The sequence below is a fragment of the Vanessa atalanta genome, chromosome 19, assembly GCF_905147765.1.
Source record: "Vanessa atalanta chromosome 19, ilVanAtal1.2, whole genome shotgun sequence".
NCBI lineage: Eukaryota > Metazoa > Arthropoda > Insecta > Lepidoptera > Nymphalidae > Vanessa > Vanessa atalanta.
Window position 1 is genome coordinate 366,894 of NC_061889.1, and position 144,179 is coordinate 511,072.

Below are 144,179 nucleotides of genomic sequence, written 5' to 3' on the forward strand. Positions count from 1 at the left end.
TTCAGCTTCAGCACTCGCCGAGTTTCCTAACTAATAATTATCTTCTATTCCAATTAATTTTTGGTTAATAAAATATGTATCTTTTAAATACCTATACTATAGTTCTTCTCGTCGTAACACTACGAAACATTATGTAAATAAAAATGCTACTCACGGTAACATTTCGAAATATATTATCTTTTATTTAACCCTAAATGAAGTTGATTTAATAATAAACATATAACTTTATGAAGTCTAACAGATTAAACAACAATGTTTTTACTTAGCGTCGACGCTCACAGAGTCGTTACGATAATTTATCGTAGTCGTAGTCGTAGGCCTATCTGGCTTAGGTCAGGCTGGGTTGGCCATCGAGGTACATAAGCTTAGAGATCCGTCAGTCCATGGTGGTGTCATATACATGGGTTGTCTGGAACGTGAGCTTGATCATAGCCGGATCTAAATGTTTATTCTGTTCTCTCAGTAATGGACACGAAGTACAGAGTACGAGACACGGAGTTTTACTTGGTAGAGTTACACACCAGTGCCTCGGAATGCGAAGAGAGGAACCGAGTAAGTGTTAGTAAGTGCATCGTAGTCTGCACAGACATTTATGCATTAGAAGATCCTATAGTTGGTTATTTGTAGCTGCTGTATTGTATATCATATATTTTATATGCAGGTAAGCGTTATTTTGAAATAGAGATGATCACATTTTTAAGGAAAATATTAATATTATGTCGTCAAGACTTACTGTTATAAGGACTGGGTGATTACTCATTATATGATACTGGTATACTGATTACATATAAACTAACTACTGACTTTTACCTCTTCTGAGTAAGATGTACATTCCGAACTGGGCGGTAGCTTGAAACTTAATGTAACCTTGTAAAATGATAATTCAAAAGCGCTTACGTATGTAGTTCTACTGGCTTAAAATATATTTTGGTTGCAAAAGGTTCTTGCGTAAAATATAAAATCTACAAAGCTGTTATATGTTTGCCATAATTCTAAAAGAGATCTATGAAAGTTTGTACTTATCAAGTGCTCGGCCAAGTTGTTGAAGGGTGATATGCTGAATTTACGTGGCGGTAGGGCTCGCAAAAAATCGACCTAATAGCAGTAATGAGCGCTGCTGTATTCCGGTTTGAAGGGTGAGTGAGCCAGGGTAACTGCATACACAAAGGACATGATTGTTATTTCTTAAAGCACCAATATCTATGAGCGATGGCTTCTTACCGATACCGTACCAAAAAGTTTTTCACAGTCGGCTATACTTCTTCGTAGCTGAGTCGATGTAGTTGAGTTTAATTTGAGCAAAAAATGACTTGGATTAATGAACTATAATTTAGTTTCCAATTGTGACGTTTGTATCAAACGAGTGAGTGCTGCCTCGGAGACAAGGGAGGTGAGATACCAGCACTGGATATATATACTGTGCTGGATATATTGTAGTGTTTGTGCAAACACATTCTTGCCTGAATAATCCAGGGTCACGGCCAACGGCCTTTTATTCATTTCTAGAGTCAGGATGTCCAGAGCTCGGGATCTACGGTTAGTAGTAATTAATAATTTACTAGTCTTTTGTATTATTTTCATCTTTATTGACTTAAATCCGCAAGTGTTAGTTAAGTAAACGTCACGAAGTGAATCATTAGGGTTTCGTTGCATTGTTTTTCTATGATATCGTTTTACGAACGGAAACGGATATTTGAACTAAGATCAACACGCCTTAGAGCTGTCACCAAAAAATATCTTTTTTTTTTTTAATGTTTTTTCTTTTTTTCGGACGGTTTTTTCGAATAAAGCTATCAACGGTCGAGTCGAAATTTGAAAGAAATTGTGAGAAAAAATACACTTCATACGTCACGGCAATAGACAATTTTAAGGCTTGTTTACATTCACAAAATTTTATTCATTGAGTATGATGTTATTAATTGTATTTATTTTTTAAAATTATACCAGTTTTGTTTCGACTAATAATTTCGTAATTCCTGTACCTGTCATACGAAGTTCTTTTTGAACTTCTTCGCTGATGCACTACATCAATTTTATTTTAATGTTGATGTCCCTGATTGCTTTATCCTAATATCGTTCAATAAAATGTATAGAGTTGACAAAAATATCAGAAGAATTTTTGTCAATATATTTTTTAATAAAATTTTTACCTCTACAAACAAATCCGTTGGCCCTGCGCCTGATATACGAGTATCTCCTTGTAGTATGATTGACCTCCAAAGTGTATAAGAACAGGGTAGAGACTGTATCTATATTTGCACGCACACTACTCCAATATAACATGTTCTGTGAAGTCGTCAAGTCGAAAATCGGACAGGACAATCATGTTAATTTTATTACTCATAATGAATGTTTGTCAATATTATTTTATATAAATAAAATACAACTACGACAGGAAACATAACGGATATAAATTCGGAAATTTTGTAAATATATATAATATTAATGATATACAGACAACGTGATCGCCTATTATATCGTGTAAAGAAGGTTTTATTCATATTGAGAATAAACATCTTTCGTTTAGTTTCGTTGATGAACACAAAGGCTGGAACTGAATTCAACAATTATATATTGCTGTTTAGTTTAATTTAATGTAATCTTTTTAAGGTTAAGAACATAAAACTTTAGTAGGTATTATGGGCTACGTATGAATTTAATATTTATATTCATTGTGTCATAACATAATTAAAATAAGCCCAGAATCGTAACTATCCACACAGGATAGACATCGAAATAAAATTAGGCTGTAAAAAAATTAAGACGTTTAATTTTTATAAGCACAATTAACGTCGTTTTTGTAATAATCGACTCTATTTGTATACGATTAGGACTATATTCGCTTGCAGTTGGGTTTGCTTTGTAAAATACGGCCCAGTTGAGCCATGGATGGCTCATTTTATTACTAATATCACTGACAATAATCCGTCCGTCTGTCGAGGCGCGTCATTAAATCGCCATCGCACGCCACAATGACATAAATAACGAAGGATTTATTTGTATATTTATACGTACAATTTATTTATTGTTGGACGCTCGTCTATGCCCCGCGGCCAGCTTTATAGGTTTTTAGTTGGCGCGTAATTTTAAGTTATTGCCGCCTAAATCCATCGGAACGGGCTTAGCGTTCGCTTGATCATTTTTATTAATTAAATATTTCAAGATGCGTTTTGAACTATATTTTATAAGAAGTAGCTGCCCTACTGTTGTAAATACGTCGTTGATGGCGACCTTACTAGTCTACTGATCCCAAATTGGGGCCAACTTTCGAGTTTTTCGACAAAACATTCTCAGTACCGACCCGGAGGAATGAAATTCATCATCTTTTGTTTTGAAATGGACGTAATGCCGTTGAACTGTATTTCATCTCTCACTGGTCTGGCAACTCCATCCTATTTTATTTTTATAATAAAAGAAAGCGGGAAATTTGGTCATCTGATGGGAAGTCGTCACCGCCGCCCTAGACATTGGCGCTGTAAGAAATATTAACCATTCCCTACATCGCCAATACGCCACCAACATTGGGCGTATTGGTGATGTTATATCCCTTGTACCTGTTGTAACACTAGCTCACTCACCACGCTAACTATTGCTGTTTGGCGGTAGAATATCTGAAGAGCGTGTGAAACTAACCTAAGTGTGTGTGAGTGTGAGGGAATATTGAGTGTCTTGTGTTTGTGCATACTTTGAATTATAATTTCTCTTCTATAATTTGACCTTCTCCAGCGACGTGACGTCACAGATTCCACGTGGAACCTGACAAGATATTAATTAACAACTTATTTAGTTATTTTGTTAATCCATTTGCAAGTTCTTATTTAAGTTTTGTGAATCATATTATTAATTCAAGTCCCAATAATAAATTCACATTCGTGACAGTGAAACGAATTGAATTTGTAAAGTTTACGGACGCTTTCCCGGAATTACTGAGACGAGAGACTTAATTAATTAATTAACACTCGTTTTAGTCTTGTATTATAACTAGTCACATCCAAGAGCTCCGCTTTTCATTTACTAATACTTTGAATAAGATTTATACTTTAACAGAATTTAGATGCTTTGTAAATACAATAGTTGCGTCCTATCATTAGTAGCGGAATAATTGCCGCAAAAGTTACAGAAATATATATGTATGTAAATTTGCACTTACCAACATAGTTTGCTTAACTAGCAGACTGAAGTGGTGGTGGGCTGGTCAGGTGTGTCCAAGGACTTGATGGCCGTTGAAGACGACGAGTCCTAGATTCAGCAAACGAAGCGTAGTGCACCCTTCAGTCAGGTGGGCTGATGACCTGAAGGAGATGGTACTCGACTGAATGCTCACGGCAGAGAACGGGCAGCTTTGGTATACCTTGGAAGTCGTCTATATCCAGTAGATTATAGGTGGCTGATGAAGACAATAACGAAAAAAAGAGTTAATTAAATTAATAAAAAATCCATGTTAAAGATACCTACTGTACAAATTATGACCGCGAGGAGCGGCGGTAAGAATATTCCTTGAATCGTAAATCCGACTTTCACCAGTTGAGGCAAAACGCGAGTAATTATTAGCAATTGCACAATGTACACCTAAATGTTAAGGTCGAGATGGCCTAGTGGATACAATAAAAGAATTTTCAGCAGTTCTATTCTTGAAGAATTCATTTTTGGATTTTATCTCGTGTGTACTTGAAAATGACTGACGGTGACACGCTATTTTGATGCGTGATAAATAATTGTTATTTCAATGTCGAATACTTTTCGACATTTCATGATTATCTTCGAGTTTATTTTTACAATACTACATATACACAGTGGCGTAGCTAGGTGGGTAAGGGCCCCGGTGCATAGAAAAAGAATCGGGCCCTCGCCCCCTCTTTAACGTATATTGGCATTCAAAATTATAGATAGAATAGGATACAGGATACAGTGAGTTGAACATACCATTAGTAAGTTAAATCTATACTTCATCTCTATTCAAAGCTCTTTTTTTTATAGCTTAGGTTAGAGGGCCCCAGAGCTCAGGGGCCCTGGTGCACTGCACCACCTGGCCCTACGATAGCTACGCCACTGCATATACATATATAGCTGTGAAATTCCTTCAAAAGTCCTTACATATTCCATGAAAAAAAATGACCAAGTATCAAAAGTATAGGATTCTTAATAACCCCCAGCCTCTACCTCCAGTATCGGTTTTATATGATCCAAAGTACAACACAACAATCACTACAGAAGTCTTTGTAACAGCAGCCCTCATTAACGTCGCAGGTATCGGACGATATCCGGCCGAAATAATTGAACAAAACATCACATAATTTTAAAAAATATCTTCAAAAGACCAATAAATCGACTATTAATAACTCCGTAATACATCAACACTAATACCTTTTACTATAATGATCTTTATTGCTAAAGTGTTAAGGGTCAAGTTGAGAAAAAAAATTGAATGATTGTTGCTGGATTTATAATCCTGTAATAAAAAATGCGGTCAACATAACCGGTAGCCGAAAAGGATTAAGTTAGGTTTTAAATCAATGGCCGACCTGTTTGATAGGGCCGCACTCGATTTATCGATAAAACAACTTCTTTGTAGAAATTAATTTTGTTTAAATCTGGACCCACCTTTGCTATAAGTTGTAAAATCTCATTATTCGGCATCAGATTGGATTCAAATAGATAACGGTAGGGTAAATTAAAATGTCATTGGAAAAGAGATCGCACTCGCGTTTGTGCACAAACTTGTGTAAACTTAAAAGTATTCCGACTAGTTCTCACTTGTTCATACTAGTCGGAGTGTTTTTATGTTATTCTTGTACGTTGAAATTGGGATTTTATTTTTATTTAAATGTTATTTATAACGATGTATCGATAATATTTTAATAACTACACTATCGACTCAGAATAATTATAAATGATTCTAACATCATTAGCGTGTAGTCATAGACGAATTTTCGTCTCTTTCACGCTTTCTCTATCCCTTTCTCACACGTCACGTCAAAATGTAACGTGAGAGGTTGTTTTTGTAAGCGGAGAGCTTAAGGAATTTTATATTTGTGTAATTTTTGGAGCATGCGCAGTACAGCGTGATCGTTAAACCCGATATATTTAATTACATTAGCATAAGCTGGCAATATAAAAATTTAAACAATTAAACTTATTTTAATAGTTTTACTTAAAACTAATTTTATCGCTTCCGAAGTTAAAGTTTAACTATGTACTATAATAACAGTCGAACCATATTAATGTAATTTCACTTTGTGCAAGCACGGAGGGTGTTGTTGTGTTCCGGTCTCAATGGTGAGTGAGCCAGTGTAACTTGAGGCGTAAGGGATATAATATATCAGTTCCCAAGGATGGGAATGAAAATTTCTTACGGCACAAATATCCATGGGCAGTGGTGACCACTTACCATCGGTGGGCCGTTGGCTCGTTCCCCTAACTAAGCTTTAAGTATTTTTTCAATTGTTTTTTAAGTTATTATATTTAAGCCATTTTTAACATTGATACACTTTTTAATATTAAATAAAGGATGTTTTATTCTCATATGATCGGGAGTACCTACATAACAAGTGAGAAGGAATAAAGGCTGAAACGTCAAATGGACATCTGCAACACCGGGGGGCTTGCAGGTGCGTTGCCGGCCTTTCAGGAAGGAGTACGCTCTTTTCTTGAAGGTTTCCAGGTCATATCGGTTCGGAAAAACCGCCGGCGAAAACTGGTTACACATAGTGGTTGTGCGAGGCAGAAAATGTCTAAAACTTTAAACCTCCTTTGTCACTGATGATACAATTAATATTTTACAGCGTGTATTATTTATTAAATGTAAGTCTGTACAACTATTTGAGATCTAGGTATAGAAACGTTTGTTATGAAAAGAGAAGTTTAACTTCGCGTTTCAAATGTTTAAACAATCGCGTTTCAAATGTTTAAACCGTGATATCGTATATTAATTAAGGCCATCAATAGGTTACAAACATAAATCCTATGTGTATTTAAACATTCTTAAAATCAAACGGTTGGCTGTAAACTCGGCTACTGGTACCAGCCTTAAATTAAAATTCAGAAGTGAAGACAAAAAATACTGAAATGGTCAGTAAAATATTACGTGTTAGATATAACTTATATATTATTAAGGTCGTTTGAATTAAAACTATATAATAATAAAGCAATCATTGAAAAAGTATTTATTAAATTTATTAACATAAGAAGTGCTTACGTACGAATATGAATTAAAAATAGTTACTGTATAAATCTTGACGCAAAATAGATGTAGTTGTGTATATTGACACCAAACGCTGCCATTAAATAAGCTTATTTTGAATTATTTATTGATTTATTTTTATATTTCTATTTTCAACTTATATCGACATGATTTCAAATTTTGCTTTGACAATCTTGAAATTAATGAAAAAAAAATGTTCTTTCGTAAGTATTCGGATAATTTTCGGTCAAATGAGCTTTTAAAAACGAGAATAATAATATTAATTAATGATCAATGCTGACGATTTATACCGACTTTAAAATATATGACGCTTAAAGTCTAAGTCGTATAATAAAAGTTTTTATACCCTCTACCCAATTACTAACAATAATAAGGCCATAAAGGCATATAACCCACAAAATCCACCCTCTGTACTATAAGCTGCGCGCGCGCAACCATTCAATGTTTTTTCTGCGTACCTGCAACTTCCTTCCTACAACTATCCATTACCATGAATGACATTCCTACGCTTTGACAGTTAAATGGATATCTTGACACCTTTACAAATTAAACAAAAACCCTTATAGTCTTAACAATAAGAGTGAAAATTGCGTGGTAAAAAATTTTAACCGACAAATTTTGAGACACGTAACAAGCTTACGGCGATCGCTCTATATGACTTATTTGTAGGAGTTAAGGTTGAAAATCCTTTGTTTTTGTATTTTTAGTAAATTTGTTTGTTTTTCAAATGTACAGTGATCGGTGCCACGCTGTCTGCGACGGCGTTTTTGTTGACTTTTTTTCCCCAAAATATATCCAATACCCTAATGATACTAGATGACACCGCTCGGTGATACGCGGAGTAATTAATGGTTCGACGTTGTCTTTGTTATTTTAAATACTTAATACTAATTAATTAATTTCTATTGCATTTTTCTCACCCTTTGACCGACATGAAGAATTTATAATTTGATTTATGATTATGTGGACGTTTTAAGTTTTAGCAATCTTGTGGTCTGCTTATTTATAAGAGTTAAAAAGCATGCTTATTAAGTTAATACTATGCACTAATCTCGTGCTCTTTATAATGACCGTGTGATGTGCAGACAAAAATGAACAAATTATAGACTATTGGATAAATTCCCAAATAAATCAATAAGGCTGATAGACATTATTTACTTTATTTTTTAAGTTACAGTTGATATTAACTAGTATTCTAGATTAACACATGCATATTTAGGACGTAGAAAGACAATTATTCTAAATTAAAGCTATATTCTAATAACAGCCATTAGATACATGCTCATAATGCTAACATAACATATCATTGCGCTGCCAACGATGCTTTTAAAATCAAAATGTACTTTATTCACGTAGGCCTTTCCAAGCAAATTTTGAATCGTTATTTTACGTAACTATATAAAACGTAAAGCTACCAACAGTTCAGAATGTAGATTCTACCGAGACGAACCGGAAAGAGATTGAGTAGTTATTCTGTCTCTAATATTTCAGTTGTTAGAGTTATTGGCAATGTCTCCGTTTTATTAAGGAGAGTTTAAAGCCCATGCCACTTTGCTGTACCAATGCGGCTTAGTGAATATTCATGTATCTAAATATTCGGCGCTTGCGAGTGCCTTTTACCGCCGTGCAAATGAACGTATAGTCACAAATTGAGCAAGTGGAAACAAAATGTGCTTCAGTGCCTTTCAATAAGAACTCTTTCGTATATCACTCGTGAAACTTTGAAAACCGACTGAGGGTGATATGCTATTTTCATACGTGTATCCTTTAAATCAGGGATTCCCAGATGGTTTTTCAGGGGTCGACAAAAGCGAATGCTGATTTTGGTGGTTGATGTGGTCTAAAAATCGAGCCCTAAGTTCTTATTTGAAACATAGCCTTGTATAAGGCCTTGTACAAACTTGTTATAACTGTTATTAACGATTATTAATTACACTTGACATTTACTGAATTTTATTACTGTTTCTTTTGTTAAGTTTTGGTGGCAAAATAATATCAAGCTTATCAAGCGCATTTTTTTTTTAAATTGATAAACAAGACATTACATGTATAATGTCATTTGGCTATGGCTGAGGTCAGTTAATTTTAGGTCACTCGTTCAAAGTAGTTCGGGAAGCCAGCTTTAAATGATGCAATTATAATAGTCAACATACCTTATCTCAGTCTGAACTTTAACGATCATATTCTACGGAGAGCTCTGGATTAGTTCTTACAGAATAGTTTTAATCTAAATTTGAGCCCAAAGTATTATTGTCAATTTTAACGTGGACCACTGGAGCACATTGTGTCTGCTTATCAACTTAACAAGATTATGTGTAATAACTTTTCAACCTACATCATTCCTTTGTACGACTTCTCATTATCCCGTACAATCTTCGGAGTGCTGTCAAAAACACGTAACAGAAAAAAAACTACGCGATATTTAAACTAGTAACTGTCAATGGAGTTTACTCCATTCATAGAAGAAAAAAATCTGACTTTTATCGCACGAAACATTTCCGGTTCGATACATTGTAAGAGATTTCATTGTGTCTAAAAGGAAATAGTATACAATGTACAAATAATAGTCGATATTCGTCAATAATGTTTCAAGCGAATATAGTATTTAATCTCACGAAATAAAGGTCACTATAGAATATATCGTTTTGATTTTTGATTACTTTTGTTCGGTGTACTTTCGAAAAAAACCGAAATTGACGGATACCGGGCCTATTATTGGCTTAACTTTTGATGTTTTCCAAGTGAATGGAGTTCGATTTCTATTTGTTATTGACTTTAAGGATTAATTCTGTTTAGTGACATTTAATTTTATTGCTTTTTCAAAGGTGTGCCTTTTGTCGGGATTAGTTCGAAGGTAATTATTTCGGTCAATTGCCTGAGTTAATGGATTTTTTTATGACAATAAATCAATAATGGTATCGAAAAGATATTCAAGATGGTATTCTTATAAAGATTATTTATTAAAGTATGAACAACAAATATTTTTTTTATAATTTTTTTTATATTTTTTATTCTATATGACGTCATAGTGTCACAACCCCAAATACCATATATATTATAAACTATCGATAAACATTTTTCTAGGTTACTATGAAAATAAATTATTGCCAAAACTTCGATACAAGTTTGTATACACATAATTATATGGAATGAAGTGATAACTTACAACTGTGTAGTTTTAAGTCTTGTATCACATCAAAGATCACTAGTACCAGCCACTCATCATTTATTCTACCGACAAACAGCAATACTTAGTATCGCTGTGTTCCGATTTGAGGAGTGAGTGAGCCAGTGTGTTTTGGTACTGTGTTGGCACAAGGGACATAACATCTTAGTTCCCAAAAGTTAGTGACTCAGTAGTGACGTGAAAATGCTTAATATCTCTTAAAGTGCATTTATTTATGGGCAGAGATGACCTCTAACTATCATGTCCAATTTGACTGTCCGCCTACCTACGAGTATATCAGAATAAAGCTATGTACTCCGTAGATTAAATACTGAGATCAGTATATAAATTAAAACATACCGGAAATAATTTCTTAAATATCACACAACACGTAATTAGTGGCTAGCGGAAATCGAGTTAAGAGGTCGTAGCTGTCGCCGGTGACAGACACACGCGTCCTAACAAAACACACATTGTTGTGCTAGCACTGAAGAATCTTCAGTTGTTTTAACTTTAGAATTATAAAAAAAATTATTAAGATATTTAAAAAAAAATAACAAGTATATATATAAAATTTGACTCGATTATATGATAACATAACAATATAGTCAAATTTTATTGCAAAAGCCAAAACTTATTCTGATTCTTATCTGTTTTTTTTTTGTTATTTAAACCTTTCATTATTTATAGGTTATTTATTATAATGTTATTATTATTGTTGTTAAAATCAATTCCAATTCTCTAGGCGTAAAATGAACTAAAAATGCCCGTCAGCAATGGAGTATAATGTACCTGATAAGAGGTTTTAAATTCATTAATAATATCACTATCAATGCGCTGTTATTTGTAAATGCACACTTTCCGGATTGATTTGTTTTCATAGTAATTGTAGTAATAATTTATGTTTTATTGATTTTATACAGTTATCATTTTTAGTATCGGCTATTTGAAAAAATGATATCTGCTGAAGCACAGGGGGGACAGAGAGAGAGAATCAGCGACCGAGAGCCCACACGAGCGTCTGATTCCGGCAGTATTCGCCGGAAACTGAAAATTGTTAGATCAACAGCTTCAAAATTAAATTTACATATAAGGCCTCAGATCCCAAAGAGTTGGGTTCAAACCCCGAGGTTCAAGCTGATAAAATGTTGTTGGGTTTTTTTTTCTGTCAAAATATTCTCAATTACAGCTCGGAGTCTAGATTTTGGAAGTGTGTTCTCCCGTGCCTCGGACCTGCGCCTGAACTCTTTCCGGTCGTATCGGATTTGCCGTCTCGTCGAATTTTGAGGAAATAGAGAGTGCACCAATGTTTGCGCACATAAACGTGCACTTTAATGTCTCCCTTGAGATTGACTGCCGTATCTAAATATAATCTTATAATAGACAAGAGACATTTTTCCTTTATGATGTCATGATCAAGGATTTAATTGTCTTATGATAAATTTTGAAAATTAATAAATACTATTAAAGTCATTTTAAATTATGAAAAAGAAATCAATTCTATCCTACCTCAATATTATTACGTAAAATAATAAAGCAATCGTTAACAGGCGCGTCTAACGATCTGTTATTAAAATAAAAAAAAATTAAAACGGAAAAAGAATTCATCGGCGGCATCAATAAACTAGCTCTGCCTAACTTTTAACATTAATACACACGCCGCCGCAGCAACGTATGTCGCTTTTTATTTTTATATTTTAGGGTACCGTTAGACACGCAGCGAACCCCTTCATCTATATCCGGGTAACACAAAGTTTTATCGCGAAGTACCGATACTTTGCTTATATTTACTGATGTGTTCAGTCGTGAATGGTATACAGTGCTTCTGCGTGTCATTTTCGAGAGACACAATTACAGTATAAGCACATATTTTATCGGTAATTGTTTTCATATGTATTTTTTATATAAAGTAATATTTATATTTCTCTTGGGTTCACTGCCAGCCCGTCTGGGTAGGTACATTCACTCATTACTTATTCTACCGCCAAGCAGGAATTAATCCGCTATAAAAACATATTTTATCCATTATCAAATTTTGTATATGTTATGTCTGGAATCAGTTTAGTCATATTGTTATTAATAGGTATACATACATACATAGGTATACTGCCCGTCCCGATTTCGTCCAGGTGAAATCAGAATTTTATTAAGGCCCTTATCATAGTGACCCAGTGTCTAATCGAAACTATCCAGGATCTTCAAATACACACAAAAAGATCATCGAAATCAGTCCAACCGTTTCAGAAGATTCATATATATTTAAAGTACGTACCAATGAAGTTACAGCTTGTGTGAGAACTAAATAAATACAAAATCAATATCAAAACAATTCAATATAACCCTACGTACGGAACATTGTTATTTAAAACAAGTCCGCGCTGACCAAACACCAGTAGCTGACAATGGGAACTCATTTATCAGGCTATGCTCCTGCTCTCTTTGCCGGCACCGAACCGGCTACCTGTTCGTTACGGAGTAATGACACTATACTTTGTACAATTGATGGCTCTCATACAAGATTATTTCAGGAATAAATTAAATATATATTTATCGCAGTTTTCAAATAAATAATACGTAAATCACTATTCACTTGGTCTTCACGCACTTATTCATCAACACTTTGGTAAGAATCATTTGACAGATCCTCATAGCCTTTTTTCACTCAGAGCATATTTGGTGATTTCTCTCCAAGGCATGTGCGGTGTCAAGGAAATATTAGTGATGATTGAACTTTATGTCGTTCCCAATAATAAACAATAAGTAAATATACCTATTTATAGTTGCATTTATTACTAAAATTTCCCTTAATCGGCTAATACAACATTGGCGGATTGAGATCGCTAACTATTATAATATTATCAATCGGAAACTAAGAAAAATTCGGTTATAATTAGTTTTCTTTCGTTTAGTTTTCTTTCCAGGTGAATGGTGCTCGTACTTTACTAAATCAATGGTAGATATTATGACGTCATCTCAAAGATTTGACCATAGTTGCAACTTTCACATAGATGTTGCAATACATGAAAAGAAAGATGCTTAAAGTCCAATTTCGATAGAGATTAGATTAGATTAGCTAATATAACTATATTATCTCCCAAATTCAAGATTTGGGAGATAATATAGTTATATTAGCAAAAAAACAGTTTATCTGAACGAACCAAATCGACTCTTAACTACACCGTGAATATGAAAATAATAACTTTTATTCGCCATTTAAATCTCGAAAAGTTCGTGAGATTTCTGTTAAATATACCATCGTATAGAATTGTAGAGAAATCTTAAATTTAATACGAATTAAAGTGCCGTCGACTTACGCCACGTCGTATTACAAAACAAATATTTTTATTGTATAAATATAATCCTTTAGTCGACAAATAGGTTAATAAAAGCCGCGGCCTGCGTCGGGATAATATTCCTTTACTGGAATTTCTGTGAGGCGGCTACATGGAGAGAAGGTGACTTTTGGCGAACATTGGGTGAGCTGGAGGTGAAATTGGTGAAGCATGGCTACGTAATAAATTTAGTTCCAAATAAAGAACTGGGCTTGTGACCTCGCTTTACCATATGGTTAATCGTTTTGTTTACAAACATTTGTTTGTATTCAATTTTTGTTATTTTCTTTTATTTTTCCTTTTTAAGAGAAGACAAATGCGCGGTTAGGTTCATCTGCTGGAAGCTATGATTATTATAAGCAGCGGAGGGCTTGCTTGTCACAAAGATGCCACCTGATTCATACCGAGTGGAGATATTCCACTTTTGTTAATGTATGTTAATCTTAAGTAAATTAATTCGATCTTTTTTATTTTTATGTCGAATTCCGTCAAAATCGATCTGATACAGTTCTTACGATATGTATGTACAAACATATAAAATAATAATAATATAATATAACCGAACATTAAAAACTATAAAAATCGAATATATTGTGTTTTGCCTTGAATTAATAAATCGGTAATAATTGCACTAATAATTATTACGAATATAAACAAAATGTATAATAAAATAAAAGTGAATATTTTTATATAATTTAGAATTATAATATAATTAATATTTTCAGCTCCATGTAGCTCGCTGCGGAACCCACTGCGCCCAGTTAGCGATACCTCAATGGTGAATAAACAAATGTATTTATTTAATATGTTTTTATTGCCATAATCCGCCATAATTTACGTTGATAAGCAGATCAGCGCCGGCGTACTTATAGTTTGATTCGCCTCATTTTATTTCACTGAATAAACTTCATATAAAATGTGCACGGCCTAACCGATATATATTTTGATATACATCATACAAAATGCCTCCTTTTTTCGCGTAGTTAAGGGCATACATATTCTTAAATATTCCCCCTGTCTTGTTGATGTGTATCTACATTAATGTCTATTTTTATCGGAATGATAAGAGTCACAATTTGTTAAAGTTGTACTTCTTTACCAAGAGCAATCAAAACCAAAATCTAAATATACTTTATTCAAGTAGCAAACCCAAGCACTTTGAATCGTCATTACATATTGAATACATGAATACAAAATATATTAAGTGAAGCTACCACCGTTTCGGAATGTAGATTCTACCGAGAAGAACCGGAAAGAAACTCAGTAGTTACTCTTTTTCAACATCTAAAAATACAGTCATGTTAGTTAAATACAATTACATATGTATGTAATATTTCCTGCCTGGAAGTCAACAAGTATTACGCTCCACGCCTTTCTATCTATCTTCTTATTCAAAGTCTATAATTTTAGTAAAAGGCGAAATTATTCTATGCTCATTCCTTTATACAAATATATAAAATATTTATATTTGTTGTTGCTCTAGTGACTTATTTATAAGGCTGTTTATGTAAAAAGACTTGGCTTCAAATCATGGGCTGGATCACTTATTACTGTATTTAGGTTTTCTGTCAAGGTTTTTTCTGTAGCGGTAGTGTATCTAATTGGTGGTAGGGCTATGTGCAAGTCCTATGTCCTATCCAATCCTCAGATATTCTATCGCCAAAAAACAACACTTAGTATCGTTGTATTCCAGGTTGAAAGGTGAGTGAGCCAGTATAACTGTAGGCACAAGGAACATAATATCTCATAAGGTTGATGGTGCATTGATGTGTGAGGAATAGTTAATATTTCTTAGGGCGCCAATATCTATGAACGGCGTGACTACTCACCAGCAGGTGGCTCATTTGCGCGTCCGCCGTCTTTTACACTAAAAAAAAGTTGGAACTTGGCGATACACTGCCGTGCATGTAAATCCATTGGTTTTGTGGATGATCATCTGGTTGTCATGAAAATAGATAATGAGAATGATATTCTGATATGCGTTTACCCGACCCCTCCGGCAAAAGGAAGGATAAATAGCTTTATATCTTACAAGGAGAATAACCCCAGCAGCGAGGCATTTGTTAGTACAATCAACGACTCCGCGCTAAATACGTTTACGTAAATAACAATAGTGTCACAGTCGTGTCAATCTCGGGGATAATTGTCACTATTTGTATCGATACAATTGTGTGGACTTGACATTATTGAATACCGCCAATAACAACACGGTTTACGCAAAACTCAACCGTAAATTCAACCTAATAGAAGTCATTATTATAGCAATAAAACTTAGCACTACATTAACAAAACAAGTCTTTTACATGTATAATGTGATGAAATTTCGACTCTATTGAGTTTCAATATGAGTGTTTCAGCCAGCAAAATGTTTGTATATTTAGGTCTTATTCACACGGGCGTGAAAAGTGGCGATCTATTACAGATAATCGGCTTGGGACGTTCTGTAAATGGGGTTTAGTTTGATGAAATGATAACTTGTGCTAAGCATATCAATGGATGATATTTGCCTTTTTTTTGCGAAAAATATGTACTTTTTCTAGCGTATTCAAGCCATCCACGATTTAAATCGGATTTAAACATTTTTAAATTATTGATTTTGATATATTCTTGTTGTTATAGTTACTTTATCTACCCCCTCATATTGGAACAGTGTGGTGAAATAAACTCTACTTCTACATTTATCACAGCCCCGTTGGTAACAGGTTGGTTGTATGCCAGTCTTTGCACCCACAGTGCTATTCTATAAAAACTGACTCCTCATCTTACTCATGAAATGATGGAAACCTTTCTTGTCTTAAGCGAGCAAATGAGCTGTTAGATCACCTGATGGTAAGTGATGACTGTCGTCAATCAACTGCCAATGCTTAACGAGCCTGTGAGCTATCTGTTTATTCCACTCTTGAAGTCTTACCTTGATACACTATTTTCGTGTGTGTTATGACTATTTTAGCCGAGATGGCCCAGTGAATTTCTATGTATTTATAATTCATTTTGTGCTCGGCGTTAATGAAAATATTGCGATGAAACCTGCATGTGTCTAATTTCAACGAAATTCTGCCACGTGTATATCCACCAACCAGAATATGCTCCTAACCTTCTCCTCAAAGGGAGAGAAGGCCTTAGCCCAGCAGAGGGAAATATACAGGCTGCACTTGTTGTAGGACTGTTTCAATTAATGATGCTTATCACTTTCAGTCCCTTCACAATCGTGATCTTGTTTTTAGTTTTTAAAGATTAGAACTACTAAAGTTAATGATGCTACGTTCAGTCTTTTAATGACCTTTAATATTGGAGGATACTTTCCGATACAATAGTTAAATATTGACGATTCAAAAATGCTTTATTGCAGAGTTTACTTGAATAAAATACATTGAGTTATGATTCTACATTAAACCCTAAGCTGAACTCCATCCCCTTTGAATACTATCGCACTAAATCAAAACATAGATCGATTACATTTGCTCCTAAAAATGCAAACTAACCGTCTAATAACGCATTCAACCGTGAACTGTATCGTTTTTTGCTACAATTCGCCAGCATTCAAGTACATCTGTCGATGGAATACTGTATTCAGTGTAACGACTTAGGACAAATTGTGCGTCAAATTTGCACGTATTATTACTGGCTGTATTATGTTACGAGCATCGACCATCTGTAATTGTAAAGGTGATCGTTGACTTGTTCGCTGGGCTGGTAATAATTGAAATTATTGCTACGTAATGCAGTTTAGAGAGGGAGGTCTGTCAATTAAAGGAATAAAGGTCGAAAGCTAAGTCGCGTGTTTAATTATAGGCATAAGTACACAATTCCGTAAATACCAAAATAAATAAACCAAGAACGATGGATTTAATCAAAAACAAGTATTCAATCGAATAGTCGCTTTACAAGATAAGTTAATTTTAAAGCCACCACCGGGTTAGAATGTAGATTCTACGGAGAACCGGCAAGTAACTTAGTTGATAAATAATAAGTATAGATGTAATGGTCAGTCACGTACAGTCAAATTAGTATGTCTTGTATGAATCAACGAGTACCAATTCCAAATATTTTTACTATCTATGTTATTCTAACAACAACCGCCACCTCCGCCAACAAGATCATCATTAAAATATATCATGACAACAGTCAAAACCCACCGGTCTCATCTGCTCTTCTCGTTCTCTTCACCTCAGGATATCACCGTTATGTAAAGTTCAGAATCATGTGCTGTATTTATTTAATTTCATTCCTCCGCTAATAAAGAAACATAATTTCTCTAGCTGTCAAATGTTTCGAGACTTATAGATGTACTCTAATATAATAATTGGCACACCGGAAGTCTTATTGAGACTCTTTATTCACAATGGTGGATCTTGCCGGTTCTTCACGGTAGAATCTATTTTCCGAACTGGTGGTAGTTATAAATTTTATTCAACAGAACGATTCAACGATTTTCATGAGCCAACTTGAATAAATAATATTTTGATTTTAACTAAACCAAAAATCCTTATTCGTATCGACGGGGTCAATTCGGTTACCCTGAATGCTATTTACAAAAGTAATTATAACATTTATAAAAACTATGCAAACATATGGACACATAGAATAATGCCATCGACCCTTTAGCCGCATTACCTTCGTTTAGCCAGCTAATCGGCTGAGGGTGGCCCTTAAGGGTTGATTGCCGGTCTCATAAATTACATGGCCGGCTAATGAACAGTTATTTGTTGTTTAGTCTTACCCTTTATTGGTCGCTCTGATTTTATTTCTTAAGAGACCACCTCTATTTTCCAGTAAGAGTTGACCGGGGGTTTTATATCAAATTAATATAGGAAATCGGACACATATAACATAATTAAGGGTCAACGTCGAATTTGGCGGTGAAAGAAATATTCGATTTATTTGATACTTATCACCCTTGAAAACTTCAAACCGAAACACAGCAATAAAAAAATATTGTTGTTTAACGGACGGCGTTCTATTATGTATTGTGCCTCGGACTGCCTCTTTATCGGTTTGACTAGTGGCTGGTATATGGCTGCAGGGCCAAGAGGGTTCAAAGCCCAGGTCGGCTAGATTAAAAAATATTTTTGTATGGTTTTTCCATCGAAAAATCCTCAGTAACAGCCCAGTGTCTGGAAGTTGAAAGTGTGAGATTCCCGTACCTCGGGGAGTACGTAAAGTCGTTGGTTCTACGCCTGAATTCATTCCGGACGATAGAGAGAGATGAGAGAGAGGAAATAGAGGGTGAACTTGTGTTTGCACACACTTGTGCACTATAATATGTCCAGTATAGTTGGCTGGGCTCCCTTGGGATTGACTACTTTGGCCGAAATCGGCCAGTACAACATCAGCATCATTTATTGTGGCCTGTAGGTGCTACTCGATACATAATAGAAACATGTCAATCTTATTCCTCAAAGTCGAAGGACCAACTTGAAACTTTGAATTCTTCTTGACAGGGTTCATTTATAGAAGTCGTTACAATCCAAAAAACTTATAAAGGTACATACACACTTATATGTTAAAACAAAATTACAACACAATTATAAAAATTAATGATTTATTAAAGTCCATCTTAGTAGTCCTCTTACACTTACTAAAATTTTGTATAAATTATTGTACACATAATTCCGTAATTAAAAGCAGTAATACATTAGGCTGACATTTTTATGTTTATTTGTATGCATTTTTTAATCTAAACTTTAATAAATAATGCATCTATTGATTGTTTAAGCGATCATTTTATTCCATATTATGAACTTTATCATTAAACGTTCCGTTATAATATTTTTAAAAATTAAAAATGATATTGAATAAATTAGTCTGTAATGTTAAACGATTTATAAACTTAATTTTTAACCAAACTAGACGAAGATGAACACATATTAAATAAAAATATATTCGTCAATATAAAATCTAGACGCAGGATACATACGGGTGGTTATTATCGGTGAGGTGGGCACGGGGGTTGAGGGGGTGAAAGTAATCAACAATTTAAAATTGGGGCTAATCCCACGCCCGTCGTAATCGAGGCGATCACTCTTCAAGTCTCTTTCGAAATAACATCGCACACCTTGCTTGTTTTACAAGACACGCTCATTACTTATAAACCTTTTCAAACAGACAAACATGACGTACTTTTATTTATTTATCTATCATTTAATTTTTATTAGCAAAACTGTTTAATTTTATTTAAAAAACATATTATTATATACTATATATACATACCTAACATATTTTACATTAGTTTATTTGATAGATATTTAGTTTATTTTATTTATAATTTATATGGGCTGATGAGCAAATGATAAGCAGCCACCACCGTCCATAGTTATTGGCGCTGTAAGAGACATTAACCATTCATTTAATCGCTAATCCGCCACCGACCTTGGCAACTAAGGTGTAATGTCCCTAGTGCCTTCAAACCTGAAGACAACAATATAAATATTTCTGTTTAGCTGTAAAATGTCTGATGAGCGGGTGGTACCAATCCAGACGGGCTTGCACAAAGCCCTACCACCAATAAACACAAATGATATACAGCTTATAATACCTACTTATTTAGTTGATTCATGACTACGTTAAAATATAGATATATTTTTATTTAAAAAAAATAAGCACGCCAATAGCTGGGCTTTATTTGGTCTATTTATGCCATTTTTTATAAAACAATAATGTTAGATGTTATTATTACATGATTGCCGCAAAGGCTCAAGGCTCAAATCTTCATTAGAATAAGTACCTAGTTTTATATTAAATTCTTCTTGTGAACAAAATTAATAAAATTGACATAAAAATGGGAGCCGCTGAGTTTCTTTCTGAGGTGGTAGTGTTTAATTTGACAATGAATAAGTAAGTGTAATGCTTCTATATTGAATAAAGAATTTAAGTTTGAGTTTGATTCATTCATTTTCATATATTATTCACTAAAGTTATTCACTTTTATAAAGTAAAATATATTTTTATACTTATCAACTTTATACAAATAAAAACTATTCACACTTTTCAAAGGAAAACTATATAAAATTAAACAAAATTAAAATTAAAATCCTCATCCGACGAAAATCGTAAATGTGTACAAAATCCACCAAGGCGTTTGTTTAGAACACGGGACAAATCGTCACGTCACTCAGCCACCGTCCTACTCGCACCCGCTGCAGGCTCTATCTCTACCCCTCTCCCGCTAAATAACGAATAACAAACATAATCCGCGAATAATGCCGATCCGGGATTACTTTACGAATCATTTGTTGGCAGATTTCGCGAAATTTCCGAGACTGATAGCCGAGAATTGATATTAATAATTTATTTTATTTCTCTCGAACGATGTTTTAGTAATTTTAAATTACATAAATTAATCTTCGGATAAAATTAAGATTGGTAAAATTTTACAAGGTATTTTTATATTTATTTAAGTATCGTGTAATTTGGTCGTTATAATCAACGCCCTTTTTTGTTATTAGTCTAAGAATTCACTGTGTATCTCATTTGTAAAAAGTAAATAAACGACTTACGTGAATATCTACGTCATTTTGATACGTGTAGGTAGGTATCCAATGCAAGTTATAACCATTATAATTATTAATCATTCTGATATTTCACTCTTGTTTCGAGAACCTTCTTACAGAATACCTACTTATATCTTCTGATTAGTGGTCTTTGGTTTTGACAAGGATTAAGGTATTCTTATTTGAATATGAATCCTTTCTTATCACTAAATAGCGGAGCACTAATATTAATTCACACGTAATACCATAATATGTATCAGTTCTGATATGCATTGGGATACCAGTATCAAAATTCAAATTCAGCGCGATAGCATCAGAACTTATTCAAATTACATATACAATTTTTTCAATGTTGTATTTGAATAAACAAATTTTAATAGGTATATATTTATCTCATACAACTTTCAATATATTTAAGAAATATCAACGTAGCAAATAGGGATAACCTTATGTTTTCGAATACCGCCAAAGATTCATTACATAATACACGGTATATAAATAAAATCCTTTGAAACATCAAATAATACCTACACATACTTATTGTTTTTTATCTTAATTCACGGCCATGGTGTAGTTTAAGTTGTTTATATATTGTTTTAATTTCTAAATCATCATCAGTCCGCAATCAACTGCTGGACAAACACCGCTCACAAAGTCATCCAATCGGGTCCCCGCCACCTTCTTCGCGCCAATGGTCCACCTGGCTGCAGAATACCTTACGCATCTTCAGTGCATAGTTGCCAAATATTGAATAAGTTTGTCCTCTAAATTAACATAACAAATTATTCTTTGAAAACCTTTCCCGCGTTAATATTCGTTCGTAAATATTGTAATGCCTATATTCTGTAATGTTATGTATGTACGAAAAAATATTAATGATTTTATGAGAAAGTGTGGTACTCATAGCATTGGTACAAGGAACAAACCCAAACTTGTTACTCCAATTACTCGACTGCATGTTGCTCTGTTGCCAAATTTAAAATAATTGTTAAGGAACGCTAGTGTTCGAAAGTTTGTTATGTAATAAGTGAGTTTATGATTGATAGCACACCTTGGGAATAAAACGATCGCTTCCTGGCTATTTCAATTCAGATTCAATTGTGTAAATAATAAAATTGACAAAAGAAAGACCCGCTGAGTTTCTGTCGCCGGTTTTTCTCAGGTCAGAGTATTTTCTTTTCCGATGCGGTGGTAGTGTTTCATTTGACTATGAAGAACTTAGTGTAATGCTTCTATATTGAATAAAGGAATTTGAGTTTGAGATTATATCCTCATTCAAGTTCTAGGAATCCTAAGCTACCTCAATGTCAAGTTTAAGTATAATCGGTATCGTAATGACATTTTAAGCTATCATGAGACAACAGCCGAAGTCAAGAGAGTTAAAGTTACATTTATAATAATATAGGTACTGTCTGAACTACTAAAATACTATTTCTAAGCTAATTCAAGATGGCCCAGAGCCGAGATGGCCCAGTGGTTAGAACGCGTGCATCTTAACTGATGATTTCGGGTTCAAACCCAGGCAGGCACCACTGAATTTTCATGTGCTTAATTTGTGTTTATAATTCATCTCGTGCTCGGCGGTGAAGGAAAACATCGTGAGGAAACCTGCATGTGTCTAATTTCAACGAAATTCTGCCACATGTGTATTCCGCCAACCCGCATTGGAGCAGCGTGGTGGAATATGCTCCAAACCTTCTCCTCAAAGGGAGAGGAGGCCTTTATCCCAGCAGTGGGACATTTACGGGCTGCTAATGCTAAAGCTAATTCAAGCTAGTAAAATGGAACGGTACTGATATTTTTGTAAATTCATCAATACCAATATTTATGGACTACTATAAATATTTAATAATTATTATTTTAAGCCACAATTAAGAGAACATTATTAATTATTTTTAATAATACAACTTATTAAAAACAAAATTGTATAAGCTCAAAGCTCTAAAAAACTCTACTAATATACATGTAGCGTCATCTGTATAATACTCTATGAACTATTAACTACGAGAACACTTTGTCGTTCAGTCAGTAAGAAGTTTTATGATTCAACGATAGATGGCGCTACTCACATAAGATTATTAGTCAAGATCAAGAGATGGCGTGCTTACTGATTAAATATTTAAAATATTTTACATAATTTTATGCTTAGAATATAGAATCGCTTGTTATAATTACTTATTAAAAAAATATCTTCGAATAGGTTTTTACAAGTACTTTTAATATTAAATTATTTTTAATTACAAATTTAAGTTTGTTTAGCATTAGTTCAAGTTTAGATTGTGAAAATTTACTAAAAAATTATATTCTTATATATTTTAACGATTTTGTTTATAATTTTTTTTTATGGCTTTGGTTGGCGGACGAGCATATGGGCCACCTGATGGTAAGTGGTCACCACAGCCCATAGACAAAGGCGCTGTAAGAAATATTAACCATTTCTTACATCACCTACGCGCCACCAACCTTGGGAACTAAGATGTTATGTCCCTTGTGCCTGTGATTACACTGGCTCACTCACCCTTCTAACCGGAACACAACAATACAGTGTACTGTTATTAGGCGGTAGAATATATGATGAGTGGGTGGTACCTACCCAGACGGGCTTGCACAAAGCCCTACCACCAAGTTGCTTATAATGGAAACCAAATTCTATTAAATGTACTATCTAGTACTTCGTCCTTCGCCAGTTCTTCTGAATATATATTTGGTATTTCCTTCCGAACTGGTGATGAATGTTACACACTCAATGACGAAGAGTAGGCTGGACTACTCTACAATTTTCCTCCAGTTATATCTTGCCAAAGTTCATTAAAAATTAAAATCAAACCAATTAATTCCAGTTGACATACATTTGATGTAGGAAGGCAAACTGGGTAATGGGACTTCTAATAATGTATTTGATGAATCACCAAAAATCCATCAAGTTAAAAGCAAGTGTAGCTGGTTATTTTCTTTTGTACTGATTGTGTTAATGCTGTTAGCGCTGTTGGCCTTGAATCTCAAAACTATACAGCATGCTCCTTAAATAGTATGAAAATTGAAAGAATCATATCATTTCCGACCTACGTCACGCAAGCCTTTTAATATATAAATTATAATGTCTTGTCTTCTAGATGAGGTTTGGCTACTTTTCTTTCACAAAATACCTTCCATAAATTAGAATTAGAATAATACGAACATACATACGAATTTAAAGTGAAAGAGGACGAGCTTATTATATAATTTATCTCTCTATATTTGACAGCAGATGAGTTTTGATCCATTCGGGTCTGTTACGATCATAAATAATAATGCAAATGCGTTATGTTAAAAAAGCCTATTTGCGTGTTTAAGAATATAGTATAAATCATATCGTCACGCAATTATATTTTTTTTAACTAACTTAACTTTGCCGTTTCATAAATTCAAATAATTTGTAAAAAATACATTGGTAAAGAAAGCATATTATTCGACACGAGATTATATTGATGATAAAAAAGCGTGGAGTTAATGCTTGTTGACTTCCAGGCAGGAGACATAACATACATATATAATTGTATTTAACTAACATGACTGTATTTTAAGATGTTGAAAAAGAGTAACCACTGAGTTTCTTACCGGTTCTTCTCGGTGGAATCTACATTCCGAACCGGCGGTAGCTTTACTTTAAATAGTTTGTTAATTGACGATTCAAAAGTGCTTGTAAAAGCCTACTTGAATAAAGTATATTTTGATTTGATTTGTTTTGCAAACACAAATGCATCAACACAATGTCACGTGAAAGTATTGTTGGAACGCAAAATCTTATGTTATTAAAGTAAATAGTAGCCCGTAAACGTAAAACTCCTTTTGAGGAGTGTAACAGAGCTAATTCACATATGGTAACATATATTCCAACCCAGAATTTTTGGTTAAGATTTACATATAGTAACCATGGGGTCTTCTTGTCCATTCGACTTATGTAAATAATGTTAATTAAATAAAACAACCAAATATGAAAAACTATTTGTATTTCTCATTCCGAACTCTCTCTAAAACTAAGCTACTTGCTCTCCGAAAACGCCACAACTCTTCTCAATAAATAATTTACAATTTCCTCTTATATCTATAGGAAGCAAATCATACATTTGTCTGTCTATTTGTATATGATATATAGCCTTAACTAAGAAGTTAGTATTTAAAAAAGCTTTGTCGAATAATAAAGCGAATTTGACTTTAATTTTCGTTAGCATAGAGCTCAAATTACATGACATCCCAGTATTTTGTTCTCTAAACAAAATGATATGTTGACACGAGGAAATATGCGTAATGAAATTTATTTAACAAGTTATAAACAAATGTAAGAATAAAGTAATAAAACGCGTTCGTTTTATTTCAAAGAACAAATCCATACATAAACTTAAGATAAATATTCTGCACAGCAGATTGAAGCGGAGAGCTTAGATAAACATGTTAAATTGGATACAGATAAAGGTAAAAAGATGTCTCTTAAAATTAAGATCGGTCACATTGATAACACAAACATGATACACGTAGCACATATTGCACTAACACAAAAGATTGACTCGGCAAACTTTTGTACACATTATAAATAATATTAACAATTAAATATAATAAAATTTTATGATAACATACAGAAAGGCGATGAGATGATAAAAGATTGAATATAATTCAATTGAGATTCAAGAATTTGTTTGAATTTTTCTATGGTGTTCTTTTTGTGGATGTATTTTCTTTTAACAATCTATTAACAATCAAAAAGGCGTCTTACAGGGATCAAATTTAGGCTTATTTTTGTTTTTATTATACATTAATGACTTGTGGCCTTACCTGTATAAGCATTTAACACAAGTTATTATTTTTTTATGAATAATTACAAGTCTATTAAAAAAAACTGAAATATATAAACAATATCAAACTTTTAGGCTGTCAGAGTGAGAGGAATTGGTAGCTATGTAGTTTATAATTGTCTTTTAAAAAAATTACTTGTTAAATAAAGATTAATTAATGTTTGAGATGAATTATTTAATGTTTGAATTGTAATTGTTCGTTTTAGTGTGTTTCAAGTGTTGAATATATAAATTATCTTTATAGCAGTTGCGTTGTAAGTCTATATAGTTATGAAGAGAATATCGGTTTGTTAGACAACATCAAATAAAAACTCCTAAATAGATATAAAAACTAGTACGAAAACAAATCCCTTATGTTATACCAATATGTACATCATTGCAATGGTATAAAGGCGATAATAGCGTGATAGATAACAAGTTTGGTGAGTATTATCACAAGGAAGAAAGGTTCTCTTAGTGTGGTTACTTGTGGTCTGATTCGACCTTTGATTGTATGTGACTTTTGGTTACTTTAATCGTTTCAAGTTGCAAAATGAAAAAATTGTATACCATTATATAATTACAGAGATAAAACAAAATAATTAATCTGTGCTAGAATGAAAAAAATATATAAATTAAAGAAAACATATGTACTTTTATTTAACAATTTGTGTACTTCAATACAATTTAATTAATATTATAATTAAGTATACTTGGGTATTCAATTTCCTAACTACTCGTATACAATTTGTTTTACAAATAACGCGAGGAGACAGATACATAACAAAACCATAAGAGTTCTATCCTCAGACGCCAAACTTACGCGGGAATACGTCGAAACTTTTCCGTTCAATTTTGGATTTTTTTTTCTTTTTTTTTAAACAATCATTGTACAAATAGATCGCGTGGCTAGCAAGAATTCATTCAAACACTCATACTATTTTATAAAAATAACCTATCAGAGATCGTTCCAGACCACAAATGTCTATACTATCTTATTCACATTTCAACGTCTCTGCTCAACGAATCGTATGTATCTTTAACGTCTTCAGGATTAAAACTTTTCACAGACACTGTTTCAGATAGATCTGTACTCGATAGCTTATTCGTTATTTTTGTTATCGATATTCTACTTTCTATATCGTTCGCATCGCATATCGATTCTAGGACAACCCCTTTTTCGACTCTTCTCGGTTTTGGTAAGTTTTGGGTTACTACTTTTGTACTTCTTAATTTTTCGCTGAGGATTTTGTTGCAAGTCTTCTTCGACATGTCCAGCGCTAGAGGGTCTTTGGGTTCGTCTGGTTTCTCTTCTCCGCTAGGTTTGTTCTGTTGCTTGATCTCAGCAACTTCTGCGTTCGACACATTGTCCTTCTTCTTCCATTTCGTTCTTCGATTCTGGAACCAGATTTTCACCTGAAATTAAGACAAATACAATGTTAATGCTATGTCAAAATATAATATGCGTTATTTTTACTACATAACAATCGTTACTATTATCATCAACAGTTACTGTAAAAAGTATTGTAATCTTCGTTCAAATATTTCTATATTTAATCTTAGTTAAAAAATCATTTGTAACAAAGTTATTTGCCAAATATAACATTGTAATAATACGCATCCTGGGAGTGCGGACGTGTGTCAAAGTACAGTATCGGTTAACAAACAGTTAATTACAAAATGATCGATCCCGCTAGCTAGGGACGTTACATTATCACAGTTTACATTCATCGATAAAATGTCCAATGCGAACTTAGTCGGTAAATATTCCGAATCTAATATTTGAAATGGAACTAATTAAATGTTTGTTTTACTGAAATTGTGTTGCGACCGTGGAAGTTCGCTAGGATTACGTTTAGCTTTCGGAATATTTGAAATTTTAAAGCACTAATATTTGTTTATTTATTTTAGTTTATTTTAAGAAACGTTTTTATTAAAATTATTATTATAATGAGTTACAAATCAATTACTTTTGTGAAGTACGACAACAACCTTATATCATTGGTAATTAATTTATTGATAATTATATAAATTGTTTGGAAAGAGATCTATAGATTTTACAATAAGCATCGACACTTAAAGGAATTAAAGTCTAAAACGACAAAAATAACAGCCTGTCAATTGTTTTCTGCAAAAGAAAGCTCCTACAAAGCTGTTTCTAAATATGTTGGTTACAAATTCTTACTAGAGCATCGTCTTGGAATAAGCTTTCTTTTCAAGATCTGCTGAACTTTTAAATTTAATCAGCTATCATCTCATATATATCATACTGGCCGTCAGACGGTTATAAATGTATGTGTTACATGGACCGTCCATGTAACACATACCCATTTCCCTTGCTTTAAGTTAAAATTGCCAAAAATCCTATAAGCTACATGAATTTTACTTTGCTGGGTTCCGTAATTTTGCCTGTGATTTCGATAGTCAGTCAAGACAAACGATTTTATAATTATAGGTTGTTTTACTCACAAGATAATATTGTCAGTATTAGTGTCAGATCGCTACATTGTAACAGAGATCAAGCGTTATATTATTATTTTAAAGTTCCTCGTTTCTTACAATGCGACTAGATATAATTACAGTAATGCCTGTGTTTACGGGCCCGGGTCAGTCACGTCAGCTCTGGTCATACGTCACGCGTGACGTACTCGCATGTAATTGCCTTTCAAATTAATCCCGTAACACGTGACATTTGACCCGCTGCGGTGAGCTCTGGTTACTATGACCACGAATTAAGGAGAGACATATGTAAATATTTAAAGTATTACAATAAGCATTATATTATGACTTATTGTTTATGTAATAAGCGGGACGGTTAAGTGATCCTCCTGATGGTCCCCGCAGTCCAAAGACATTGACGGTGTTAGAAATATTAAATATTCCCTAAATCGCCAATACGCCCGCAACCCTAAGACACAATAAAATCACGCACACTATGAACAATGATTTTAAAAAATAAACACGTAATTTTTGTCGTATGGGTTAATATTGTTCAAAAATAAATTATACCATAGATACATACATACATTTCTATTTCTAGAATAATAAATAAAAAAACAAAATCATTCAATGTCTAAACGATACTTTAGCAATTAAAATTAAAAGCAATGAATGGTCCCGCATATTTAACATGCTTGGTCACCCTTAACACACCTTTACATTACGACACAATGCAATCCACTTGGTTGCAAACACAAAGATAATTATTATTGATTGCACATTAGTACTAGGTGGAGTGAGATAGCGCGAATGTTTGTAAAGGGTGGGAGAGAGAGGACAATTGATACAATGCCTGTGTGACATGTCAAAGCCGCGCTAATTGTGCCGGTGTCGAATCGGTAGTGATGTGCATAATCGATACGATGATATCGATATAAATTGTACTTGACTAATAAATTTATTGAAACGGTATATTTTAATCGACTAAAATTCAGATAATAGTAGTATAATTGGTTTTGCTAATTCGACAGGACTGATTTAGTACTTTTAAGTATAAACTACCTAATGATAAAGAAAAAAACAATCTGCACACATAGTATACAAATTATAATTAAAATGTAAACAGAAATGTTTGTTGAAATCGTAAATAGATCAGCTCTCTAATCAATTAATTGAATATAGATTCGGAAAATAGTAACATACTCTATGACTAATTGTAGTAGCATTTATACATTTTAGTCGAAAAAATCTATATTGAAAAGACGATATAATCGAAGTCCAAATAAAGTGTGTCCGAGTTAGTTACTGCCCACCTTAACCCAGGAAGCAGAGTGCGCAAAAAACGCAGCAAAACGCCTTACGATTACGTCTATAGTGAAGCGCGCCAGAAGGTCTGTCAATCAATCCTTTTTTTACTAACAGTATTTAAAACGGGATATTTACCATGTTTTTTATTTTTATTTGTTGGAGCTCGATATTTCGACATTATCTACGAATGTCTTGTTCACGAGACTTCCTTCTTTTTCTCCAACACAATACTTACACCCGGGTGCTTATTGTACTTAAGACGGGACGTGTGACGTAATTTAAAATTAAATGAAAAACTGCCAGAGCATATTGATAATTCGGTGATCGTGTTTCAGTTTTATATAACAATCAAAAATGTAATGTAATAAAAATATACAAAGCAGTATAATCTATCCCAATCACTTAGTAGACAATTAACGTCTCTGCCATTGCATTGTCATGATATCATCGATGAGATCTTGAACAATATGATAATCATGGATTCGTGGAAAATGACGGTTACTATCGGAACTTTGGAGCTCAAATTAAAGTGGATAAAAATAGTTAAGTGTTATATTTTGTTACATATATTTAATTAAGGACTATTTGTATAGCAGAGCTATATTCAAATCGCATTGAATATGCTAATTTATTTATCTCGGCACCTTTTGTCATTGGCATAAAAAATAGGTGAATTAATTGACCAAGTATGGATCGAGTGTTACTAAAGACATTGGAATTATAAATCCAGTTATCCTGTTCTAGCTATTTGCCCCGCACACACAAACATGGCTCCTTAATCGTTATGACCCTAAGGCAAGGCAAATATAAACCAATTCTTACATCGCCAATGCATAACCAAATTTTAGAACTAAGATGTTATGTCCCTTGTTCCTGTAGTTACACTGACTCACTCACACGTGGATACTACTTAGTATTGCTTAACAAGTAAGCACTGCGCACTGGTGCACTCATTATTTCTTCAATCTCATAATCTACAGGACGTATAGATAGGACGGCATTTAGACACAGACGGATAGAGTTCAAACGCAGGTCCAAAGGCATTACGTGCTACTCGAGGTATGGTTCTGTTTAGAATTTAAATGATTAAAGTTCCAAATACTCAGTAGCCTATGAGATTTTATAATTAAAGAAAAACTATTTTATAACTGCCAGCTATCCAGGACCTCGGCATTTTCAGCTTTACAAACTAGCAATTAGAACAATGAGAAAAGCATTTACTCCTAGATATGTGCCTATTCTGGGTAAATACGTTCTTTTGAGGAGCAATTGGTTCGGAATAAGTCTTCGGAGCTTGTTTCAGCCCGCAGCTCCAAAGCGAGTTGGTTGATTTTCCACCGACATGCAGGATCTCACGAGTTTTTGAACGAACAGAAAACAAGATAAATTAAGAACTCAGTGGTACTTTTCTTGGTTTGATTCAACAACCTACCATTATTCTTTAAGTGGTCTAGCCACTGAACCATATTGACTCTTGAAATTTGTGCATTAGCTAAATTAACGGCATACATATTACGACAATCGCTACAATAGTATAGATTATCTGCCAAACGCACAAACGTTACAACCCCTTAGAAGACAACAATGGTCTTAAGAAGTTTTGATTATCTTTTGATGTTTTTCCCGAAAACACGTAAACCCCCCGGCGATACAAATACGAACGATAACGACTGTATTGTTCGTTACAGTTATAAATATTTAATAAAGTTTGTTTTTATTAATTAGAATTATAATTATGAAACTTTCTAACTTGATTGAGTAAATAGAATGTCGTACAATAAGATGATTTGATTTAAAAAAATCCTCTTAGTTCACAATGACTTCGATAGATGGCGTTCCTTATTTTAAATTGTTCAAACGTTATTTATTGCATTTTAATGTATTATATTGTGTTAAATCTGGAACTGATTAAACTACGACTACGTTACGATTCTACATGTCATATTTGTCATAGCGTGTCATTGACAAAATCATTTGCGCTTTGTGTCTAATATGTATAAACATCATGGACAACTTACTCAATACAGAATAGAAAATAAAAATGAAAATACAATTCCAGAAAGTATGTTGAGAATATATTTATTGTTCATTAAAATTTCATAGTAATTAATTTAATTGAAATAGAGTTTTAGACTCAGTTTTCAATTATTCACTTCAAAATACGTATTTTTTAATTTAATCACATTTTTAAGTATATTATACAGTATAATTTACATTCAAAACTAAGTACCTGTTTATATGTAATTTTAAACAAACACTAATATAAAGTCAATCAGGGAAATTACGACAAAGTTACAATTTTCAATTTATGAATAATCAGTAAAAATGAAAATTTTTATGCGTTATAAGCTGTTTACAAAAAAAACTTCACTTAGAATGAGTTACGAGCACTCGGGAGTTAAGTTAACTTGGTAAGTTGGAATCTTGTCTAATTATTTACTTATCAGCTCGCAACTCTCTTTGAACTTCTTGGATATTCGGAGCCCGACGACCGAACTGCGGATATAAATCAAGAACTTTCTGCGGTGACACGCGGTCATATGGTAAACATGTTTGTGTATTATTTACAAATATTTCGTGTAAATTTACGTAAACATTTTTATTCTCTTTTATATTTATGACAACTACTTGTACTTTTATTCTATAAGAACTCACTTCGTACCTCACTCGTGTGTAGAAAACAAATAGATGGTGATACACTATTTTATATCTTTATTTTAAATTGTCAAACGACAGCATTTGTAATTGTCAAATAGTCCGTTCAATGGTAAGTGGTCGCCACTGTAAGAAACACTGTCATCCATTGGCTATCAACCCTGGAAACTACGATGTTTTGTCCTTGTGTTTATTACACTGGGTCGTTCACCCTTCAAACTGGAACACAGATAGACAGCAAATAGGTGTGCGGTACCTACAGAAGAGCAAAGCCCTACCACTAAGTATATATAAGTTTGACGCGATCGTTTTAAATGTTATAATCATTACAGTTAGTGTTCCTCATCACTTTATGACAGTTCATCGGGTTCTGCGGTGACATTTGAGTTTACGTAGCTGTACTAATTAAAATTGCAAAGTGTCAACATGTATTTTTATAGCATAGATAGATAATTGAGATAGACCTTATAAAGGTCTTCAAAAATGTCCATAATGGTATATGTCTATCACTTACGGATAACCCACAACAACCATTTTTATCCTTTACTTTTTGCGAAAAATAATGGCTTATTTTCGAAGCGATTTATTACTAATTAAGTACCTAAAATACATTGTGCATTTAATATAAATCAATAAAGACCTTTACAGCATGTAACATAAATAAATATTTTCGAAGAATATACAGATTTAAAATGCTGGGACACTACACTACTATATTATGTAGGTAGTATATTTATGAGCATTGCACCCGTGCGAAGCCGGGCCGGGTTTTTAGTTATTTATAAAACTAAGGATTACAACAATAAGGTTTGATATTGTCTTTGGATTTAACTAATGTATCTTAAATTCCTTCTCAATTTTCCTGTTAAATTATACCTTACTGCAATCGTTCTACTTCACCTAAATATATTAAGATAATTTATTATGTTTACCACCCAGTTATAAATCGTCTCTACATAACCTTTGATAAATCAAAATGAATGTTATGCTTAATTAGCAGCACCGTTATATACAGCTGTTAATTATTTGTTAATTTGTATGTTTGTTCGTACATAGTTATATTATAAACAAAAAATAATCTTGCCTGGATCTGGGTTTCGATTTCATTATTCTAATATTTTATATATGGTCGATGAGTTTAATACCAATGTTAGAAATATTACATATACATTGGGATATCGTTTATACAATTGCTTATATACAATGCTGGGGTGCGAGTGCTAGCGGGTATCTGTTTACACAAAACAAATTGTAATACGTCATTAGTTATTATAAAATATATTCATTGATTATTACTCAGGATATTTATGATATTTCCTATCGCAAGTAATAATGTTAAAAAGTATCTGGGTATAGTAAATATAATAGTCTCCGATGAGGAAGCCCAAACAGTACATTGAATACCTTCCATGGATGGATGTAAAATAGAAAATACAACCAGCGCAACCCAGCACAAAGTGCTCGACACTTATATATCTCGTATTAAGCTAAATTAAATTAAAAAAATATATAATTTGTTTTTATTACTAAGATAATATCTATTGGGGAGATTTTAAATATTATTTTATATTATTACTTAAAGTGGTCGTAAGAGCGCGTGTACTTCAATAAAGGATATATTTGATTTTGATTCCATAATACTCCGTCAAACAAGCTCCGCGAGGTGCAGCGACGAGAGCGCTCGACCTGCCCCAATGTCTCCACTCTATGTTTCATTAACCTGTAAGCTCCCTGAACTGATTTTAGGACACGGCGCTTAACCTTTTTTTAAAGAGTCACTCCTGCTTAATTTTTAAAACAACACCATGTATAGTAACTTCTATTACACACGCTTGGAGCTGAGATGGATCGTTAAAAAACGTGAATCTTAGCTGATGATTGCCTTTAAAAACCAAAGAAATTTGATTGACGGCTAAATGAGAAAGTTGATGGTAAGTACAAGCCATCCATATAGGTACATTGGCGCTGTGAGAAATTTGAACCATACAGTACATCGCCAATGCGCCACCAACCTTGGGAACTAGATGTTACATTGGCTCCCTCACTCATTAACCCAGAACACAACAATACTAAGTATTGCTGTTTGGCAGTAGAATATCTGGGGTGTGTCTGGTACCTAACCTTGTACAAAACCATATAACCAAGAAAAGCATCACGAGTAATCATGTGTTAAGTGAAATGTGGCCACATATACAGCAACTGACATTGAAGACACTTTTGGAGATACCTTATGCTCAAGTAGAGAGGAAGCCATTCGCCAGCACTGAGACAATGTCAGTCTGATTACTGTACTTTTTCATATAATTTACTATTATTTTAATTTTACAATATTTTAAATTAAAAAGCGTTACAAATAAAACCTTATGAGAAATTTGTGTGTTATTAAATCTATTTCCATCAATACATCTGTTCAGTCACGAAGGCGCGCCCCTCCACCTTTAATTAACATCGGCGTGCATTAATGTGAGCGACGCTGCTTACAAGATATCTTAGTGTGCGTGAGGCGATTAAGAGTAATGTCAGCAAAAAAATGAAAACTAGATTATATTTTTTAAGATAACGATATTAATGAATAAAAATAAAACAGAAGGGCGCGCCTTCGTTCATGTGTGATATATACGTACGACTATAATAAGTAGATATAGATTCATTTATATATGTATGTACATCCCATTGTATTATTGTGAATAAAGTACTTATACTATACTTGTATTTTCCATATTAATGTTGAAAGCTCCGACCAATACACAAAGCGGTTAAAACTGCACTGTTTGAAATATGGTTCACATTGTACTAGAAACTAATACAGCAGAGACTAGCAGGCATAGCTGTAAAGGCGAAGTTTTTTATTCGTATGAAGTAGAAAACATAATTGAAAGGAATACGTTATATTTAAGAGCAATCATAAGTCAGCGTGTGTCCGCATCAACAGTTAAGTGCTAGTGGTGTTCTAATTTGTTATTGATAGAATATCGATATCGATAACTTGTGAAGTATTTTAATAGCTGTTTAGATAAGTTTCATTAAGATTAAATGAAAGCATTGTGATGTATCAGTTTATTACCCATAAATGGTTTGTCAGTCGACTAAGAATTAAATAAACTTTATAATGGAATTTGTTATCCAAAAATGAGGCATATTTCTTTATAATTATATTTATAATCTACTTGGCATAACCTTCCTTCCTTGCTCTTAGTAAATTATTTTAATATTACACCAGGCTGCTTCTCTGCTTGACGGTGAAAACACATGAATTTAGACACATAGATTTTCTAGCGCTGTTCTGTTCCCTCCACCATCGAACACGTATGAGTAGAAACTCAAATAAATATAAATGGTATTTACTACGCACTAATTTTGGTCAAATACCACATTTTATCTACTGGGCAATATCGGTTCTTAATTCTATATAAATTTCAATTTCCGAAACATAATGTCCCGTCACTAAGATTATCTTAGTTGTATCGGAGCCGATGACTAAGGTTCGTTAATCTAACAATTATTCATTGAAGATTGGCGGACTTCCCCATCAAGGCGTAATCAATGCTCTCCGTCTCTTTCTCCCTAGCGCTAATCGGTGGCTAAAGAGAGAGATGGATGGAGCTGATGTATTATTAAAGATTCTTAAATCCTCATTGTTTGCGCCATCTTTTTATCCAACTGAATCGGCTTGGATTATGTTTCTAATGGAATATTGTATAAATATATATTTTTATGGTATAGGTAGGCGGACGAGCATATATGCACCTTATGGTAAGTGGCAAGTATGATGGCAATGCATTTTATCGGTGAGCACAACCTGATTCAACCAGAAATGGTTCCAGGCAAAGGAACTCTATAACGCATCATGGACACGGTACACTGTGTACCTTTAATCACTTTATAAAAATGATTTTTACTAATAATTAATTTCTTAATAAGTACGTACAAATTCCACACTCACCGCAGATCTCGAGCGCGGAATATCTGAATGTGATATTTGACATTTACTATACTAATATAATTATTAAAATTAATGGCATAAGCGAATCAAGATGGCGTATCACCGTAAATCGGTTGTAAACATTTCACGTGTGAAATGCTATGTGGATTATTACAGAATCTCTCTTAGCGTGAATGTATCTCGTAACTGTTTGAAAGAAGATTAAAAATTTCACTTATAATTTCTTTCAAATCCGTATATAGAGTAAATGAAAGCACTGTCACCAAGCGATCTTGAACTTTGAAACAAAATAGACAAGTAACTTACTCAACTAAGACGACCTTTAATCAAGATTACATATTATGAAATAAAATCGACGCGTCTGTCTGTACGCGATAAATAAAAAAAAAACTACCGAATGGATTTTTACCAATGGACGGAGTTATACATGACAACGTTTGAGGTGTATAATTTATTAAGGTTTTCGATAAATTGGCAGAAATATGATAAAAATTGTTGAAGATGTCGGATCATGCCAATATAATATTTATACGAGTATGTATTATGAACGTTAGATTTAGACCCTTACACTACCCGTGCGAATCGGGGGCTGGTACAGCTACCAGCTTGATTATTTGTTTAATACTACCGTACTAAACAAATAAGATAACCATTAATACGCAAAGAAAATAAATATAAGCAGCTATTGTTTATAGAAACACACAAATCACGCTAATATAACATAATTAAGTTTCAAATTAATATAATATATTAATTATCAATACCTGAGTTCAATATCTGATCACAGACTTCATCACTAATGTATATCAGTTAAATTCGCTTAGTTAGTTGATTAACCGCGTAGGTGTTAGCGTGACGGCGCGATCAAAGGATTACACTAAACCGTTTGACGTAAGTACATTAGGATTAGGGCTTAAGTATATATAGGAGTTAATTATGATTACAATTATATGCTCTGATGTAATTATTTAGAACTGTATGCTTGTACAGCTATGCTATGTTAGTCGTGAATCAGGATGTAATTGTCATATAAAAGTAATTTGCGAATTGCAACAATGATTGTTTAATAAAGATTATTAGACGAATTGTTTTCACAATGGTTATTACTCTTTAATCCATTTACTTGAGGAGTAAAAACGAATGAAGAACTTTAACATTGAATAAAGCAATTTGGTCGAGAACTTGTATAATCTGTGCAAAAATGTCGTTTTGAATGTCGGCGTATTAACGCGTTAGTGTAGCGTAGTGGTACATATTTGATCCCCACCATATCTTCAAGGAAAAAGGAGGTCTTATCTATTGTTTTATTCTAAATACTTAGAAGGCCCTGCCTTTTCAACTGATTGATTCAAATATAAAGCGACTTTAAATTTGGAGAAGACATAGCCGTGAAACCAAACCGAAATACAAACAAAGTCAAATGAATTAAGTCAAAATAACATAACACAGCTAATTCTCGTGTGGTTTCTAACTGAGAATAGATCGACCATACTTCTTGGAAGAATTGAAATTACCGATTAATTAAATCAAAAACCCAAATATATCACACTAGTATCGTGCAACGGTTCTTTGCCCGCGTGGGGGAGAGGGTAGGCATTAAGTACATTTTTTTTTTTTTTATTATATCGGTAGGCGGACAAGAAAATGGGCCACCTGATTGTAAGTGGTGACCACAGTCCACAAACATTGGCGCTGTAAAAAATCTTAATCATTCCTTACATCACCAATGCGCCATCAACTAAGATGTTCATCTTACTAAGATGTTATGAAACTATGCCTGTAGTTACACTGGCTCTCTCACCCTCCAAACCGGAACACAACAATACTGAGTACTGCTGTTGGGCGGTAGAATATCTGATGAGTGGTTTGGTATATACCCAGGCTTGCACAAAGCACTACCATCAAGTAAGTTGTAGAATATTTCTTTCGGTACCCTTACTTACATGTATGTAAGACTTTATGATTTAAGGAATTAAGGCTTGAAAGCGTAACAAACAATTAACAAAACTCATAATTAATATTACTTAGGATTCAAGCAGATCTTTTACGAGATGATATTAATCGTAAAACTACCTGTTCTACGTATACTTACCGGCAATAAACTCAGTAATAACTCTTCCCTCGAATAATTGCTGTGTACAATACAACTAAATTTATATAGCTAGGTATCCTGTCTGGAAAACATGAAATGGCTTTTTATTATCTATTAAGTAATTTGCGTTACGTATTAATGATTTTTAAATTATACTTTAGAATCGTATACAAAATATTTTTTAATAATATTTATTTAAGGGCTCGCACCCGTTCCGTTATAACACGAAAACGAATCTGTACTATTAAATGAGTATTAATATTACTTATAAAGCTTTTATCAAAAGGCGCAACGCGTTTCGGAAAAGTTTTTCACAAATAATATAAAGTAACAAGCGTCAATTTATTTTTATTGTCTACTATTATTATAGTTTTGAACTTAGACATTTGTCTATCACATTTGTGATGAGTGTAAAATGTATTTAACTATGATGATGTCGTCCGGTCGATTTCACTCTTACGGCCAATGTCATGGGAGACAACACTGTGCAGCACTGGTGCACTCTCTATTCCGACCCTCTTATTAATGGGACGGCACATCCGGTACAACTGGAAAGAGTTCAGACACTGAACCAACAGCTTTTCGTACTCTGAGAGTCTTCGAGCTGAAAACGCCAATAACTTTTTATCGCCCCGAACTGAGGTTTGAACTCAGAACCTCCGGATCTTTGGTGTTGCATGAGGCCACCAGACCACCGAAGAACTCTACAAGTAACAACTACGAGATAAAGTTTTAGTATAAGCAATAATATATGTGGAAATTAAATGTTAATAGCTTAAGTTTTAGTGCGAATCCGTAGTGAACAAACAACTCCCCTTTATAATAACAGCATGACCTGATTGAGGCATTAACATTTTAATACGTAAGAGCGGAGATAACCAAATTAATAATAATGGAGCGTGAATAACTGTGAAGTAATCTGTCTGTTTAACTGCGATCGTAACGTTTCAACGATCAAACGATACACGACATAGAGCTAGCTAGATGTGGCTTCGATTTTTGCTAGTGTTCGCTCAATTGTCGAAATTCGTTGTCGAACATATTATTGAAAATTTGAGGTAAACATGCATGTTATGCTTTTTTTTTCTAATCTTATTTGTATTCTTTACTGAAGCTTATCGATAAATAGCAAACAAAAAAAAAAAATAAGAAAAATGTTCGACCGACATTAGAGAAAAGTGTATAAAGTACACGAGCTTGAAATATTATAATGTGATATAGTACTTCGATTATAATAGTTATAACATTTATGGAATACACGTAACAAAATGGCGTCACTTTTACACGAAATTTCATTTCATTTTTCATCATTTTTCATCATTTGTCGAAATTTCACGAGTGGGATACGGATCCGTGCAGCAGAATACTGATTTGTTTTAATTTAATTTCGTTTTAAAGTAAATTTTTTAGTGCAAATATTTCGCTTTCTATGTGTTAATGGTAGTAATATTGGAGTTTTACTTCTGTGTCGTGTACCGGTTGAGTTTCAAACTTTGTTTTTTTTTTCTTTGTTGTATGTAAATAGAGGGACCAATGCCACCTGTTGGAAGTGATCGTCATAGACACGTATATATGTACAGACGGTTCTGGTTCTGTTCTAAAAAGGAGTGCTTGGAGCAAAAAATAAAGAATATTTAAAACAAAGGTCACCTCAGTATTGTCATGAGCGTTATCGCAGCTTCAAATTCAAGCTATATCCACTGCATTTACTAATGTTATTATTTTATTATTTTTGTATGATTCAGTGACAAATTTAAGAGTAGGTGCTTTTTTTATTCATTTCTTTATAGAAATATTTTAGTTTGTATAAAGCATTAAGTTTAAAACAATTATTAAACCGGTACATGTCGCATCTAGCGGCGTTATGTCAGAATGTCAGGTGGCACTCGGGCATTATATTTCATGGGTATTATTGCAGCTCATTAGGCGCGGCTGGTTAATAGGCAATACATGCGGATTTAAATTATCGATGATTTAACACTGTGCAAACAAAGATCGAGTGAATATAAACGAGTGCTGTAACCGACGTACGTACTATGTAAGTTATATAATGACTGCCTCGTTGGTTTTGTCGCTAACTAATATCACCGTGGGTCCCGAGGTCCTGGGTACAAACTACGAGTCAGGGTAATTAATTGTCTTTTTTTATATCGTGCATTGAGTCGTTTGTGCTGAACTCTTCCAAGTTGGCTTTATACCCATACGGATTACAGAGTGATGCCTTGTCTGTCTTCCTGGAGAATGTCACAATGACCGAAATCAAAATATATATTGCCTCTGAGCACCCGTCAGTAAAATACTTTGGAATAGAATACAGACTATGACTTGAACTTTGTACAGTGTAGTATAGTGAGTTTTAAATTACAACGCGAAGTTGAATTTAGAAAATACATCAATGTGTATTTTTTCCACGATATAGGTACAACCTATACAATAAATTCAGTGCAAATCGATTGATAATGTTTTTGATATTATATTATTACACTGATTATAGGGTCTTGGTCAAAATGTATATAAAAAAAATCTCAGAGGTGAATGAACTTCTTATTTGTAGCTCATTTTATTGTTATAGCTTTTTTTTTAAATAGAAAATAACATAAAAAATATTCCACATTACCTAGTTCAGATCCAGAACCGTATCTAGCATGTCTAGTATATGTAGAATACATATTAGTCCAATGGGTTTGACGTCAAAAACTTATCTAACCGAAAAGCTGTCGATACACGTCATGGTGTTTCGTCCCTATGACCCGTGGTCTTCCAGGCACATTTAAATGTCCCTCGACAAACGGAAGTGACACTGGAACACTTAATGATAATATTATGAACCCTTACGGCTCATTTAGTAGTAAACTCTAATATCTGTCCGTGTCCCGTTGTTTCCGGACCTCCGACACAGGATACACTGGGGTCGTTGAACGTGACTCGCTTACTAATTATTTATTTTCATCGATTTTGACTTATATTACGATACAGTGGGCGTCACGTCTCACGGTTTACTTGTTATTTGTCGCTACGGTTCAGGGATGGCTAGATCCTCCTTAATCCGAGCTAAAACTAATAAAATATTTAGGCGTTTAGATTATATTTTCAGCTTTCATTTTAAGTATGGTTTGTATTTATTTTAGTAGAAAAGTGGGCGAGGATGATAACCGACAGAATCCTTGGAAGTTCTCCGAACGAGTACGAATCACCAGGAACACAATATTTCGAGTAATTAGATAATATATTCTAACGCTATACATATTTTGTTTAACTTAAATGAAATAACAGAAGTTTTATGGTATATCATTATTATTATAAAAAAAAAAACAATTGATAAAAACAAATAATTTAATGCCGAGTCACGAAGTATACCCAAGTCATGAAACTAAGCTGTAGGTAACTAATTAGACTAAATAAATTAAAGTTAAATGAATATCTAGATCTTTTTATAAGTTAACAATAATTAAGTACTTGAAAAATGGTTCTTACTATAATTACGAGTAAAATGAGATTACACATTCAAAATAACCGGCTTAAACGTTAAGCGAGTGTTTATAAATTTATAAACACATTCTTGGAAGTAAGTAATATTTCTGATAAGAATAACTGACGCAAGACTTAAAAGTAAAAAAAAATGGAGATCGGTAAATTAAAAAATATATATAGGTATTATATTACATGAAAGCGCTCAGAATATATATAACGAAGGAAATATGTCAGTATGACGGAGCGTGATCATTCATTCAATGAAGCCTATTGACCAGTAGCCAGACCATTTGATTTAATTTAGATTACACTGGATAAGAAGGCTTGACATCCAGGCACCATAGCGAAAATGCGTCTGTCAATACCATCAGTATTTGCTGACTGATGCTTTAAACCATTCCCTTAATCTGACGACACCCACGACTGATGGGATAACATTGCCCAAATCACCAGCCATATAATTTTCTTATCAAGATTTTTTAAATTAAGACATAGGTCGGCGGACTTGTAAATGGGACACCTAGTAGCAAGCGTATACATTGGCGCTGTAAGAAATATTAACCATACTTTACATCGCGGATGCAACACCTTGCTTGCTAAGATGTTATGACCCTTGTGCTACGGTAATAAGTAGTGCTGTTTGCCGCTTAAATATTTGATGAGTGTATGGTACCTATCCAGACATGCTTGCACAAAGCCGTATCACCAACTAAACGTTTAACAGCGCTGCCGACATTTTAAAGCAAATAACAAAACGTTAGATGTAAAATATTGGTTGAAATATTGGCTCAAACCTTTAAAACAATTAATTATTGATACGTTAGACACGCACCCATAATTACAAGCTTGTTTCGCTGGCTGTTAATAAAATTTGAAAATGTTTACTTTGTTCCACGTCATATTGACTTCTAGGTAAAACTTGAGTTAAAAAAAGATAATTTTCTTTGTAAATAAATAAACGCATTCATATAATATTAAAATAACATAACACTTTTCGTACCTAAAATGTTAAGTTAAATATACTCTATCATCGCCATAAAACAATCGCTTTACACATTTGATTTGAGAAACTAAGCCGTTATTTATTAAAAAAAATAAAACCTGTCATAAATAAATAAGCGTTCTTAGAATTAAACGTGCTATTATCTAGTTTATTGCAAAATCAATTACGGACGGGTCATTAGTAGTTAAACACGTTGGAATAGCGATGAAATCAATAGTTCCGATATCCACGTTCATAGTCTAGTATTGACTATAAAAACCGCATATTTGGGTAGGCTCGATATAATTTGCTTACTAGATTTGACGCTCGGAACGTACCTTCGGTACATTTTAGACTGATTAGTAATCAAAATCAACATCCAAATATTCTTCAATTAAGAAGACTCATAAAGGCATTTTTAATTTATGTTACGGTGTAGAATTAAATGTAAAATGTTCAGAAATGTTTTTAGAACAACATCAGAAGACTTAGGAAGGCCTCCATGTAACAATAATTGTTTAGTTTCTTTTATTATTATTATTAATTTAAGAGTGTATTACTTTTTATTGTAATTCAATAGTGCTATAAATACCTGTAGTGGTGTATCACACTGCATGGGTCCGGGTACTGGTGATTGCATTGTTTTTGTGAATATGCCGATGGTGTTTCAAAAAATAAATAAATAAATACCTACGTAATATACTTAGAGTACAATTAATATATCGATTGTGATTGCTTGTCGGCTACTGACTGACTGACTGACTGAAATAAAAAGATGCCGGTTTGATAATAGCTAACACTTACAGTTTTAAACTATTGTTACTGTATTAATATTGTTACAAGATACACGCTATTCTAGTTTGGAAGTCAATAGTCAATTTTGAGTATCAAATATAATTAGCCAATCACATTTCGTGCCCCTTGGATTTATATTATGATTGTGTTACTTTTTTTTTATTCATCGATGGTCTAAGACTTGATCATTATCGACGTGGTGCGCCAGAAGATCTCTTAAAAATATTTTTTGAAAGAAAAAAAAGTCGGGGCTGATAGGGCTCCTCCTAATAGATTCTTCTTCTTCCTTCCTTGCCCCAGCAATGGACTAGGGAAAGCCTAGATTAATGAATTTACTAATTTTAGCAAATCTACTTTACTACATATACAATTGTAAACATATGACTCATATCTTTTAAAATTTAGACAAGAATTAAATAACCTTAATACAAGACAATGAAATTGGCTCGAAGTGATTCAAGTTGAAAGGCATTAATATATAGGAAGAAATAAATATGTAATATCGGTGAGATAACATCAAAGTAAATCTCGAAGGCCCCGTGATATGAGCGCCGGATGCTGCTCTCAGTGCTCTGGCTACGTGGGCGTAGACGTAGAGAGAATGGAAGCGCGGCCGACACTTTATTAGCTGGCAATGTTCACTAAGGCCTGTGTAATAAAACTAAAGTGATTCGAGTAGTTCAATATTAGATTGTATGTGAAGGTTCTACTGTTTATTCTACACTATTTACTATGTACTTCATAGTGTTGTCAACATATGGCACAAATAACTACATACCATAAGTTGTTTGTTTTGGCTTTGACATTAAGAATTGAAAAGCACATTATATTTTTTTTTATAAATTTTAGAATTCTAACAACGATACATGGGAAAGTAGTCACGTTAACTTAAATATGATTTAAAATTTACCCAAAAAGGTGCTTTAATATAAATCATCAATATATAATATTTGTTTGTTATTTATGGGGGCTACAATTAAATTATAATATTGCAATAATTGGCAAAGTTAAATAACAAAGTTCTGTTGTCAGAATAATTCGCTAGCTCCTATTCCAATTGGTTGTTTAGGTGAAGTGAATGACCTGCTTAGGCGTAAGTATTCTGATAATTAGGTGCACTGAGTAAGCTGCATGGAAAAGATTTACAGAACTTAAAGGCCGACCGCGTGCCGATAGCAATGGCCTCATATAATTCACCATACCGTGGTTAAAGATGTTTGTGACTACCCATCGAAAAATACTTTAGTAGCTCATTACGACAATCATGACTTGATATGGAGCTTTATTTCTTCTGTCAGAATCCACACGCCCAACTTAAGCTGCGACTATTTAATTATCTACATATGATTTAAACTACGCTCAGCCAATAGAACTGGGTGCGCTCACGGTATCCAGTCTCTCTACATCGCTCTGTTGTAGTCTATCGCAATATCTGCAAGTGTATGCGGCGTTCTGGCACTGCGGACGAACTCGCTAGTTGGCACTAAACCAAATTATACATATATAATAATATAGTACGTTTAATGAAATGCCACTTTACTAGACTGTCGACGATGTTCAATTTATTTGTAGAATCATGATGAGTTTTGAACAATTTTAAAATTTACCTTACCTTGAAAAATCGAAACATTTTATTAATGCTTCTTGTATTAAACGTGTTTGGTTTATGATATTGATCCGACACGGAACAATGAATAGAAGAAGCGGATCTTAACCAAAAGTTCGCGGGATCTAATCCGGATTAAGTAAAAAATTTTTTACAACTAATAATTCATCTAGTGTTGATTTTAAGGTAAGCATCATCAATTAAAATCCTTAAATATATCTAAGGTTGGTGGCGCATTAGCGATGTAAGCGGTGGGTACAGAGCCTCGTGGTGGTAACCACTTACCATCAGGTCGTTGAAAAACGTACGCCTTATTTAAGTACGCGTTGTTTAAGTCCAACATACGAATTACATATTTCATTCGCTAAGCCGATTATAAAAACACTGGAAGGTAAATACAACGGAATGAGATTTGATTGGTCGATCACTAATGAATCGTTAATGATTAAACCGAACACCCACAAATACACACAAAAGCCCGTTCATTAAAATATGATAATATTTTGTTATTTATAAGTGCCGTCGCTCAATTCTATATTATTGTAAGAAAATAGAAATACCAGTGCAATTCTGTAAGAATTCACTTCGTGAAATGTCGCACATGCACACTCAACACTCATGTTTTGCCTTGAGTTTCGAGTTTCTTTTTACAGAATAAGTACTTCTAGAGCTACTTTAGTCCTACTGCTGGTCTTAGGTCGTCACAACGAGTGCAAGTTGGCCGATCTACAGGTGGCTGAATTTTATCCAATCTGTATCGTAGTAAGCTAGCCCCTAAGCCTACTACACCATCTTAAAATTTAACAGAAGTCAAAATATGAATAGGTACTTCTAATAAATCCGAACATTAGTTTTGCTTAAGAAATTGTTTTCCGATTACAGCATTTGCTTATTTCTACTACTTCATTCGTTAAGAAAGTATACGTGATTGATAACAAAATAATTAATAAATAGATAAGTATTTTTATTCCTATTACTTACATAGAACATACGTGAAAAAATTGCAATCATATTAAAAATATATACTATGAAATCTGCTATTACAAGCACTTTTGAATTGTGATTTTATGATACGATGATACGAGTATACACCGTCGGTTAGAAATATAGATTCTTCCGGGAAGAACCGGGAAGAACCGATAATAAGCTCAGTAGTTACTTTCATCACCAACCTTTATTAAATAAGTATAAAAACAGATATTAAAATATAAATTCCAATTTAATTTAACCAAGAGATTATCGGGTTTATAATTTGTATTAATATGTACCTACATACTAAATTGAAAATAGTGTTCATCTTGCATCACGTTACAAAATTTATTTCATATTAGGTAATGCATATAAGTACCTACGTTTTGTTTGAAAACTGCAATATCTAATAAATTTAACCTACTTACATACAAAATAATCAATAAAGTAAAAATATCAAATAAAACAGCCATGAATGAAATAATAGATACACAAAAACGACAATTAGCTGGCTCATTGAATTGCAAACGAAAACATGCGCGTGGGCAACACGCTTGCGTCCCATTGGCCGAGCGTATCTAGGCCGGCGGATGCTCGACGCCTATTGGCTGAAGATTTCACAACAATTATTTGGCAACATATCAAGTGGGCGGTGCCTGTTAGCCAAAAATGCACTTATGCGATGTTCGTGTTAATGTTCGATCATACGTTGTAAATGTGTCAGGAGAGATTATATTATCGGGGTCACTAATCGCTAATGACTGACATTACTTATATTTTTACGCATCATTTGCTTTGAGGTATTCGAGTGATAAATGTCATTTTTATTGTTATTATCGTCGTAACGTCGACAGATAACGAGATTAATGACTTTATGATAATCTCTTGATTTTTATAATGACTTCGATAAAAATAATAACTATCGTACCATTTGTAAACAGAGATATATATGTCAAAATAAAGAAACTCGCCAATACGCGTCGGACCAACGTGGTGAAATAAACTTCGAAGACAATTGCCCTGTTGTGGGAAATTTTAATGAATGTTAAACAAAACAACTAAGATTTAAAAACAGTAATAAATTCGTCGTAATTCGTCTACATTCTACAACTCCTAATTAGATATAAACAAGTTGGGCATTAACCTTCTTGTCTTTGCCGTCGGATTAAAAAAAAAAAAACAAATGACCTTGTTAACTTAGCAATACAGAAATGCCGCACGCATTATCCCTTTTAACTTACACTAACAGACTAGACCGCAACAAGGACAAACATTCAAATGTTCACAATCAATTACCACCTCTATACCTTAACAATAAGATTCAATTTTAATTGCACTTATAAATTATACATTTTAAGTACGACAAAGTTACGAATTGATAGTGAAAATGACTTTAAGTCCTACTATAAGAATCGTATAACAAATTTAAGTAATTGTTAATTATAATGAACTTTATATCGACACGATTAGAGCTATTTTTGAATGGAATATTGAACAAAAACGTATGGAGCGGTCGTTTAATCGATTTAAAATAGTTTGGAGATAATACGAAGTGCTAATTAAGCCTAATCGGATGAATGGCTTCGCTTTGGGAACGTTTAAAGCTATTTTAAATAGACAATTAAATGTTTTACAAAGGCTAATTATATAGGTACCATAGATTAAAACCTTTGACTAATCATACTTATTTTAATTAATAAACTATGTCCGTGCACAGATTATAAAAGTGTCCATCTAATTAATACTTGGTAAACTATTTTATATCCTTTGTTTATTAAGCTGGACTCGTTACTTGGACTAACCCTTTCTAAATCAACTCTTTACTTATTGAATTATATTACTGGAATTACGTAGGCATATTGGTCATTAAGCCACCTGATGATATGTCATCACCGCTCACAGACATTGGCATTAAAAGTAATATTAACCATTCAATACTTCGTCGGTGCGACACCAACATTAAGAACTAAGATATTAGGTATGTCTCTTGTGCCTGAAGTAACACTGGCGCACTCACTTTTAAAATTGGAATACAACAATACTAATTATTGCTGTTTGGCGGTAGTATATAATATGATGATTCGGTGATACCTAACCAGAGAAGTTTATATTGGAAAAAAAATGGGTATAATATATTATGTCATTGACCTTTATGTATACAGTTTAGAGGTATGCTAATTTTTCATATATTGTATATGTTTATGTTAGGACAGCGTTCGTTTAAATAGCTTCGACTACAACAAATCAATGGACCAAAGAGTATTCTGTGAATCGGAGAACAAACAACACTTAACTAGTTGTAATTTTAGCATGTTTATGTAAATAAAATGTTGTGTTCATGATTCATTTGTCTAAACAATAAATTAAGACAAATGTAGTTTATGTCGTCGTGGGTGCGTGCGGTTTCGTTACAACTATTTAATTTAATTTTTAAAGTGAAATGAAAACATTTAAAAATAAGTAATTTCTATTATTCATTATTAAGAACTGTATTTAATACTTAATTGTTTTCTAGTTGACGTAAGAGAACTTTTTATATATGATGTTAAAATAATAATAATAAATACATAATATATACCTAAGATAACAATACAAAGTATAAACTATAAATATTATGCTAATTTGTCAAATCCAATGAATATATATGTAAATATGAGGATGCCTCCGCCCTACACATACTTATAATACAAAGCTAGCCACTTTTTGGATGGCTCTTTGGCAATGACTCGATGACACTTCCAGCCCATTATTGGTAAAAAGTATAACGTTATTAATTTACCACATTTATCAATGAAAACGATTAAAATCTTACAGAGTTTATTTGACTGATTGTTTCTCGGGTCTGAGATATTTTCATGCAAATGTTGTTTAAAGATTTTGACATATTATATTTGATAACATTTATTTGGGAACCCTAAAATGACCAGACCTTGTCTTTTTGCCCGACATTTCGGTTAAATGTCTTTTGTCGAGGTGATTAATCTTGAAATAAAGTGAGATCACGGCTAAAACCCAGACATCGTTTAATAGTTCAAATAATCAAAGTTGCTATCTTTCGTCATAGCTTAGTTACGCTAGATTTTATATGTTATCACCTTAGTTCAATTTATTTTTCACACTATAATTCCTTATACAAATATTCAATGATACAGTATTATTATTATTTATAATTATAATTGTCATACATTTTTCAACTTGGAACAGTTTTGTTAGATATGACAAGTTATTTAAATGAACGCACGTGAAAAAAGACGTGGCTCAAATGAAAGGACGAACGGAACTGTCGCTTACACCGCAATCGGTCTGATGATTGTCTTACATAAGTACACTTCGAATCTCATCTCATTACTAAATCGTAAAAAACAATGTACAATACATAAAATAGATACAGAAGCTTAAAGTGTAAAATTGTGTTTCCAATTAATAAATCTTGTTAAATTTATATCTCATAGTAGAATTTTATAGATAGCGATTCGATTATAATTAAAAATCGATATTTCTAACCCCTTACTAGATAAGCTTAGCTGTCGGGCGCGGTCCGACTCGCGGGTGTTACCGCCGGACCACCGGAGTGCACATTAGCATAAAAATGCGACAACACGCGCCTTAATTGAGTATACGTACTGCGTACGAAACAACAGGCCTTATTTATTTGTTCAGAACAACTTATATTTATTCTAGTGTTTGAAGTCTGCGCGACACGTTTCGGTCATTAATTGGGAATTTATTTAAATTATATCATTTGTTTAATTCATTTATTAATATTTAGTATAATAATATAATATTTTTAATAGTAATTCGTTTAAAGTCGAAAGTCCTGAAATTCTATATTTAAAAGTAAATTCGTTTTAACACATCCTACATTAGGTGTAGTGAATTTAATATATTTTATTTAATAGTATTAACTCTAAACCAATGTACTATTTCAGAGAGAGCATTGGTCACATGTATTGAAAGACGTCATTAAAAATTAAAGAAGTATCATCAGCAAACAAAAAAGTATGTAGGTAACTATGCCATCATAAACCTAAGTAAATAAGTGATTTCTTTGAATCTATGAATGTTATATCTACCAGAGGTTACCCATAAATCTTGAATTGATTGATTATATATTAATGTTTTTTTTAACTAAGATTCACCTCGAATTTGGAGCCGCTGATCAAATAATCTATCTTCGACCCGCAAACGATGACGCAATATGTGACCGATGAGCGTCAGTATTAAGTCCGATTAGTGGATCTGATTTAGACAGCCAGTTTAGAAGCTGAATGTTAATTTAACGCGTTAGTGTTCAGACCTGTGAGTTTATATTACACTTCGTAGGCCTATCACCCACATAACATATTTTCTTCCACCAAAGAACAATACTTAGTAATCTTGCGTTCTGGTTTGAAGGGTGAGCAAGTGTCAAACATCTCTTTCCCAAGGTTGGTGCCGCATTGGTGATGTAAGGAATGATTCAAAAAATTTAAAATCAAAAAATACTTTATTCAAGTAAGCATTTACAAGTTTTAACAAACTATATTAAGTGAAGCTACCACCAATTCGGAATGTAGATTCTACCGAGAAGAACCGGCAAAAAACTAAGTAGTTACTCTTTTTCAACATTTAAAAATACAGTCATGTTAGTTAAACACAATTATATATATGTAATATATCCTGCCTGGAAGTCAACAATTATTAACTCCACGCTTTTTTATCATCTGTATAAACTTGTAATGAATAATATTAATTGCAGTACCACTGCCTCTGTAGGCAGTGGTGACCACTGACCAACAGGTGGTCCACTTGCCTCTCTGTCTGTCTGTATGTCGCTCTTTTACTGCCAAACCAATGTGAATTTGCCGAAATTTGGTAAGAAGCAAACTTTAATTCCAAGGGAGGACACAGGCTACTTTTTTTATCTAACACGTGACAACAAAGGCTCTAAAACGCGAGAGAAGTCGCGAGCGACAACTAGTAAATATAAATGTTAAAGTTATACCTATCAACCAATAGGTGATTGTGCATTTAGCCACGTGTGAACCTAAAATAATAATAAAAAAATGAAGACAACCCGTCCGTACGTTTCTACAAACGGATTAAGCGTTCCAATTAAAATCCACTCAATGCCGACTTCGGGAATGCACATCGCTGTCTTAAATAAATAATAATAAAAATTTAGATGATTCATTCACTTCTTTTAAATTCAAGTTAAACGCTTTTTAACATGTTTAGCAGATTTACTGTCGAAGACGTGGTAAACTACCGTGTGGTAGCTTTACTGGTGATATTGCGGTACACGAACAAAAGTTTCATTATCTAACTGATTGTTAGAAACAAAAACAATAATTGAAATGTTTTAACGCTAACATTATTTATAATATTAAGTATGAGTGTTTTTTTACCGATAACCGCTTACAAATTCATAATTGGACTTCTGCAAAATGGTTGTGCAGAATACGAAAACTAAGCATGCTTTAAATTGAGATAAATAACGACTGTATTATCTTCTAGTCTTTTCACGAAAATCCAACATTAATAAGGACCCTTGTATTACTCACATGATTGAGAATACTCCAATTTTTGTTGGAATAAACCGGAAGATTCAATGGTGACTACGACTAAGGACCGGTTGCAGTAAACGAGGAATCTATACTGATATTATAAATGCGAAAGTAACTGTCTGTTATCTCACGCTTGAACCGCTGAATCGATTTCGATGAAATTTCATATGGAGATAGTTTACGTTCCAGCGAATATAGGCTACTTTTTTAATTCACCTCTAAGGTTAAAACGGCTGACACAATTTGGGGTATATGTTAACTTCAACTAGTAGTAAATAAAATCATATCGGCAATTCTTACACATTCACAGCCTGTAAATTTCCCATTGCTAGGCTAAGGCCTTCTCTCCTTTTAAGGAGAAGTTTTTGTAGTGTATCCATCATGCTGCTCCAATACGGTTGGTGGATACACATGTGGCAGAATTTCGTTGAAATTAGACACATGCAGGTTTTCGTACGATGTTTTCCTTCACCGCTGAGCACGAGATGAATTATAAACACAAATTACACATGAAAATTCAGTGGTGCTTGCCTGTTGCACCCGCAATCATCGGTTAAGATGCACGCGTTCTAACTCTGGGCCATCTCGGCTCGCACCTCTAACAACAAAGACAAACTCATTCACAGCAATAGATCCGAAAAAGGTCACAGACAGCGTTGTTGTGTTCGTTTAAAAAACCCCGTGCACACGAAACCTAAGAAGTGCCACCAATTAAATAAAATTCCGTTCCCAGTCACCAATTGTAATGAACATCAATTATCATCACGTTATGCATTATACGTAAGGCGCAAACGTTCGTGCGAGTGTAAAAATGAATAAATCCAGTGTTCTCTAATGGGAACGTTGCTTGGAGTGGTCCATAGTCCACAATTAGTGTCCACTCCACACTCTCGTCTTAATTGTGTCTCGTTTCTTTGACTATTTATTCCTGTCCAACCACACATCGCGGTCGAAGGTTATAAATATCTATCTAAGTGATTCAAATAGCAATAAAATATATATTACGATGTTCGAAAGTTATGAAACAATTTATTTAACTAATGTTGAAAAAGAGTTACTACTGAGTTTCTTGCAGGTTCTCGGTAGAATCTACATTCCGAACCGATGGTAGCTTCACTTAATATAGTTTTATTATATGACGATTCAAAAGTGCTTGTAAAAGCCTACTTGAATAAAGTATATTTTCATTTTGATTTTTGATTTAATCGTTCCATTTTCTATACCTTAATGGTTATTTATTTAAAAAGAGAGTTGTTCTTGACGTTTCTTCGTTTAGGTTAGATTCGTTTTTCGCACAAGCAAGGGAGTAGAGTTGTGGTGGAAATGAGTCATGACGGCATATAGGGTTGTGCCGTTTGCCGTCATGGCATATAAGTCTTACCCCCAAAGAGCGCCAACAGATGTTTCTCACCAAAAGGTTCGATGTTAGTTAAGACAAGTGTCCCTTAACCTTTTTCAATCTCTTCTTAACGTTCATTACTTTTAAATTTACAGGTAATGTATATCTAAATATTATGAACTTATCCTACCTGACCTAGGTAAAGTGTCTTAAGTATTGGAATGTTAACCAAAGGTCGCGCGAAAGCAATCTCGCGAGATAGATTATAATCTAACGATATTTACAATTTCGCAGTGGCATATATGTTCATATTTAAAGAATTATAGTAATACCCTATTATAAGGGCAATTACTAACATTCTATTTACCCTTCCAATATAGCTTAAAGCTTGTGCTACGACAGTAGGTATGGGGTCAGGATCGAACCTGCTACTATTAACATCGCCAGGCCCATTGCGCTATTAGTACGTAAGCACACTTACTTGTACATACATGTTTATGTCCACAGCATAATGAAGAGTTACGACTAATTTAGCATTAAAATGTTCGACAGTGTTCTGGAATAGAATGGCATTGCATTTAAAGATAATAATGGATGCGGTAAATGGCAATAAACGCGTTATAATCCATATTAGGCTTAGTCGAAAACCGCAAATAAAACGAATAGCCGTAATTACGTAACGTTGTATTATTTAATTCAATAACATCGCGGAGCAGATCACGAGCTACTATTATTTCTAACTAATGAGCAATACGTTTGATTGATAAAACATTTAACTAGTGGGTTCCATAGACAAGATACTTTTTAATTCGAATTAATAGTTATGTTGGAATAGATTAATAATAGATGCGATGGTATTTCATTAATAATAATAATAATTCAAAAAAACATCCCACATGGTATAACATCGTATACGAGAAAGATAAATAACTATAGATTTTTCGAAAAGAAAATTCTGTTGATCTGTTTTTTGACCGAAGACAATCATTCTTGCGGCATTGTATTCGTTCAACTCACCTCATGTAAAAAATAAATAAATAAATTAGGCATGTTACTTATTATAAGATATTAATGATAAAAACCATTTACGACATATTATATTTTATTTACTTGGTGGTAGGGCTTTGTGCAAGCCCGTTTGGATAAGTACCACCCACTCATCAAATATTCTAACGCCAAACAGCAATACTCAGTATTGTTGTTGTGTTTCGGTTTGAAGGGTGAGTGAGCCAGTGTAACTACAGGCACAAGGGACGTAACATCTTAGTTTCCAAGGTTGGTGGCGCATTGGTGACCACTTACTATCAGGTGGCCCATTTGCTCATCCACCTACCGATACCATAAAAAAAACCTCAGTATTTGACGTTTAAAATTAGGATATGTTATAAAAATTTAATTATATTTGACTTGTCATAACCAATTGGAGGGCACCTCTGCCGCACCTCTCCGTGCACATCACCGGATAGAATGGCAATCATATACGACCGGATCGAGATCCCGTAAAGCGCAGGCACAACACCCTAACACGTCCGATGTCTTAACTTCTTAACGAAATCTTAACGAAAAGACTCAACATTTGTTATTGGCCCAACATAAGATACGAACCAGGAGCGCACGTTCTGAAGCCCTTTAACCAACAAGCAGGTCTCCATATGTAAGCTGGTAATTTTATATTATATATATTATATTGAACTGTCAATGTTGGTACTTCGCGTCGGTACGTCGAAGCCACATCACAAATGCTTGGACTGCATCAAAACCAACTGAATTACTCACGCCAGTATTTACCGCAAGCGGTAGGTATGCTGTCGGCATCGCTTACATGCACATGTGTGTACACGGCACATGTGACTTACTCTAAGTATATTTAATACAATAATTAATACTAGTGGGTCGCCCGCGAAACTTCGCGTTCGACCTCTGTTCTGTCTCTGTCTCTGTTCGCACGTTTTACAATATATTTTTTTAATACAGTCATAGTGCCGCGCTCTACCCGGTCAGTAACTTTTTCCGCTCTCTAAAATTAATTCTTTGTTAAATAATAACAATTTTGTAAATTGCAATCATGAATCCTCTTTAATTTTCTGCACTTGTAAGGCTGATGCTTTTCAAAATAAGATCATACCCGATATTTTATGTGCAGCTATCGTCCCAATTTCGCTGGGACAAAAATCGGCTTACGCTATTAATATATAAGATATTAATAAATATTTTTTTCCATTTCATCACCAACGCGCCACCAACCTTGGGCGCTAAGATGTTAATATACCATTTGTGTCTGTAGTTATACACACAAACCGGAACAGAACATTACTAAGCACTGCTGTTTTACGGGATAATATCTGACCTACCACCGAGTAGTTCTAAATGGTAATAATAAGATTATTTATTTGTCTTTACAAAAACGGACATAACGAAATAAAAATCGGTGATATTTACATCTAACGTGACGATTCCTTCCGTGCAGGATGTGGAATAATCTTCCTCCTGAGTTTCCAAACTTCGAGAGTACAGGTTCCTTCAAAGTTGGCAATGCATCAGGTGCTCCCCTTTAGTTGTAGGTGTCGCTCATTTGCCTCATTTCACCATAAATAAATCATATCATATTCTGGAATGTGTGACGAGCTGGTATCTGAGTTAACCATTAAATATTACAGATCGAATAACTTAGTAATTAAATATAGTAGGTATTCATAAAAGTCCATTAATGTTCCACTCCATTAAAAGACCTCGTTACCTAAGGTTTGGAGTCGGTTCCACCGTCTCACCTTAAAAGTACCCCCACGTGTTTTATTCACAACGCCACTCAGCTCTCCAGCTCAGCTCAGTTAAATATATTTTATTTTGCAGCAATGATTAATACAAAAATCAAAATATAAAAAGCGCTTTATCTGCGGTAAAGCGCACAGCGCTATTCGAGTGATGTATACAAAACTATCCAGAAAATCGCTTAATATTTTGTCGGTCCCATAGTTATTGAACAGGTACGTATGTGCTTGTAGAATTAATTCCGGTGGTCGAGTACAGTTCGTTTTGCAGCGCTGTTCTGTAAGAACTCACTTCGTATTCCGATCGTGTAATGTTGAAAACCGACTTTGATCCGGTATTTTGACACGTGTATCCGTTAAATGTTATAATTGTTATAATCAAAGTCGCATAACACTTTCGGATTTATTATGATCGTGTTCTGCGGTGAGTTACGAGGCTGATCTTACAGAATAGGTCTATTGGATAGGTTCCTCTTGCAGTCTTACACACCAAATGTGTATTGACTACACAGTGATCATATACTCTTATTTTACAATCAAAATTGCTTTCGTATTTTATTGTATATGCGTACACGAATCGTTTAGCCGACTGCGTTGATATTTATACAGTTGTTATTGGCATTATCATCGGTATGGACGATGGACTTATTCCGATTGGCCAAAATCAGTCTGAGTACAGTACAGTACATCTCGGTTTGCCTCAATATCCATTCCTATCTTCAGCAGCAATTTAGTAATAGTAAGACAATTATTTATGACTAGCTGTGCCCGCGACTTCGGGCGCGTTGTTTGAATTTAAGTTATTTGGATATTGTAGCGTGATTTTATTTTTATTCTATATATAATTCTTAAATAAAAGTCTAAGTTAAGCCTAAGTTACTCCTTATTACATCCGCTATCTGCCAGTGAAAGTCCCGTCGAAATCGGTTCAGCCGTTCCAGAGATTAGCCGGAACAAACAGACAGACAGACAAAAATTGTAAAAAAAAAATATTATGGTATATGTACCGTGCATACAAACATATGCATGTAGTAAAAATGGGTTATTTTTATATTACAAACAGACACTCCAATTTTATTATATGTATAGATCAAACGTACGTAGATTTTTTTGAAAGTAACGTGTGTTAGACGCGAGAAATTTGGAAGCATCACGCCGCAAGCCCGGTGTTAGCTAGTATTAGATAATTAGCCCGCAGATCCTAAACATAGATACAATATCGATTAAACGAGTTGACCGCACGTCAATCACATCAATGCGGTCTGCAGGAACGCGGATGTGTTATTATATAATAATTATAATATCCATCAATAATTATATACTAAGTATATATTGGTTATATAATATTAAAGGGATTTGAAACCGGTGACTCCGCACATAAATTATAATTACGCTTTAAAAAAAACTTCAAGGTTTAGACTCAATATATCTCGCGAAAAAGCATGGAATTGTGAGGGCTGGATCTCTAGTGTAAATTAATTCGACGTATAAATGTAAGAACCGGGAACAGTTTGTACCTCTCCTCTTAAGAGTAGGTTTGAAACTGAACCCACCGTACTGCTCCAGTGCGAGTTGGTGGGTACATACATACACGTGACTGTATTTAATCTTGGATTGAATGGATTTGAGTCCTCGATATTCGCGTAGAAACCAATGTCTTACTCACTGGGTTGTTTCTTGCGTGTAATTGACCCTTTATTTAAATGATTATTAAACTGAGCCTTATGTTTCTCACCTGTTCGTATCGACATAAGATATTCCATATTCCGCTTGACACCAAAACCAACAATGTTACATTATAGACTGTACGTTTTTTAAAACACCAATTTTCTATATTATCACCAAACAAGCAAACCCGCCAATCTGCTCCATTGAAAGAAACTCAATTATTAAGAATCCCTCACAAAACGTTCACAACAAAGCGTTTCCTTAAGCCTCACTTATTAATTCCCGAGATTCGAACCCCGACACCGAACACCGCTGACTTACATCGTAATTTGAACCCTGTAACACTTACTTTATTACGTCAAAAGGAATTGTTAGGGTTGGCACTTGGGAGTTTTGTTACAAGTTTGAAAAGTAATGCCTCTGACAAAGATATGAGAATGTTAAAACCTTTTTTTTGTTATCTTACCAATATTTTAAATGCGAAAGTTTGGATGGATGGATGTTTGTAGCTCAATCACGTCTTTATCTCAGGAAAAAATACTTAACGCCCCTTCACCCTCCTTACATGACCTCACATACGAGTGAAGCCGTGAGCGGAGCTATATGCTTGTATTAATGTAATGTTTTCTTGTCCAGACACAACTTCAATCTCCTATTTCACAATTATTAACTAAATGTTGACGTCGAAAAATGTAACCTTGGAATACGCTACACGGCTGATACTTTGATTAATCATAATTAATATCGTCTAAATTATCTCAACTTAAAAGAGTTAATTTTGGACATATCCGTATAAACTCGTCAAACTTTTATATTTCACTTTCGTACCATTTAATTTGAAACTGAAATAAAACCTCTATGTATAGAACTAGCGATCCTCACGGGCTTCGCGCGAGTTCAATTTATTAATTAAAATAATGTTATGATATAAATTTAAATTATGCCATATATCACTCAGGTATAATGTATAGAATTGTTATAATTTTTAACATACAAAAAAATATCATAATATTAGATAATTTATTTTGACGTTAATTATTAAGTAAACGGTGACAACCCTACAAAAACACGTAATAGACACAATTTAAACGGCGACTCATCATTAAAATAAAAGCGTAGCTACGATCCTCCCCCAGGCGTGCGTTATCACCGTTCACCACCGGGAGGGAGGGGGGCGGGGAGAGTGCAGGGTGCGATGAAACGAGTCGGTGAAGTTTCATTTGATGATTGTTTGAGATATTCGGCACCAAGAGGATTATTCTCTTTGGCTGAGCTCGATTTTATAAGTACCAACTTAATGTATATTAATATTATTATGATATACATATGAAATGGTATTTGGCTAACATAACTTTGTATTTTAAATCTCGAAAAAGAGAAACTACTGAGTTTCTTGCCGATGTGCACAGTAGAATCTACATTCCGAACCGGTGGTAGCATCACTTAATATAGTTTGTAAAATAAGGATTCGAAAGTGCTTTTAAAAGCCTACTTGGATAAAGTATTTTTTGATTTTGATTTTCTCTTATAAGAGCAAAAGTATAATTGTTTATTTATTTGTGTTTTATGCTTTCACGTCAAAATGTCGGTAGATTATGCATATACATTATCAGGCGTAAAGAAAAACACATACCTGTAATTACACTGGCCCACTCAGACATTAAGCCGGACTAAAGAAGTAGATTGTGATAGGGTTAGTTATTTTACGGCATAGGTAGGGGGACTGGTAAATGAGCCATCAGGCGGTTCATAATTAATTGCTAACAAACCTGAGCCATGCGCTACCAACTTTGCGAAATAAGATGTTATCTCCCTTGAGACTGTAGTTACACTGGCTCACTCAAACCACAATCAACAACAACAATAAATATTACTATAAATGAATATCTGTATAAATTTGAGATTTTAAAATGAAATACATTCTTGGTTCATTAGGTCTGATTTGCTAAAAATGTATTTTCTTCGAAATTACAATGTTAGTATTTTCAAGATAAATATCAGTGTTAAAAATATCGCTTTAAAACAAATACCAAATGAAATGTTTATAAAAAATACTTTTGACATAAACTCGAAACTTCAAAAACGAAACTATAATTTAAATTATTAACGTAAACGTCACCTGTTTCAAAACGATTCTGAAATGACAGAAAACGTCAACACTTAAATAATAAAAAAATAAGAAAATATATTCAAACAAAACATAATCCCGTTAATCACTACAACGAAAATGCTGGAATCTCAGAAGATATCAATGTGTTGAGAGGCTTAATGCGTTTCACCGAACAAGCGATATTACGGAGAAAACACGGACAGACGGACAGTTGTCAAATTAGTCGACCAATAGAAAACAGAAGATCAAAAATAATACGTAAATTAGAAGCGATGAAATGTTACTGGCTTGAAAAGATTTAGGAACACTTCGAAAGAAAATCAGATTATTTTATCAGATTTTACAATATTAATGTTCGAGTTTTTAGAAGTTGGCCTCGATTTACGAGTGGTTAATAGGGCTGAAAATTACAAGGTCCCGGATACGAATTCTTAACCGTGCCAACGTCGACTTTCTTTGCCTTTACACTTATAATGTAATGGGGTGACAATTGTATTGCACAGGGCCAGTTCTTAACATGATTTCGAGCCACGAGTGTGTGTAATGACAGCTCGTCGTGTCAGTATTGACAACTGCCAATATTGATAAACTTTTTTTGAGGAGTAAGTTTACCTTACTCCACCTGTGACCGATTTTAATGCGACCCATGCAGGTATCCTCACGATTGTTTTCTTCGTTTTATCCGTTTTAAATGAATTCTAAATACAAATTAAGCACATTTGAATTCAGTAGAGTTTGGTTGGGTGGGTTTGAAACCGCGATTTTCGGTGGCGATTCTTGTGTTTTAACCGCCAAGCTCTCTCCGACTTTTGTGCAAATATATTAGATGAAAGATCAATATTCATATTCACAGTGCATAACAGCTGAATGTCTTATTCAACTTAAAATAATATTTAAAATAAAATCGTTCCGTATATTTACACCTTCAGGGAGATTTCTTTTCTCCAAATTTAAATCGACCGAACGACCACACAAGTAAACGCAAACAAAAAAAGGAGAACTTTCCAAATCGGTTTACAAATGACGGAGTTCTGGGGTAAAAAACATGAAAAAATGCGACTGAATTCAAAACCTGTTTCTTTTTAAAGTAGGTTACAAACACACTTTAAATATGAATATTTAGAACAGCCTAACACATGCTAAGCCATTTTTCAAGACACCGCGTCAACAAGAGCTTTCTACCGACGTGTTACCAAATCAAACCGAGAGATTCCGCGAAACAGCGATAGATGTTAACGATAATTAAGTCCGAATTCCGGATTTGTAAATTAAAACTCGTGACAGTTTAAACCGATGCTGTGCGTTTCACAGAAGCGCTGTATTGCAATCTATTTAAGAAGTGTTTTATAATCTTTGTCTTGTAACATAAAATTTATGGCGAATTTCGTCACAATAATAACCGTATGATGTTTATTTAAACTGTGTTTTAATATTTTTTATTATTACTGATAACTATGATGGTGATAGAAGCCGCAAAAGCGCAAAGACACAAATGCTTAGAACGTTGTGCGTTAGCACACACTGCGTGCACTTCAATATGTCCAGTGTAGTTATTTAGTCTCCCTTGAGATTGGACGCCGCGGCATAAATGACATCAATTCAAACAATCAATCTTTTTCTGCATTACGCCAAATATCTAACGTATTCTAATGAAAATCGAGCAATTGTATCTCACATCCGCAGATTCTAGTCATAAAGTCCAGACGAACGAAGTCGCGGGCAAAACTCGTTATGATAATGTAATTACTTCTAATATCCGGCGCGTGGGCGACGAGACTCGTAAGAAATCAATCGGCCGTAATCAGATCTCAGGAAACTTGCAATTAAGGACTAACATATAGTGCCGATTGAACGAGAATTATCACTAAAATATATCTCATTGATAGATATCATTTTGATAAGGAGGTTAACAACAATCGTCTTATTTGAAAAGAACTGAGAGTTGACATGACCCAGTGGTGAGAATACGTGATCTAAGTCGGAGATAGCGGATTCTATCCCAGGCAAGAATCGTCTACTCTAATGTGCTTAATTTGTATTTATAATTCGTCTTCGCATAAAAACATGGTGTAGTGAATGAAAATCTGCCATATGTGTATTCCTAAAACTGCATAAAGCAATGTGAAATAAGCTTGAACATACTCCTTAAAAGTCGGGGACCTTATCCTAGCAGCGAGGCATACGCTGGGTGATGCTTCACTTTAATCAGAAGTCATACACGAATAAGATTATATTAAAAGCGATCTAACTTGCGAACTTTGTCTCTCAACGCCACAGAATCGAATATGATTTATTCAAGTAGGCTCTTATATCTACTTTTGAAGTCACGTCACGGAATTAAATTGAGTTTTGAGGGTACCACCGGATACCATTAGAAAGTAAATGTATGCACATGTAAAAACAGTGGCCAAGCACCGACTCCCAATTTGTGACTCCCAACACGTGCACTCCGGTAGATGAGATACATTTGTTCTAAGCTGTATTTCTTACTACTGTTCTTCTTGATCTATATCTGCGTTACGCATCGTCATATCCTAAACGTTTAGTTTATCCCCAAACACACAAATGTTATATACATTCTAGTCTATTGCGATTGCAAAATCACAGCTAGGGAAATATACTAAGCCTGATAAAAGCTCATCCGACGGTCACTTCCGTTGTCTCGTAGGCTTAGGAATAATTTCCTAGTCATTATCATTACTTTTATGAACATTCATGCAGACAATAATGATAATGTTATTGATACAATGATTTTAATGATAAAAAGGCACATTCGTGTACCTCGCGTGCGCATACGACGGATGTGAGGAGATCAATCGTCGCGGCGGCCGGCGCGCGCGCACGCGGCGCGTGTGTAACTCAATCGCAGGAAACTCGCAATTAACTTCGTGTGCGCATGGTGCATTGCGAATGTGTTAGGATATGTAATAAAATTTAATATTCAAGATGACGCGAACACAAATAATAATCAAAACAGTAGATGTAGGTATTTTTACAATAAAAAAATATATATTTATATTTCTTATTCCATTTTAGATGGTGGAGAATGTACGATTATTTATATAACTAAATTCCTATACTAGTATGCTGATTCTTCCTGTAGATTAAGTCAACTTGACACGATCTCGAAGCCTCTCCGATGCATGTCAAAGATGGCCATCGCAGTGGTTTTTGTGGTTATGAATCCTAAATGATCTGATTCTACCTCTTAGAGCCTGGGCATCTTTCTGAAGATTTTCACTGCGAGAAAAACGTAGAGGCCCCAAGCCATAGCAAGCCTCGTACAATAAAGAGGTTTAAACATTTAAACTCATACCATCAAAATTGTAATATATGTGTGCTACTGTAATTTTTTTTTCCTCTGTAAATTTAAAACTGTAAAGCAAAATGAAAAAAAAAACAATGAAAACTATTGTAAAGCTAAATGAATAAACTCAAAATACGATGTAGAACTCGATCATAAAATATCTGAAGTGATTTGAGAAGTTGACAATAATTGAATTATCACTTTTATAGACGTTATTTTATACATGTGTTTCATTCTTGTTAGCACACTAAGATAGATAAATATTACGGCCCGTTTGGACAAATAAAGCCATGAAATTAATCCATATTGTTCATACATGTTTCTGGGATTAAAAAAACTAAGTAATATATTTATATATGTTTCTGAAGATAAAGCCGCAACGGGTAGAACTAGGGTATATACGGTCGGTGTATATAACACCGCAAATAGAATAATAATAAAAAATAATGCGACAACGAAAGATGATCATTAAGAAGAAAAGTCCACAATTATAAGTCCTAATAAAGAAATTACAAGCACGAATGGTACAAAGAAAATAATTGGCACAGATAACAAAGAAAAAAATATTAAATCGTCATAAAGTCGCCGTGGGGGCCCGCGAGGGCTGCGCTAATTAACCTCTGACGAAACTAGGGCTGTCAGCGCTTAGCTTTTTATTAAGTACCTCAGCCTCGATGTAGCCACATTAAAAATTATAGAGGTGGCTGCAGTATTTTCGGTGATATTTAACTTGTAGATTTTTAAAGTGTCTTCTCATTTTATATATTTCAATTTTAGCATGATATACGGAATTTCAGTAACAAATGTACTTGATATGTACAGAGAGTAATTATAGCAACCGTTTATTAATAAACATTTGCTAGAACCAATTAACGACAAAGTTTCGTAAATCACGTTATTCGAAATTATTCAATACATTAATATGAAAAAACATAAATCACTTAAATCAGAGCTAAAATAACAATATTACCGCCAATTATCGCAAAACGATACCGACATTAATCAGGTACAGGAATAGCGCTGACTCAGAGAACGATCAAACGCGACACCGGGTAGCTATCGTCTTCCTCTGCGTCGCGCCAAATTGCCTGCTCTGTAATATACCGTTAAATACTCTATGGTTGCCTGTTAAGGCGTAGCTTCTTTTGATTAAATTGTTTAACAAAACTTTAATAGTTAAGGCGTATTGTATTATACGTTAATATTTAGATAGATTAATGGCGGAGTTAACGTTTATGTGCGATTTATGAATTGATTGTAATAAATGAATTACTGTCTAGGTCATTCACCTAAAAGTGAGCAAACTGCAAAATGTATATTCCTCTGTAAGTCCCAGTTATTCGATGGCGAGACAATCATTAACAAGTGAAAACACCTCTTGTGATGATTTATGTCAATGATGACACTTTGTGTTAGAAAAATTGCAACAAGTCAATAAAAAAAATTATCATCAGTAAGTAAACTATATTATAGTTTACTTACTGATGCATCGATCATAATATTCGTCATATCATCACCGTAGTATATAGATACAGGGCGCGTGTTAAGCAATAGAAGTAATGCTATATGCAATGCAAGTAAGCATTGTTTAGAATTCGACCTGTCCCTTTTTTCGTCATGAAATGCTGTATGTAGAGAAACAAGTAATCATTATAATATTTACATGTAATCTGATAAAAGAAACTGCAAGTTTTCTAGCCGCTTTTTAAACGAATTAAGAGTATTATTAAATTAACTTTATAGATACCGAAATTAAAATTTTTTCAAGGATTTATAATATCAGTACTTATAACGCTTCGAATATTAAGTTTGCATTAAAAATGCGACGAATAAGCTTAAACTTCGTTTATAATATTTACAATTAGTACTCATGTAATTTACAAAACATTTTATTTTTACTTTATATTTGGAGAAATGGTAATTTGCCCATTGATGAGTTAACAAGAAAAAAATATATAATACACTTTATAAAAGTAGAGTCTCATGAATAGTATTAAATCGAGAAAACTATATCTATTTTATTTTAATCGACCAACAACTATAGGTACACTAATTCACAAAGAAATACTTAGCTACCTATTGACCTTAGAAGAGCCGACGAAAGAAACTTAACGGATCAAGGACATTCTTTTCATCAACTCTTATTAATTTTAAAATATATTTTTTTATTTATTGTTGAACTCTTGAACACTTTACAGTATTGTGTTACGGAACGGTTTTACTAAACTGAGCAAATACGCTCAGTAAATTATGCCAAAGTAAAGCGGTGCAAGTGGCAGTTACCGTCAATTACTCCAGAGCGATATCGACATAAATCAAGGTCAGAAATAGCTTGATTCTAAGAAGACGATCTAACGCATTTCAATTTCATGATTTTACAAGAATAATCGCTTCCTCAGCGCTGCGCCAAATTGCTTCTTCATTATGATGTTAACTGCGTGTCCATGATCGTTACGATATGCTGAGTAATATAGCGCTGGATTTAATGATAACATATTAATTGTAGGATAAATTAAATGCCCAAAAGAAAGGGATTACTTTTCTTTTATAATCATGATCGGAATTTAAACTTTTCTTTTAATAACTTACTAAATAAAAAGTATTATCTGGTCACATAAAAAATGGGAGAAACCTTTTTATGAAGTAACACTAAATGGAGCTTCCCCTTAAATACCATTTTCGAATATCTCCATATTATTGTGCAGTACATCATACAACGGCATGAATTTGGTCTTTGATCTCCCATCCAAGCTAATTTAAACCTTAACACTTGTTGTTTAGAATATATTATATTTCAACAACGGCGTTATTATACGGTCTGCATCATTTGCACGCTCGATCAACATCGACACGCTGATTCGGTTCTTAATTATAGGAGTTTAAAGATTACTTTAGTCTGTGCTATTTACGAGATCCTCTTAGAGTATGGAATGTTTGACACAGTGTAATTGGCGCGAAATGGACGGCCGCTATACAGGTTGCTCTAAATGTATCAGTTCAGACGCCATGTTGTTTTAGGGTTGTCAAGAGAACTATTATTTCCGACTTGCTCTGAATATTGTAACATAATCGGGTATGGACGGACGTTCACTAATTGAGACGTAGCTATGTAGAAACATATCGTAGCCCAGCCCTACTGTAACCAATGTTGACTACAAATTACTATTAGATTTACCGTTCGTAACGATTCTCTTGAGCTTTGCACGTCTTCCCACGAGTCAAATTTGGAACATTGTGACCAATCTCGAAGACTAACAAACTGTCAAGGGAGTACAAAGTACAAGATCAAACATAAGCGCGTACAGTTTAACGTGACGGTGTAATATTTTTAATTTTCCAACATTGGGAAGAATTGAATTACCTGAAATCGATTTGAACCAAAATCCGTAGACTTATAAGCAAGCCACTGCGTCAATAAGGCAGTTGAAGCATTAAATATTGTATATACATTGACTTGCTTCTTAATTCTTTCTTAATATTTGTGTTATAACTTTTAATTCATCTATAACAAATAAAACCGTATCAAATGTATCTTTGAGAAACTCTTGGTGTTAAACCAATTAAGAGAAATATTCACTCATTTCTTAATTATAACTTTAGTTAAACTAAAGGTTTTTGGGAGTTGGGTTAAATAAACTATGGTTCAACAAACACATTTTCCAGGCAATTACAGGCATTAATTAAATTAGTTATGAATTGAACGTAGAGCTACCGTTATAGAAGGTCATTTGACTGAAAGAGAAAAGAAAAGTTTATATTTAAATTACCGATACGATTAAGATAGACTACGGCTGACGATATCAGTCTGTAAACTCTATTCCAACCATAAAATGAGAGCCAAATAAACAACATTTGACAGCAAATTGACGCGCTATCATTGGTGAGAACGTGAGAGCTTGATTAATCTATAATATTCACTATAGATTTGCAAAAAAATGGCGTTTTGAACGTCGACGAAACTATTAAAGTAGACATAAGGTGTTACTTGGAAATCACATAAAATACGTAAATCTAAGGTTTGTCTTTCATTATACCTACTATCATTGGAATAGGCTATAGGTATGTCATTGCTGGGCGAACTCCTTTACTTAAGAAGATTTGGAGCTTATTCCGCCACGCTGCTCCAATGCGGGTCGATGAATTTACAAAGGACATCCTAGTTTAATGGTACGATGTAAGGAATAGTTTATATTTGTTAGCACATTGCTAATGACGGCTAACCCTTTCATGCCACGATCTCGATACGTCATAAATTTATATACGTGATATGTATTGAAGTACTTGTATATTATGTATATGTTATGTATAACGTTGAGTTTGAGTTTTTTAACATACCTACATCTCACAAGCTATGTATTTTTTACCATACAATTGCACATTAATAATAACAGCTTTTAGCAGATCTACTCAGAATCACGACTTTTTCTTTTGGCGATAGTAATGCACTAAAATTCGGCTTCGATAGCGCAGCGTGTGTGAAAAATCAATTGATCTTATATCTTCAGTATAATAAAATTATCGCCTAGTACCGCGATAGCCCATAACGAAAAAGCTAGTTATAATATTAATAAATAAAACACGACATTGTATACACTCTGTATTTAACGAGTAATGGCTGAATAAATCACACATCAATGCAATTTATTTCGATGAAATTCCTAGAAAGTGCTGGGAACATAGACAGGGAAGCGTGTGTCATATGTTGAGTGCATATCGTTAAATCGTAAATAATATATTTAATGAGAGACGACACGGAACAGTGGTTAAAACGTGTGGAACTCAGCCGAAGATCTTTTTTTATAGACAGGCAGACTGGCAAGTAAGTAACCATTACCTATCGAAATTGTCCTTGTAAGAAATACTAACTTTCTTTTTGGTAGTCAATACGCCACCCGCTCGGGAATAAAGATGTTACGTCTGTTTTGCCTATAATAACACTGGCTCACACACCCGTCAACACAGGAATACCAAATATATATATTTGGCGGTAAAATATATGGAAAGTAGGTACTACTAAGTAGGTACTAGATGGGTTTGCTCACAGCCCAAGTTTAAATCGCGGATACTGGGCAACCAGTATTTTTTCAAGATTAATTATAAACACAAATCAAAATATATCTACTTTATTCAAGTAGGCTCTAACAAACACTTGAATCGTCATTTAACAAATTATATTAAGTGAAGCTACCACCGGTTCGGAATGCAGATTCGAGAAGAACCGGCCAGAAAGTTTAAATCTAACCCTATCTAATCTAATAAGGCTAAATTTACGAATACAGAACAATATTCCTAGTATTATTGCACAAGTTAAAAGTCAAAACATGAGGCCTCGTAAACAATCGACCGTAAACAGACAGCATTATTCGTAGCACTTTATGACATCGCTTATTAAAATACAAATTAAACGTGAATTTAACCCATTACTCGTTTCATAAAAGCGTTCGTCATCCTGTTTTGTTGCCGTCTCTTTTTAACACACAAATAAATGCACATCCGTCCCTTTCGCAATGATTGTGAATAACGCTGAATATGGTTTACGAGATTCCTAAGTGAAGGGAAATGTATTTTCGAAATTATTGGGGATTGACAGGGTTAGGGATGTAATTATAGAGTGATATCGATACTATTGTACGTTAATTGTTATTACTATCTTGTACATTTATTGCTAAATCTCATTTCTAGTTATTCACTTTGTAAGAAGATATAATTTGTGATATTAATTTAAATATGTATCTCGTGTACTATTCGAGAATATACACTACTCACGTACCAAGTTTCTTCAGAATGTGTTCAGCATTTCAGACGCGATTAAGTAACAAACATCTAAGCACATTATTAGCAAGAGATACATATTGGAATGTAGATTCTACCACGAAAAACCGGCAAGAAACTCAATAGTTATTACTTTCCGCCAATTAAATAACTCACGCGTGTTAGTTAAATACATTTGAATTACAATATTGTTTATCGTACAGACATTACATACATATAAATCTACACATATATACTCATACATACAAATTTAGTTAAGTTTGTCATTTTACATATTGAAATCGAAATACAAATACCCATTACGTATGAAAATTAATTGTTGAAGCCATTATAAACTATTATATCAATCTCAATCAATTGAACAAGTATCGACATTCGTTCCCAACACTACCACCTAAATAAGTACGACAATACAAATTTACATCACTAACTATTAATAATAAAATGACAGCGTTATAATTCTTATTGCAACGTGATAAGGATCATTTAATGAAAGCGTGGTTGTATATTTAAAATTGTATCGTTAAGTGGACGATGAGTGCACTTCTGATTTTGTTTCATTGTTTATTTGTGTGATTGGAAGAAATTAAAGCCTTTGCGATGGTATAAAAGTGTTTTTGTACAGATTAATATATACAGTTAATTTGCGAGGGATGTGATGTCTACTTTTAGTGTAGTGTGTAGTTATATGATTGGGCTTTATCCAAACCTACCACCACCACTCATGATATGTTCTACCGTCAAATACAAATAATAATTAATGCTGTTCCAGCTTAAACAGTTTGGGCTGTAACATCTTAGTTCAAGGTTTGTTCATTGGCGATTTAAGGAATGGTTAATATTCCTAACATCGCTAATGTCTACCGGTGGTGATCACTTACAACGGTGGCCCATTTTGTCGTTCGCCAACCTATGATATCTGAGTGCGCGTCTACGTCACGAACGCAGTAACTATGCTAAATTTCAAGTTTATAGAACCTATACTATACGAGACCTTGTGATGAGTCTCTGTTATTTCGTTCATAAATGCAACAGTTATTAATAGACTTGATAACATTACGTTAATCTCTTAAATATCTTTACAAGCATGACGAGAATTTACAAAACAACCCTATTTTAGGTATATCTTCTTAAATTAGAGAGTAAAAACTCTGAGATTGGGCGGTATAGATCAAAGTGATTTTGGGTCTTTGTAATTGATGTTACGCTTGACTAAACAGGGTACTAGGAGCGGTGGAATAATTTTAAAAGAGTTTGCCCTCTGGAAAACAAAGAAATAAATGTAGATTCTGATTGGAACCGACAAGAAACACTAGTAAAGAGTTATGTTTTACTTAAATGTATAGGTCTGTCTATACATTATGCAAATAAAAAAACATAACAGACTAACACTTTTTTATTATTATATACTTTTGTTTAGTCGCTATACATATATTTATTAATATACGATACAATTTTATTAATATAAAATATATCTACGTTGAATACATCTAACGTCGGTAAGCAATTTCTGCATTTGCCGGTTCAGTATGAAGATTAAGTGAGATAGGTATTACAGTTACAAAGGCCTTCGATTGCACGTCGATGTAAGGAATGACTAATGGCTATTACAGTGCCAATATACTAGAAGTGGCCTTTTACCAACACGTGACCGATTAATCCGTGCCTTTGATTATAGCACTTTGCAAATTAACACTGAATATGATTAACACCTATACTAATTATAAAGCGGTAAAAGTTTGTTTGTTTGTAAGAGATAATTTTTCAGAACTAAAGGTTCAATTCTAAAAATTCACTGTTTTTCTTTTATGGCAAGCGGAGGCTCACCTGATGGAAAGTGTCCACCGCTCTTAGATATCAGCAACACCAGAGAGCTAGGAGATGCGTTGGCGGCCTTTAAGAAAGTTTTCTTGGTAGATAGCTACATTATATATAAGTACTATAGGGAATAAATTATATCGATGTTATAGCATGATATATCGGGACGGGTGGCTAGTCTATATGTACAAAGACAATACAGTTCTACTGAACTGCATTGTCTTTGTAATTTGCTAATTAAATGTGTGTTTTTATACTATAATATTTTTATTTTTTTTAATTAGCAAACTGATAAAGGTACATAGAATAAATACAATCAATATATTAATGCAAATAAAATATTCAATACTTCTAGTAAACAACTAGAGTTACAATATATTTAATTTACAATGTTCCCTTACAACATTCGTGTACGTTATGAAATTAACCTTTTCGTAGAGTACGGTACGAATTTCTATAAATAACAATGTTCAGTTTTGATACTTACATAGTGATAAATGATTACCTCGCTTAACTTATAAGAAACCTCGAGTTCCCAGATTTGAATTCCTGCTAAGGTCCAAAAGTAATTTTATGTTCTGTCGAGAAATCTAGAAAAGAGAGATTTAGAAGTTAGCAGTTTTTCCCGTGATCTCTCTCCGATCGTGACGGTTTGGAAAATGGGAGTAAAAAAACTGAGTGCATCTCTGTTAGCGCGTATATATGTATGTGTACTACATATAATGTTTGTGTTCAACCGTGCCACTAACTGGCTGAACCGTTGCAAATTTCGGTTAAGGTTAACATTATTGAATAAATATTTAATGCTGTATTTGAACGAACAAAAGTCACGGTATATATTAAGTGTTTGTCATTAAAATAAAATTACCTTTATAATAATTATGTTGTAATCACATATGAGTGGGAGACATTGCCGTGCGTTTTAATTGCTATTATCTAAATGACCATCAGTTGAAATAAAGCTGTTATTTAACTCATTATTTTGTTACTAAAGACACTTTGAAATTGTATCTTTATTGAAAATAATCACATTTTATATCAAAGTTATTTTTTTATTATATTTGTAGGCGGATGAGCGAATGGGCCATCTGATGGTAAGTGGTCACCATAGACAATGGCGCTGTAAGAAATATTAATCACCCGTTACATCGCCAATGCGCCACCAACCTTGGGAACTAAGATGTACCTATACATAAACTGGGACACCCTAATACTGAGTATTGCTGTTTGGTGGTAGAATATCTGATGAGTGAGTGGTACCTACTCAGACGGGCCTGCACAAAACCCTACCTCCAAGTAAATTTATCAAAGGTAATTTTTTGGCTGCTCTCCTTGAATAAATATTGATATTTTTTGATATAAAAGCCCTGAATAGTGATTGTAATAGATTACTTCAATCCACACGAAACTATATGCCGAAAGACACTTTGAATACTGTTCAATACAGATGACTTTACTTAGAATATCTAAGAAAAATCGACGACCTCGGTGGTCTAGTAGTGTGTATACCGGTTTTCAGGGGTCACTTCGCCCGGATTCGATTCCCGGCCGAGTCGATGTAGAAAAAGTTCATTAGTTTTCTATGTTGTCTTGGGTCTGGGTGTTTGTGGTACCGTCGTTACGTCTGATTTTCCATAACACAAGTGCTTTAACTACTTACATTGGGATCAGAGTAATGTATGTGATGTGTCCAATATGTATTTAATTATTTATTAAAAATATATATAGAGAAAAATAAATGTAAAAACCTGCCAAGTTTTTTTTATGGTATCGGTAGACGGACGAGCAAATGGGCCACCTGATGGTAAGTGGTCACTACCGCCCATAGACATAGGCGCTGTAAAAAATATTTACTATTCCTTACATCACCAATACGCCACCAACTTTGGGAACTAAGATGTTATGTCCCTTGTGCCTGTAGTTACACTGGCTCACTCACCCTTACACACAACACAACAATACTTAGTACTGCTGCATGGCGGTAGAATATTTGATGAGTGGTACCTACCCAGACTGGCTTGCACCAAGTAAAATGATTAAAATCAGCACATGAGTGAGGTTTTGGTTTATACAAAATAAGACTTTATTGCATTAGCCATCGTTACATGCATATGACTAACAATTCCACTGGCTACTTACTTCTAAAGACACGTATACATAGGCTTACTGATAGAGTTCCATCCTTTATAAGACACGTTAAAATAGATATTTATTTTAAAACATATTTTGTAATACTTTATCATAGTACCGAACAGCGGAAGTCGTAGACTACAAATCACGATTAAATAAACGTATTCGAATACAAACGAAAGTGAATTATTTAAACAGCCCACATCAAGCACCCTTAATACCTTCCTTTTATATTCTATAAATAACAAGACATTAAAATTGTCATAATTATTAACACACGGATTAATAAAATATACATGTAAAGTAAAGCATTAAACTAAATCATATTAATCCATCAAATAACATCTCGAGACAGTCAGAGAAAGGCTCGTCTTCATTAGTATTGGAACTCTCGCTAGGGTTGTGCACACGTATACAAATATCGATATTAATAATTAATAAACATTATTTTACCTAAATATCAAAGGTTATCAGATAAAGGATAGTCTGCAGTATAAATATGATAAAGTAAAGTATTAATAAATAAAGCATATTATTCAAAACAAGATTAAGTCGACGATAAAAAATACAGACAGACAGGATATGTATTAGACTTATCTAATATAGCTTTATATTTTAAATGTTCGAAAAGAGTAAAACAGTTCAGTAAAATGAAGATTCAAAAATGCTTTTATAAGCCTACTTGAATAAGGTATGTTTTTATTTTAATTTAGAATCTTACACTATCTATCATTAATAAGCGTATACTGCTACTTGTATTTTGGTGTACAATAAAATAGGTAGATAAAATCTATATTACACTCAGATACAAAAACAACTAGTTTTAAATATAAGTTTTGATAAAATTATATACACAAAGACGGCATTAATAGAAATCTATTACATATTATTCACCGAGATGGCCCAGTGGTTAGAACGCGTGCATCTTAACCAATGATTTCGGGTTCAAACCCAGGCAGGCACCATTGAATTTTCATGTGCTTAATTTGTGTTTATAATTCATTTCGTGCTCGGCGGTGAAGGAAAACATCGTGAGGAAACCTGCATGTGGCTAATTTCAACGAAATTCTGCTACATGTGTATTCCACAAACCCGCATTTTAGCAGCGTGGTGGAATATGCTCCATACCTTCTCCTCAAAGGGAGAGGAGGCCTTAACCCAGCAATGGGAAATTTACAGGCTGTTAATGTAAAAAATAAAACTGTTATTTCATTATTAAAGTATATTTAAAGCATGTTTTATGTTTATAAAGTATGTTGCATGTTATAGAACGAATATAACTTGGCTACTATACTAACTTGGCTCAATGCAAAAAACAAGTGAACTTTATGGATATTTGTGTTTTAATATGCTTAGTTTATGTTAATCAACACATTGCTCAGCTGTGAAGACCTTGTCAGGTAGTCTATATAATATGTCTAATGAATTGGCCCATGTAAATATATCTATCAACCCTCAGCGCCGCAGCGCGGCGTAAACATTTCCATGATGTCTTTGTTATGTTTAAACTTTGTCAAACTTTTTCATTGTCATATTTTAGTCAGAACAATGTTCCTAATTTGAATTTTTTCTATCTATATTATTAATAATCATTCCATTTAAATGTATAATAAAATGAAAAAGTATCACATAAAAAATAAATAGTCTCACTGGTAATAGTTTTTTTTTTGTGTCTACATTGGTATTTTATAGACCGAAAACCTTCAAACGAATGTTATAAAAACACACAATTGACCAATCAAATTCCCGTATTTAAAAAAGGAAGATTAAAATTTAACGGTTGCTGTCGCATTAGGTCGGAATGCCGGTAGCCCTGCCACTAGGATAATAGGAGCGAGAAGTTCAAACGTTGGATTTATAGCCGGCTTCCAGAAATCAACATGTGCCTTTTGAAACCGGACGGATAATACCTAATATTATATATGTTCAATAGATTGGATTTAGTTTAACTAAAATAGCGTAAAAAATAATTAATTACCAAAGTTAATTGATGTACGTTATAAAAAATATTTCGCTTAATGTATGCAAATACCGTAATTATAATTGTTCTAATTAAAATTTTGAAATCGATAGTACTTTCACGAAACATTAATTAATAGTATATATTTTTTAAATTAGTCACATATAAAATTATTACTTCTACAAAAAGAAATGTATTTAACTTCTGTCATATAATAATTGTCGCAAAAAATGTCAACCTTAAACGACTAAAGCTGAGTATCCACTGATGTTTATGTACATTGCTAAGCCTTTTTTTTATATTGACTTCAAATCAGCAACCAGTACTAATCGTGACTAACCTTTGCCTATTTACAATGCCAAATAAGGATCAAAAATACCTAGATTCAACTCTCATCTAATGAACTATTGACATTTAGCGGGATAATTTTCTACCCTAGTGGTTCTGCAACTAGCCCAACAGGATATAATAACCACACATAATAAAACTTAAGCAATTTAAATGTTTTATATAGATAATCCTGAATAATAATAATAATAAGAGATACTTGTACATACCTATGACTCTCGATTCCAGTAAAATTTCAATGAGAATAGGTTAATATAACATTAGTTGATATTCAATTCTAACTAATCAACTAAACCGTTAAATCCAAGCAATTGAATTTCGAATCATAGCGTTATATAGCTCTAGCTGACGCTATATCCACTGGATTATCCACCCAGGGTTGTACAACACGAAACGTGTATAAAAACTGAAGCAAACAAGAGTTGCCGTAGTGATCTCCCGCCGCGGCGCGTTTTTGTGCTCTAATGAGGCGGGCCGTTTGAGGCAGGGCTGTCACGACGCGATTATTGCTCCATCCATCAAACATTAATGGTCGGTGCTGTTTATTAATTTAAATTACGTATCCAATGGTCGGCGTAATCGACGATTTGGCGGTCATAAATCGGATTGTATTTAGGGCTGACTCTCATTTTCAATGTTCACGTTATAAAATATTCAACTGACAAACAAACAATCAATAAATTAAAAACTAAGTGAGTTACTTTCGTTAGAGGCAGCCTTCCGAAACGGTGGTTGAGTTACAAGATTGACGTTTCAAAAATGCTTTATTGTAAATTTAACTTGATTAAAATATATTCGACTTGATTTGAATGAGAAATAAGATATATAATAACATTATCTTAGTGTAAATAAATTTGAAATTCGAACATTTACTTTTACGATACTTAAAGTACAAAAAAAAAAACGTTGATGATATATTATAAGGATTTTATGACTTTACAGTGGAAAGAAATTGACTTATAAAAATAAACGTAGGAAACATTTATTATCGAATTTGAATCCGTCAAGAGAGGGGGCCAAGACAGTACGTCAGCTCATTAGTAATTTAACGAGGCTTTACAAGATTTACGACTTAATGCATTAAACATTAAACTCCCTATTGGTGTTTATTAATTTACATTCAGCTTTCGACGGCCAATCGACCGACGATTTGACGACCCATTTCGCGGTCGTGGACTAACAAAATATGAATTAGGGATGTCACCCGCGATTTTTTTAAATAAAAATATAAATTGGACATCAATCGGAAGAATCTTTTAAAATCAACAACAAATATAAGACTAATGACATCTTATAAATAAGCCTAAAACTTTGAACCCGATACTTTCCGTTGTTGATTCTTTTTATCACTTCCTTAATATAATTAATCTATATAATACCGCTTCAATTGATTTATGACAGTAGACATATCAATATATTAATCGCAGTCCTATCTCATTCATCCTGTTTACTAAATAAACATAAAAACAGACTATCATTATAATGATGATATTGTATTAGATTATTCTCGTAGGAAGCCAATTTCGTTGCTTGGCAACCCTGGGCGAGGTTGCTCGTTCGCTCATGTTATTAGTACAACAAGGAAAAATGAACTTTGTCTCAGCAGCATAGAGTTCTTTCTACATTAATCGGATAATGTAATAGGTATTATTTCCAAAAGTGAATCGTTCAAAGACCCATCTATTTGTATTCGAATTATGAATATCAAATGATGGCCTGTGATGTGTACACGATTATGTGATTTACATCAACGTAATTAAGCTGAAAATCCAACGAGTTAATCAGCACGAGTATAATTTAATTACAACTGATCACACAATATTAATGTCCATTGAAATTTGTTGGTTCTCACGTGTTTGCGTTACGCAATTGGGATATGATTTTCAGAGAAATATTCTATTGATACCTAAAATAGCAATGAAAGATAATTTATTTCATTCTCGGAATTAAAATAAATTATATTTTTCGGTATTCAAAGACTAGTATACATTTTTTAATTTATTTAATACCCCAGTAAATAGAACTCTTGCATCTTAAACGATGCAGCGTGCAGAATAAGCCCTAAACGTAATAATAATAATAAAATTTGGTTCTATATTATATATAACAATCAAATCTGAAATATTAAAGCAATTTAAATATAACTTTTTAATTGAATGAAGGATTTATAGTAATGACAGGTGTAACACGAGTTGTACTAAAATTAAAAAAAAAAAAATAGTTTTAGCATTTGAAGTAGTTTCCCCAAACCTTACCGAGTCGAATATGAAATAAAAGTTTCTATGAACAAATACAACATGGAGAATTATTTTTATTTAGTAATTTGACTCTACAGCTGTAATATATTGCACGAATTTAATGTACAAGTGTGTGAAAATGACAAGGTCACGTCTCGTTCCGTACTTTTAGTCTCGCAAGAGAAATGGAAAATCCAAGTGTATCTGAGACAGAAAAAGACAGCAAAATTTCCCGCCGAAACGATAAAATGCCACGGCTTATATCAACAGTGCATTCAAACTAATGATGTCACAATTAGATCTCATAAGTCAAATCAAAAGTGAACATCTTGCGCACGCGCAGCTCAACAAGCGCACCTCGCCGCGGGGGATGACAAAAACACTTAACAGATGACATGCCAACCAGCTGTATACAGAGTGATTGTAGAAAATCACAACGCTAACTCGATTAAAAAATCGAGGCGTTTTATTCTTACGACTAACAATTTATATTCCATTAAGATAAAGAATAAAACATACTGCGAACATCGCATAACATTTCTATTATTTATTATATAAACAAAACAAATAAAATACGGTTAACAAAAAAAAGATTATAATAATGGCGATATAAGTGCGATAAATATAAATATAGTTGTTAGTTTGTTGGTACAAATCTATATTATCAATTGCGTCATACGAACTAGTGTTCTTAGTTCAATGTAACGCCCATCATAATTGGCTTTGTGAAATCTGGGTAGGTCCTATACCTACTCATCAATTATTCTACCTCCAAATAGCAATACCTAGTATTATTTTGTTCGAAGTTTTGAAGCCAGTGTAGCTACCAATATTAATATTACTTTCACTGTCATTATCTATGACATGACTATGGTGGTGACCACATTCCATCAGGTGTCTCATTTGCCAGTCTGCCTAATGAATGCATTTTAAACAAATAATTTCGAATGATTAATCTTTTTCTCCTTAAATATGAAGTGTGCGAGATACCGAGATATAAAATGTTCAATATTATTTGCATTTGAGAGAATGTATTCAAATGAATCTCCTTTATATTTAATCAAAATAAACTCATCAACTTAAAATCACTCTGTACATAATAATCCCCGGAGATTGCATATACACTTCTCGGAACGAAACGACGTAACTCGAGCAACACTTCCAACAATTTAACACTTAACACGTTAGAATAGAGAACATTTAAGATCGTATAAACTTATCGCATACATTGAAGGAAACGAGGAATCAATTAACGTCGCTTTTCTTGCTATGAATATGAACATTCAAGTCGCATACACACGGACGATCTGTTATATAATAGTGAATTAATTAGTGGCACTTAGCAATATAAACAATGTTTGGTTTAGTTTGAAGATTTTGTGTTAAACGTATACAATCTCAGTACTAGCTGTGCGTTGGGAATAATTTCAAATAAAGGTTATTACATTCGGTATCATATTCGATTTCATGAACATATACCTCATAAGAATCTATCTACCCGTTTAAACGTACATACAGTCATTTGTTTTTAAATAATCTTCAAAAATAAAGTGACTAAACTTTTCTAAATTCAATCTTGTAGACGATTTTTCAATTATTCACGAGAATTCAAAAACTATACGAGAGTAGCCCAATGAGTCAGGATTAAACGTGCGACTAACACATCGCTAGGTCGTATACCTTTGAGACATTAAGGCACTTATATACTCATGAAAAATACTTTGTTTCGCTAACCTTTTACAAGCAGTTTTAAATTATTTTAGAATATTAAATGAACTTTAAATTTAGCACCAGATAAACAGGCAATTAATTTAGTAGCCATTATTTTTCACTAATCGATATTTTTATGTTACATTAAATGCAATTAAATTTATATGTATATCCTGCATAAAAACCAAAGAATACTATCTCCATACATACAAATAATTAATAAATACTTATATATAATTTGTATTGCAATTACACGACGAGTTCCTCGTGGCTCTTCTCGGTAGGATCCACATTCTAAGCTGGGAATAACGTGACATCGACTAGTATAATTACGATGAAAAATACTGGAAACCCTAGTTGAAAATATTGATAAATTAAGATTGTTTTATATCATTCGCCTTTACATTTCTTTACGTTTGTGTCAGAAAACAAATAATACTACAAAACAGCTCCATTAAGGACAACAAGCGTCCGATTTTAAACAGTGTTGTGGCGATCTCCCCTCCAAACAAAAAATATTTTTTAAGAGATTGCCTTTTGGTCAAAGAATTGATTATATCGGCGAGGCGATCCATTTTTTCCCGGATTTTTTGCACACCTTACACGCCGGGTAAGCACAGGCCTGTTACGAAATTGTGTTAAGTAAATAAACTTATGACCTCAGTTATAGACGCTGCAAGAAGTAGACAGGGCATTGCTTAACACGCTAATCAATTGCCTCCAATCAAAAATTATTTGTAAGTCGTAAATTTCACATATTCTAATGATATTTTTATTTACATGGAGTACTTGTTGTTGCCCGCGCGTCGCTTAGTAGTTAGTTTCCTTGGGGTTCAAGCCTGCTTAATACAAAATTGTTTAAAATTCGGATCAGTAGCCTTGATACAGCAATAGACAGATATTATACTCAAATAGATTTTTTTTTGGAACGAAGGTCTTTTACCCGTATACGGTATATACAGTAGAGAAACTAGCAGATTTCCTCCAGCCGACCTTTCGACCTCTCACTATCTTTCTCTTTCATTATCTTTGTCTCTTTCTGTTATAAATGGATTTATATAACATTATTTGCGCTCATTTTTCATAATAATTCACATGGGATTTTAATAGTTTTATTTCTTGTCATTTTATTATTCTCGAACGTTGCTAATTTATTTAATTGTCTTTTATTTAACATATAATATATAACGAAAGCAATTTCGTTCTAACCGGGTATCACACGACAGATCTCTTTTTTTTACTCAGAAAATGTATCTGTGTTCTCAAACTTAACATAAACTTATATTTGTATAAGTCACTGATATAATTTTTAAGTATAAACCGCATAGTTCAAAAATATCAAAAAATTAAAATACTTTTTATTGTACACCAGTAAACACATAATTTAGTCATGTTTAAGATAGATTCACAAGAGCAAAAATAGCGATCTCTTCCAGGCAACCGTAAGGTAGAGGAAAGAAACAGATATAGAAAGATGTAGGGGTTTACAAGGCAGATATAAACATAATATATGGCATAACATTACAATGAAATCATAATACTTATATAGTTATATATTATTTAAAAAATCTATCTGAATTCAACATATAGTTTTTATATATTCAAATAAAGACACGTGACAGTTGATTTCTTGTTATTAATTTACAACGTCAAAATTTCGAGTATGATATAAAAAAAAATTTAAGTGTACATAAAAACCTGTGAACTTGTATAAAAAAATCTTGTCATCTTAAATTAGACGGATTTTTTGCCAGCTTCCGTACAGACATCCGTTGGCTTAATTGACTTGTGAATATTTGGACACGTGGCGGATTATTGGGTGATAAATGTGGAATATAACAGTTATAAATATTTTAGTGAGAGAGTAAGATATGAGACTCTGAATTGAATACATGGATACTTCGAGGGCAATCGAGTTTATTCACTTTATTGTAAGTTTAAAGTGTATCTTTAGTTAGCATGGTTATTTGGAATCCACAATTAAATTTATGCTTTATACAAATAGTGTCGTATCTGAACTTTTAAATCGTGATTAGCAATATTACAAGGTTATGATATTAATTAAGAGTTCGTTAAAAAAATACCAGTTGGAGTCACGTCGTATCTGTGCAATTTGCACAGATGACATTATACAATGCATTTACAAATCGGACAGTTCGTAACGAATCGGATACACATTTGAAGAACTATGATTTCTCGTATTTTTTTAAATGTATTAAACACAAACGATTATCTAATTTCTACACGAGGTCACAAAATTGCATACAAAATTATGTATTAAAATTATTATCTTTAATTCGTCAAATTACAGGAAACTTGTCTTCACAAAACATTTAGCACCAAGGAATAACCAAACAATTGTTTCCTTTTAAGACCAATCAGTAATCAGTCCGAAAATTTATGCCCCGACCTCGATAAAAATTCTGTATAGTAATTTAAAGATAAAAATATTCTTTAATGTAAATTAATGTTATCAATACTCTATAATTTAATTGAATATTATAAATAGTAAGTAATCTGCATTAATTATTTATGTAACTTTTCAAACTATAACGATCTATTAATTACATATTGTTAAGTGTAACGCGTGTGATGGCGTGTAGTGATGGGACAGCCATGGCTTTAATTAGTGACGCCATGTGTGCTTCGTCAGCGGGGGACGGTACCACCTTGGATGGTATAATTATCTCTTTTGAGTTGCGAACATGGTACAAGGTATAAGCGATTAGATCAGTAATTTTTGTCATATAAGTTACTGAAGTTCTACAAACTTACGATGTTTTATAATTAATTAAAATAACTAATGAAATAATTAACGATAATCTGTGACTTATTAATTAATATAAATATTATATAATGTTTATGTATCATAAATAAAAAATATAAACAAACTAATATTTTTAAATTGAATTATTAGCAAATAAAAAACAAATGACGTTTATCTTTTTTCCTTACAATTATAACGAGCCTGTACTGCGACGATTTCATTGCATTTGCGATACGTACTGAATTAGTTCAAAACGCTACCGCTTATGAATGAATCCTATCAAAACAAGCGGAGCCCCAGCTGGCAACTAAGCACTTAATTTGTTAAGATTTCGTAGAACCGCATAGGATGGTGGCCCATTAAGTTACTCGTGCAAAAGAATTTGTCAACACTGGATATATGTTTTTATACATATAGACAAATTGTATGTTATATAATATAATGTCTGTTACAAGAGAGTAATAGCTTTTTGCACGCCCTCAAGTCTGGACTTATTGCGTACTTATTGTATGTAAGTTATAAAATTACAAAATATTAAAATAATTGAATTAATTTCTAAGATCGTTTCTGTATCAAATGTTCCATTTCTGCTTTTGTTTCATCATTTTATAAATGATAAACGATGATTAAATAATGTTGAGAAGTACTGAGGTATATTCATTGATAAAAATTTAAAATTTTATTATCAATAAATATCTTTTAAATTTCATTTATAATCGTCGTATGTAATAATATTTTTATAATAATAGTAAATATTGAATCACGATACCTGCACTTATTTCGATTAATAAATTTATTTTCTTTATTATTTCAAATTTATTCTTCACCCATGAATATGTCAAAGATAAATAACTATAATATCACTCAAAACAGAAACAGAAACTTCTTGACTTGATCAGTTCGACATTAACTTCTGAAGTAAAATGTAAGTAAGAATAAGTCCAGATTAAAATATACGTATACTGACTATAAAATATGTAGATATTAAACTGTAAAAGACCTCGAGGAAGTCTTTTTCGTGAGTCTACAAACCCATATATAATATCATCAAAATGGCGTAAGAAAAATTGTTTAGGTATGTATTTCACTGTATTTATTAGTTACGTTAACTTTAAATTAACGATTATAACCAAATTATAATAATGTGTAATATTCTTTTTTATATTTCGAACCAACATATTTTGTTTATTTATATCCACTGCAAACAAATGGTAACTTTGTTAATTAATTTATGACAGAAATTATGTCTTTATTATCTGTGGAAAAATGTTAAGTAGTTTTGGCGGGCTTTTACAAAACATCACATTCGAAATAAAGATGGCGGGGATTATAACTGATAACAACGATAAATATAATTAATAAATTGAAGAAATAACTTTTGATTGTAAATTTTTAATTAATAATTTAAGTAACTTAACTAAAGAAAATAATATAAAACTCTATTAAAGTGATATAAATGTAAATTCTTGCAGGTGATTTGCTTTATGCCCAGTACACAAACTATTGAGCTGAAATTTTGCACAAATTTCGGTACAGATATATCGGTTTTGTATATGTGGATTAATTACATAAGATCGCTTTTAATTTTATTAATAAACTTCTCATTTATTGGTTCTAAAAATGTTCAAATAATAATAATTAATATTTAAAAGCTGGGACTCGATGAACTTACCATATATCGTGGCATTTTTTAAATAATTATCGAATTTATCAAAATATGTAAGTACACAACTTGCCAGTTGCATTGCTATCTTAGAAAGTGAGATAAATGATTTTGATTATCTAACATATTCATTATATTTTTCTCACGTCTATTTGTCACTTCTAAGTAGACCTTGGGCAACGTAATGAACCTATAACAAAAAAAAAAAAAGATTTTGGTACTCTTAAGGCCATAATGCATATATTTCATCTAAGAGAGTAGTGTACCTATTTCAAAAAGTATCGCGTTCGCTCGTCACCTGCGCCGGCGCGTTACAGCGCGTTACACTCGGCCGTTTAATTCGGTAAGATTTCTTGGAAGTGGCGACGAGGTGATGACCCATTAAGTAATTAGTAGACTAATATGTTAAGCTTTAAATATCTGCTATTGACAGATGTAGACTCTTCGAGTTGTTAGTCATGCATTAAATCCAGCGAACTCGTACAGTGTTGGTGCAGCATTTTTTTGTTCAATGTATGTTTCAATTATAGGCATGATTTAAATCACTTAAAATATTATGAGTATTCAGCGCCTAAGCCTGGTACCATTGTACTTCACAATACATGTCAATTCTAGTGGTATTTCTAATTAGGATTTAAACATTTTAACGAAGAACTTGAAAGTCGTACTTAATTAATTTTGAAAAGAAATTGTATTATGATTAATAAAATAAGAAATATTAGTGAAACTTAAATAATAATAGCAATTAAATATTAAATTTATACAAATGTCATGTCAAAAATATAATTGAAGTTATAATAAATGATAAGATAGAGATCACTCTCCTCTCTCCCGAGAGAAAAAGAGAAAGTATACGATCATTGTCAAATATTGACACTAATGTCATAAATATCGTAATATAAATTTAATAAATACTAAAATCAATCACAGTCACCATATTATAATATTTATAACACCAAATTTAAATCCATTAAAAGAATTTCTAAGATTTACTCTGAATTTTATTCAAATAACAGATTTTTTCATTAGTTCTGTCTCAAGCAAAGACACCGAGAACCCAAGGAGTTTGTGCGAAGTCAAGACGTCAGAAACTGAGAACAGCAACTATCTTATTACAACTGTCTTTATTATTCTGGAGTCGAGATTTATCTGACATATATATTTTCCGTACATGTTATAAGATGTATGTCATACTGTATATATATTTCTAGAAACTTCTAAAACATATTTACTAACATTTAGTCTCAGTCAATAACATTCATTAGATGTTAGTATATGTTCATTTACAACATGTTCATTATATTTAATCACGTTAACGACTTCTTTTTACGCATTGATTAATAATGGTAACTTGTAACCGAAGCGTATCAGGCATTCCTCGATAAATGTAAATATAACCGGAACGTTTGATAATAATATAATTAACAATTCCAGCTATAATTGTTATATATAGTAGAGTGATAAAATTTAAGGCAATGAAAAACAGATCTTTTTGGTCACTAACGTAAATTGACATAAGTCGCCATGTTCTTGAAGATCCAGCGTTTCGTACTTGTACAATTTAAATTTTTCTAATCTTACCTGAGTTTCTGTTACATTGAGCAGTTTCGCCATATCAGCCCTCTCGCCGGACGAAAGATACTTCTTCACCTCGAACAGCTTCTCCAACTCGAAGATCTGTCGGCCTGTGAAGGTGGTACGAGCCTTCTTACGCCTCCCGACCTCCTCACCCTCCTCACTGGTCATCGATCCCTCTCCTCCAAGGGGAGAGCGAACATCCTCAGTGGACTTCTTTCGTTTCATTAACTTTGAATCTGCAATAATTAAAGATAATCATAAATATTTAATTGAAATTTAGGTGATTTCGAAGGTAATTGAAGATATTATTTTTAAACGAGATTTATTCCTCACCAGTATAAAGACATTATTCAAAATCGTTTATAAGTAAAGGTTAATCCATAACTTCTAAAGGTTATATCATAAATCTATTTTAAGCCAACGCACTTCTAAGATTCGAAAGAAAGTCGAAGGCTGCCTATAAATTAAAATAACTAATATTAACTGCACACCATAACACTAAGTCAAAATTATAAGCACCGACACCCCTATTCACGAAGCACGCGAAATAGCCGTAATTAACCTCTGTAAACAGTCGATAAATCGCGCAGTGAAGAGACGCGTCGCTCACGACCGTTCGCAATCAATCCGCCCTTTTAGCCTGACTTCGACGGCAATTAAAATATTTGGCTCAGAGACAACTATGCTGAAGAGATGTCGCACGAGTGTAAAATACGAACCCGGGGATGTAGGCTCATTCATACTAAAATCCGTGACGGATATTATTACTTATGAATGTAATTAACGGCTTAATGGGATAAAAGTGCGCATAAATATGTCATATTGTTTATTTAATAAAGCTATTCTTCTATCTTTATTAAATCTTTAGATATGTTTGTTTATCTCTTCTCACAGAGAGACTTCATATATATATATACATAAGAGTCAATATGTGTGTAAGAGTTAATAATAATATCTCTATATGATATACAAAGAATTTATGTACTAAGTTCCAGTTCCGAATTTTTATTACTCTTAAATTATCTCTCCTGAAAAGCCTAACACGTTCAAAATATAGTATAGAAGCCTCAAAGTTTACCTCTTTGCCATAGTTTACAGCAACAGGTACCAGGATTTAACGTCTCCTCACTACGTCAGGAACATAACCCCAGCTGATGATTACAGCTGTAACTTTGTTCTCTTAGATATAATATCTGTATAAAATATACCTACATCTTTAAGTTAAACATTTAAGTTTTGCTTTAATTTTTAATAATGTTTAAAGGTAAAAATAGGTTATTTTTTTATGAAAATATATTAGCTAGTTTTGTTGGATTAGGATTTATTTTCTAATTTATAAGCGTGTGTGTAACAGAGGCATTATTTAGAAATTATCTGTGATAGTTGCTCGGGTCCGAGCAGTAAACGCTGTGCATCGCATTCCGTGTTTTATTTCTTAAACCTTTATAATACTAGACATTTTATATTTCTATAATTGAGTCTGACAAGTTTGCTACCTTTGCCAACACATTATGTGTTTAATTACGGTGATTAAAAATATAATTGAAGACATCACATTAACTATTATCAAAATATTACAAACACATTATTATATTTATATCTTGTGCTAATTACAAGCAATAATAAAGCTTTAATAAATTAGCTATACAATATTTACTACAATTACAATTTAGCTGAGACTAAAATATATATATTTTTTTTAAATTAAAAGCAGACCAAAGTACTCTCAAATTTGGCTGAAAAAATATTTTCCCATGATGCCGTAAAGTCGTAAAAAACAGGTGTTTTATTTTTATCGATTAATTAAATTGATGTATTCTAACCCGAATAGAACACCTTTTGAACATTTTTTTTTTTCTTTATTTACTGTCAAATACGAGGATTCATTAGTAAAAAATGTGTTACAATATTTTATATTGAATGGTTGTTTGTAAAAAATTGTCGAAATAAATAAATGAAACCTTGAATATAATAATTAGAATACATAATAACAACAAACGCTTTCGATAAAACAATAACAGCCACGAATACACGCGCCTCTTTTAATAATTGCGACGAGAGCGGCGCGTTACGTGAGAAAAACATAATGATTGTCGTTGGCAATTTTATTGTAGGTCTGTGGACACGCTGGCAACGCTCCCGCTCTTTAAATTTTTAATTAAATAATTATTTTTATAATTCATTCGGATAATCTTGTAATTAACGAATGTATACATGAAAATGATTGTTTAAAATTATAGTGATATTAAATTGAAATAAAATAAATTTATTTATACGAAAATTCTGCTTTAAATTTAAAAAATATATGCACGTATAATTGTCAAATCGTCACTTGGATAAATATGTTCGTAATATTGTATACAAAACCAACCAAAGTAACATGCTTAATTTTTTATTTTTATGTAAATAGTTATGTTTATTTTATAAGATAATTCATATTGTATGTACGCGTCAAATCCGATTAATACGTTTGTATATAATAATAAGTATATAACTTAACTCACTATGTTTATTTATTTCAACGTTCAACATTTAACTGTGAATATTTATGTTATATTGTTTATATTTATAGGAATTAATCGCTCCGCTTATCACCGTGACGCATACGCAAGCCGCTGACGGGAGCGGTTTAAGAATCACACGTCGCACACACTGATATAAATTACAATACTCGGAATTGTGTCTTGTTACGTCATGAAAATATGATAATGATATGTTGCTCGCATATTTATTTGTAACTATTAAAGTAGAGTAAAAGTCTGCAAATGTACTACTGTTGGCCTAGGTTTGGATTCCACCATGCTATAACGCGGGTTGGAGCACGTGAAAATTCTGCGGTGCGTGGTGCGTATCCGAGCTTGAACCCGAAATACTCTGTTTAGACGTGTTAACAATTAAATGAGATTTTCGCATGCATTTAAAAGCGACTTTAAGTATAAAAGAGGTCAACTATGTCTTTGTGAGTTCATAATGAAATTTAATTTCTATTTAATATGACATGGTTTTAAAAATAAACATTCCTTTTAAACTTTCAAGAGACTTCATGCGCTTCGCAAAAGAAGTATTAATCATAGTAATAAAATAATAACACAACTATACAGTTCCTTTAAATAGGACCCTAATAATCTACATTTAGTTTTAGTGGCAGCGACAGTAAAGAACAACAGGCCCACAACACCAATAAAGAGGTTTGAAAACAAAAACTACTCAACCGATGTGTGCGCTGCGAAAAAGGTTAAAGTTTCGCAAAAATCATGTATCTGTTACATAGCCGAGCAATATCGGGACGAGCAGCTAGTAAAACGCATCCACCAAAAGTCTTAATAACGTATGTGGCAAAATATTTTTACTTCACATTTATGATACGTTTTTTGAATAAATGCTCATTATTATAATTGTTTATTAAAAACACTGACTTAATGATAATTGACTGAAAATAAACACGAAATAAAAAGGCAGACGAACATTATGTACATTAACTTGGCAACACATAAAATAGACGATTAAAAACGTCAATAAAACTGTGAGGCGAACCGCGGCGTTAGGCAATTGTCTAAATAAACATGGGATGAATAAATTAAAACATAAAAATTAGCTTCTAAGATGTTGCGCAGCCGCTGGCGAGTTTACAGCGGAAATGTATCTGCGTCTACTAGAGATTGTTTTTCGAATAAACAATATATCGCCATGTGTGTCAGGGCTTCCTCGAAGGATTCTCTTATGTGGTCACCCTAACCCTATCATAATAGATCATAATGACTTAGTCCCATAAATATTTCATAAGAAATTCTGTGAATTGAATAGTGTCTTTTTTTGTTTTCGATATTTATATTGTGTGAAGTTTGATTTAAGTTATGATAGATTTATATGACCGCACAATGTTTATCTGACTGTTCTTAAGAAATATCAAAGTATAGGCAGCGCTATAGGAGATATTCTTGACCCGTCTTTAGCCTGGGAGCAGAGTTTGCAAAAATCAGGAGGACCACGCGTTTGGGGCGCCTCGCCGATGTTAGTCAAATCTTGGAGAAAAAGTAAATTGCAATAGAAGGTCTCTTAAAATTCTTTTTTGGAAAGATCGCCAGAACACTGCTGGCACTTTGCTTGCTTGGTTGTGCTTAAGACGCGTCTATCTTCACTCTCATAAGTCAAAAGGACTCATGATTCAATTCGTCTCGACTGGAGGGAGGTCAATTCCCCAATACCATTGGTTTAACGTGCTCTCCGAGCTGTTATTAAGCATATCTTGACACAAAAACCAAAAAACATTTCGTCAATGTGAACAAGAGCGGAAGCGCCAAAATCGTGCGTTTGGGAAAAGAGTCTCAATTGATGATTTATGTTTTGTAAGCACTATCAAAATCATCATTTCTAAGCTAGCTACTACACTAACGAGATATTCGTCAACTACCTGATATATAAAGGTTCAAACAAAGAAGAAAGCAACAATTTTCAGAGCATATGCCTAGTGAAGGTATTTCTTTTTTTTATTTCCTCATAATACTATTTAATATTATGCGTAAATTAAAAATAAACATAAATGTTTATTTATCGAGGAACGCACTACATGTTTTGGTAAGATCTTTATACCTGACAAGAATCACGACGAAGAATTACTGGGACCGCGAATTCGAGTGCTCCAAGTCTACGAGTAAAAGTTACTTTTATACCCGAAATATGTCGACATTTTCTCAATAGACACAAATATAGTGATATTTAAAATGTAAACAATAATAAAATTATAAAAGTAGTTAATAACCTTTCAAGTTAAGATGAATCGGGCTACCTTTGAACCGATTTAACCAATTACCCTCATTTTAAAGGTTTTATTACAAAATGATCAAACGTCTAACAGTATTTTATTACGACTTTATTAATATTAAACACTACAAAGTTGTCACAGCGTGAGATAACCGTTCAAAAAAATACCTGACGTATATTAATCCCACTTTGATATAATGAGCCATTATTTAAATGCATACAAAGTATGTTTTCACAATCACGAGATTAGTTGATCGTTAAGCCTGCAACGTAAATAAATATTTGGAGCTATTCACAAAACAACGGCAGTAAAGGCGACCGCAGACTAACGACATCAAAGGATGCTTTACATAAGATTTATAGCTGTTGAGAAAAGTAAATGGTGATTGAAGTAAAAGTATTTATGTTGAGCAATTAGATGTCTTTAGTATTGATAGTTATGTCCCATTTTATTGTTCGCTTGTCGTTTCAAAACATCTCGTAGATAATTGGAACTGTTTTTACAGCAGGATCCCAGAAAACGTTCACACATATTCAATTGCAAAATTAAAATAAATTCTTAAGGAACATTGAACGGTGTTAAATCTCATAAATCTGATAAGATTTTTTATTTGGTTGAACGCTTTAATATCCGGAACTACTGATCCGATTTGATTTTTTTTAAAAGTGTTAGTTAGCTTATCTATCGAGGTAGTCTATTTACCACATGAAGCTATATAGATCAAGCTTATTGACATAAGAGCGGAGTATTAGGAAAATGTACCGAAAACGGGGGAAAATTATTTTATTTATTTTAAATCCCGCTGTTTCTTTCGCCGGTCTTTTCAAGTCTGATGTGCTATGTTTCTATCCTGTCATACATTCAATAAGTAACTATAATACTTCTTTAGTGAATAAAGACTTTGACTTTTTGATTTCGATCGATAATTTAATATCCTACTTAAGATTAAATAATGGAATTAAAAGAAAAAAAGGTTGATTTTAATTCATCAACATTAGGTTAGCAGGTTTGTTTGCAGGTTACCTAAACCACTTCCTTGACATAGCCCGTAATAATGCTTCAATGAGTTTAGGCTACTGTACTCTATAAACAAAAACCTTTATTTGTTAGCTGGACTATTAGCTGGACTATTAGCTTGGTATGATGACACAGGCTGATGGAACGCGCCTACCTAGACGCGCTCCAAGGTACAGATACCGGAAGAGCATACCACACCTAGAGATTACAACGGTTACTCACCTCTCAAGAAATCGTAAAAACGATTCATAACCTACTTTTCAATTTCTTTGACAGCTACTTAGATAGACACATGCAGGTGTCTGTTTAAAATCAAAAGAAATAATAATGAAAAGAATATAATACAGAAATTACTCAGCTAATAAAACTAAAAATTGAATAGAGAAAATACTAAGGATTGCTGTCTGGCTGATTAATGGTCAATGGGGGACCATCGATAACTGGTCATTACATAGACTTATTACATACATTTGGCATTGTAAAAAATATTAACTAACTTTTACATCGTCAATGCACCTCCAAGATAGGAAATAAAATATTATATCACTTGTACTTGTTACAGTGGCTCACTAACCCTCCAAACCAGTACGCAAAAATACTAGTAGTTGGTTTGCGGTGGAATTTGTGATGTGTAGGTGGTGTCTACACAGGGCATGCACCAAGCCAACCAAGTGGCCTGTAAGGAATAAAGCTGACCGGGCTTGCAGGTTAATGAAACAGCTCGTGAACTATTCACTAACATGTTTTAACACGATTAAATCTCAAAGCTGAAAATCGCATTACACTGACACTTAAGTGTATTAATCAGTATTTGACCGCTGTAAGCATGGTTTAAGGTTTCTTAATCCAAACCAAGGATCAAGAATGTATGATTAAACACATCATATTCTATCCTCTTTGTATTTCACTTATGAAATATTGAGAATCGTGTTACGGTGATATGCTGTTTTGGTGCGTGTTATATATGTGTCAAAACAAATCAAATCAAATCAAATCAAAATATACTTTATTCGAGTAGGCTTTTACAAGCACTTTTGAATCGTCATTCATCATAAATCATCATTCGAATGTAGATTCTAACGAGAAGAACCGGCAAGAAACTCAGTGGTTACTCTTTTTCAACATCTAAAAATACACTCATGTTAGTTAAATACAATTATATGCGTATTTTATGTCTCCTGCCTGGAAGTCAACGAGCATTAATATAAATGTTATCATTATTTACGATCGTGTACTTATGTGTCTTTCGAATATGTTATACCTGGTCAGAATTATTAAATAGTTATAAAAATCATCTATATATGTTACTTCAATATGTCCTAATCCAATCAAAAAAGAATGAAGATAAACATATCTTAAACGTGCATACTCTATGCCATTTACACAATACAGCTATGTTATATTATGTATGTTTGTGTTATATTGTGTTCTTGATAAATATATCTTTATTAGTAAAACAAAACCATTCCATTTCACAACATAAATCAAATTTAATTTTACTTCTAAGCTTCGTTAACAGATTCGTCGACGTTTTAAACGTTTTTTCGCAAATCCACAATGAATAACATAGATTATCCAAGCTCTCGACCTATGATATCGCGTTAAGTCAATGTCGTACGTATATACGTTGGTATATAATAGCTGGTAGATCTTAATAACAACATAACAACAATATAACAACAACAACAATTATATGCAACAAGAACTGTCACATATACCGGACACCAAATGTCATCCAAGAAATCGTAAAAGCATTCGTCATTAATAGCAGTCACTTAATTCACTGATTTATGCGGTTCGAAGCTCGAAGATTAAAGCTCGCTGAAAGCCCTCGGGTGGCTTAAGTGTTTCGATCAAATATAGAGCTTTCAGACAAGTACTGTATTTTTAACTTGCACTCAGCTCGCAATAATTCACTGTGTGCAATGCTCAGATACAAATTATAAATAATTATGTATTATTATTATTATTTATTTATTATATTAAATATATTAATGTGAAATAAATGATTTTTTAAGTTATCTGTAAATTACAAAAACAACAGTCCGTCCATATTGTGTCAAATTCGGATTTCTATCAAAAGTTACAGTTCTATAACTAAATTAAAGTTTTCGTTTGTATTATAATCACTAAAAACTATTCTGAGGAGATTAGGGAATTATCTCAAATATAAGACAGAATATAAAAATATGTTACGAAGTGTTTCTTGATGTTCTAATAAATGTGTTAGGATTAGTTTATTATTAATAAAACAACGGAACACAGTTAATCAATTAGACCGAACCGAGAAATTAAGAGTTTACTAAATTTGTTGTTAAATTTATTTATTCATATATTTCCTGGCGGTGATGAAAAACATCTTGAGGAATTCATGTGTCGGATAAAATCTGCCGCATCCACACATACGCATTGAAGAAGCGTGGTTGAATAAGCTCTGAACCTTCTCCTTAAAAGTAGACGAGGCCTTAGCGCAGCAGGGAGTCACACAGGCTATTACCAAAAGGTTACATTAATGAAACAACCAAACTTTTTAATTAGCCTAACTAAGTCTACTTACGCCATCTATGTACGCACTTGTATTATTAAAGTCTAGCTTTATTTTTGTTTTATAATGTATTGATTTTACTGTTATTACTTATGAGTGGCAAATAAATAAATAAAACAACTAAAGATTAACTTGTGAGTAAATCTCTTACCAATATCATAAATGCGAAAGTTTGAACGGATGCAAGTTTGTTACTCAATCGCGACAGAACGGCTGAACTGGTCTGAGTGTTATTTTGCACAGAGATAGATTGCAGTCTGGAATAGCACATAAGTTACTTTACTTTAAATCTTGGACCTCCACCCCCTCACAAGCGAACAAAGCCGCGGCTGGGAACTAATTTTAATATACAATTCCTTTACGGCCGGCGGAAGTTTACTTAAACACGAATATATATTGATTTGATTCTAAAGAAGAAGACAGATCGATGTTTGACTTATAACTGCTAAACAAAATATATATAGTTAATTACAAGCATTCGTTTACCTTAACCTTGTAGTATGTATGTGTCCAATCTAAATCACTCCTTTAAACTGACTGATTTTAATTTTGATTTTATATCCTTAGTGATTTGATATTATTAGTCAATTTTATAAGAAGGATATAAGCATTTATGTAAACGCCTTGGCCTTACTGTGAGCCCGGCAGTGATTATCTTAGTTATGCGTCGTTAAGGCCGCATTTTGAACTATGTATTATTTTCTAATACGTACCAATGTAAGGTATTATTATCGAAATCAAAATCTCTAATGGGAAAAGAGTATTATTCTACCAAATTTATATCTCACTAACGCACGTATCGTGTATCGCCTATTTATAATTTATACCATATACCACGGGAGTAACTAAACTTTCTACTTCCATAGATTCCTTACGTACACACAAATAAACTTACCTCTTTATAATATTATTATAGAATTATAGATTTACATCTCTGAGGAGGACAAATAACAAAAAAAAAATCGCACAAGTCAGTTACACGGTTCTAAGTCCAGTCTAAACAACTGGACACATTAACCATCGCTAAACTTACTCACTGGTAAAAGCTATCAAATGAAATAGGGCTGTCACTTTAACCATTTTATATTTCCTTTTTATTTATTAATTATATTTACTAAATGACTTATGCGTACAGCAAGTCATATGGAATAAGTATATTTAACCTTGGACTAAGATAAATTAGTTAAATGCTTGGCGGTAAAATAAGCCAGTCCTTTTAGTAACGAGGACAATGATCGTACTTTATTATAAATTTGTTACTTTATTAAAATAACTTTCATTAGTGCTCGAAAAGCAAATCTTAAAACAGTTGCGGGAAGAAAACAACGCGCAAGTGAGCCTTATAACTCCTTGAGAAGCAATAATACTTTTTGCTTTGGTACATTGATAAACTGTTAAGTTAAATTTTATAAAAAGGGATCGTTATTTAACTACTGATTATGAGGACACGGGCAAGAATAAGGCTTACAATAAGTAAATTTCATTCTATTTAATTACTCTTCCACGGTTCGATAAAAAAACAGCCACAATAAGTAGTTCTAAGCAAGACAAACGCACTAACATCAGGCCTAAGATGATTCGCAAATCCACTGGCATGGATTTAGGGATGCCAAACAGAACTTTAATTAATTAATATACATTACTTAAATTAATTTAAATTTTCAAGTATTAAATCGAATGTTTTATCATAAGATAAATAAGCTTAACAAAATATATCCTCGCTAAACGATAATTATATCTATATAATGATTATTAATTAAAACTTTAATCGATGCCTGTATTTTAATATTAATTGATAATAACTGGATTATTTGTATTCATCTCTGGCAATCATAATTCAAATACAAATTTTACATATACAATATAACTTAATCGATAAACTATTTGTCTTTTTTTGACTTGTTTCTAAGAGCGTATCTTAACAGACGAGTGTCATTAGACGAGAGTCTAATGACAAGGTGAATTCATCAACATATTATAACTAGGGTCGATTGACGCAATAAACCAACATCAGTACTCGCAAATAATCCGAATAAATTTATTATCTAAATATAAATTGGCAGCCCTAGTGACGGACGCAGCTGCATCGCCCGATAGCTTATTGCTCGGACGTTCAAATTACATCCCGCAAACATAAATAATAGCTCATAAACACCAATCAAGACATTATTAACAGTGATTAAAGGCGAAAATCGCATACAATATTGTTCTAAGACAGTTATTTAAAGGTTGTCGCGCATTGAGCTCGATTAAAACGCTACATTATAAATGCAAGCGCGACTTGAGATTAGAATAGGGGCTATTTCTGCTTTTAGAGGGTCAGCAACCCTGTTGGATCTTATGCAGTTGGAATAAGGGTCATTTACGAACAGCATGGTGATAGTTTTGCGGCCACTGTTTTAGATACAAGAATCCATTATTGATTGTCGTAAAGTATATTGTTTGTAATAGAGCGGCTAATATAGGGTTTGTAAGTCAATTTGCTGAATTAAGTCGATTGACCTTACAAACATTTGTATCGTACCGATCATACCTATATTTTTACGTCACGTTAATAACAGTAACTAATATCCACAAAAAGAATAAGCACTTAAATAAAATCACAAAGTCTGCACTACACGTTGAAAGGAGAATATCAGTTAATATTATAAATTAAAATAAATAAAGTACCTAAAAGAGACACTAATAATAATAAGTACAACCATATTATTTAATCGTGTCTCGATGATACAACGATAGAGCCAACAAACGCAACAAACGAGCAATCAATAAGGCTAATTACATCGCATAAACAATTCTCTCAAACAAAGCACGTGCACATACATTCAGTATATATTAATATCATTACACGGCCCAAAATATAAGCGCACCGCACCGAGCACTTTCAACTAATTGACTGTGATTTACAACTGCACCGGTTTATAGCTTCGCTTTTAGAATTTAAAAAGTTTTAAATAAAAACAATAACGATGGAATATGAACTTTCAAATTAGGAATAAAGGTCACCTTTTCGGTTGAGCCCGAAGAGTACATCGAACGTTTCGTACAGTACAGTTAATGGTAACCTCTCAACCACAAACTTCGTGGAATCGCTTGTTTATTTGTCAGCGTGTGTGGGATTTTTGATGGTTATATCGATGTCGGGAAGAGTAATTGCTCGAAGCATATTGTTTATGTTTATATGTTATGGCTTTATGAATACGACCGCTTTAAAGGCTTCGTTTGCGATCAATCGATGACCTATTAAATGCTTATGTCGGCTTCATCCGAGTTAATCGTTTCAAACGATCGACTCAATAAGTACAGCAATTTATTACTTCAAAGGGAATACTTACACAGAGTAACATTTATAATTGCAAAATGTTATTATACAATATTTAATTCAAATATAAAAGTGGATGATTGATATGAAAGTAAGCCATAAGTAAGACGTATTTAATTCTCCTGAATGCATAAAAAATAAATACCTGAATTAAATCAAAATGTTATTCACAGTGGGAGAACATTATATTAGGTTTTATACCGGATTATAAGTTCGAACTATTCAAAGATTATTTCAACAAATCATAAACCAACCGTGACCAAGTTAAATAAAGTTGAAACTAATTTTGTTTTTCGGCTTTTGTATCGATATGAATGAGTCAAATATTTAATTGTACAGTTTGCTACTTTGTATAGTGTATTTTTCAATTGTTTTTAAGAATTAATTTTCGTTTTTCGCACAGGGCAACTCTGCAATGACTCTGAGCAAACTAAAAGCTTAAGCCAATGGTTCGTGTTAGAATATATACTAACCTTTTCCTAATTTGTCGTCATCAGCTCCAGAACTCCACACAGGAGAGTCTTTCGACTTCGGCACGGACAGATTCAGCGGTTGATCGTCAGTCTTAAACGCGAACTGCACATTTTCGTATTCACTCTCACTAGTTCTAACACCTCGCTGAAGCAACTGTTCCTGCAGCTTGTTCTTATGCACACTTATATTAAACTTCCTGTCCGTCAGGTCTCTCGGCACTTGCGTACTTTTCTCTTGAAACGAAAAGTTCTTTTTGTTGTCGAAATTCCGTTTCACGTTCATTAGTTGACTCACAGTGGAACGCTTCGGTTCTTCTTTGGGCACGTCACCGTTTTTCGATAATCCTAAAATATATTCTATCGTGTGAGGAGTTGGTTTCTTGGGCGGTTTACCGTACACATGGGGATGCCAAGAAGGCTCCAAATTCTCCTCTTTATTTACACTGTCACTTACATTATGAGTATCCTTAGCTTTAGCCGCACTATTCGAATCATCTCTTTGTTCCAAACTCTCATTCTTTTCATAGTCTTCATCATCAGCTATAACCAGTTCTTCCTCTTTATCTTCATCATCGACGTTGATCTTCTCATCTTGTAATTCAGGACTCAGTCTATCGACCTCTTCCCCATATTGGTACTCCGTGTATGACGCGTCAGTGTTATAGCTATGCACGTCGATCAGTCTGTCTGCCTGTCTAATCAAATTCGGCGTTGCGTAATTGGACACTACAGTTTGCATCTCTCCGGACTCTTTCGATGTATCTTGTTTGCATTCGACCACGTCTTGTTCGCTCATGTGTAAGTTTCAACCGCGAATCGTACGGAAATAGACTCTCATGTTTGTTTTTATGATTGAATTAGCGTTTAATAGCCACTCGGGATTGACGCTAGTTGGGTCGTTTGATGTCGAATGCGGCTTTGAAGTCGTTGAATGTTTTCACCGCTTCCTGTAACAAACGGACGATTTGAGTCTAATTGAGTGAGTGTTTCGATCGACCAGGGTTCTGCTCGGTCTATTTTAAACTTAACTGCAAGTATCTATTTAATACGTTCCCTTATTATGTTTAAGATTATATGTACAATGGAAATAAAATGTCTGAGTTTGTTACTAAATATCTGAACATTAAATCAAAATGATATCATATTAATCTAACATTAAGATGAATCTGATAAATTCATACAATGAAAAACTTAAATTGACAATAAAATCGTAAATGCAATATTGAAATATATTCAAAATGAGTTATAGAAATAGAATCGTAGATAAAAGGGCATACGTTTTATTCGCCTACCCCTCGTCGTGCTCTATCTAGGCTCACGACTACCCCTCGTCATAGTCACCTCTCCCCCCTGACCCCCGATCGCACTCACACAAAAACGTGTAACATGTAACTATCATCGGTAAGCGCTGATTGATTTTTATTGGACGTGCGTAGGGTTGACGCTAAACTTTTCGTTTTAATAATAAACAAATAAAATCTACACAGAGCAATGGCTAAAACAGGTGACTCTTAACCGAATATTGCTGGTTCTAACCCAGCAAATACTATTCAGTATTTATGTACTTAATTTGTGTTTAAAATTATCTCGAGCTCAGCTATGTTGGACAAAATCGGGAAGAAGCCTGTATCGGATTTCTACATTTTCACCAAGCCACGTTGAAGTAGCGTGGTGGATTTGCTCCAAACCTTATCAACTGGAAAGGAGTTGAAGGATAATAATTACAAGTTAGAACTTTACTTTCGTTTTAAATGAATTATATCTAAAAAGCAAGGAAACAACAGCTTGTATGCATAAATTAACGTCGAGAGTTCAGTTTATAATAAACAAACTATTAAAGAGACATCCAAAACTTTATCGTCAAATTAGTAACACCTTTGAACATGCCGTTCAGCCTTATTTTAATCTTTATATATTAAACTACAATTCAAAAAACATACGCAACATAGATACACAAGTTGCATGAGATGCAACAGACGACCTTATCGCTAAAGCGATCTTCCAGGCAACCTATTGACAGAGGAACAACTTTAAAATATGTTGGAAGGGGCACAATAAAGAAAATAATCAATTTATAATAATTAATATAACAATACATACTATGAAACAAATGCTAGATAAATTCTGTATTAACAACATTAGTTTATTAACGTCCCGATGCTGGGCAAATGCCCCTTCTCCTATTTAAGAAGAAAGTCTGGAGCTTTCTCTAACACGCTGCCACAGTGCCTTTTAAAGAATTTAAATAAGATTAATTTACTCTGTATGTGTATATGACAGATGTCACTCAATCCGTCATTAGAACTCAATATTTTAAATTATTTTACGTAAATACGTCACTTATTAAATATTGTACTTTTTAATATTTTATTGAGTTTATTAAATAATATTAATAGTTATTATCTCCTCTCTCATATCTGCACTTAGCTGTTTTCTTTCTAAGCTTCTATCAGCGAAGGTTGTCTGTGAGAGATCGTTAGAATCGCGATAAGACCGCCTTTGCGCTCCATTTGTTAAATATTATATTTTTTTTGGTTTCTCTTATGTTCACTCATATGTTATTCGATAAAATATTTAAATAAATAAGGCATTTTACTCATTACACGATTAGACAGATGATTAAAAAAGGGTTTAGTTCAAACGTTTTGAAAAAAGTAACATAACGAATCTGAATTATCCTTAAGGCCTCCTCTCTTTATGAGGAAAATAGAAGACATTTCTTAATTTAATTGTATTTGTTTAAGATAATCAAGTAATTTAATTGGTAAAAATAATATCTACTGAGTTTCTTGCCGATGGTTACTTTATAATTAATACTATATTAAAAAGTCATTAGTGATTTTGATAGCATACTGGAATATATCGTATATTTTGTTATTAAGTGTAGTAGTATACTCAATCTACACTATCAAGATTGAGATGAAACAAGATTTAAATATAACAGTCAGATGCGATCACATGGCGAGTTGTCATTGACATACAATTATTACATTTTTAAATGTCATTACTATAAAAAAAAAAAAACCAATAATCTTTATATTAACTCTGTTTCGTTATAAATGTTGCAAATACAATAAATCTTTACCAATTTTATTACAAACATTAAAAAATGATATTTAAATTAAATGTCAATGAATCGTTAATTATTTTTTTTCTTATAAAAGTTAATATCTCTTAAGTGTGATATTTGATCACTTTAATAAACCATTAATATGTATCTAAAGTTCAATTTGTACAAAGTGTTACATTTCCTTTAAAGTATATATGTATCTTATATATTAATATATGTTACTAATTTAACTTTATTGTCTTCCAATGCTCGATGCAAAAGGAGTACTTAATGCCACCCGAGCGTTCTCTGCCAGTCAAACTTTATTTTAAGTAAATAATATTCACGTTGACGGCATAAGCTTCATAACTAACAGAATTACGTTAAGAAATGTAATCTAAGTATTTATTCAATAGAGCCGTGATAGAATAAAAAAAAAACAATAGTTTTACTATTTATATTTACAATTACTTACTAAAATAATATTTCTTTTTTCAATGTGGCAACCCTGTCGATAAATTGAAACAAAGCTGTCAGAGGGGGCATCATATCACAGTTCGCATACTCGAACCGAAACCGATACATTCTGACAGATGAAAATTAAATGCCTATAGCATTTTCTGTGTCGCTTGTGAACGTCCGACAGTAAATACGACGTTTAGCGAGTTTATTGTACGAGGAAATTTTTATTTACATTATTTCCCTTGATATATTTAAAAAACGTTTTAAAAACGTACATTATAGTAACAAATCTCCTGTTTAATTATGTTTGGGGGGATTTTCCTTATTAAGTACAATTTGAATTTTATACAAAACCGTAGCATATAAAACCTCTTTATTGATTTCCAAAAGATCATCATCAGATAAAGCACGCATTATATCCTCCGTAACATCTTTGTTCATACATACATAGGTACATATATAAACACACAAAGCGCTATCTAAAAAAAATTTTTTTTTTTTATTAATGTTTTCATTTTTGACAACGGTATTAAATTAACGAATACACACTATTACATTGATTTTAATACAATTCTACAATTTAGCCTATGAATCATTATTCATGTTAAAATGTGTAACTTTGTTATTAATTATTAAAATATAACGGCTTAGTCTTATAGGCTATAAAGTAGTAAAATAAAACAAAAACAATGTTTTTCGGTTTAAAATTATTCAAACATTATCATAACATTTGAATCGTTTTTTTAATATATATATTTTAATTTTGAAACTAATGACGGGTGGGTATTTAATACAACTATAATATCAACGTAATTTTTTTAACGTAAAACACCGAAGTCGTCTTATTTCGTCATTGTGAAAATTCATTACCAGTTAGAACATATTCATTTTAAAATTGTGAAATTACTACAGCAAAATAGATGCCGCCCAAACCGATATAAAAAAAAACAGAAGTATAATATCAATCAACTATAAACAAACAATATCAAATGATTTGCCAAAACAAAAAAAGAATCAAAAGAGAAACTAATGTCAAATATTTAATGTGTAACACATCAAAAAGTAAACGACTATTAAAATTTTAAAACTAATAAACGCAATTATTCTATTTGTGTCCGATTCATAAGCCAGATGTCCGGTTCAAATATACTTATGATCAGAGAAATGTCAAAATCAAAGAATTATTTAAATATATTTAAAAAAAAAAATACAGGAAATGTTACAAGGAAACTAGTCGCTTTGAAAATTGCCCGACACGTTCCTGATTCGCCATTCGTAGCTTCCGACGACTTATATTAAAATTATAATCACATCAAAACTAATTTGCCGTTTGAATTTCTTTTATGTGTATTAACGACCCTATTACGAAGAGTTAGGGCTGTTAATTGCTGCGGCTTTGGGTAACGACCGTATTTTAAATTTATCGTTGATATCAAAGGGCCACACACGTCGCGTACTTCCGCAACTGAGTAAGTTCTATCGATTAAAATTATAATCTCTATACATCGGGCGTTCGATGACTTATTGATTTTATTATTTGCGTAAACCAATCATAATAGGAGTAAAAACAAAACGACGACAACTTCTAAATTTTAGTGACGTGATATGATTGGTCGAAATATTAAATAAAATATGGTGCACATTATTGATTGGTGAAAAAGGAACGTTTCGAATGTCGTAATTGTTCTCGAAACTTTGAAAGTGAAAATATAGTAAATTATTAGTAGCAAATTGCATGTAATATGTAAATCTATCTTGTCCTTTGATTGGAATAAGGTATTTATTTCGTTTGAATGGTGAGTGGGCCAGTGTAAAATTTATAGAAGGAGAGTCATCCTCACGATGTTTTCCTTCAGTGCCGAGCACGAGATGAATTATAAACAAAAATTAAGCACATGAAAATTCAGTGGTGCCTGCCTATTTTTGAACCCGCAATCATCGGTTAAGATGCACGCGTTCTAACCAATGGGCCATCTCGGCTCATATCCCTACCTAATATAACTGTTTTATTACAAGTGACTATCTTAAAACACTGCAGACCAAATTTCTGGGCTTTTACTTCCACGTCTCGGAAAACACGTTAATCCATTAGACATAAGCCTAAACTCTCTCGAGTTTTGCTGATTGCCGTCGGAGTGTACCTACTATAATTTATCTTGTTCAATTCGCTAGTTCATAGTGTTCTACAGGTATCCTACATCGTGTTATAATTTAAAATGAAAGTTACTTTTGTATTTAAAAGTTAAGTACACTAGTGGAATTTTAAATACATACGTTAGTATGTTAACCAAGGTTACCAGATCAGATTACACCTCTTACTCACTTCTACAACTGTGATAATGGTACATTTTAAATAATTACATATAAAGTTTTTATTATCTGTGGACACACTATTTATACCGGCTACCACCGAAGGGGTTTTTATGATATCTGTTGGCGGATGAGCAAATAGGCCACCTCATGTTAAGTGGTCACCACCGCCCATAGACAATGACACTGTAAGAAATATTAACGATTCCTTACATTGCCAAACCTTGGGAGATAAGATGTTATGTCCCTTGTACCAGTAGTTACACTGACTCACTCACCCTTCAAACCGGAACACTACAATACTGAGTGTTTAGTGTTAGAATATCTGATGAGTGGGTGGTACCTACCCAGACGGGCTAGCACAACGCCCACCGCCAAGTATACCACAGCTATACTTTTTACTTAACTGTTCTAATATATAACTAAATAGGAAGGAATTAAAGTGTTCAGAGTTCCTGTATGTATGTATTTAAAATAGGTAACCAGATTCAGATGTTTCGGCCCCAGCATCATCCCCAGTGGCACTGGTTAAAACTTTTCTAGTTTATTCTGTCGTTTATATCAATTTTCGTAATTATTTCTGTATTCTGGTTTCAACTTTGAGGCAGTGAGTTTCATGACATGACAATATTCATAGACTTTCCTATTGAATTAAATTGGTATGTGTAGTCGGAGCGGCGTTTTTATATATAAAAGGTAACATGAAACCGTCAAAATTGATCTGGAGTGTAATCGTTTCTGCCTACACAACGGCCAGTATCGCTTACTCAGTATTTAAAAAAGTCCTACAGTATTAAATTATTATGCTTACAATCGAATTCAATTAACGTCATTAAGACAATACTTGTTAAGTAAAATATATGTTAACGATTTATTCATAGGAAAATAAAATCTATTCTTAAGGTTTAAGGCATTTTTCAGCGTGTATTGATAATTGACGTACATTCTTTAGAATATTATATTTGCATTTGTGTCATGTTTATATTTTAAATAGAAATTATAGTTTTGTTTCAATAATGTCACCTGGTAATAATGCTTAATTCAAATACTCGATCAAGTCAATGAAAATAGCGCAGCTCTTTTCTGTATGCTGATGTAGGTTTGGACAGGGCCGGACCGTAAATTTAGTGGCCCCTGAGCTAACACTACTTAGGGACTCACCTAAGACATATCTGAACGTAGACTTGAATTAAATTAATTGAATGGTTTTGATTAATTTCAGGACTCACAGGACTGCAAACCATACGATCCGCTTAATTTAATAAAGTTATGGATTCTTTCGCATTATCGTCTATTTTTGACTTTGTCTCGACTATGCTGATGCCCCCTTGAATCCAAGGGGCCAGGGCCCAAAAGCCGAAAAAGCTATATGGTATATCCGGCCCTGAGTTTATGCCTTCTTGAATGAAATTACAAATGCACTTATTATATACAAATATATGTGCATCCTGTTTAACAGGTAAATTTAATACCTACTTAAAAAAAATCAAGCTAAAAGTACACAAAAAGTAAAAATAAAATGGTAAATTAAAATTTATATAAAACGTTTTTGATTAAATAATAATCTATTAATAATTATTATTAACACCGTGGCCGGAACTCAATACTGGTTTATATAGCGGAAAGTAAAGGTAAAATGGCAAAAAGAATGTTATCATTTTCCCGTTAAAATGCAATTCTAATACTCTCGACTAAAATTTGACCCGCCTCTAGACGGAGGCAAAAAGACGAGATTATTCTTAATATTTTTGATTAAACAGCAGTCTTACTAAACGTCAAGTGAATGATGAAACACATCGACTTCTCTCTTTATTATGAGCTTGAACTGTATTGAGATTAATATTCAAAAGAAAAATACTAACCATTATTTGTGTGAAACATTTTAGAGTATTTAATCATAATTTCTCAACTCATTAACTATTAAGCTAATACGGTTAGCAAGTTCATAACTTTATGGACGATCAATATGGCTTTTTAATAATAAAAATATTTGAAATAGATTTTAATTTTAATACAAAGCATATTGAAAAAAATATATAAGCATATGAAAACTAAAAAAAACATTATAAGGAAATTGAATTTCACAATAAAAACAATCATATAAGCGCAAATATAATAATCTTCTTTTCAAGAATGTCTTATGTGCATTAAAACGTAAATTAGCATCAGTGGCTACTAACTATTCGATTTTTGACAGACACGAGGGAATTTGTGCCTGTTATTATAATAGTTTGAGCAGCATTTGGACCGGAACCCAGCAGTACAAACTGTTTAGCTGTAGAATACCTTGTAAATGGGAGGACAGTATACCAAGCAGCATACAAAAAAATCTTTTACAATAAAAAGAAAGTCGACTCTACATTTTAAGTGTACGTCTTGTAACTCAGTTAGGACATTGTCTCTATATACAGAGCTTACATGTATACTATATTTCCCACTGCTGGGCCAATGCCTCCCGTCTCTTGAAGAGAAGGTTGTAGAGCTTACTCCACAACGCTGCTCCGATACGGGTGAAATGGTGAAATTATAAATACAAATTAACCACATGAATAGTTCTCTTTGCCTGGGTTTGTATTCAGAATCATCGATTAAGTTTTGTCTTGTAACCACTGGGCCATCAAGATTCTCATGTTTATTTAAATCCACGAAAATTCAGAATAAGCGAGTCTCACAGTAAAATGTCTGTAGTCTACTGAGAGGTTCCCTCCAGAATTAGACTAGGTCTCAGCTGCACTCAGAGTACCTGACTTAAAGTGCATTGGAAACGTATCCTTTTAGCGTTTCATCCCGATGTCCAACTGCATTGAAGTCTACATCGAAAACATACCATATAGATACGGGTACTTAAATTAATAATAATTTTCCAAAATTCTGGTCAAGGTTTTTTTAAAAAATAGGTAGTCGTACGGACATATGGACCATCTGATTGTAAACGCTCACCATCACTCATAGACATTGGCGCCGTAAGAAATATTAACCATTCCTTACAGCAGAACACAACATACTGAATATTGCTGTTTGTCGGTATAATATGTGATGAGGGGGTGGTAAACAGGCGAGCTTGCACAAAGACCTACCACAGATTAAAAAAAATGCGAAAGTATAGTAGCTTGTATATGTATGTATATCTCACAGCTAGGCTCAAACCTCTTAAAGTTGGTGGACTAAAATGTGCACGTGAACATGATATGTGTTGAATGATCAACTGATTTTAGAGATTGTCAATTGACTATTACCGACTAAAACTAATCTTATGTATGTAAATAGTAAGTCATTTGACTTTTACTATACTATAAGAGCCGCCGGCCATCAGTTCGTACGTACAACAGAGTCTTAGAAAGGATCTTTTGATATTTTTTTTTAAATGAGATAAATTATAAACACAAATATTAAGCACATGAAATGTCACTGGTATATGGTATACCTGTTAATAACTTGTGTTCGGTTTATAAATATCCTCTCATTCATCTGGAAATTTAGTATTGAACGGAAAAATTATTGCGAAGAAAGTCGCTTTTTTGTAATGTCTCTTGACATCATATGTTAGTCCTATACAGTATAATTTCATATATATATATAATATACCTAGGTAATAAGAGAAAAAATAATCAATGCAAAATAAATAATCTCCAAAAATTGTACGCAACACGGAAATACTCACTGTGGGAAGTCCCCTTTAGCTGGCCTTAATTAAATTTGAGTCTTGATATTTTTACTAACGATAATAAAAGTACCATCAACAAACCCAAAATTATACTATATTAAATTAGGCTTAGCTGAGATATATATGATACTCATTTATGAATATGTTGCGATTGTGTGCGCAACGAGGCGCATGCGCACCCACATAAAGGCTTTCACAACAAGTTGTGTTATCAAAGTGTTATCTGTCAATGCGTGTCTCTTGTTGCGTACTTGTATGCAATTCTATTTTACGCCATTTTTTTTTTTTCATTTTTTACATAATGATACAAATTATTATTACGTTAATGTTTGCAAAATGAAATTATTTTTATTATGTAAAAATATTATTGTTGCTAACTAAAAATACTTTTTCGTAGATGTATTGTTACTTATAAATTATGTTTTTATACGCATACAAAAAAATTATAAATATTACAAATTCAGCCACATGTGTATTCCGCCAACCCGCATTGGAGCAGCGTGGTGGAATATGCTCCAAACCTTCTCCTCAAAAAGGAGAGGAGGCCTTCATCCCAGCAGTGGGACATTTACGGGCTGCTTATGTATGTTATGTACGTATATAATTTTTTGAATATTGTACGTCAGTCACGTGAAATCTACTACTTACTAAAGACTGACCAATCCACGCGGAATCGTCCGTCGATGACAATAATCTATTAATTTTTTGGTTTCAGTTAATCCTACCTCATATTTTGTATGCACAAGCGGACGGTAAACAACTAGTAAGTAATAAAATAAACAAACATTTACATATTTTCTTTATTTAAATCTCTAAGATTATGTCGGGTGAGAATAATATCTCTAATATTATTCTCACCCGACACGGAACTCAAAAATACTGAGTATTAATGTTTATTGATTAAAAACATAATGTAAATATCAATACTAAATGACTTAATAATACATTAGTATCATTCGTTATCAATTGATTACCATTACCCGCCAATTTAATGTTATTAAGTAAAGATAATATAGAGTACCTACCTAAACAGATTTAAGACCATCATGTTATTTGAAATGTATAACGAAACGGATTTCTATTTGCATTGGATATGTAATTAATATTTATATCAATCAAGAAATAAATTAACATTATGTTTTACGTATAATATCGCAAAATATTTCTCATTTAAAAAAGTGGGGTCCTCATTATAAGTCTTACGAATATAGCGTTTGTGTTATAAGTGAAGGAGTTAGCCCTAATAAGTCTAATAAGAGCTCATAGCTCGATATGAACTATGAGTATTTAATCCTTACCGACGATTTATAACTTGGACATATTCTTCTAAATCAAAACATAATAATTATTTATATATGATTTAAAAAAGTTATTTATTTAGTTAACATTTTTTATTTAATATTTGTAATGATGATTTAGTAAGTGAAATTATATGATGCAATTTAAAATTCAAAAGTATTGATTTAACTTGCCAAGTATTTTATAGTATGACTTCGAACTCATGATATAATCTAATTCTATTTTTACATAAACAAAAAACTTTTCAAATTTCATCATATTTTAAAACACGACAATGAAAATAAGAAACACAAACTTAAACCATCTCGGATAATTAAATAAATAATAGTAATTACAATAAAAAATATTCGATTACTTTAAAAATCTAGAAGATTTTGATACCTATAACATATATATTGCCAGATATATTATTATAATGATATTAATTTTCTATGTCTTGGACCACAATTCCAAAAATATTATTACTAGAAGTTTGGACACAACGAGAACTCCGTAAACTAAAATCAATTAACGTCAACTATCCTTATCTATGAACGGCGTTACGAAAGTTTAAAATAACGTACCTATTTTGAATTTTCAAATAATATGTATCTATATTCCTAAATCATACAAAAACTTATTTGCTAATCTATTTTAATGTATTTTTATAGATAAAGGCATGTAAATATTTGATTTGTCATTAAGTATTTGATTTAATTATTAGCAATGTTATTGTTTAATTATTATTAATAATTAGATTCGATATTTCTAAAACATTTCTCTCTTGGCTTTAGAATAATTAATTTAAAAAAATCTGTTGCATTTTTTGCCGTATCCAATTTTAAAACATGATTGTAATTAAATTTAATTAGTGTAACATACTTAAAAGTTTTAATGTATCAAGTGTAATTATTTGAGATAGAATGTAATTAATTCGAATTACGAATAATTTTAAGATTGAGTGTGTGAAAGAATACAAAGGAAAGCGCTATTCTATCTTAAACAAATTATTTGAAAGCAAATATCTCTATTCGATAACAAATATAAAACCTTGATAATGAAAACATCGCATATTAAAAAGCAATTCATTCAAAAAAAGAAAAAGAACTGTCAAGGCGATATTAATCTAGATTTAACTGTTACGATAAACAAAAAAAAAACATTAAACAACAATCAATCAAATCGATTAACTGATAAAAATATTTCAGTCTATATCCGTAAACTTTATAAACGCAATCCAAAATAAACAATAAAAAGAAACTACACGTCTAAAAAAATAAAATAAAAGTAATTTTAATTTTAAACATTACGATAATGAAAGTCTCGTTAACATAATTACGTCTCAACTTAATTAAAAACCTTATAATTATGTTTTATTGCTCACCTGACCGGTCCGATATCCGTATCAATCACACAACACAAAAAAGGAACTCAATAAAAAGGCCACAGATTAAAAAAAAGCGTTCGTTAAAAACAATCAGTGAAACAATTCGAGTCAATTATACCACTTCCGAACGTAGTGTCAACGCATTGTTGGTAACAATGGCGTTCGAGGAACCGATTCGTAACCGAAAGCGTTCCGAGCGTGTTCCGAACGTGCTCCGAGCGTACCGCGCGTGTGTGCGGAGCTGTTAACGCGACGATCCTCACAGTTAGACTAACTCAGATCCAAATCGCTTAATTTTATGAGTTGTTGCCTTCTCCACCCCTCGTTGCGCGGCTGGTGTAACTTTGACGCGACGTCCACGGCAATATTGTTTAGAAATTAATTTAATTTGTAAATTTATATATTTGAACGTGGTTTTCTTTTGTACCAGCGAACAGTCAATTTTATTTTTTATCATGTATTTGTTAATTGCATAAAACTTTATATCAGCCATATTTTCGTAGTTATAAAAACAAGTACCGAAACAAATTTATCATTATAATCTAATATTTTATCATTATATATAATGTACTATTTTACATGAGATCCACCAGTGTAATTCTATAAGAAATAACTTCGAATCTCACTTCTCACGCTCATCTCTCTCGAGCTAAACAAGTTACATTACAAAGATAAATTATCTTTAATTAAAAAGGAAAAACAACGACTTATCATTTCTATTCATAAAGAATGTCAAAAATCGGAATTATCAATAAGCATATAAATATTCTGATACCAAGCCAATCCAAGAGATAGAAGTAATTAATTTTATCATCATTAAAACCACCTTCCAGTGCAATAACATTGTTTCCGATAATATTTATACCAGCAAGTAATAATGCATTTTTAGTTTTAGTATAAATAATTATTAAAAAAATGGGTGATTGTGTATGTATTGATTACTAACGATAAAGATCAAATATATTGTGATTTTATATCTTGGTGTTCAGGAATACCACATGGATAATTTTTATAAGTGTTTGGTTTAGCAATCCTAAGTTTGAATGTTTCCAGCACACTCCTGTGTCTCGAAAATCATGAAAGCAGTTAGTCCTGTGTCTATATTAAATCCTGTCGTATCATAATTACCACCCCAATGGATTATAAGAGTACACTTATCAGAGACACATCATCGACATGATATCATTTGCAATTAATCAATTTTATTATATTGCAGAATATTATCAAGCTCTTATCAAGTAATCCATCTTCAAAGTAATCGAGCCCATAGTTAATACTTTTTGGAAGTAGGAGCCAAGGTCTCATTGGTGGATTAATAAGGTCGATTGGGATTTGGAAGTCTACCCATTGGTCACTAATAAAAAAAAAAAATTTTCGTATTCCAATTTGTGACGTGAACAAATCAGTCATTTCAGGCACGAGGAACATAACTCCTCATATCCTATAGTTTATGCCGGTGTACAGTAGCAGTTTCTATTAGGTACGTTGACTAATTCCCACTAAGTAAAAATAAATAAATGATAAAAATAACTAAAAGCATTAGTCGTTGCCAATATAATATCACCCTTTACATAAATATTTTTATGTCCAAAGGTCAAATAATTTTAATCCATATTAATATTTACACTTCTTTGAACCTTATCACGAACATAAAACAAAACATAATCGTAATATTTTTGATTGATGCGACATTATCTCCCCAGACAGCCGCGCACAGACTTATATAACATCAACTTAAAAAAAAGGACCTGTTGACTTATCAATGTTATCTATATTACATTATCAGAAATTATATAAAATATTCTATGCTATGTGCGGTTAAGTAAAAGTTGTATTATATTTATCGGCCCCTATCAATAACATATTAATATAATCGTTATCTATGTACATCATCTTTTGTACATTAATAAAACCATAAGATGTCTGTACACAATATACTAGACAAACACCACAGGCTATAAAATGCTCGAGGATACAGGAATGTTTATTGATAAACATTATATAAAATAATACATTAAAATATTGCATTGAAAAACCACTAGAAAAAATCATTATTAAAATTCTTGAAAGACTATTAAAAATGCAAGCAAAGAGTTCACTCGTACTAATTGCCTTAGTTACAGCATCCGTATAACTACGCAAATTCGAGAAAAGGTACCGCATTACAAAGTCACTGCGCGCAGAGCATTTAGCGCCGGTACAGTAGCAATAACTCAGCGCAGGAAATCACGTCATCGCTCTATTACAGCACGCACACCAACACGGTCACTCACACGAGCAAGGTGTCTCGTGTCGGACGCGAGGATTATACGTTCAAATGATAATGGTGTATCGGAAAATAAATCGCACCATTAATAATGGAATATGATTTGTTGTATCTGTACTTTTCTTTTAATTAATTTTCTCTGGTGGTTCTCCTTTAAATAATATTCTCATATGTTGATAAATATTGTGCAAATAATTCATTAGTATTAAGTAGGAGCAGGAGTAAAGAGCAGGTAACCTGAGGTACAGGTTTTTTGCAAGAACTGTATTCAGAATGCCCGGTAATGACTGACATTAACAATTAATTTATCATTTAATGTTATACTGAAACTCAGGAACAGTGTACTTGCAAATTGCACCTTCCCAGGTTATGATCACATTCATTACTTTAAGCACAGCCAACATAAAATCGTTCTAAGAGGACGAACATTAAGTAGAGTAGCCCATAAAATAATATCACACATTTAAGATATGGTTTGCTTTCCTGAATCATATCTTACCCTAATAAAATTGCCCACACATGTATCTTTGTTTAATATTTCATTGAAATTACAAAATGTCGGCATTTTTGTAATCTTCAAAAAGCGTCATAATATTTAAATATTTTTGTTTAGGTTGGCTTAAATCATTTAAAATCTAAAAAAATAAAATAATTAACTAACCATAATGACTAAACCTGCTTCATGTATCACTATCCCTCCACTGCTGATGACGGTATGAATATTCGGTAGTTTCTGAGTTTATCGCATTCAGATTGACAGACAAACAGACGCGGTGAGAGACTATGTTTTATAATGTGTATTAAAAATATTTGTAGTATGAAGTTAAATAGACCTGCAGTCATAGCCAGGCGCATGTCACCTCTTATATATTGCTGTATAATAATAACTATTTTTTATGCTGTAATCTCTAGGTTCGAATAATATAACACTTTTCACGATTTCGATGCATGATGTAATGACTAATGATTGTATTTAATATAATAAGTACCGCGATAAAGTGCTTATTAAATGATAAGTCGAGATACTTTACGCCTTGGATTACATTTAATCCTTTATGACTTAGTTTAGACGCTTATTGTAAATTTTTCCATGCGATTTTTTTATAAGATAGGAAAAACTAAACAATCACAATAATAATGTATTTATGCAAAAATGTAAAAAGCAGATTATGAGACACTCTCAAATAAATAGATAAGATTAATAAAACATAAATTGATTTAATTTTAAATGTCAATATAAGATTATAAAATAAATGTTGCATTATATTATAAACAATATTAATTTATATTTTCTTGAATTAGATAAATAAAAGGAAGATTTATTTAAACGAAAAATTGCTTGCACTCTAATGTAGCGAATCTCTAACGTCCCTAATTGTGTGCGTTGCCATCACATCGTATTGTTAATACTATGTATTCATTTGACATATTAACGTACGTTGTATTAAGCGTACATCATCAACGTATACATAACACGTATATAGGTTGTATGAAAATGCATAGCTAATACGAAATTTCCCAAAAAAAATCATTCATAAAATGCGTTAAGTAGCATTAAAACGTTTACCTTGTTCAGTGAGTAAGGGGTTGGTGATGTGTTTGTGTTGTTAAAATTATGATGTTAAGAACACCCTGTGTAAGTAATACGTTGTAATAGTAATTAAGCCGCCAGTTCGCGGAGTACACGCACGCTTTTAATTAGGAGCCCCGTCGGATTGTACGTATTGTATTTTTATAACAGCGTAGTGTTATAGTGTCGCTTTAATTGCCTAAGTTCTCGTTGTGTTTAATTTTTTAATGATTAGTAATTTTCATGAAACTGTTCAGGCTTAATGACTTGTTTTGCTCTTCGAATATTGTAACTATGTCCTTTTATTGGTTTGTACTTTCAAGTTATAACGATTTTTCTTAACAGAAATATTATATTTTTTAATCGGGATAGATGCAAAGTCGCTTGTTAAGTCCAGTTAAAGATATATTATGTTAAAGTTAATGCATTATAATTTAAATATATGTTTGACTTAATGTGAGTTTACGTGTAAAACATTTAAAAAAAAACTAGAAAGATTATTACATACTATATTTAAATACATTCAAGATAGTTCTTAAATATTATTTATAATAATCATTATTTGATAAGGTAGAATCATCTGAGCTCAAAAAAGAGGTTTTATGTATTCATTGTAAACGTTATTATCTCCGTTAGGAAATAATTTATTGTGCAAAATAAATAAATTAAAGTTTAAATAAAAAGTAACTACCGCAAAGTAATTACCCAATCCTGTGTCTACGACGTAGCGCCACGTGCTACAGGCTACGACCTACGTATTTAACCAACAAGTTATTTTAAGAAATTGAAAAGTCACGTATTAAATTTACTTAATTTTCATTTCAACAACATTGATTATATCAGAAAATATTTAAAAAACTTAAAATGTACCGTTATTACTTGATAATCATTTCATTTTCGACAATTCGTATAAACTCTGATCGTTTCCATGAACAATGTTTAAACGAAATTGTATAAATTTTAATTGGAAACGATAACATGAAGAAATGTAAAAAAACTTATTTTACTAACAATACGAAAACATAGCTTACGAAGGAATGTGACGATTAAGTGTGTGCAATATAAAATTATTAATATTCCAATGATAAATGACAAAATGGTCCAGTTAAGATAATAATTCAATTTCAAGTTCTTAACCGGGTATAAAATAAATCCGATTCACACTGGACTTAACTTATTTGAGAAGATTGAGTGAGCCAGTGTAACTATAGACACTAGGTAACATCTTAGTTTCCAAGTTTGGTGACGTATTGGTGTAATGAGGAATGACAATAAAGATGTCTATGGCAATGGTGAAAACTTACCACCAAGTGGCCCATTATTCAGCGCGCTACCTGACATAAAAACATAGCATCACTATCATTTTAACTATGTAACTAAGTTCCTTAACTAAACAGTATCGAATTCAAGTGAAAATTCAAGTTCTCTGTTCGAAGTTAAACAACATGCATTCCTTTATGGACTTAAAGAGACCTCAATTCTTTCGCCCAGCTAAAGATAGAACTTAGTCTGCACATGGTGTGTTTGTCAAACACGTAATGTTGTTAATGAATTCAACATATAGATAATTATGCGGTTTCCGTCAGTTCGTAATGGGTAATATGTTACTTGAGTTCCGAGAAGCCGACATTTAACGAGGCAATAAAATGGACAATAAAAAATAACTTAACTTAATAGTGTTGTTAATACAAACGTATATTGTTGATATGGATACGTCGACGGTCAAGCGGACTTGTGAGACAAGCATAGTAATGAGTGATCGAAAACTTGGCAATCCTATTATATAGGGTGAGTACCTCTTTCGTAGGACAATGACGCTTTTACAACAATGTCCAAGAATATGTTTAATAAATATTAATTTGTACACGAAACCAATGACTTTTAAAATGACAAACACGGAAATTAATCGAAAATAATAATTCACTTTTTTTAACATTAAACATTAACAGCCTGTATATTTCCCACTGCTGGGCTAAGACCTCCTTTCCCCTTGGATAAAAATTGTGCCGGTTGTAGATTTTTGACAATAAATAAACAAGTATAACGCTACTATGTTAAATTTTGACTTTAACTTTGAAAGTTACTTAAATTTCAATAATGTTTTTAAAAAACGACCTAAACTCATTTCGTTATTACACTCGACGAATTCGCTTTTCACTTAAAATGAAATCAACGTGTAAAATGTTTAAGTAGGCTGTTACAAACACGTTTGTAACGTTTTACAATTAAATGTAAAGCTGCCGATTCAAAATGTATGTTGACAACACACCGACACGCAACTCGGTAGTTTTTTTTTTTATAGATATAATTAATACACATCCACATACACATAACTAATGTCTATGAAATAAATATATGTGTGTTTTAAAATAGATAGAAAATTTATTTTGAATTTAAAGCCGCCTATTTATTTGTCCTTAATGAACTAACTTAATAACAATTTTAATATTTTTAGTCTATTGTGATCCATCCATTCATCCATCAACTAGCATTGGAGCAATCCAGCCATCCGCATTGGAGCAGCGTGGTGGAATATGCTTCAAACCTTCTCCTCAAAAGGAGAGGAGACCTTAGCCTGGCAGTGGGAAATATACAGGTTGTTAATGTTGTGATCCATTATGATATAAATTCTTCGGATACTTTTAAAGTATTCGATTTTTTTTTCCATTCAAATCGAAATCAATATCATTAACTATTGATATTCACTAAATTATAATACAGGATGATTTTTTGTCATCACTAATGTGATATTTCATTTAGATCTTTACATTTTCACGCATAAAATTATAGGTTACCTACCTATAATTTTAAGCTTTAACTTCGAACATTTAATATTAGACCGAATTGTATACAGCATGTCTTTTTCTTATTATACCATCAAAACCAAGCATAGAGTATCTCCATTCTTTACATTTTAACCACCAAATATAAACTAAAATATTCCCTGATAATATTAAAAACACAATCATATTATATCTAGGTCAAATCATTCATTCATTCATTCATTCATTCATTCAAAAATATGTAAACATTTTTTGAATGAAATAACTTTTAATATGTTTATTATTATTTATAAAAAAATACATCGTTATAAACCAAAAACAATTTGCTTAATGATTTTAAAAAAAAATCGTCAATTTTTTTTTCGTCTCCAACGACGACAACAAATAACGTTACACAACAAACCATCAAGCAATTTTATTCCATAAAATGTGAAGAAACAATATGCATTTAATTGCCAAAATTGAGAATCAACGTCAACAAACTTGGCCTGTTCGGCCAAGCTTGGCGAAGAATTCCTTTATAATTTTCCAGTTCATTATATTTGAGAGCCGTCTTTGTCCATCTTTTTCTTACATGACTCGAAGCAAACATACCCTATTTCATCTTTGTATTTCTGGGGCACGAATTAAAAACAGATTCTATTTCACAAACATAATCTAGTAATAATTTTATTATATGCTCTAAATGATAATACAAAAATGATGTTTCCTTTATTGACATGTCTGTCTATCCAGCTGAGTGAAAACATTAAAAATAAGTTACCCACCGACAAAACACCGCATAACTTATTTTAAAACGTCCAAAATGATCCTTTCGAACAATTAAGAGCGAGCAATTAAAAATTCCGTCTCATAATCGCCTCTCGACAAAAACTCGCGTAAAAAACCAACCGAGGATATCTTCATCGTAGTGTTTTTATTCGGCTTCATGATTTGGGATCGTCGCATACAAAAAATGTCATGTTTAAATGTATACTTATAATTATATTTCAATTATCTTGAAATTAGTATGAGTGTGTCACGACTTTAATAATCTTACGAGTTTAAATATGCAATTAAAATGAGTAGGCTCTTACATCTCTATTTGATTTATTTTCAATATCGTATAATTATTGTATGGTCCGGTAACCATATAAGAGTTACTTGTTTCTTAAACAATTACTAACATAGTCTCTAAATTATCCTTAAAAACTAAAAATTCCAGTAGTATTTTCTACACGAGTGTATGTTTATAAACTGGCAACCTATTACATAGTTGTATACACGAAATGTATCTTATTATCATAAGTACAAGGTTTAAAATATCAGCAGAATAAACCATCGATCATTTAGCTTAATTGGTAGTAAAAGGCTGTCGCCGTTTATGAAGAATGCAGGTAGCGGCCTAGTGGGCTATAAAATTAGTGCGACCCTTGCTCCGAACGGGGTTCGTTAGAAAATAGTCAAAATCCGCGAATCTATTAATATTTTAAATAATTTCGAAACAGTTCAGTACCTTTTTCTTTTCTATTTGGTAGTCAGTGATGAACTTTAGCTATAAAAACAATTGTATTGATTTTTCTACATTTACATCTTTGTCTTATTAACTTTCGCGATGTTTATCATCAAATTTTCATGGTATATTCCATCCACATTTAACAAATAATAAAACCACGTGCAATATTGTACCCATTAAAACTAAACTATATATTATATAAAGGATACATGAAGTATCAAGATTTTTCTTTATGGTAATAAATAATTACGTAAGTATAATATAAAAATATGCGGATGTCTGTTTGTTTAAAAGCGCTTATCTTAGAAATTACTCCGTGTTCATATAAAAACACTTCTAAAGAAGGACATTCATTAAAAATTGTTTAACTATACATTTATACAACGGCCAGCTACGACCCAAGGGGGAAGTAATGTTTTACGAATGTAAAGCCAAACGAAGCAGCTAGTATTATAATAAAATAGTTATCCTTAATCAAATTAACATATTGTTTATATTTTATTATGAAAAAGGATATTACTTTACGTAGAAAATCGAATTAATTATATTTCAATGACGCAACAACTGAAATATATTATATAATTTTAAATTGACGATATTGCTCAGCAAATATTCATTTACATTTAATTGTGTTAAATATTTTAATCAATTAATACTACGGAACCAATCGTGCTTGTAATGTATTTTTTGCCCAAAACCGTTCAAGTTTATAGGGCGAAATAAAATCGCTCAAACATTTGAGTCGGAGACCACTTACCCTACCTATATAATAAGGCTTACATTACGACGGATATTATTATTTTACGATAATCTATGCTTGAGTGCATTGATTTACTATTGTGGGGGCGTTTTACTGTTCGATAGGATTTATAATGATAGCTTCGTAGTTTCTAAAACCGTTATAATACGGACAAATGCATAGCTCACTTCCATTAATTTTATGCGCAGAATAAACTCAATTTTATTAAAATAATAATCTACTTAAAGCAAATTTAAATTTAGCTATTTTTGTCAAGGTAATCGGTTGCTAAACATATTTTGTATTATTCAAATCAAATCAAATCAAAATATACTTTATTCGAGTAGGCTTTTACAAGCACTTTCGAATCGTCATTTAACAAACTATATTAAGTGAAGCTACCACCGGTTCGGAATGTAGATTCTACCGAGAAGAACCGGCAAGACGCTCAGTAGTATTTTCTACATATATGTATGTATATTGTGTTTGCTATTTTGGGGTGTTGTGGCTTGGATGGTTGGTCCCCATCGCCCATTGTTCGACATTGGCGCCGTAATAAATATTACTCAAATTTTACAACACTAATGCGTCACCAATGTTGGTAAGTGCCTTGTGCCTATAAGGCATAGTAACGCTGGTTCATCCTTCAAATCGGAACACACCTATACTAAGTATTGCTTTACCAACCCAGACAGGCTTGCAATGATTCCTACCATCAAGTGTATATCACTTTCATCTCATGCTCAGTGGTTAAGGATAACATCGTGAGGAAACCTGGATATTTTAAATGAAATAACATGTCTATCCCATGAGCTCCAAGTCTTCTCCTCAGAAGGAGGCCTTTGCCCACTAGAAGTAAAAGTACGCGTTATTTTTTATTTTAGAGATTTTAATTTACCTTGGTATGTTCCTTTCATTAGAGGAGCATCAGCCTATTATTAAAAATAATAACTAATTATCGGACTGCTCATTTTTACGACTGCGTTTAAAAAAAAACTGCTTACATTAAAATATGTATGTATGTATGTATGTATGTATGTATGTATGTATGTATGTATGTATGTATGTATGTATGTATGTATGTATGTATGTATGTATGTATGTATGTATGTATGTATGTATGTATGTATGTATGTATGTATGTATGTATGTATGTATGTATGTATGTATGTATGTATGTATGTATGTATGTATGTATGTATGTATGTATGTATGTATGTATGTATGTATGTATGTATGTATGTATGTATGTATGCATTAATAAAAATGTCACGCAAAAGCCACTAAATAGTTTTAAAACAGTAATATCTATATCTTGAGTTACGTCTGAGTGTATATTTTTCTTACAAAATAAAATGACGACCAACAAACTACTCCATAACACACACCATTGAAATTGCGAACACAAAACAAAACAAATAAAAAGATCGGGTTATTAGAACATTTAACATTTAAGCACGTACTCAAAGAATAATACATTGCTTAAAACCCAAATGCTATACATATATATATAAAACTTATAGCGTATGAAAATGTACTATATATCTATCGTCATAAAGTAGTTATTCCCATAACACTACAATTGGTACATGTCATATTTTCTATATGAATGTAACCCGTCTATGTTGATACGTCGTTATTGTGTGTGGGTACACTTGATATTGGATGACATCTGAACTCGACGGCTTATGCAACCCAGGTGGGCCGTCCGAATAAAAATAGACTCAAAATCAATACAATGCTTTGCAAGATAGTCTTAGTGATGTGTTTATAATGAGATGTCGTCATAATTTGCTATTTAAAATTGTTGATACAATTATAATGTCATTATTGTACTTATTATAATTATTTTACTATCTATTTAGATTCATAATAAAAATGTTGATCCGAAATACTTTGTAGATAAATCATTTGTATAATAAGGAAAACTAGAGTTTAAGTTAGAGTTAGGAAATTTCCTATTACTAGGATCGACATTATTATCAGCAGCCAATTGTATTTATAATCAGGCTCTGGTGATTTAATTTATGTATACATAATGATGTATATAATGTTACATTCAATCGAGACAAGCGATCTATCCAGTCGTACTGTCGTACTGTGTGCGGCACTGCTGGACGTAGGTCTCTATAAAGTTGCGTCAAAGTCTGCTGTTCTCCTCCATTCTCTATTCTTCTTTCGTTTTTCCATATCTTGTATCTTTAATCAAAATACACCAAATTATCGAAGATGGTCATTAGTACAGTATCTACGAGACAGTATTACTGGCACGAAAACCAAGTCCTGCTGATGGAACGACGAAGCAGGTCTTAATGTGACACTGGAAACTAATATATAGTTTTATCGTATTGTCGTATTAATAGAAAAAATCAATGTCAAAAGTAATAAAAATGAAATGGATTGTACAGAATTTAATGAAATAAAGAAGGTTATTCTGATTAATGCATCACTGCGCGACTTCACAAATGTATGCCGCGTAATATTTAATAAAGATTACATGAATACGGACCGTATTAATATAATCATTATTAAATATTACCTGACATAAATATTACCTTAAAAATATTTTAATTAATTTTAATATCGATATCGATACAACAAATTTTCAATCACTATAATCCCTTAGGGCTGTCAGCCGACTCTTAAGTAATCGCCCATTATATCGACTCACCCGCTGTTCACCGCATTGTAACTCAATTGTAACAATAAATTGTTACCAATCCATTGCTCTTTGCAAATCATACAAATGGGACAACACCGTAAAAAATACGCAATGGTTTTGGAATTTTATAAATGAATTTGTTTGTGTTATCTTTTTTTATTTCTATTTCTTAATTGTTTATGTACGGTAATGTTATGTATCAAGTGAAAGTAATCGATTTGTTTTTCTTCCGAGACTTTTCTCATTCGACGATGTCATTCGGAACTGATGAACGAGATTATCGTCTATTCATTTTCAATGAACAATAGCCTATTTCGTCACATCGGTATTTTGGCTATAATTTATGGAGATAACAGATTGATAATACTAAAATTAGAATTATCTACACTTTAATATAATGTCAAAATTAAGGGGCCGCGGTGACTCAAATACTGGAACACTTCAATCTTATCCGTAGATCGCGGGTTCAAAGACTACAATGTTTTTACGTGTTTGATTAGGATATATGTGTCAGATAAGTAGTTTAATCAGCTATTCATTACATATCCTAGTCTTGTTACTTTAAGCGGTGATGTTCAATCATCGGTTGAATGACATTCAGCCCATACACCTACCGTTCATAGAATAGGATAATGTGCTCTATGATCTCCTACAAATAGACTTAGATCTACTAAATAATTTATTGAATATGTCCATATAAACAAAAGCATATATTTACAGATCACATTTGTTATTAGAATAAATAAAATAATGTCAGTCTTAGTGTAATTATTGCTAAATAAAAATTAATATAAATATATCAAAAATAAACTTTTTTCAAATAGGCTTTTACAAGCACTATTTAATCGACATTATACATAATTTTATGAATCGTAGATAAAGCTACCACCGTTTCGGAATATAGATTCTACCGAGAAGAACCGGCAAGAATCTCAAAAGGCACTTAACAGACACTTTATAGTAACAAGGATAGATGTACTAAAATGAATTAATAATTTTATCACGATTAGTTTGTAGTATGGTTGTATTCGTTGTTATAGTTTCAACTCAAACTTAAACTATTTTATTCAAATTACTTAAGTCAAAGTAATGAAAACGTAAAAAAATAACCAGACCTCTGAAGCACCGAAAAGATGATCACATTATCTCACAAACTAAAATTAATCTAAAACTTCGATCGGTTCGTTATAATTAAATTAATTTAATGGCTAAATTAGATTTCTGTGTCATTCTTTGGCGGATTCTTGCGCTGTGAATTCCAACAGTGTGAATTTCAATCTGAAATTAACGAATTGTGTTATTACAAAAATAAAATCAAACCTCCTTCATATGATTCTACCAAATTATTTAAAATTACAAATAATTAAATTTGGAACATTAATGAACCGCTTAAATTAGAAAATCATAAAAAATATAAGCCCTTAAACTGGATATCCGTTTCATAAGAACCACAATTTATCACGATTTACAATGAAAGCTATCAATAAAGCACTTTGAATCTATCAAAAACAAACAAACATTCAAACAAAACAATAAAAGTCCAATTAGGCCTCCTAAATCATGAATTGGAGCTAACTCTACCATTTCGACCCTTGTTTGAAGAAAAACAACTAATAACCACGAAAAATATCTTAATTTCACATCACGGGAAAATCACCCTTAACTAAACGTTGTACGGATAACATTCGCGTGAAATAATTATCATATATATCCGAAGTCACTAACTGTATATAGACAAAGGGAATAAAGACGGGGGTTAAAAATACGCAGCCCCAATTAATTAGAGACAATTAGCCGCCCTTCCGTAACAAAAGGTAGAAAAACTCCCGCCATTAATTACAGGGTAGGTTGGTTGCAAGTTCACCCCTTTTGTTTTTCGAGAGGAATCCGTTTGAGAGATACTACTAGAGGGGACACAGGGTAATTATAATTATGTTTCAGAGGTTGCATTAGAATTTAATAAAATTAGAATAAAATATAATCTTTACAGAAATAGACAAAGACAAAACGCTTCACAACCTTTTCTTCTCCGTTTATTTTGTTTTGTTTCGTAGAAACTGCAGAGTTATAATTTAGAAAAAAATAACTGAAATAAGTATAGAAGTGTTTCTTTTTTCAAATTATGAAATTTTCATATAATTCACGAATACCCCTCAATACCCTCAAGGCAATAAAAGTAATGGTTGAACTTCATCCATTGATATCACAACAAACAAATATTATATCATAAGTAAATTTTCCACAACTTTAACAATTTAGGTCAGAATAGTATACCTTTAAAAGTGCACAACAACCTTCATCAGTAGAAAAAAAAAAAAAAATATTCATAAAATAATTAAATATATTTCAGACTGACAGCCTTTTAACATGGGCGCATATACACAAATGTCACAATAGCTCATACAGTCATACTTTATAACGTAATTCATGTGAAAAGGCACTTAGTTTGCGTAGCAACCGTTGTAATGTATTGGTCACTAGAAGAAGGACCGACCTTTAATGACTGATTATAACAGACGCACAAATTTAAGGCAAATAACGATGTACAATCGTGTTCAAACCTCGTAAACACATGAATACCGGCCGGAACTAAGTAGGTTTGTGTATGTGTTAGTGTGGGAGTGGGAGAAACTTTCATAAGGCTACACTAACGGTAAAATAGTCGTCAGTTATATGGTGACAATAAAATAAGTCAAATATTTAAAATTTAAACGTATAAAAAATATATTTAATTTATGTAGTTTATAAAAAACCGAATACTTTTTTCGGAGTGCTCTATTCATATGTTATCTGTGGTTAAACCAAATCCTCGCCAAGGCAGACGGATTCCGCATTCATGACGTTGTTATTGCGTACAAAAACAATTTATTAAAATGTTACCATTTAAGCAACGTTTAACTCTTTATGCTTTTACATTATTCAATGTTTTCATAAAAATATAACCAGACGTTTATATATGAAATATCATATGCTGAGCCGGGGTGGCCCAGTGGATAAAACGATTGGATTTCAACCGAATACCACGGGTACAAATCCATGCAATCACAGTAAGTGCTTAGTGTGTGTCTGTTATTAATAATTCATCTTGTGGTTAAGGAAATCATCAAGGGTCGAATCAAATTATATCTTATATATCTATATGAGACTTTCGGCGTAGATTATACCAACCTGTATTTATGAATATCCACTAACTCGTCATGTAGCGTAATATAAGCTCTAAACATTCTTCAAGAGGAGAAAACTGTCTCTTACTTATTAATTACTCATAATGTAATCATCTTTGCTTAAAAGCCGGCAACGCATCTGCAAGCCTCCTGATGTTGCATGTTCAAGGCCGGTGATAGTGCCTTCTCATCAGGTGAGCCTCCTGCCCGTTTATTACCTATAACATAAAAATAAAAAAAAACAGTGTGAATAATTACATAAGTCATAAGACCTACGGTCTACGGCTAAGGTCATATGGCCTACGTTGATTTGCATGTACATAATCAGTAAACTAAATTACTTGGAGAGAACTTAAAAACTATGGTTTTTAACATCATATCAAAAATAACATAAATCAAAATTAACATAAAAAAGGAATTAGAGAAAGGAATTATTTATTAAATAAAAAGTGCACATCGATGCTTTCAGCATCAGCTTATCATGTTCAATGAGTATGCGATGCTCTGGAGATGTACTTCGTATGTCAACGACTGAATTCAGAACAAAACACTCTACACTCAAACAACTCGGCATCACTCAGGTTTCTCAGTTATAGTCAGCAGATTTTAAAATTTTCAGCCACGTCTCAAGAAGAAACGCTGACTCCATAGAACGCTTGGTCTTTCAATGTAGAGTTGGAGGCATAGAGGCATTAGGCGTGCCGCTCGGACGCCTAGGCGATGGACGAACCAAATTAGATTTGTGATGAGTGGACCATTACATAATTGTACCAGGATTGCAGCTGATTGGGCTCCCCCTGGCGTAACTGAAGAAAGTAACTTAAGCCACCACTTTATGACGACCACAATTGCTCTACCAAAAGCGTATCGACTACGAAGAGGACTACCTATTCTATTAGAAGTTATTCCGCAACCAACTCATGAAATTTCATAAACTGACTTACGTACTGCTTCGAATACGAACGAATACTTTACATCATTATTTGCATCACAAGTTTCTGATAATGTATCATGAGAAATATGAAACTTAACATAAAACCGACGCTGACCTTCTAAAGACAATAAAAAAATATTTCAGAATCAAGTCAATTCAGTCTCTTCCACGTCAAGATCAAAGGTTACGCAAACAAAGTAAAAGAAGAAGAAATACCTGTGACTGTATTTTTAAATATTACTTTCGAAAACTTTTATAAACTTACTCCCTGAAATATAAGAAAATCCTTCGAATAATGTTTTTCCCAAATACAAAAGAACGTCATCTGAAATTTTAAAAAAGTCTGAATGTTCTATCAAAATCAACTCAATCGGTAATCTAATAATATATTTTTATATAAATTACTTATAAAATAGTAGTAGTAGTAATAACAAAAAAAAGGAAAGTAAAAGACAATAAATATAAGACTAACTACCGAGCAAGCGCCTCTCTTGAGAAAGGTCAGGACCGTATTCCACCACGCTGCTCCAGTGCGGGTTTGTGGACACACATGAGACAGTATACTATCCGGCTCATGCCACTTGAAGTAATACTTTCCTACTGAACACGAAATTAATTATAAAGAAGTATATTAAGTTAAGAGATAATAAAAAAATCAGACGCCTACTTGGAACTCCGATTGAAATTGACGCGTTCTATCTAAGAGCCATATCGGCCAAAAATATTACTCATAATACCAATTCATCTATTCGAGATAACACGAGTAAATGCCTCGTACTCCCTAATACTTACAACACGAGTGACAGCCTTCAATAATCCACGTATACCCTGTGCATTACAACACTTCAACGCCTAATGACCTAATCTTTACCTGTCAATACAACCTTAAAAGCCCGAACAATAAATACCCCAAGTCACAGAACTTAACGTAATGCTAATAATTACGTCCATGCAAAAATCAACCCTGACAGCGTCACTAGAAGACATACATTTGCTTACAGATATTTTGTAAATCGCAACGCCATCAACTATCAGTAACGAATAGATTAGCTATATCCATTAAACAAGTAGCTATCAATTACAGCGCTTCTATCTATATTATTGATAATGTTTTGGGCAGTACCGAGTATACCGTTGATATGTGCGCGTGCCGTCAGAAAAAGTCGTTTTTAATCGATGACATTTTAAATGACACGAGGAAACCTCAAAAACACTTGAACAATGAGCGAAAGGAACCTCTGAGGTGTAGTGATAAAGAAGAAACAAAAAGTCAGAGCAAACATGACGAGCGGCAAGCAAAATTCAACGTTATGACCGAAGTTCAGAGAGAACTCGAATTGACGAAAATGAAAGTGAATTTAGAACAAAGACGGAACACATATCCTCTGTACCCGACACCGATAAAGGCTAATCTCCCTTGGCCAACATATAGAATGAAAGCTGGATACCCTATTGACACGAGACACCCAATGAGCTTCTACAGTGATCACATGTTGAAGTCGGATCAGATATTACGGAACCAGCTGGCCGTCAACAGATTCGTATCGAGTCCGTATAGTTTACGACAACCATATGCATTCGACAGAGGTCAGTACAAATTGTAACAATTAATTTAGCCTACATTTGTTATTTATTGACGAATGCACAAATGTTTAATGATCCTAGTTAAGAGACAGGATGCCCGGCGGATACGCGTGAATCTTCAGCAATAATTGCGGGTTTAAATTCTTAATTTGTTTTTATAATTCAACGCGTAGTCAGCGGTGAAGAAAAACATTATCAGAAAAGCTGCAGAAATTGACTTGCGTTCCGTCTGGGTAGATATCATCCTCTCATTATAATATATTCAAACATGAATACTTAGTATTGTTGTATTATGGTTTAATGGACGAATGTACCAGTGCAACTACAGGCACAAGAGATATAACGTCTTAGCTCCTCAGGTTGATGCTGCGGTTGGGAGTATGAGGAATTTTCAATATAAATATTCCCTTAAGTACCAATATCTTGAGGCAGTGGTGAGCCAGTCTCCCTATGAACTCAGACTGGAGTAACGTGAGGGTATAACCTTCATATTTAAAGACTTACTTTTGTTTTTATAGTTTTATTTAATGATAATCTTAAATTAATGGGAATAATTTATTTTCAAGAGACTTCAATATAATTTGATATGTAAACAAAGTCATATGTTTTACTTTTTTTAATATATATAAATATTCTAACTAAAAGTGTATATATTTATTTTTATTAAAATATTGCCCGTATAATAAACACCCTATCAAAACAATAACTTATATAACTGGAAGTAGCACAGTTATATAATTTATGGCATATAATATAATTTGTAGGTATATAATTTATGACATAAAATGAAAAAATATGACACGTGAAATCAATACGAAAGAAAACCCGAGTATTCTTTTGCTGCTTGTGTATTAATAATCGTTTGTTATCATCTGTACGTACATGGAATCTTTATCTCGAAATAATTAATTGCTTTTAAAACGTTTTTGATTTAATTCGTTAAATGATTAAATTTATTGAATAAAATATAATTTGTATATAAACTGGACCGTGTTACGCATAAATCAACAATCCCAAAAGCATCAATAAGATTAATGACACTAACCCTATAAAATTATATGTTTATGTATACATATGATTATTTTTTTAAATACATTTCATGATATTGATTTTCCGTTTCAAAATCAAAATATACTTTATTCAAGTAGACTTTTACAAGCACTTTTGAATCGTCATTTAACAAACTATTTAAAGTAGAGCTACCACCGGTTCGGAATGTAGATTCTACCGAGAAGAACCGGCAAGAAACTCAAATTTATTTTAATTATTATTCTAATCTTAATTCATTCTGTTAGTGCTTCTATGGGTTGGTACATTGATGCTGAACACGGTCCTATTATGGATGAGTTTAATTTCTAATTTTATCATAAGCCAGAGCTGGTGGTAACTTTTATTTTATTTACCATGTAGAATGATTCAAAGGTGCTTGTATTTCTATTGATTTATATTTTGTCTACGTAACTTGTTAGCATTTATACACTTACAGCAGTCTTGTCCTTAATTTATATACTTATTTATTTATTAAGTAGAAAATGTACCTACTCAAATTAAATTAAAATATACTTTATTCACGCAGGCACCTTTGAATCATGCAGAATTATATAAAATATAAAAGAGTGTGCGGTTAGGAATGTCTACGCTCGTGATTAATAACCATCAATTGGCCATTTGCAACCCCGACAACCTATTCAACAAAAATAAAAACCAAATATTGCATAAGCAAAACAAGAATGCATTATTTACTTAAGACGTGGAGATGTAAGTGTTAAAACAAAATAACAAATCATGACCGCGCAAAATGTAAAGAACTCTAGCAGTTTGTTGTCATTGAGTTGGAAATCCGATTCCCTGGACTATGAACCAGCTCTCCTGTCATCAGTGGAGGTATTAGGACGTATTATATCATATGTTTTAGAAATAAACGTCAATTTGTAGCACCAAGTCCATGTCTCCGTAGAATCAATTCATTCTTTCTTAGGATATTTTCTATGTAAGTGAGATTTTATTATAGAAACGATCCTAAGGAAGAATTAATTTAATTCTGTAGATAAAGTGTCTTCAGTGTAATAGCTTTGTTATAAATTTAAGTGAATTACACAATCAAAGATGAAAGAGCAGAGATGATTTGTAAATAAAAATTTACTTGTATTCAATTAAACTACCGATGTTATTTAATTGGTAGAAAAAATAAGTTACTGACTTTGTTCCCGGTTCTTCCCGGTCGAAAGTAAGTAAGTAGAATTTCATCTTGTTAAATGACGATCTTGAAGTACTTCTAGCTCTCTTGAATGAAGAACATTTAGATTTTCTTTACAATACAAACTGACTTGCTATAAACGATATTGTCTTACAATTAATATAAAAAAATGATCCTATTACCAATATCTTATCAAAATGAAAACCCATTTAAACGATTTTGGAAGTAAATATCTTAGTATTACTAATACGATAAGTGAACCATTCAAAGTAATCGCTATATCGCTGTACAAATAAAAAAACGCTGGCTATTTACGATCAAAACATGATAACTGACAAAAATTATAAATACTTTACATGTAATTTAAAAGTGCTAGTTTATCGTCGTCGTATAATTGTAAATACGTGTCCAATATAATTAATATTTGTTACAATGAAAACAAATTGGTTATAGCTGATAAATAATACTAATAAAAAAAAAACCTAATAAGTTATCATGCGCTTAGATCTTTTTGACTACGCAACGGACTTTAATGCAGTTTTCAGCAATAAAGTTTATATGTATAATACATGCATATTATAGTAAAGAATAGCCGAGAAATTCAACTTATCGAGCCAGAAAAATCAAGAATTTTTCATTATTCATAATTGGTCTGAAATCTAAAATTTGTATATAGACGCTCATTGTTCCCGCGTAAAGCTGAGACGGGTAGCTAACGGGAATGTAATCATATTTTATTTATCTATAAAATATCTGTAACTGCTTATTATAGTTTTGGTGTGTTACTACATTATAATTATATTTATATATATAGTTGCCTGTCTTGATGTATACTAGCGATTTCAGCAGTTCATATAGATAATTAAACGACTTAAAATATTCACAACTACATTTGAATTGAGTACATTTTTATATTGTATTTTAACATTAATTTCTCAACTTTTTATATCACCATAAATGACATGATATTACTATTTAAGAGTTAATTGATACAAGTAAATCTAATTAATTAAAAACAATTACACAGAACTAAATATTTCAAGATAAGATCATACCCTATCGTAGCATCATAAGGAACGTTTCATAAGTAATAAAATAAAAAAATGATAACTTATCGCCATCTAGCATCGAAATACTTATAATTAGGATCGAAATGACGAAAGCGGGTTAAAAAAAAAAAGTGAAAATCGCCGTCCGTTGTTATTTATCGGTTCGGATAGTTTTGTATGTATTTAAATAAAAAAGGTGAATAATCTTAAATGATTCGAATCCATATATCCATAATATCTGTCTCCGACAACCCTATCTGTCTTTATAAAAATATATCAAACCAGATTATATTATTATAAAAAATAGATTATATTTATATTTTTATCATATCACAAAATGATACCCCAGTTCCATACGAGAAAAACCGCAGATAAATAATATAGATCTGAATAATATTACCATTTTCTGTTTCGGGTTAATATTCTATAAAATGAACATTTATAATTATTGTTACTCGTTCATGTGCAATGTAACGAACAAAACAATTATATAAATACACATAACTATGTATAAAAGAGTAAATATCGTATAATAACAACTATTAATTGTAAGTAATAGACTAAGGGTTTTTTGAACATAAAATAGGTAGGCGGGCGGGCAAAGTTGTCACCTGACGGTGCTGTAAGAAATGTAAACTATTCCTTACTTCGCCAATGCACCGCCAGCGTTGGTAACTAAGACGCTATGTTCCTCGTCCCTAACCACAACACTTAGTATTGTTGTATTCCGGTTTGAATGGTGTTGAGCCAGTACGACTAAAAGGCACATCTAAAAAACAAAAGAAAACGTTGTATTTATTAAATCACTTACTTATATAATATATTAATAATCTGTATTTAACTATTACAAAAAAATATAAGCTACCAAGGATTTCGCTGTGAGAATTTTCAAAATTTTCTTTTTCTAAGCGCTTGAATAGAAATATCTCTCCAACATTGGCCTCTAAAGCGGTCTAGTAGACTGGCCTAAGATGTCTCTCCTTTGAAGAAGTCTTTAATTGACATAATATAATATATTTAAAAATATGTACAAAATAATAAGAATTATTATAAAGTAAATGATTAATAACATTTATATCTATTTATAAACTACTAATTGTTGCCCGCGGCTTTGCTTGCGTTTTAGGCGTTGGTCGGTAGCTGTTAGGTATGTAGACGATATCGTCCCTTGGAGTTCAAGCTTCCTTCATACCAAATTTCATCAAATTCGTGCAATGGTCCTGAAAGAACAACAGACAGACAGATAGACGGTCAGAACTACTTTCAATAAAAAATAAAGTCACTAATATGAGTATATATAAGCACTCTTTTACATTTATTCTTATTACATATAATGTAATTATTATATAATTGGATTTATTAGTTTTGTAATTAATTAGATCGGCTTATTGCCAGTTACCGTGTTTTTTATGTCAACAGTCAATAAATGATTATTTCCCGATTACAACGCGATAAGTAATTTTGTCAACAACTCATATTTTTACTTATCTTCTAAATCAAGTAGTTTTATATATTTGTAACTAGTTGACCGTCCCGTCTTCTTCCGGGTTAAATAAGAATTTGATTTACTTCCCGACTGCAGCAACAACTACAGGATCGAATCTAAAAATCATCGAAATAGATCCAAACGTTTAGGAGTTCTGTCACATAAATAGGTACAGATGATTTTATATATAGTTAAACTATATTTTGAAGTATTCGGAAAAATTAAAATAGAAGCAGTTTAAAGCGAAGAGATTTGTCAATAAAACACATAATTTTAATTCGAATCTATATTTGTCTCTGTCTCTGGTGACCCTGTTTATATCTTTCGTATCTACGACTAAAATACCAAACCGATTTTTATTTTTAATATATAATTGATATTTTTATCATATCATTAAATGTTACACCAGTTTTATGCAAGAGAAGTCGCAGGTAAAAATGTAAATCTAAAATTTTAGCGACCTGCCCCGGCTTCGGACGGGTGCAATGCTGATACTAGGTAAATATACTACAGAATGTCTTACAACGCTCGTTTCTCTACTATATTGTGCATGTATTATACATATAAACCTTCCTCTTGAATCAATCTATCTATTAAAAAAACCCGCATCAAAATCTAGACAGACAGCGGTGAGCGACTTTTTTTTATACTATGTAATGATAATGATTATGGGTTATATTCGATACATTTTGAAAATTATAACAGCGAAAAGAAAATAAAAATAAGTGAAAAACTCGAGTCCATGGGTGCAAGGTCCTGCAAAAGACTACTTTTGCGCAATTTATAATCTAGAACAAAAAAAAACATTACAAAATCAATAACAAAAAACACTTTGTAATCTTCAAAAGTATCATATGTATAAGTATCTTTATTTTTTTTTATTATTCTGGCTTTTATTTGTGCCAAAAGGGCACAGATTATAAGTATCCTTAAAAGGAGCACATTTTTGACTAGCAATTTGACATGTACTTTAAATGACACTTCACATCAAATAATTCTTCCCCGAGCGAGGTGCTAGCTTCTACTATAAATATTAAAGAGTCTTAGTCTTATAAAACATTAAATAGTATTTTTAAAAACCTATTTCAATAACGTTTATTTTATCATGTTTTGAGCAAATTATGTCAGTTATAAACATTTTTAACTTATCAAAGATTATAAATGTGTCTGTCTGTATTGCGGGCATAGCTTTATTATGAATAAGCTAGCGCTTCGGCTTAGTACGTTCTGTTTATAGGGGGGATTAAACGATAGGGGATTAAAGTTCAGATCAATACAAATCGATTTGGTCCAATTAACTAATATCCATGGCGTTGCATTACTGGGACAGTAGGTACGAATTCATTTTATAAAAAAAAAGTAACTAAAATATCTTACTTTGGGGCTCATGGTCATCGCCTTAAAATCGAAGAAAATCTATGAGGCGGCCTTTCTAAGTCCTTCGCTATTAATTGGAGGAAGGTAGTTTTCAGCAAATAAAACTCAAGACTTAAGATTATAGTAGCACGCATTTGAATACAAGTATATCAATGTCCTAATTACTCTCACTTGCTCTTTTCTACCAATGATAATCGACGAATTATCTATCTACCTAACTATCATTTATTTTTACCAGTGGCTCGTATGGCTTCGCGTTTATTCAACAGATTTTTACAAATTTCGAAACCTATGACAGGTTTTGTTTTGATTTAATTTCATTCGAAAATGACGACGTCTGTTCGCACTTTTTAAATTATTATTTATTTTTTTTATACAGCTTAGCTCTACCCGGCCAGTAACTTTTATCCGCTCTCTAAAATTACTTCTTTGTTAAATCATGTGCAGCTATCGTCCCATAATCACTGGGACAAAAATCGTCTTACGCCATTAATATATAAGATGTGTTATATATTTTTTTAATCTCTGTCTGAGAGATATTATATGTAATATTTTTTGCCATCTTTTTATATTGAGTACAGCATATCTTTAATAGGTAAGCCACGGGTATTATTTTATCTATACTTACTTAAAAAGCATAATATATTATTTTATAAATTAAAAAAAAAATAGAGTGTTGTCATTAAAAAAATAAATATTTAAAGTATATTTTATCATAGTAAGATAAAATGATTTGTTTGATGTTTTCATAATCGTCTTTACATATCCGGTGGGATAATTGTTTCATGAACTATCAATCATCTAAATCATAGGTATCAGTTTTGCTTTGACAGCTCATAAATTATTATAAATCGCAAAGAATTCGACGATAAGTAAATACAGATGTATGTCAGGATCACACCTGCGCGTACAAATTAACTTCTATAAATATCATTTACTGTTATATCCATTACATTAATTAAATGATTTTCTTAAATTATATAGATTGATAGATAGATAAATAGATATCGTTGTTAAGTGACACGACTAATTAAATATGTTAATATACAATTAATATTCTTATTCCGTTGATAGGATTAACACTGTCTTTATACTATGAGCGTAATTTTTATAAAACGCCTTACAAAGTAATTTCTTAGCTAGAATGAACGCCAAACTCATTATATATACTAAAATTATATGCGAAAATAACTCTGTCTGTCTGTAAAACGAATTTGAAGGAAGAGGGAATGACAAAGGATTTTTTATATACCTATATACGCAAGCGACAACTCGTATTCTACTCGTATACAAGATTATACAGGTAATAAAAAAGCGTATAATTAATATTTGTTGAAACTCATTGGTCGGAATGAGTAATTACTGAGTTCCTTGAAGATTTATCTCGATAGAATTTTTTGATAATATTCAGACATGTCTTAAAAATGTGAGGTACCTTAAAGTAACCTAGTCGAGTAGACTCAGTTACTTGTTTAATATTCCTCACCTCGTATTCGGTGGAGCTGAGTTTACTTGTAAAAGAAAAATGAAAAATGAGAAATATTTTGAAGCTTTAAATCTACTACATATAATAAAATTGGAGTGTCTGTTTGTAATATTAAAATAACCGCTTTTTTACTAAATGCATATATATGTATACACGGTATATATACACCAAAATATATTTTTTTTTAATTTTTGTCTGTCTGTTTGTTCCCGCTAATCTCTGGAACAGCTGAACCGATCTTGACGGCACTTTCACTTTGGCAACAATATCTTTTTTTGTTAAATTCAATTACTTTTTGTATACTTGTGTAGCTCCTTAGAGAAAAGACACTTTCACACACGTAACTACAGGGATTAGGGACATAACGGTGGTGGCCCATTAACGATGTAAGAAATAGTAAACATTTCTTATATGATCACCTTCTGAGGGCGATGGTGACCACTTACCATCAAGCCGATTTGCAAGCCCGCTAAAGTCTATTTCGTTCATCATCATTGTTTCCGCCACTGAAAACAGGGACACCGCCTATTGATGGACTGGATAAGGATTTAACGGCAAAAACCAAGTACTAAGCACAAGCACTTCCCATCTTGTTTAAATATAGTTAGTTCGGAGCATGAGATGGCTCAATTTTCCTGGTGAATCCACCCGGTAACGCTAGTACAGCTAACAGCAGTAATACAGTCAAAAAACTTTTTGTTAAACAGTGATGTACAGGAAGTATATTTCAAACGGTGTTTTATTTGATTCCATTAATCTTCAAGTTATACAACAACAATTACGTGATATTAATGAATAAATAATTAATGAATCACAGTTCTTATGTAATCACAAGCGTTATTTACACTATCATATCAAAAAAAACGTGTCACCTGCTTTGGACGGATTATCGTGTCTCTATAAATCTTCAGAATTCAATTTTATTCGGGGAAAATATAATTTTAAAACACGATTCAATAAATCTAAGATATAGAATTAATAAAAAACACAAGTAACATTATCAATCGATTGTATCATCAATCAAATACTGATAGCTATCGTATTTTATAATTAGGGCAATCTAAATGTACAGAAACGATTAAAAAAATACCAATTACGATCACGAATCGCCCGTATTACGTTGTGCTAAAGGCACATTATGAATAAAATTACCTTATTACATTTTAAAAATTAACTGTTTCATTCGTATTATCAATATTTATTGTGTATTGTTAATTGGGTACTGCTTTGCCGAGGTTAGGGCTGACACATATACGTTTCCAATAATAAACCGAGACTAATAAAATAATTACAATTAGATTAATTAAATATGTATTCTCTCTTAATAAACGGCTACTGATAAGACTGTGGGAAAACCTAAATTGATTGTGAAGATACTATATCGCCAAAAGAAAATACTTTGTATATCTTTTAATAAATCAATTATTTTTGGAAATGATCGCACGTTGATGATACTAGGCTCGGGTTTAAAGGCTTATCCTAAACTTTATGGATAACTTTAATGATATATTGATATATGTCTAATAATGTTTTTGTTATCTTATGTTTATGAATTGTTAACACAAATCGTTAATCGGATTTAGTTGAGACTTACTTAATCGAAATTGAGGTTTTCCGGTCTGACCTGAACTAGACTGACCCCTTACCCACAGGGCCGGATCTACCATAATTCTTATTGGGCTTCAGCCCAGGGCCCCGTGGATTCAATGGATCCCCAGATAAGTCAAGTCAAAGTCTAAAATAGATGATAATGCGAAATAATCCATAACTTTATTAAATTAAGCAGATCGTATGGTTTGCAGCCCTGCGAGTCCTGCCAAAACCCATTCAATTAATTTAAGTCTACGTTCAAATATGTCTTAGGAGGGCCCCTAAGTAGTGTTAGCCTAGGGCCTCCTAAACTTACGGTCCGGCCCTGCTTACCCAAGTTGCCAAGTAATCCTTTCTGGTTGCTTCAGCTACCGGGTCTTCAGACTTTTAAATCTAAAAGGTCTACTTCAATCAATTAGCTGAATCGGAAAAAGATCTTCTATTTAGTAACGTGTTCATATATTGCGAGTTTTTAGAGAACCATTTGTCCGCATAACATTCGCCACCGAGCCAGAATCATATGTAATTTCATTTAATTTTTGATAGAAATGAAGATTTATATTTAAGAATACCAAATTATCGTTTCAAAAGGTTATCTCTACCGAAAAAATCCACCAAGAAAATCAATTGCTACACTTTTAAAAATGAAATAGGTATATAACGGACCTGCAATTAATTTATCATGTATGAAAATGACGAATACCAACTCAACGGCTTTATAATTATGTATTCCGGTATTATGTAACACGCCCCATTAATAACATAATATTAACGTGTCCTGTTTTTAACATAAGATTAAAATTTAATGAGTCAAAAATATGTTTGTGAAATCTTATTGTAGAAATAATTACCATATCTTATTAGAGCTCCAATATAACAAATAAATAGTCTCAAATATAAAACTAAACTATAAATAAAAAAAAAGATTTTTATTTAAATAAATAGTTCAATAGTATTAAATATAAAACTAAACTTTAAATTAAATATATATATATATATGTTCATATACATTTTTGTTACAGTTCCACCTTCATGTTGTAGTCCCTGGTGGGGCGTGGGGGGCCGACGAAAAGGCGGACAAGTGAGATTTAGTGCAGCTCAAACCGGCGCCTTGGAACGTCGTTTTGGCGCCAGCAAATACCTTAGTCCTGACGAGCGGAGAGCGCTAGCTGCTTCATTAAGACTTAGTGATCGACAGGTTAGCATTAATTGTATTATACATTAACCCAATAATTCATAAATACCGGTCGTGTTCTGAAGTTTTACCCACAATGTTTCTTACGTGTTATAAATCTTGATAGACTCCACCGATTTTGATGAAATAAAGACTAGTTGTACGTTGCTGAGTTGCTTTCGCCGGCTCTTCTCAGGTCTGAGTTGTTTCTTTTTGAACAAATGGGTAGAATTTTGGCAGTCAATAATAGAATGAATTGCTTCATGCTGAATAAAGATATTTGAATTTAGAATTTTTTGGTAAACTATAGGAAATAATAGGTAAACAAGATAAACGTTACGAATAAACAGACAGACAAAGATAAAAAATAATGTTTGTTTTGGTTTTGGTAAATTTAAACCATACTATGGCTGCATAACGATGTGAAATTCACATGTGAAGGGTCGATCTTGGCCTTCGGATCGTTCCTATCCCTGATACAAGATTTAAGCTTAATTGGAGCAATACGTTAGTAATTCCTCGAAATCAGGTATCACTTGATTTTGTTGAATCAGTATTCCAGTTAACGATCTGTCAGATCTGTTTAATTAGTATTTCTAGAAACACAATCGATACAGTGACGATATAACATTTAAATCGTTGCAAAATTATCAGCTTCTTAATACTTTGTGTCCACTTTAATTTTACTTCCAAAGTTGCAATAACAACTATGTGTTTTATTATACCATATATTACTCAATATACTTATTGGTAATTAGTGGCAAGGCTTTTTGCAAGCCCACCTGGGTAGGTACCACCTACTCATCACATATTCTATCGTCAAAGAGCAATACTTAGTATTTGTGTGTTTTATTTTAAATGATGAATGAGCCAGTGTAAATACAAACACAAGGGATATAGCATCTCAGTTCCAATGTAAAGTTAATGTAAAGTATTATAAGTCGCTTTTTTGAACATCTTTCATCATATTAGGCGACGCATTAGTTGGTCGACTACTATAAATTAAAAATATATATATTTTTAGGTAAAAACATGGTTTCAAAATCGACGAGCGAAATGGAGACGCACGACACCTGAAACAGCGGACGCTGGAAGTCCACCCACAGCTGATGAATCTGATGATGAAGTGCAAATTGCCGATGAAGACTGACAAAACAAAATAAAAAATGCAAAATTACGAACTTCTCTTTTAATCTTTGGATGGTTCCTCGACCATTGAAAGTGTCCAATATACTCCTGATTAATTACCTATGTTAATTGTTAAAAATAATATTAACAACACTAGCATTGAAAGGGTTACATCTCGATATAACTTCGTCGTCAAATGATCATAACCGATGTGCTGTGGAACATATTCAGTTATTAAGATATTTAAAATCTGAGTTAATCTCTCATTGGACTCTCTCGTGCTAAGTTTGGTAAGCAGTGTGGTGAGAGCTGTACCGGTTTTGCTAAAATCAAATACCGATAAAAAACACCAAAAAAGATTGAAGATTTTTTTGGGATTGAGTTTTTGTAACAGCATCGTTTATTGAGGAAATCATATTAAAATCTAAACAAAACCTATATTTTGCCAATCTGAATGTAACTTCACTCAACATGAACCTATAATTCAGAGGCGCTCGCGTTTAACTATGTGGAATTTTCGTTTGCACTTCATAATCTTGGATATTTTCATTTACTTCCGGGAAATGTCGGTCTAGTTTTGGTGGAGTGTTCTTAGGCAAGGTCTTCCTTTATGAGCTAGATTAACTTGGCTTTTACGTTAGGTACGTTAGGTAACGTCGTTACATTGCAGACAAGGTTTGCACGTTTTATCCTCCGCACTGAGAAGAAAAGACGTATTTTTTCCAACTAGGCATAAATTACAGTGCTTTCATTTTTGTACCAAAATTCACATAATAATATTTAAGTTTAAAAATAAATAATAAAACATATCTGCCCACGCGACATTATTTACATCTCTAGCTTTGAGATGTTAGTTACATTCATGGTGTTTGAAACTTTCTCTTGTAATAAGAATATCGGATATCAAATATCTGTGCTGGGTCTGTCACAATACACACATTCCATAAGATGTAACGTAAAACACAGCGGTGTGTGAAGCGCACTTGTTACTGAGTAACTCTACGGTTGTTATTTTTTGATCGCCATACAGCACCATAGCTGCCTTCTCTTTGTTATATTCGCTAGTCAAGACTGCTAGAAGGCATTGTTTAATTTATTAACTAATAATCTTTAAAACACACGACACAGACATCGACTCAGAATTTCAAATTTCATCCACACTGCTTCGAAGTCTGGTAATCCACGATAGCGTGATTTTTAAGGCACTTTCTGCCTTGTACAATTACACTGCGAAACCAGCTTCAACTAGGAGTTTTTCCAAATCAATACGACTTGAGAACTTTCAAGTAAAGAGCCCACTCATATATTTTCAACGTACCTGCAAACCGGTGTTGCCGATGTCCATGAGCGGTGCTAGTCACTGTCCTCAGGTGAATCTCCTCCCTGTTTGCCCCAATGCCGAAAAAACGATCCTAATGTTCGTCTTTTATTCGGAATTGCGATTTAAGAGGGAAATTATGCTAGCAAGAACTGACAAGAATCTAAACTATGTATGTATTAGATTTTAAATGTACCTTAGTACCGACATTTAAAGAATTTTTTACAACCTACAAAAATTAATAAAATAGATAAGCCTAAGCCAACGCGGTAAAATTTGTAGAATTAGATAATCTAGGTAATCAATAGAGCTATTAATAAGTAGCAACAATAATGTTATCACAATTAAAAATCAGGCGTTAAAGGAAACCCAAGCCGTTATGATTATATCTAAAGAACAAGAATTTTAAGACTATCACTGTAATTATTTAATAAATCAATTATGGAAAAATACTGATTTACTTGGTGGTTGCCCATCTGGGTAGGTACCACCTACCGCCAAACACCAGTACTTAGTATTGTTCTATTCTGAAGGACGAGTGAGTTACAGGCACAAGGGACATGACCTCTTAGTTCCCAAGGTTCGTGGCGCATTGAGAATATGATAAACTATTAATAATTCTATAAGTAATAATGTCTATCACCACTTACCACCGAGTGGCCCATTTGGTGGTCTAGTCTATATGACTAAAAATGATTTTAATATCACATACCATAATGTCAACACAAAATCAGAATTTTGAATGAACATATACCTAATTGTATATGAACGTATTCGAAATTTTATTTTAAAATATTATATTTTATTAATAATAATAAATTTAGTTTTTCAGTAACTTTAAATGCAAGGCTTCTACAAAATCATTATTTATTACTAACGCCAATTCATATTGCAATTTCGTATAATAATTATTTAATACGTTTTTTTTAGTAATTAACAATAAGCTATTTGACAGACTTTTAAAATCCATTTTATATAATTTACTAGAGGTTAAAGAACCAAGTAAAAGTTGTTTTACTTAATTCTGGTACATATTTCCTGAAAAATATCAAATTAAAAATTCAATATTAAAACAGCGCGCCAAAACGCTACTTTGACAATATGGCGCTGCAATGAGGTAAGTGACGTCACTTGTATTGTAATTGTAAAATTAAAACATATCGACATCTCCGGCGTATTAAATCGTATGACAAAATTTGTGATTTTTCAGGAGAGCGGATTTTTAACTTTCATCTTTGCACTGCTCAACCAACAAATACAATTTCTGATTAATTTTTGAACACAGTACTGATTTTAGGTTAGAGAGTATAATAAGGCTTTTTCATTAAATTAAATATTCATATTTCAGAACTGAGTAAAAATAAAAACTTACGACTTTATTCTTGTTGTCACAAGGACTTTAATATAAAACGACGCATTTAATCGTAAGTTATACTTACGACGTATAATTCACAAACATCGAATAATATGCGTATAAAGTCGCAACTTACGTTTTGCAACGTTTTGCGTTGGACACAGGGCCGGATCTACCATATGGCTTTTTGGGCTTCAGCCCAGGGCCCCGTGGATTCAAGGGGCCCCCAGCTAAGTCAAAAATAAACGATAATGGAAGAATCCATAACTTTATTAAATTAAACAGATCGTATGGTTTGCAGCGCTGCGAGTCCTGCAATTAATCAAACCCATTCAATTAATTTAATTGATGTCTTCGTTCAGATATGTCTTAGGTGGGCCATTAAGTAGTTGTAGCCCAGGACTTACGGTCCGGCCCTGGTTGGACATGTTTTTTTTTTACAAAATATTAAAACATAAAAGGCAAACAGCTTATCGTATTTTTAGGTTTTTAAAAACCATAGTAATATTTTGTTCTTTTAACGTTGTACAAGGTCGGAACTGAGCTTAATGGAGCTGAATGGTTAACTTGTGCGCGCTCTAATAGATCAACGCAAATCGTCGGAACCGAGGACACGACTATATGCGCGGGAGTTTAAATATGAGGCTATTAGCGAGATAAAATCTCGGTATTTTGAGAAAATATGTAAATATGTTTTTCACGGATGTGTAGTATTTACGTAATATTACATTTTAGTAAAACATGTTACGTTTTTGCGTGGAGGATGTCGATAAAAAAAATAACTCTTTTAAATCTATATTCAAAGCGATGTGGAGCTGCAGTGCTTTTCTTGATTCGTGCATCGTTTAATCCAAGAAAGCACTTGTTTAGCAATAATAATTAATTTCGCACCATGATTTGTTTTTAACATACACTAAGTACCTGTGCTTGCAATTTTTATTTATCTTCCATCGGATCGAATATCGTACCATCTGACCAATTTCCGTCAATTTTTCAAGCCACCTTATTTTTTTTTTAATTTATAGTAAAAAAATAATTAGGCAGTGAGTAAAGTTTAAATTGAAATTTTATAAAAGCAAAATAATTATTAAAATACTTTAAGTAGATACTTGTTGTTTATCGATTAGAAAGCCTTATCTTTTAAATGTTACAATTATTATAGCCAATATCGTGTATCTGACGATTCCTGATCATGATCTGCGGTCAGTTGGAGTTTGATATTGATTACTAGTATTGAGCGCTATGGCTTAAGCGGGTAAAACCCAAATTATATTACAATCGAATAATCTCTAATGAATATTATCTGGCTCTAGAAAAAGGTTTTTATATCAGACGTAAAGGCCATTTATTATTTCGCTTTTGGAACGATATTTAGGGTTCCGCCACAAAGCAGATAGTATTTTATATTGATTGTTATAGAACGGTTTACAGGGTGTGCAACATCTGACAACTATTGCTAGGCACGGCTGAGCAAATAAAGAGCCCTATATAGGACATAAGTACATGTAGCAGAGCTTCCTATGTATTTCCGCTGAGCGTAAGATTTTTAATTATAAACTACCAAGTTTTCATGTAAGAATAAAAAGGATATATAATAATTGTAAAGTGTATTTTTAGCCACGTGCTTAAGCTGTGTTTATAATTAATTAGCGACTCGCCCGGCTTTGCACGGGTGCAATGCCGAAAATAATAAATATACTACAGAATGTATGATACAAACCACTATGTCCCTGCATTTTAAATCTGTAATATCTTCGAAAATATTCATTTAAATTACATGCTATAAAGAGCCATATTGATCTATATTAAATGCACAATGTATTTAAGGTACTTAATTAGATAAGGTATTAATGCTGTATTGCTTAAAATCGCTTCGAAAATAAGCCATTATTTTAATTTTTTGCAATGTAAGCGCAATTTTTATTCATTTATTTACGACATCACTTTAGAAACCTCTAAATTAATCAGTGTTTCTCTACTGTATTGTGCACGTATTATACATATGAACCTTCCTCTTGAATCAATATATCTATTAAAAACCGCATCAAAATCCTCTTTCGTTTTAAAGATTAAAGCATGCACAGGGACAGACAGAGGTAAGCGACTTTGTTTTATACTACATTTGTAATTATATCGTGCTTGGCGGTAAAGGGACTAAGGACCAAGATAGTTCAAATGAGATGCTTTTTTTTAATTACTACAGGTAAAAAATCTGTACTTGCAAGCAGGAATTTCATAACGCATTTAACGTATTTCACATGAATGTAAGTAACCTAATGAAATACAAAATGATTTTTTCAATTGAATTAATCTAGTCTCTGCCGATAGAGGGGAATAATGTATAGAAATGTGCAAATGTCGGATAAAAAACTGCCAAATTAGCTACAAACCTTCGAAAGACGCGGAGGTCTTAGCCCAACTGTGAGACTTTTACATGCTCTTAATTTTATTTATGCAATAATATTGCAAATACTAAAAATGCTGACCAAACACCAGATGCGAAGTTGCTTATGCGTAAAGAGATCCACCACAATAAGGTGGATTACATAATTGATGTTGCACATTTGAGCGTTACCGATAAATAGATCGCACGCATAAGTGGAAGATTCCCTCAGTACTGTGTTATTTTAATATTCCAATTTAATTAAAAAAATATTCTACTAGAAAGTTTAAAAAAACAATGCTAATAATAACCAATTCTGCGAGATCTTCAGATATTTATTTCTAATAGAAATGTTTCCTCAAGTTTTTCCGGTGACAATTGCCGAAAAAAGACATTTAACTCAAATGAAGCCATTTCTGCCGCTATAAGTCAGAATATCTCAGGCTGAAGTGTTCGCCCAATACTCACAAATTATTACAAATAAATATAAAACTATTTGGAACTACTTTTAAAACATTTTACCACCATCCCACTATCTGTATTAATATTATCTGATAAAAAGCATACTTTAATGGCTTACAAAAATTGAAGTATTATTTTAATCTGTGCATCTTTAGATAATAATGAAATATTGTTATCTGTATACTAAGCGATAATATTTACACGAAATAATATATAAGACTAGCGTTCCGACAGGACTTTACACGTTCACAACATTAACGAGTTATTTCTTAAATATAAAAGACAGTATAGTAAGAGATTTACCACAGATTTACCAAAGTATTCCTGTTAAGATGATTTGGATCGAAATCAAGTACGCTTTACACTACAAGATTAAGCGTAATTTAAAAATACCACCGTTTGGGAATAACGAGTTCGATTTAACTATATTTAAGAACATAGTAAACTCTCAATAGTTAGTACATACATTCGTAAAAAAAAGTTTTTTTTTTTTTATTATATCTTTCTGGCTAAAGTGGCAGTCAATTATGACACTATCTAGTTTTTATTAAGATTAAAATATTTTCAATAAACAAACTGTGTAAATACGTATTTTATTTATAGTTTTAAATCTATACTGATTGAATACATATCTCAAACAAACATGAACATTGACGTCTTTCGAACGCCAATCTAACTAATCGGACAGATAATCGAATATTATTTAAAACTTTTCTAAAATAATACTTTGT

General features: G+C 32.6%; 2 protein-coding genes across 3 annotated transcripts; one reads left to right on the plus strand and one right to left on the minus strand.

Moving 5' to 3' along the window:
- Nucleotides 1-25,194: 25,194 nt before the first annotated feature.
- On the minus strand, nt 25,195-109,500 carry LOC125071491 (homeobox protein mls-2). 2 transcript variants are annotated; one of them, XM_047681759.1, is made up of 4 exons: nt 109,245-109,500; nt 97,098-98,044; nt 84,982-85,214; nt 25,195-27,413 (listed from the first exon to the last, which is right to left on the minus strand). In XM_047681759.1, the coding sequence occupies exons 2-4, from the start codon at nt 97,891-97,893 to the stop codon at nt 26,997-26,999; spliced, it is 1,446 nt and encodes a 481-aa protein (XP_047537715.1). In that variant the 5' UTR covers nt 97,894-98,044; nt 109,245-109,500; the 3' UTR covers nt 25,195-26,996. The 2 variants fall into 2 exon arrangements, with proteins under 2 accessions (XP_047537715.1, XP_047537716.1); XM_047681760.1 differs by lacking the exon at nt 109,245-109,500 and adding an exon at nt 106,580-106,700.
- A 16,499-nt stretch (nt 109,501-125,999) lies between these two features.
- On the plus strand, nt 126,000-137,953 carry LOC125071504 (hematopoietically-expressed homeobox protein hhex-like). Its single transcript, XM_047681785.1, has 3 exons — nt 126,000-126,447; nt 136,652-136,827; nt 137,828-137,953. Exons 1-3 carry the CDS (start codon nt 126,000-126,002, stop codon nt 137,951-137,953), a joined length of 750 nt encoding a protein of 249 aa, XP_047537741.1.
- Nucleotides 137,954-144,179: the final 6,226 nt, after the last annotated feature.

Coding starts and splice junctions, on each gene's coding strand:
- LOC125071491 (XM_047681759.1), bottom strand. CDS start 97,893: ATGAGCGAACAAGACGTGGTCGAATGCAAACAAGATACATCGAAAGAG. Junction 85,215..97,097: donor TGACGACAAATTAGGAAAAG/GTTAGTATATAT, acceptor TAATTATTGCAG/ATTCAAAGTTAATGAAACGA. Junction 27,414..84,981: donor TCAATGTAACAGAAACTCAG/GTAAGATTAGAA, acceptor TCTTAATTTCAG/GTGAAAATCTGGTTCCAGAA.
- LOC125071504 (XM_047681785.1), top strand. CDS start 126,000: ATGTGCGCGTGCCGTCAGAAAAAGTCGTTTTTAATCGATGACATTTTA. Junction 126,448..136,651: donor ACCATATGCATTCGACAGAG/GTCAGTACAAAT, acceptor TTTTTGTTACAG/TTCCACCTTCATGTTGTAGT. Junction 136,828..137,827: donor TAAGACTTAGTGATCGACAG/GTTAGCATTAAT, acceptor ATATATTTTTAG/GTAAAAACATGGTTTCAAAA.